The 141,803-nt window shown below is 37.0% G+C and overlaps 13 protein-coding genes across 31 annotated transcripts in view; 6 read left to right on the forward strand and 7 right to left on the reverse strand.

Annotated features, from left to right (window-relative positions):
• The window catches only part of mmrn2a (multimerin 2a), a 19,269-nt gene extending 18,679 nt beyond the window's left edge, over positions 1–590 (reverse strand). Inside the window, exon 1 of the mRNA XM_067422547.1 lies at positions 1–590. This exon is cut by the window's left edge and continues 657 nt beyond it. The gene's annotated coding sequence lies outside the window, so the exon portion shown is untranslated.
• Positions 591–7,706: 7,116 nt separating this feature from the next.
• On the forward strand, positions 7,707–16,813 carry sncga (synuclein, gamma a). Of its 6 annotated transcripts, none has more exons than XM_067421847.1 (6): positions 7,707–8,008; positions 11,350–11,391; positions 11,503–11,630; positions 12,509–12,529; positions 14,490–14,542; positions 16,025–16,813. In XM_067421847.1, the coding sequence occupies exons 1-6, from the start codon at positions 7,888–7,890 to the stop codon at positions 16,038–16,040; spliced, it is 381 nt and encodes a 126-aa protein (XP_067277948.1). In that variant the 5' UTR covers positions 7,707–7,887; the 3' UTR covers positions 16,041–16,813. The 6 variants fall into 6 exon arrangements, with proteins under 6 accessions (XP_067277948.1, XP_067277950.1, XP_067277949.1 ...); XM_067421849.1 differs by having other exon boundaries at positions 14,490–14,546; positions 16,025–16,807; XM_067421848.1 differs by having other exon boundaries at positions 7,708–8,008; positions 14,490–14,551; positions 16,025–16,805.
• Positions 16,814–17,037: 224 nt separating this feature from the next.
• zgc:193505 (uncharacterized protein LOC559113 homolog) lies at positions 17,038–19,691 on the forward strand. Its single transcript, XM_067421853.1, has 3 exons — positions 17,038–17,936; positions 18,931–19,170; positions 19,357–19,691. Exons 1-3 carry the CDS (start codon positions 17,864–17,866, stop codon positions 19,395–19,397), a joined length of 354 nt encoding a protein of 117 aa, XP_067277954.1. The 5' UTR covers positions 17,038–17,863; the 3' UTR covers positions 19,398–19,691.
• Positions 19,692–19,833: 142 nt separating this feature from the next.
• Positions 19,834–34,090, reverse strand: glud1a (glutamate dehydrogenase 1a). Its single transcript, XM_067421843.1, has 13 exons — positions 33,496–34,090; positions 31,190–31,270; positions 31,052–31,107; positions 30,040–30,103; positions 27,910–28,004; positions 26,155–26,334; positions 24,819–24,956; positions 24,461–24,598; positions 24,224–24,304; positions 23,729–23,852; positions 23,043–23,134; positions 22,875–22,937; positions 19,834–20,733 (listed from the first exon to the last, which is right to left on the reverse strand). Exons 1-13 carry the CDS (start codon positions 33,896–33,898, stop codon positions 20,614–20,616), a joined length of 1,635 nt encoding a protein of 544 aa, XP_067277944.1. The 5' UTR covers positions 33,899–34,090; the 3' UTR covers positions 19,834–20,613.
• shld2 (shieldin complex subunit 2) lies at positions 33,202–42,193 on the forward strand. 4 transcript variants are annotated; one of them, XM_067421839.1, is made up of 9 exons: positions 33,203–33,409; positions 37,409–38,676; positions 39,243–39,350; positions 39,517–39,711; positions 40,760–40,906; positions 41,029–41,235; positions 41,327–41,564; positions 41,730–41,845; positions 41,949–42,193. In XM_067421839.1, the coding sequence occupies exons 2-9, from the start codon at positions 37,464–37,466 to the stop codon at positions 42,122–42,124; spliced, it is 2,400 nt and encodes a 799-aa protein (XP_067277940.1). In that variant the 5' UTR covers positions 33,203–33,409; positions 37,409–37,463; the 3' UTR covers positions 42,125–42,193. The 4 variants fall into 4 exon arrangements, 3 of the variants coding, with proteins under 3 accessions (XP_067277940.1, XP_067277939.1, XP_067277941.1); XM_067421838.1 differs by having other exon boundaries at positions 33,204–33,396; XM_067421840.1 differs by lacking the exon at positions 33,203–33,409 and adding an exon at positions 36,711–36,825.
• A 486-nt stretch (positions 42,194–42,679) lies between these two features.
• nfkb2 (nuclear factor of kappa light polypeptide gene enhancer in B-cells 2 (p49/p100)) lies at positions 42,680–56,716 on the forward strand. Of its 2 annotated transcripts, XM_067421830.1 has the most exons (24): positions 42,680–43,052; positions 43,517–43,580; positions 45,650–45,689; positions 46,250–46,319; positions 46,454–46,494; positions 46,733–46,831; positions 46,912–47,063; positions 47,226–47,338; positions 47,467–47,625; positions 48,439–48,543; positions 48,632–48,720; positions 48,834–48,972; positions 50,487–50,624; positions 50,745–50,915; positions 51,012–51,153; positions 51,669–51,783; positions 52,200–52,407; positions 52,521–52,690; positions 53,320–53,422; positions 53,781–54,001; positions 54,115–54,196; positions 54,289–54,452; positions 55,916–56,027; positions 56,128–56,716. In XM_067421830.1, the coding sequence occupies exons 2-24, from the start codon at positions 43,564–43,566 to the stop codon at positions 56,202–56,204; spliced, it is 2,727 nt and encodes a 908-aa protein (XP_067277931.1). In that variant the 5' UTR covers positions 42,680–43,052; positions 43,517–43,563; the 3' UTR covers positions 56,205–56,716. The 2 variants fall into 2 exon arrangements, with proteins under 2 accessions (XP_067277931.1, XP_067277932.1); XM_067421831.1 differs by lacking the exons at positions 42,680–43,052; positions 43,517–43,580 and adding an exon at positions 45,300–45,437.
• Positions 56,717–57,021: 305 nt separating this feature from the next.
• psda (pleckstrin and Sec7 domain containing a) lies at positions 57,022–88,831 on the reverse strand. Of its 5 annotated transcripts, XM_067420966.1 has the most exons (16): positions 86,470–88,831; positions 86,268–86,379; positions 84,934–85,459; positions 84,069–84,503; positions 76,388–76,573; positions 76,001–76,081; positions 75,790–75,902; positions 75,592–75,650; positions 74,821–74,910; positions 67,673–67,716; positions 65,744–65,931; positions 65,417–65,487; positions 65,160–65,317; positions 62,495–62,639; positions 60,262–60,408; positions 57,022–60,162 (listed from the first exon to the last, which is right to left on the reverse strand). In XM_067420966.1, exons 1-16 carry the CDS (start codon positions 88,699–88,701, stop codon positions 59,848–59,850), a joined length of 4,902 nt encoding a protein of 1,633 aa, XP_067277067.1. In that variant the 5' UTR covers positions 88,702–88,831; the 3' UTR covers positions 57,022–59,847. The 5 variants fall into 5 exon arrangements, with proteins under 5 accessions (XP_067277067.1, XP_067277068.1, XP_067277071.1 ...); XM_067420967.1 differs by lacking the exons at positions 84,069–84,503; positions 84,934–85,459; positions 86,268–86,379; positions 86,470–88,831 and adding an exon at positions 82,000–82,438 and having other exon boundaries at positions 57,036–60,162; XM_067420970.1 differs by lacking the exons at positions 84,069–84,503; positions 84,934–85,459; positions 86,268–86,379; positions 86,470–88,831 and adding an exon at positions 80,549–80,563 and having other exon boundaries at positions 57,037–60,162.
• A 5,140-nt stretch (positions 88,832–93,971) lies between these two features.
• Positions 93,972–98,001, reverse strand: LOC137045324 (E3 ubiquitin-protein ligase TRIM62-like). Of its 2 annotated transcripts, none has more exons than XM_067421901.1 (7): positions 97,800–98,001; positions 96,749–97,290; positions 96,012–96,107; positions 95,583–95,816; positions 95,460–95,500; positions 94,852–94,985; positions 93,972–94,778 (listed from the first exon to the last, which is right to left on the reverse strand). In XM_067421901.1, the coding sequence occupies exons 2-7, from the start codon at positions 97,214–97,216 to the stop codon at positions 94,213–94,215; spliced, it is 1,539 nt and encodes a 512-aa protein (XP_067278002.1). In that variant the 5' UTR covers positions 97,217–97,290; positions 97,800–98,001; the 3' UTR covers positions 93,972–94,212. The 2 variants fall into 2 exon arrangements, with proteins under 2 accessions (XP_067278002.1, XP_067278001.1); XM_067421900.1 differs by having other exon boundaries at positions 95,460–95,482; positions 96,749–97,366.
• A 31-nt stretch (positions 98,002–98,032) lies between these two features.
• dna2 (DNA replication helicase/nuclease 2) lies at positions 98,033–110,614 on the forward strand. Its single transcript, XM_067421899.1, has 24 exons — positions 98,033–98,315; positions 98,393–98,447; positions 98,535–98,582; positions 100,711–101,654; positions 101,758–101,931; positions 102,030–102,213; positions 102,516–102,664; positions 102,800–102,931; positions 103,052–103,280; positions 103,368–103,485; positions 104,080–104,236; positions 104,327–104,518; positions 105,583–105,813; positions 105,920–106,036; positions 106,131–106,240; positions 106,396–106,505; positions 106,703–106,924; positions 107,505–107,698; positions 107,864–107,953; positions 108,176–108,383; positions 109,461–109,550; positions 109,638–109,820; positions 109,962–110,108; positions 110,242–110,614. The coding sequence occupies exons 2-24, from the start codon at positions 98,418–98,420 to the stop codon at positions 110,296–110,298; spliced, it is 4,116 nt and encodes a 1,371-aa protein (XP_067278000.1). The 5' UTR covers positions 98,033–98,315; positions 98,393–98,417; the 3' UTR covers positions 110,299–110,614.
• A 1,829-nt stretch (positions 110,615–112,443) lies between these two features.
• On the reverse strand, positions 112,444–114,456 carry LOC137045281 (phenazine biosynthesis-like domain-containing protein). Its single transcript, XM_067421855.1, has 9 exons — positions 114,292–114,456; positions 114,112–114,208; positions 113,929–114,027; positions 113,733–113,842; positions 113,613–113,642; positions 113,441–113,529; positions 113,098–113,273; positions 112,917–112,979; positions 112,444–112,692 (listed from the first exon to the last, which is right to left on the reverse strand). Exons 1-9 carry the CDS (start codon positions 114,373–114,375, stop codon positions 112,580–112,582), a joined length of 861 nt encoding a protein of 286 aa, XP_067277956.1. The 5' UTR covers positions 114,376–114,456; the 3' UTR covers positions 112,444–112,579.
• Positions 114,457–115,229: 773 nt separating this feature from the next.
• LOC137045279 (phenazine biosynthesis-like domain-containing protein 1) lies at positions 115,230–118,393 on the reverse strand. The gene is made up of 9 exons (XM_067421854.1): positions 118,235–118,393; positions 117,788–117,884; positions 117,605–117,703; positions 117,409–117,518; positions 117,269–117,298; positions 117,108–117,196; positions 115,834–116,009; positions 115,585–115,647; positions 115,230–115,414 (listed from the first exon to the last, which is right to left on the reverse strand). The coding sequence occupies exons 1-9, from the start codon at positions 118,364–118,366 to the stop codon at positions 115,302–115,304; spliced, it is 909 nt and encodes a 302-aa protein (XP_067277955.1). The 5' UTR covers positions 118,367–118,393; the 3' UTR covers positions 115,230–115,301.
• A 10,031-nt stretch (positions 118,394–128,424) lies between these two features.
• hnrnph3 (heterogeneous nuclear ribonucleoprotein H3 (2H9)) lies at positions 128,425–133,235 on the forward strand. Of its 5 annotated transcripts, none has more exons than XM_067421585.1 (10): positions 128,425–128,562; positions 129,356–129,465; positions 129,561–129,716; positions 130,121–130,264; positions 130,780–130,918; positions 131,520–131,710; positions 132,302–132,507; positions 132,616–132,751; positions 132,850–132,906; positions 133,007–133,234. In XM_067421585.1, the coding sequence occupies exons 2-10, from the start codon at positions 129,378–129,380 to the stop codon at positions 133,084–133,086; spliced, it is 1,197 nt and encodes a 398-aa protein (XP_067277686.1). In that variant the 5' UTR covers positions 128,425–128,562; positions 129,356–129,377; the 3' UTR covers positions 133,087–133,234. The 5 variants fall into 5 exon arrangements, with proteins under 5 accessions (XP_067277686.1, XP_067277688.1, XP_067277689.1 ...); XM_067421587.1 differs by having other exon boundaries at positions 129,576–129,716; XM_067421588.1 differs by having other exon boundaries at positions 128,506–128,562; positions 129,362–129,465; positions 129,576–129,716; positions 133,007–133,235.
• Positions 133,236–135,076: 1,841 nt separating this feature from the next.
• rufy2 (RUN and FYVE domain containing 2) overlaps positions 135,077–141,803 on the reverse strand; it is a 16,393-nt gene continuing 9,666 nt past the window's right edge. The window contains 6 exon segments of the mRNA XM_067420931.1: positions 135,077–136,042; positions 138,396–138,476; positions 138,626–138,674; positions 138,760–138,854; positions 140,792–140,921; positions 141,018–141,137. Of these exon segments, the coding sequence (XP_067277032.1) occupies positions 135,899–136,042; positions 138,396–138,476; positions 138,626–138,674; positions 138,760–138,854; positions 140,792–140,921; positions 141,018–141,137 (619 nt within the window). The 3' untranslated portion in view covers positions 135,077–135,898.

Genomic DNA, 141,803 nt, shown 5'->3' on the forward strand with positions numbered 1-141,803 from the left:
ACACACTTGACTATGAGTGAGAAAGCAGGACATTTCTCTTGGCTGGTCACCAGAATTGTTATGCTCTTATCACCTCTTGCATCAGAGCACCCGTCTCCGCCCAGAGTTAAGTAGCTCAGGAAAGAGATGTAAAAGCTAAATTTATGCGAATTACGAGAAGATAAAAAGTCAGTGGTTAATACAATGTCCTGTTTTTCTTTATATTTGATTCAGTTATAAAGAGCTTAAAGGGATAGAAAATTTTAAATGCTGTCACATGTACTCACCGTGTTGTTCTTGTTCCAAACTGAAATAGACAAGAAAACACTTTATAGTTTTTTTAAGGAGCTTTCAAGCTTACAAAAAGATGCAAAAGCACAACAAAAGCATCATACATGGAATCCATACTACTCATGTTCCATATACACACATATTTCTTATTTGTTAATTTATATAGCAAGGATGCATTAATTGATCAAAAGTAAAGACAGTAAAGACATTGTTACAAAAACGTCCATTTCAAAAAAATACTGTTCATTTGAACTTTCTATTAATTAAAGAACCCTGAAAAAATGATCAGTTTCCATAAACATATTAAGCAGCACAACCGTTTTCAATATTGATAATAATAAATGTTTCTTGAGCAGTATTTCACATTTAATTTCATAGGAATAAATAATATTTTAAAACAGATTCAAATAGAAAATACATTTGCTTATTATTTTATTATTTGCTTGTTATTTTATATTGTAGTATTTCACAATATTACTGTTTTACTGTTCAAATAAATTTAGACTTCTTTCAAAAACATCACAAAATCTTACTAAACCAAACTTTTGAAGTGTAGTGTATATATGGTCTGAAGTCATAATATAAATTTAGTTGTATCTTATGATTAATTGGTTTATATGGTTCACAAAACTAACCTTAAAATTACACAAATCTTGTTCTAAAGTTTGCTGACTCAACAAACCAGTTACAGCGGTTACTGGCTCGTCGGAGGGAAAGATTATCAGAGAATAACAATTACAACTTAAGTCAGTCTTTAAAAATGAAGATATGGCTTCAAAAGGCAAAACTGTATATAACAGCATGTATAAACAACATTTATAATTCCAAGCATCAGTCCCTGTTCTTTGCATTGTAAATTTGTTTTTGTTGGTTTAACTTAAAAAAGTAAGTAACCTGGTTGCCTTAAAATTTTGAGTTTATTGAAATAACAAATTTGAGTTGATACAATGAAGGAAATTGGTTTAATAAATATTAACTCAAAATATTATTGTATCTGAGCCACATAAAAATGTGAAAAATCATGAAAATAGCACAATTTGGCATGTTTCACTGCGTCATCAAAAATAAAACACACACAGTTACCCAATATGCTTACAAAATCTTTTAATAATCTTTTAATAAAGGTTGCCGAATCTCAAAAAATGTTAATTGTTCAGAATTTTAAGGCAAACAGGTAACTTTTTTTCTAAATAATTTTTTACAGTGTGGAAATTGCATGGAAACAACCAATACATATTACAAATGAAGTGCGGATGAGTAAATAATAGAATTTTCATTCTTTCCGTCACTACCCCTTTAAGAGATATGGAGTTGGTAAATGTTGTTGTTTTTAAATCAGCAGGGAATTCAAATAACTATGATGACTATGACATGACTGTCAAGACTAAAGTTTGTTAACCATTGACTTAAGATTTTAAGGTGACCCAAATGAACAGGACAAATGCAGGACGCAGTTACTTAAAGTTTCCAGTAGATGTCAGTGCTGTAAAAGTGAAAGCAAGTACAGCACGAAAAAGCTCTAATTCTGGGGTTCTTCTGTGGTTTTGCCATGATGGGACCTTCATTTTCTCATGGTCATTAAGTTGTGACTCACTTTTTTAGGAAATTATGTATGTGTATATATATATATATATATATATATATATATATATATATATATATATATATATATATATATATATATATATATATTTTTTTTTTTATTAAATTAAATTGTTGACACACACAAACACAAGTACTGTCCCACTTTACTTAAATAAACTTTACTTAAATAAAGTGGCATTTTGGGGTTATGGAAACCATAACCAAAGTGGTCACCATAGTGAATACACAATACCAACATACGAACTGTTAATGTCACATAAAAACTGCTTCTGATCAACAGAATGAAGATCATCATACCTGCATGCAAATCCTACTTATCCTTACTTATTGGTAATTTCATGACTTACTAATTGAAAGCTTAATGTTGCATGTGAGAATTTTTCCGCAAAGAATAATGACACTGACATATAGCCTGACAATATATAATCTAAATGCAGATACTGAATCGGGACAACACGTTTTTCTTAGGCACTCTGCAACCCACTAGTTGAGAAACACTGTTCTTAATTGAGATATTTTTTGCCTTACTGTTTCAGGCTGTACTACCGTGGCCTACCTTCCAAGGCACCATAATGTCACCAGTGTCAGTCAGTCCCAGGCCTGTATGCAAAAAACCAAAAAGACAAAAAAATGATATATTTATAAACATTTATAATTTTTTTATTATTTTATTATTATATATTATTTAATTATTATTATTATTTTACACATGGTTCCGAGACTGACTGACAGACACTGGTGACATTATGGTGCCCTGGAAGGTAGGCCATCAAAGAGACAGACATTCGCTGTAGCAGCATATCAGAAAAAAATACCACACCAAACAATACCATAACAAAACAAAAAAAACACTCTAGCCAACATCTTTTCACAACCCCAACAGAACAACAACAAAAAAGTCTAAACCAATTGGTGACAGGTGGGCTAGCCCCGCACTCATGCCAGTATAGGCTACATTGTATGCAGCAGTAACGTATAGTGTACAAACTGTACTAAACCTACTCATATACAAGTATATAAGTATATACCCCTATACTAAACCTACTCATCACAAAATGTTCTGCATTTTTTACATTTACAAAACTCATTTTGTATTTATAAGCTTTTTTCCTCATGGGAACCTTAACTTAGGTCCCCAGTGTGGTCAGGAGGAATATCTGTTCTGCTGCGGCTGCTGTTGTTGGTATAGGCCTACAGTTGCCAATAACATTTGAGCAAGGCTTGTGACTGTTTTCAATGTATGTGTTATTTAGCACTATTGTGCAAATTTGGTAGTGCTACTCAGACATGTAGAGAAAAAGTGTCTTTTCACAGTTCTCACCTTTGAGCTAATTCTTTAGACGCAAGTTCAATGAAGGAAAAAACATTTTATTGCTAGGCAACACAAGCTGTTGCAATGGATTTTAAAAGTCATTAACAGGCCCTGTGTGTGTGTGTGTGTGTGTGTGTGTGTGTGTGTGTGTGTGTGTGTGTGTGTGTGTGTGTGTGTGTGTGTGTGTGTGTGTGTGTGTGTGTGTGTGTGTGTGTGTGTGTGTGTGTGTGTGTGTGTGTGTGTGTGTGTGTGTGTGTGTGTGTGTGTGTGTGTGTGTGCGCGCCTGAGAGAGAGATATAGTTCAAATGTTCAACTGTAAGGTATTTTATACCTTGCTTTAAGTACAATGCAACTACAACAATACACTTTCTTCATACTTTCTTACAGTTTATTTACTCGAGTATAAAATGAAACAAATCAAATCTTTAAATGAACATTAATTTGTTTTCAAACTTACAGCCATGTGTGAAATTAATTCAACAATACAATTTTGATTAATAAAACTGATTTAATTAAATTAATAATTTTGAAATGGAGTTTCAAAATTCCACTAAACTAATGAAATGAGCATGTCTAAAGACATAGCCTTTAGTCCTAAATTTAAGCTTTGAAAACATGGGAGTGTCACCATAGAGATCTCTAAAAAACACTGTCATTGTTTTTAAGTGTCATCAAAGGTCTGACAGTCACACCATGCTGTAGCTGCAATAAAACTTATACTTTTGGTGCAAGCCTCACCACAGCAAGGATGTGGTATGATCACAAATGGGATTTTTCTTTCTCAGAGCAGCTCTACATGGCTGCTCTGAACCTAGGCACATTAGGACGCCAGTTGCTTCATCACTCTCTTACATTAACTGCAGTCAGATGATCAGTTTGGTCAACCACAAAGACTTCTGTTACGGCAAGAGACTGAACAAGAGATAGAGGGAGAGGCACAGAGACTTTAAAGACAACTGACAGACATAAGCAGAAATATGACTGAACACAAAGAGCAAGGAATTAAGGAGCAAGGAATTAACCATTGGATATTATACTTGCTGTAAATGCATAAGATGCATATAGTTAAAAGAGTGCAGAATTACACTCCAGATTTTCAGAACAAGAGGCCTTTTTGTCCACTGATGAGTTATATTAAATTAGTGCTGAGATCAAATTAGAGAAAGTTTTGGTTTAGCAAAGTTTGACGAATATGCTATAGATACGGCTGGATGCGATATTTCACACTGTTCTGTCATGTTGGTGATTATAGCTCAGTACTGCTCATTTTGTTCTCCCAGGGACTCGATTTTTTTCCCACATGATGGATACATATTGACCCGATAGCGCTGAGTTCTGAGCAGCCAGTATTAGATTACATTCTCTCATTGTCCTGAGAAATGCTAGGCGTTATATTTAGACATACAGTCGTGGCCATCTAGCCTGAGGAGCGCTGAAGGTGGATAACAAAGTCACATGACTACTGGTGACCAAACACTGTTTCTGCTCAGAGATCCATCTGCAACCTGATAAGCAGCATATCAGGAGCAATTTTGTATGTTTCAGGCACAGCTTAGAGAATGAGTTATGCATTTATGTCAGAATGAATGATGACAGAACCATTGCAACTGTCTACTCATGCCAGGAATTAAAGTAAGACAGACAATCCAACGAAACACCGGAGTTCTTGTGTGAATTTAGAAGCATTGATAACCAGACGAACCACCATCAAAATACAACAGATCTCTTTTCTGATCTCTTTGCTAGGTGGAATGTAAGGTAGTTAGGTGGATTCAGGTACAAACATGATTCCCAAAAAGGGGAACGAAATATTGAAATTTGAAACTTCCACATCATTGCATTCTGTTTTTATTCACAATTTGTACAATGATGTGGACGTTTCAAATTTCAATATTTTGTTCAGAATACTACTTATCAGATGTTTAAACTGAGAACATTTATAATTTTAAGAGGAAAATAAGTTGATTTTAAATTTCATGGCATCAACACATCCAAAAAGTTGGGACAAGGCTATGTTTACCACTGTGTGGCATCCCCTCTTCTTTTTATAACAATCTACAAAACTCTGGGGACTGAGGAGAGAAGTTGCTCAAGTTTAGGAATAGGAGTGTTGTCCCATTCTTGTCTAATACAGGCTTCTAGTTGTTCAACTGTCTTCTTTAGCTCTTCTTTAGTGCTTTATGATGCGCCAAATGTATTCTATGGGTGAAAGATCTGGATGGCAGGCTGGCCATTTCAGTACCCAGATCCTTCTTCTACGCAGCCATGATGTTATAATTGATGCAGTATGTGGTCTGGCATTGACATGTTGGAAAATGCAAGGTCTCACTATGTCTGGATGGGAGCATATGATGTTCTAGAACTTGGATATAGTACCTTTTAACATTGATATAGTACCTTTTAACATTTTCCAGATGTGTAAGCTGCCTATGCCACAGGCACTCATGCAACGCCATACCATCAGATATGCACGCTTCTGACTGAGCGCTGATAACAACTTGAGTTGTCCATGTCCTCTTTAGTCCGGATGACATGGCGTCCCAGTTTTCCAAAAAGAACTTCAAATTTTGGATTCGTCTGACCACAGAAAAGTTTTCCACTTTGCCACAGTCCATTTTAAATGAGCTTTGGCTAAGAGAAAACATCTGCGCTTCTGGATCATGTTTAGATATGGCTTCTTTTTTGACTTAAAGTTTTAGCCGGCAACAGGAAATGATGATGGATTGTGTTCACCGACAATGTTTTCTGGAAGTATTCCTGAGCCCATGTTGGGATTTCCATAGCATTCCTGTATGTGATGCAGTGCCGTCTAAAGGCCGAATATCACGGGCATCCAGTACAGATTCTCTGAATCTTTGGAAGATATTATGCACTGTAGATGATGATAACTTCAAACTCTTTGCAATTTTTCTCTGAGAAACTTCTTTCAGATATTGCTCCACTATTTTTTGACACAGCATTGGGGAAATTGGTGATCCTCTGCCCATCTTGACTTCTGAGAAACACTGCCACTCTGAGAGGCTCTTTTTATACCAAATCATGTTGCAAATTGATCTTATAAAATGCAAATTGGTCCTCCAACTGTTCCTTATATGTACATTTAACTTTTCCATCCTCTTATGGCTACCTGTCCCAACTCTTTTGCAATGTGTAGCTCTCATGAAATCCAAAATGAGCCAAGATTTGGTGTGACATTTCAAAATCTATAATATTGTGAATAAAATATTTTTTTTTAAAAGTTTATAAGTTTATGAGATTTGTAAATTATGGCATTCATTTTTTATGCACAACTTGTACAGTGTTACAACTTTTTTGGAATCGGGTTTGTATATTATATAACATTTAATTTTTATCTTGACAGGAATTAGTGCACTCTGCAAAAGAATTGTACCTTAAATGGTAAAACTGTACCTTAAAAGATACAATGGTGTACTTTTAACAGGGTACTGGCCCCATTGACAAAACCCGAAAAGGTGTTTATTAGTAACTTAGAGAAATAATATGTACCCTTAGGGTATGAACCTTTTAGGAAGAAAAATATATATAAAATATATAAAAATAAATTCACATTCAAAATGGTAATAAGTGAAAATACGAATATCTGACTTCACCACAGACAATTTAAACAACTCCCAGTTGTTAATACAAACTAATACAACACTATAGTACTGATACAGTACTACAGTACCTTCGGGTTAATTCCTGTCCTGAATATAATACAATATAATACTATAGTATCTCAAGGTAATTCCCTTCTCAAATACTTCTACAATTGAATATTTCAAGGTAATTCCCCTCCCGAAGTAAGGTGACGGCGTCCCGTTGAGAAGCTACTATCACTACCCCAATCACACATGAGCACACAATGAGTCTGTACATTTAATCCTTACAGCTGAGTGAAAATCAGTGTCACTCAAGTTTCCTTCACTGTGATTTGTTCTGGTGATTGGTTTGTAATGATCTAATCATTTGACTGTTCTATTTTGTTAAGCAATTTCTGAGTAGGTCTACATGATCTTTCACCTGAGCATCCTTAGTCTGCATTTTTCTGTAGTTCCATGTTGAATAACCCTTTTACGACTTCTGAGGTCATTATATAAAATATTTCTATCACATAAGCAATAATACTATAGAAATAATATTTGTGTGTGACAGGTGTGTGACAAACACTGGTTTTGGCTGGCGTGCAGGTTTGTGTTATGGTTTGCATATGCTGTGGCAGGATTAAGGGATGAGGTTGTTTAATAATTGTATGAAGCGGTGCACTGATGCTGGATTTGATCATTAACAATTTAATCTTCCAGTATGTGAATCTCATTTATTATGGGCGACTGGAGGAAACAGGCCAAACTGAAAAAGCTTTCTTCTTGTAGATTCCATTTCTCGGCATTCCTCTCACCCACTTGTTATTCTCTCTCTCTCTCTCTCTCTCTCTCTCTCTCTCTCTCTCTCTCTCCTCATGACCCCCCCCCCCCCCACCCCGCTTGACTACTCCTCTTGTTAAGGGTGTCCCAATCTGTCTGAGTCCTGAGTGCCCATCCCACTCTCAAAGGAGCTGCACACACACTCACACACACACACACACTCTAGCAAACGCACTTACCACACTGGCAGTCAGAGCACACACAGCTCCATCCACCGGTTATAAGACGAGAGCCAGTTCCAGTTAAAGGACATAAAGCCCAGCTCCGAGTTCTAGAATGGATGCACTGAAGAAGGGATTCTCCATGGCTAAGGAGGGAGTGGTGGCCGCCGCCGAGAAAACCAAGGCCGGGGTGGAGGAGGCAGCTTCCAAAACCAAAGAGGGGGTCATGTATGTAGGTATGTAAATTCTACTGAGGGGAGAAAAGTCAGAGAATTATCTCAAAGTCAGAAAAGGCTTTTTTTTACTATATTTAATATAATATTCCTTATTTTTTTCTTCAGCAAAGTGTAGTGAAGATGAAGCTGGTTTCCATATGTGTACCATTTTCATATTTAAAAACATTGACAATTGCAAGTTTAAAAACCAGCTTAAAAATTACAAAACCATATTTAAAGGCATAATATAACAAATACATAACATTATAAGCAATTAAATGTATACAGAAAGTCAAATCTTATTGAATTATATCTATGAAATATATTCAAGAAAGAAAATTGACAGGAAGTAATGGTTGAGTTTGACCTTTATTTTTAATTATAATGTTTTTATCATCATCAGGTTTTTTTTGTTGCTTACTATACATGATGTAAAAAACTAAATATCACTGATGCTGGCACTGAAAAAGAGTCCTGTAAATGAAAACCAGGTCAAAGAAGATAAAATTGGGGCATGAGCCCATTTTACACGTGACTGCTGTGCTCCGTCACTACAGCATGTGAACAACAGCGAGTGTTCAAAACCAAACCACCTCTATCTGCCTGTTGACTTTTATCCGATTACAAATTTATCTGCCTAGCCTATAGTTACTAGTACTGTGGTAATTTACTCTGTCCGGAGCAGTAGCCCTCTCTGTGTTTATACTGTCAAGAATGGGTGGGGAATGAAGAGGGAGACAGAAAGAGATAAAGAAAGACAGAAGAAGAAGAAATGAAGCACTTTCTGATTTCATTAACCCTTCAGGATGCAATCAATCGATGAGCTGTGAGTGGCAGGCACATTATGAAGAGAAAAAGCCTAACTGAACTCCATTTATATTGCATGTTAAACGTTAAACTACAAGATATGTCTTACTTTATTGTAATGTCTCAAGAAGGTCTAAATGTATGGCTCATCTTGCTTTTACATTGTTACTGCTATACTGTAATACTATATTATATTAACATGTAATATGGGTAACATTTCACAGTATGTGCAGTACAGTTTTACTGTAAAATACAGCATCTTGTGTGTAATACATAATTTCGTGGTTGTGCTACTAATCTCACAGGAGCACAGAGCACCGTAATCCCATTCCCTTCCGGTCCACTTCAGAGAACAGGGTCTATCTGGGTCAACACACAATCTTTTATGATTCATAATGGCTCTCAGTGTGTGTACACAGTACACACCAGTGACAGGAACCTGTCATTCTGTTTTTAGTGTAATAAACAAAGCACAATGTGCTTGCTGCATTACAATGACTTTAACTTATAATGGACAGGAGAAGGAGTGTGTGTATTGCAGCTGGAAGTAAAAGTTTTCCTCCAGACCACACAGACCATCTTCAATCTACTTTAATCAAAGAAATCTCAAGCCTCTCAAAGAACAGCAAGGTCACTTTGCACTGAGCTGTGACAAACTGCTAACACATACAGTACACATCTCTCTTGCCACTTTAGGACTCAACTACTCTATACACAGACATCTGGTATATGCGAAAAATTAAACGTATCTTTAATGATAAATATTATGTAGTGGGGAAGTCAGTTATTCAAAACCAAACGTTTTAGGGTTTAAAAAATGTGAAAACAAAGAAACATTATAATCTAGAATGAACAAAATATTTTATAAATGCTTTAGATTCTGCACTCTAATTATAGTAATCAGGTATTAATAATCAGGTGACTCTTTGTTCAGATGGCCGGATGTTTTTCCATTGAAACACAAGATGCTCTCAAATTCAGCTGGAGAACATGATCATCGGGTTTGAAAGTCTGGTGGAGTTGAGTGCTGCTGTCATTTTAGCTAAACAGCACTAAAGCACAGAAAGTCTCAGACTTTTGCACCAATATTTAGATCAGGCTGAACTCATAAAACTGTCACTTTAATTTTTGTTGTATTATATAACGTAGATTTCATCACAGACCGCGTGTGCACAGTCCATATGAATTATTTTTAGGATTTAATTCAATTATGGATCAGACATTAAGTGCATTGGGACTGGAGCAGAGAGGGAGGTGATGCAATTGAGACTAATAAATAATAAACGCTTTAAATGGTGCCCTGTATTAGTATGATTTTCAAGTATAGATCCTTCTAGCATTATTGTGTGAAAAGGTGTTGTGGCATATGATTAATATTTAATATCTTCCTCTAAAACCTACACACAGCTATATTTAGTATCACAGTCTCCTCCTCTTAATCTTAGCAGCAAGCTATAGCCGTAGAGATGTTTTATGCTTCGTCATGTAATCAGAGATGCTGTGGAAGTGACATCATATTGCAGCAGGGGTTGGGCCTCTCTATTGATTATAACATTAATATTAGATTCCAGGCTTGTGTTTGTGTCGCAAGCAGAGGCTTAGCCCTGAAGAAGAATGTGCATGTCTTGATAATAAATCAGCTCTTTGTCCAGAACAACAAGAACAATGTCATGTCTCTTTTGAGGGGTGTATTTGTTGTGCTGTGTGAGCGCATGTTGGGAAGGAGGAGCAACTTTCACAGACACATTGCTGTGGGCTCAAAGGTTCTGGGAAGAAACAGAGCTTATGCTTGTTCTACGGGCCATCCGTGCAATAGAGATGCAGTGCTAGAGACGCCATGGCCAACAGGTTTTTTCCACTGTTAGCATGCTAGAAGCATCTCAAAGACGTTTCTCGATCTCTAAAGCTTAAAGCTACACTGCGTAACTTTTTTTAGTTTATTCTTAGCTAAAAACACTTAGTTCTTTCAAAAACATATGTGCTCATTAATGTATATTTACTTCTTTCAAGTAATATTCTCGTAAGTTTATAATATGCCATTGAAAATACATACGGGTGAGGGGTTCGAATGCCGGTCGCCATGTTGCCCCTCCATCTTGAAAGTACACAATATCACACAGTGTAGCTTAATAACACTTAGTGGTGCCAATCAACAGCCTTTACACTGACTGTATAAGAGGCATTTCTACTTGCCATGATTTTGTAGAGTCTCTTGGGTATTGGATATAGCCGGACCTTTAGTTGCACTGCCAGACGAGACTTTGCACAGCAGACTAAGTGTATGGATCTCAGGTCGGAACAGGAGCCACAGATATCTGTCTAAAGATAAGATGAAATTAGGCACAAGTTTGTGGAAAAAGCATTTGTTCACAAGAGTGCATGTCGGAGAACTTAAAGGGACAGTCCATCTAAATAGTAAGAATCTGTCATTCTTTACATCATTTGCTCATTCCAAACCTGTATAATCATTGTATAATCATTTTAGTTTGAACTATATGTAATTCCGTCAGCGATATTACTTGTTCACAATAAACTTTTTTTTTTTTTTTGGACAGGAACCAAGACAAAGGAAGGAGTCGTGACAGGTGTAAATACAGGTAAAATTATTAATAGAAACATAACTAAACAACACTTGTCATTTTCTTAAATAAATACCCTAATCTCAAATCTCAAATAAAAATGCAAGGATGCTTTTTCATCTGTCCTAGTTGCCCAGAAAACAACTGAGCAGGCGAATCTTGTGGGTGAGAGTGCTGTGACTGGAGCCAATCAGGTGTCTGAAAAGGCAGTGGAGGGGCTGGAGACTGTGGTTGTATCCGCTGGCCTGGTCAAATCGGTAAGGAGTTCTTATGCAGCATATGCATGTGGCCAAATAATTGGTCAAATTAGTTTTTTTTTAAATAATAAAAATAGGTGTCTTTAGGTGCACTGTATTATTTAGTCGTATCATTCAAGTACATATGCAGAAAACTTCAATTGCTTAAAGATTCCAAAAATGAAATTTCTGTCATAATTACTCACCCTCATGTCGTTCCAAACCTGTAAGAGCTTTGTTCATCTTCGGAACACAAATTAAGATATTTTTGATGAAATCCGAGGTCTCTGACCCCTCCATGGACTGCAACGTAATTGCAACTTTCAAGGCCCATAAAGGTCGTAAAAACATCATAGTCCATGTGAATACAGTGATTCAACCTTAATGTTATGAAGCGATGAGTATACTTTTTGTGAACAAAAACAACGACTTTATTCAACAAACTTTTCTCCCCATCACAACACATACATGATCATGGGATTGTGCTCATCCAATAGTGAGCCGGCGTTTGGCCGTAAAACCCGAAAGCGCTGTACTTTGTTAATATAGTGACAGGGAATAGATTGTTGAATAATTTTTGTTTGTTTTTGCGCACAAAAATAATTCGAGTCGCTTTATAACATTACGTTTGAACCACCGTATTCACATGGACAATTATAACAATGTTTTTACCACCTTTCAGGGCCTTGAAAGTTGCAGTTAAGTTGCAGTCTATGGAGGGGCCTGAGAGCTCTTGGATTTCCTCAAAAATATCTTCATTTGTGTTCCGAAGATGAACAAAAGTCTTACTAATTAATAACAGAAATTTCATTTTTGGGTGAACTGACCCTCGTTCAGTCATAAAGTTGGTATTTTTGATATGATGCTCATGTTTTACTCTCTTACCCAATCATGGACAGGATGAGCTGGAGAATAATGAGGTGCTTTCACAAACTCAATAAATGCACGAATGAAGTAAAAGCATGCTGAATGATCACATTTACCTCAAAAACATGACCATTAAAGACTAATCTCTCCATTTGAATACATCAAATTATACATTTTCATAGGCATACTTTTCTCGCAGTTTGGGAGCGGGGCAGGTCAGCAATCAGTGAAGCAAATAACTTGACTCATTGCTCAGCAAGAGTGATGTTCTTCATAAATAACTAATTTCTGCTTTCCAAACATTAACCTCTTAACCCTCGCCCTGTGCTGAGAAATAAATAAAAAAATGACATACCCCAAATAAAAATGTCTGCAGCTCTTAAACCCTATGGTCTATATCCATAAATGTGGTCTTATTTTAAACTAGACACTTTAAATTATGTTACCCAAAAGTCATAATAACTCAAATAGTATAGGGACAGATTAAAACAAGGGGAAATATGCATGTAAGTGACTCACGTTTTTATTTTTTTATTATTCCCTTATGGAAAAAAATATTAGATTTTAATTTTTATGCCCTGAAAATAACCTAAATATAAAACTGAATGTCTGATCATGCTTTGATTAAAATTTGAGGACGATTCTCTCAAAAATGTAGCTTCTGTAAGCTTTTATGTCAAAAAAGACTGGGCGTCCTTTCAATAAAGTCCAATTATATTAGAACATTTGTGTAATAGTAAAGAGTAGTTTTTATTCAAATAAATCTGCAATAAACTGCTAATTATAATGCATTTGCAGTCCCTGATAACTAAAACAACTATTTACAGAATTTACAAGTGTAAAAAAAACTCATTTAGTTGATAAAAACAGTCTCTTATTTAGTCTGCGCGTTGTGTGTAAGTATGTGTGCGCTTACACTGGCAGGCGCTGGATACGATGAATGAAAACTGTGGAGACGACGCTAAGTAACAGCTAAGTAAGCATGAGGTATTCACCAATGCATCTTACGACATTTCTTACAGAAACTACGCAAAATATTGTCTTTTGATTCGTTACTACATCCATCAATCAAATCTATGCTGGCTATGCATTGGCTAGGCATTGACTGGCTTATCCAACAAAGGACCGGCGAGTTTGACTGACAGATGTATCACCCAGTGACGCGCTCCTTTTCTATCTATGTGTCCTAGTCAGCTTTTGATTGAAGGAGAGAGACCTGGGAGGGTTTAATATAACCGGAACAGTCCACAGTACAGGGGAGATTGTCAAAATAAGGCTTACAATCGCTATTTCATTGAAAATGGACATGATTGATTACTCTTAACACAAAACGCTTATGCAAACAACGGAGGATTTTTAGTTTTTTCCCCTTATTTTTTCGTTGTTTTGGATTAAAAGTGGGATGCATTTTGAAGAGTGGACTCTTACACAGACATGTATGCTGTTGTTTCGTGGATTCGTCCGATCTGATCTGAACGTCAGGAGATGAAAGATGAGTACCGCGTTCATTATGCTAATGTTTAAATAGCCACTGCTTTAGCATTTAATTTAACCCTTTCCTCTCTGGTGTATTTATTGCAAAAACGAGTTCAGAACATGAATCTTGAGTGTTTTAGCTTTCAAATGATGCATAGTTTGTGATAGTTGATTGAACAGTTTGTATAAAACAAAAGTAATTATAAGTAGAGACACGCCCACTTGCGTCAGACGCCCCGCCCACGAACCGGTGCGGATTAAGAAGTTAACATGCATTTTTAAAAACGCATTGTATTCATTCAAATGATTGATTCAACTCACATGCATCTGTCGCTGTAATATGTCAACAAACATGGACATAACATCTTCCAGAGGAAAATAACAACAGAACAGATGTTTCACACATTAAAATGTATAGAAATATTTTTTTTCTGTTTTGTAAATACTTTACAAAACAGGTCAAAATATGACTCATCGATAAAAAAGAAAAGAAAAGCCGTTGACAGCTGAGTTGTGTTGTCGTCTTTCTGCCTCCAGGGGGAGATTTCGAAGCACGAGGGAACTGTAGAGCAGCCTACAGACGCTGGACAGTAGGTGAGGTGAGAAAGGGTTTTTTTCAGTCTGTAATAATTGTCAAAAACTGTAATACTTGTCAAAAAGGGTTTTTTTCAGTCTGTAATAATTGTCAAAAACTGGCTCAAAAAAAAAAAAAAAGTTCTGAAACAACAGTAATATATATATTTTTTTTTTTGCAAATTTGATTCAAATAAAAATGTCAGTAGGCCTAAATATCTTGAATTAAAATTAGGCTTATCCACTCATATTTTTCCCTAGTTGGAATAAATAAGCATAGTTTGATAGCACAAATCTAACAACCAATTGATCTAATTTAGTGATTTGCATGTGAGGTGCAGTGTGTAAAATGTATTAGGATCTATTGACAGAAATGCAGTATTAAACACAGCTATGTTTTCAGTGGTGTATAAAGACCTTACATTATGAACCATAATGTTTTTATTAGAATGGGCTATTTCTACATATCACCGCAGGTCCCCTTACAGTGAAGTCACCATTTTGCGGCGCCCATGTTTGCCCTAAATGGACACAACATAATGTCTCTTTGACTGCCGGGTATAAGTCCTCTGCGTAGCTCGCAAACTTGCGGGCTCAGCTGAAGTGTACATCGAGGGTGCATAGCAGCCGCAAAAGTGGGTCCCTTTACAAGCACCCTTCTTTAAGCTTAAAGGGTTAGTTCACCCCAAAATTAAATATATGTCATTAATGACTCACCCTAATGTTGTTTCACACCAGTAAGACCTCCGTTCATCTTCAGAACACAGTTTAAGATATTTTATATTTAGTCTGAGAGCGTGTGCAAGTGTATGTACACTATAATGTCCATGTCCAGAAAGGGAATAAAAACATCATCAATATAATACTTAATATGTGACATCAGTTAATTAGTTAGAATCTCTCGAAGCATTGAAAATATATTTTGGTCAAGGAACAACAAAAAGTACGACTTTATTCAGAATTGTCTTCTTTTCTGTCTTTGTTTTCAATCCTCAAATAAAGAATCAAATGGTTATGAATCAGCGTATTTATTTATGATTTGGATTGCGTGTCAAACTGCTGAAATCACGTGACATTTGTGATCAGAATCATGAATCAATACACTGATTCATAACCGTTCGAATCTTTATTTGAGATCTTAATCTTTTTCAAATCCAAGCAAAACCTTTAGAAAATAACTTTAGGTCAGCATGATTACACAATTGCAAACAATGCTGGCAACAGTCTGACAATTTTTATTTCTTTAAACACAAACTAGTTTAGTGTCATGTCACACTCAGCAGTTCATGTAGTTTACAGTCTTATCAGACTGTTAACTACATGTTTTTACAGTTATGCACATGCTTCACCTCACAAATGCAATGAAGATAAAGGACAGACAGGCTCTGTTACATGTGTAGGGAGTATATACATTGCTTAAACAGTGATATTTTACAAATAATGTCATTTGCACGGTATGTCAAGCATACCCACGTAAACATCCTTCTGTTTCATTTCAGGCTGACGTCACACTGAACACCCCTGTGATGCTCCGCTTCTTGCTTCAGAAAAGAGAGTTCATTAGCTGCTGCTGACCATGCCTGAATATTATCATGCTAAACCTCTGATAGACACTAAATAATATCTAACTTCACAGAAAACAGACACTCACCTCTCTCTCTCTTTTCTCATGAATAAGATCTCCTTACCTCACTTTCCTCACGTAGACCTACAAAAATACTGTTCACAATTAAAACATTACTTTATCTAGCTATGCAATATTCACGTATACTGTGTGTGCAGTGTGTCATTACCACATTTTGTGTTAAATGCATGTGCTAGTGATTTAGTCTCTTACCTGCCCTGAAACTAATACCTACCAGTTTTCCTCCACCCAACACAATGAGGTTCGATGGATGATGATGATGGTTTCACATGATTATTGAGATGAAAAGGAAAACATTCCAGCCCAGATACACTCTCACTGTTGTAGACACTGTCTCTCAAAGACAGTGTTTGAAAGGAGCAGGAAACTATAATCACAGATAAGCAAATCCCAAAAAACAAGGCAATTGAAAGCAGTTAAACATGAAGCTGGCTGATTGAATCTGTTTAAAAATTATCTTAAATTGTTACAGCGTGACAGGGCTTTAGAAATGCTCCTATATGTAGTTTGCGATAGTCTATCCATTATACACAAATCACAAAATCTGCAAATGATGGGCAAATGAGCAGTTGCTAGGTTACATAATTTGTTTGCATGCTGCCTCACAAATACACTTTAACTGATCATAATCATTTACTTGACTTACTGTTCTCAATGATGTCTGAAAACAGGTGATTTTTTTGAATACTCCATCTGTAATAAATTCATTTTGGTGAAAAAAATGTTTTTCTAATTTTTTCCCTTATTTCTAAAACAGAATATTGCTAAAATAAATATATGAGAATATATAAAAGACAATATTGCAAAGAAAGCAAACAAGTATAGTTAGAAAAATATTTGTAAGATAAAGGAGCAACTCAATATTCAGTATTGATTAACATACATAGGCCTACTACAGGCTACATTCAGCTCCACACTTAATTTCAACGAAACTATGTACACCCAGATCTCAGACCAGAACACCCCTCCCTGTTCCCGACACACCCGCACATCCAATTAAATATGCATCTCATCAACGAACAAAGACTTTGACATAGAGCTTATCCCATATTGCCACCATAATGCTATACAGAGAAACATTCTGCATCTGCCAGAATATCAGCATTTATGAAGCTTTCATCGTCTGCATGAGTTATCCGAGTCATTCAGCTTTTTCCACATTCCAGCTATGGGAGGAGACGGAGAAGTCTATCAGCCCACCAATTTTCTATTGCTCAGAGGAAAGTCATTTACAACAAAACATAAACAAAGACAGAAATGGCAACAACAAAATCAACCCTGTACATACCAAACTATCTCCATTTCCCCAGACTTGTAAAATTACAGAAAGAAAAGAAATAACTAAAAATATAAAGTAAAATATGGTAAACAATACTGAAAATAAATACATTTAAATTACATCATTAAATGACTACATGCTCTTATTTTAACAAAAAGAGTTTCGAAAAAAGATTTGCGCTGAAACCCTGATTGATGATGAGACATGAAAATGGCCAAACCAGTCAAGCAGGTTTGCTGTTCTCTCTGTTGAAATCTTTCTACTCCACCCAAGCTGCAGTAGCCAATGGGCACGCACATCCCTGACATACTTTCATGGAGCTGCAATGAAATAAAACCTCACGCATCTTCAGCTCCAAAACACTAACACAGACACACGCTCTTGCAAACATCAAAAACTGCGTACTCTAGAAACATGTCTTTCCTTTCAGGATTTTTGGGTAATAAAGCAGCAGATTCATTTGTTGACCAGGCAGTGGATAAAGCAGGTGAGTTCCTTCCATTTGAGAAGCTTAAAGAAACTTTTGAGCTATTTTTACATGTTAAGTTTTTGTACTTTTTATGCTTATTTTGTGTCCTCATTTACCCAGACTAGTATTTTTAAGTTTTATAAAACTATAGATGAGATTGTTTTTCTAAAAACTTACCTAATAAAATAAAAAAATAGTTTAAACTAACTTTCAGGGCAATTATTATGGTTATTAGTTAACTCAAACTAAAAACAAAACAAAAAAAATGTTAACTTAAGTGAAATAAAATATTCAAAAGTTAGTCATTAATTCAGTGTTAGTTAGTTAGTTCAGCTAGTCATTTGTCATTTTCTAAAGATTTATAAAAACTAAATAGATGTACTTAGAAAAAAACAAACAAAAATGTCAACAAATTAAAATGAAACTAAATATATAAATAAAAGCAAATTCAAAATATTAATACAATAATATAATAGTATCACAATATGAAAATAACATACAAAACAAAACAGAAGACATCAACTTTTAATTAATTAATTTCTCTGTGAACAATAACACAATCTCTGTGATGATGTCATGACTCATTGAACTAAATTAAATGCAGGCTGGGCAAGATGTTTCCCCACCTTTCCACAAACTCAATTTTTCAGTGAACACGAAATTGAATGAAATGTTTCACGTTTATTCAGCTCATACTTTTAATCCTACTTATAAACTAGCAGTGCTTGTTCTCCAAAAAAAAAAAAAAAAAAAAAAAAAGAGCTAGATGAAATATTTTTTGAGAATGCAGTCAGTCCAGTAGTCATGCCACTCCTTATAAGGTGCAAAGCGGGCATTAAAATACAAGAAACCATCCATGGCTATTTTTAGACATAAGAGAAAACAAAATGCTATACTTTTTGGCCACAATCTGATGGGAAAGTGGGAAAGAGGAGCTGTGTTGTGTGAAACTGGACTACAAAAAAATTGTCATGAATTACCTTTAAATAACATTTCTGTTCAATTCTCATAGCTGCTGCGGCTAAAAGAAAGGTGAAGGAAACAATTACTGGAAAGAAACAGGAAAATGATAAGACCGGGGGCATGGGAGGTGTTTTCCCAAGTAAAGAGGATAAAGACAAGAAACCAGAAAAGTCAGGAGGTGGAATATTTGGTGGGCTCCTTTCATCAGAAAAACCAGAGGGAAACAGCAGTGGAGGAGCCATCAGTGCAGGAGGAGGCACTGCAGAAAGCAACATCGGAGCAGACAGCAGTGAGTTTGCTCATCCTTCTTAGCAAAAACTAAATTACAGTATACATTTTTATGTTCAAACATCAGGAGATCACAAGTCACAACAGTCAAAACCGTATGACTCTAATATCATTTCATAGGGACAACTACAAAATGTAAATCCACCATGCACAAATATAATAATATTCATATTTTGTGTCTGATTAGGTTTCAACGATGCACTGGATGAACTTGCTGAGTTCAAGTGAGAAATGATGTTCTGACGATTGGGGAAAATCTCTTTGGCTGAGGTTTCCAGTTGGCGAAGATCTCCTAGTGTCATGGACTGTGTTACTCATGTAAATACTTTGATGTCTCTTAAATATCTTATGTACGACAACTAAAAAAAACTCAAAAACTCATGCCCATTGCATCCATATTATGTATTTTGTTCAAATACATTCATTTAGCATGTTTTTTGCTTTTAATAATACGTTGTGATAAGATGTTGAGTGAATAAAGCTGAATAGGGTATTTATTACAGAAAAAATGTCTCATTTTATCATTTAAATGAACTACTATGCTAAGCAATTTGCCGTAATTGCTTAGCATAATCTTGGATTGAAAATCACTTGTATTTAGTCAAAAATGTATAGCATTTCAAGGGACAAATTAAACGCTCCAAGCAAATCAGCTGACACGCTGCACATTTTCGTATACATTTTATTAATTTTAGACCATTTAAAAAGGCAATACAAAGTCTTTTTCCAAAGGCTAATTCATATTAAATGAGAATATTGTGATGAAAATAAACATCTGCTCCCAAATATATCCCCTACCATTTGCATATTGTTAAGAAACTAAACACATTTACCCATTTTAAAGTAAGCTTTGGGTTATCACTGAAAACCGATACAAAAACAGCAACACCAGAGATTTATGTGCAATATTTTGGTAACATATTAAAAGCCTGAGATTCATCCTGCATCCCTTTCCTAATTGACCATATTTTTGTCAAAACAGGCGGGAGGAAAATAGTAACCAACTAGAAATTCTAGAAACTTCTAGGAACAACAGTGTGTGCGTGTTTGGCTGTGACTATAAGGCTTAATGTTTTTAGTAACTTCTTCATTAACACATGCCCTGAAGAAAACAGTAGAAAGCATTGAAATACTGTAGCTCTAAAATAAGGTACATTGTTATTGATCTTTGGTGTTTCCTTGCAAGACATTCACGCTATGCTCTGAGATGTGACAAAGATAGTGAATTAAAGGGGCTTTGGCTTATAGGCTTTTCTAAAAGCCATGAATATCTGAGAGGATTATAAACTAGATAAGAATAGAAGCTTCTAAATATTGGTAAACACATGCATAAATGATATGACATATATATTTGAACATAGAAAATGTAAACGTGAGGAGGGGTTTAGGTGATATAACTCCGGTCTGTGCAGACTATACAGAGTCAGGTGAATAATACAACCGTCTATGTGAAGGTAAGGCCAGCGTCATGGTACACTTTGAAGACTTTCTCAATGGCGTTGACATAGGCAGCTGTCCTCAGGTCCAGCCCAAGGTTATACCTGTTGGCTGTGCGCATGATTTGCTAAAAGGACAAAAGATGAATTATGTGAACAATCTGATCATTTCTGAAGCAGCTGTTTATATTCTATTTAATACTAAATAATAAACCAAATAGCTTTATTTAATAATAAACAATTGTATGCAATAATTTTGTGTGCTACAGTCTGAGTAAGAGATAAGAACAAATCCTCTAACTAATGCTTTCAATAAATCACAAATTGGGTGTGGTGGATGATATAGGAATCCATGGGCTGGATCTCAGAAACAAATGACTGACAGAAACAATAGCACACAAACAAACAGATGCTGTTCTCTGGTTACCAGATCCCAGTCTTACATAAAAGCTGTTGCTAGGTGTGATTAGGTGTAATACGTAAGATTATCTGTTTGTTTCCTTGTTCAAAAAGGCAGAAAGGATTGTCCTGCAGGGGCACATTAAACTTTCATGTAGAAATGTTAGATACCTTCTTACAACCATAATTGTTAAGTTAACAATTAATTGACTAACAAGTAATTATCACTACTACAGCTCTGGAAAAAATTAAGAGACCACTTCACATTGAGAAATCAATCTAAAGTGGTCTCTTAATTTTTTCCAGAGCGGGTCTACCTGACAGGGTCTGATTTGTCAGAACTAACATATCGCTGTGACTGACAGGCATAGTGAAAGGCTAAATTTATTATCTGACAAACAAAAAAAAAAGATATATTATATATGTTTTATTTGAAGAATAATCATTATTATTACTTATTTTATTGTTAATACAGTAACAAGAAAAAATAATAATATATATTTTTTTTTTCTTGTTACTGTATTAACATTAAAATTAGTAATAATAATGATAATAATGAATGATCTCAGCATATATAAATTAATAATGTACATTTTTATGGTAAAACTTTAGTTTATGGTCCAATTCATACTATTAAAGGTCCCGTTCTTCGCGTGTTTTCGAAGCTTTGATTATGTTTACATTGTGCAATATAACATGAGTTCATGTTTCGGGTGTAAAAAAACACAGTATTTTTCACACAATTTATTTATCTGTACAGCGCTGTTTTCTCTGTCCTAAAAACGGCCTGATGATTTCCTTGTTCTCTGAAGTCCCTCCTTCAGAAATACGTAATGAGTTCTGATTGGGCCAGCGCTTCCCGTGTTGTGATTGGACAGCAGCTTAGCGCACTTTGCCCGGAAAGGTCCCGCCTCTTACCATAACGGGGAGATGCAAGCGCTGAATGTGCACTCTTCTCCACGTGGGAGAGCAACAAGACCACGCCCCCTATTTTGCGTGTTCTTGTGGGCGGAGGCTTAGTCAACAAACGGTTCTAGTGACGTCATTACAGCAGGAAGTGCAGGGCTGTAGTCCAAACCGGCCGTTCACTGTATGCTTTGAAAGGGAACTTCTGTTAAATTAAATATCTCGCTTGGCATTGAACTTTGAGGTTTATAATTTTACAGGTATTATTTATGCTCCAACAGCAACATTACACACTAACTAAAGTTTGAAAGTTGGAATCACGAAGAACGGGACCTTTAACTAGTTGCTTATTAGCATGCATATTACTATATTGGCTGTATAATACTAAAATATTACTTTATTATAAAGCACATATTATGAAAAAATTCAACATCCCTTAATAATCTTACCCAATAGTACCCAGAGCAGTGTGTGAATTCTAGCGGCATCTAGAGGTGAGGTTGTGAATTGCAATAACACCGGTCACTGTTCACTTTTGAAGCACATAAAAAAGCTACGGGGGCCGACAAAGGACAATAATGTCATAGGAGAGAGCAGAGAGTAGCTATCGCTCTGTAGAGAAGTTTGTTTAGGGCTAACATGACGAAATGGCGATTTCACTGTAAGGGGACTCACAGTATATAGAAATGGCTCATTCTAAGATAATAAAACATAAAGGTTCATTATGTAAGGTCTTTATCTTTCATTACCACTGAAAACAGTCATGCATATATATTACATTTCTGTCAATGGATCCTCATAAATAGAACACACTGAACCGTTACCATTTACCTTTCTAACTATTAATAAGGAGTAATTATGAACTAACCCTAATTAAAGGGAATTGGAATTTGACCCTAATCTTTTTAAAAATGTGACCATTTTTAAATAAATTAAATAGTATATTATAAATGTAAATACTTACTCTGGCTGATCGCTCCATTGTGTAAGCCAAACCAGAATGCACAATGTCTTTTTCAGAGGCTCCCTAGCGGATGAGAAAAACAAGTTTATAAGAGTTTGAGAAGTCTAATTTAAAATGGTTAAGAAAGATAAATTATGTGCGATTTATAGATTTTGCATTTATTCTCACAGCAATTCTGTCTTGAAAGTCAGATGTGGGAACAATAGGTATGGCTCCACCATGTTTCCCGAACTTTCTTTCCAGACTCTCCTGGACAGACACTGCCAAAGGACACATTAAATCCCCATTAGGAGTGAGCAAACTGACACATGGATTTAAGATTTTAATGGTCAAACACTATCTTTGAAAAACAAAATGCTTATTCTCTTACAGCTTCTCTGGTGTCCAAATCTGTGATTGATTTAGGTAAATATTTCATAAAGGGTGCAATCAAATATGGCGAGACCGTCTGTCTCTTCCTCTGTGCTCTATCTAACTGTACCATGTGACTAGCAGTAAACCAGAGGTCATTTTAGGCCAGTCAGATGAAGGGCGGGACAGAGCACATGTTTGTGTTAGTGCGTTTCCTCTCAAGGGGACACCAGTGCTGTTGTATTTGCAGTGATCAGAATAAACAAAGTGAACAAAATACCACATGGCCTATTCTAGCTGAGTGCACCTCTAACATAATCTAGTCTACAGCAAATCGAAAATGGAAAACAAGCCCTTCTAGAGAACTAAATTAACACCAGTAAGACCAGTAACTGATTTGCAAACAATTACACCATTCATGCAAGCAAACACCATGTATGTAGCATTACTTTTTTACTGCATGACTATACATCACATTTTCTAGGAAACAATTTTTGACTTACTAAGGAGATGGTAGTTTGAGTCCCTTTCGTATTTGAAGGTCAGTCTGCCATAACTGACATGGTTAAGGTTCTTCAGCCACTCAAAATAAGAGACAGTCACACCTCCAGCATTCAGGTACATGTCCTATTTATGCAAATAAAATAAGGATTTTTTGTTGTTGTTGTTTTTAAATCACCTATATATTCATATACAGTAGTGGCCTAAAGTGATGTCAAGCCTAGGAAAATTGACATCTTCAAATTTTTATTAAATATATATTTTAAATGTATATCTTTAGCTATAGTTTGTCTTTTTTTTGCTAAATAATTTTGTCAGATACATACCTTAAAACATATAAAAATACTTTCCTCATCTTTTGATCGTTTAATCAAATTTTTAAGGGTCATTAAAAAAAAATATCACCCGCGGACATCACTACAGTAAATCAAATGCATATATCAAATCTTTAAATTTAGATTTAATATGAAAATAACATTTTGGACTGGAAAACGTACAGGGATCACCATGATATTTCTCTCTAGGAATATCTTGTCTGCCTCAGGTGTAGTGGGACCGTTGGCTCCTTCAGCAATGATCTGTGAAGATAAGAAACGTTACTCTGAAATCTAATATTTTTCTTTCATATTCTCATTGCAATTTCTCTGGAGTGGCATAACAGAATCAATAACTCATATACATTAAAAGGACTATTGTTACTATAAATACTAAAGGTGGCTCTATTGACCTCTGACCTTTGCTTTGATATTGTTGGCGTTCTTTTTTGTAAGCTGTTTTTCACTTGCAGCAGGGATCAGGATATCACACTCAGCTTCCAAGATGCTGCCTTCATATGGGGTGGCCTTGGGGAAGCCAACAATGGTGCCATTGGCCTGGAAAACAAGAGTATTTATTATATTAATACGTTCGGATTATAGAGTTACACTTGTAGTACTGCTAAATGACCACAAGGTGGCTGCATTACACAATATTTTTACACTGCAGCTATGGTCAAACCAGAACGTTACAACAAGGCAGACCCAGTGCCACAAGAGGGCATCTCCCCTCAGATCTCTGGCTCTGCTGCAAAGGAAATAAGCAGTTCACACTCACCAGCTTATAGTCTTCCAGCTCTTTGGGATCGATGCCGTTAGGGTTCCAGATGCTTCCGTCCACCTCTCCAACACCCACACACTTTGCTCCGTAACGGTGGAGATAACGCATGGAGTGCAGGCCAACGTTACCAAAACCCTACCACAGAAATTAGAAATATAATTCATACTGGCAGCCGAGCTGAAGGAAATGTGTAATGCTGATGAATTTAGTGCAAGAACATAGATTAAAAAAACAAATACACCACAGCCAGCATTTCAGTATCATGTGCTACAGTGAAAATATCTAAACAGCCATAAAACAAAATACTGAATACAAACAAAATACAAAATACCCTAATACTTCAGAAGTTAAGGATAATATGAATTGCTTTTAGAGAATTAATTAAGTTAAATTTTTCAAATCATAATATATTTACATTTTTGATCTTATGAATTTGACCAATTTTTAATTTACAGTATGTGGTTTTAATTATTTTTATTCATATTTAGGCAAAAATACTAATGAATAAAATTATTTGCAGTATAGACATGAATGAGTTAAACCATGTTCATGCAGAAGAATGATCAATATTAGCATATTGACATCAGCTTTGGGAAATAAAATGCACCCTTTCCTTATTACTGTAAAATATTTTGTAGCAATGTCAATAGATTAAAATGTTTAATCACGATTCATTGCGATCTTATCGTAAAATTAAGCATACACCCACACTGCAAATTTTAAAGCAAAGCACACACTGGAAAGAATACTTCACTAAAAACGCAATGTGAGTCTTTATTCTTTCTGATGTGTCAGATGTGATCAAACAGTTACCTGGAGACATTGACTGCCATAGCAGGGGAAAAAACAAGTCAATGGCTCCAGTTAAATATTTGGTTTACTGACATTCTTCAAAATGTCTTCCCTTGTGTTCAGCTGAAGAAAGAAATTCATACAAGGTTTGAAACAACTTGAGGGTGACGAAAGGATGACAGAATGTTCATATTAAAGTGAACTATACCTTTAAAGTCCTTAGATAAGCAAAGTCAGAATGATCCATGTCAGTATACACTAAGTGCTGGCATAGAGTCCTGAGACAAACGTGCCTGTAAGTAGCACTATGAAAGCTAAATATAGAGTTGTACTTTTCTGTTTTAGATTAACATCCTAAATCATACTTAAAGCATTAAGTTATAAAATAACAGTTTTAGGCAGCCAGTGCATTTTGGACAATGCAATGAATAAAGAACAATTATTTAGCCGACTGATTTGATATGGAGTAAAAACATTTAATCGAGATACAAAATTTTGATTTTCTTATTAAATACTTGGTTTATGTTTGACATGCACAAACCTGAATGACAAACGTCTTGTCTCCAAACCCAGGATTCAGGCCTAGCTGGCTCATGTAAGCAGCCTCATTGACAAAGTTTTCAATGCCATGGAAGACTCCACGACCAGTGGCAGATATACGACCATGGATGCCACCCTGGCTGATGGGCTTACCGGTAACACAGGCATGAGCATTGATATCCTGATAAAGTAGAAAGATATACCGGTAGAATTATTATAATTACAACAAGCCCTTCTAAGCATTAGAAGAATGTTGTTTGAATTCAAGTTGCAAAGCAAATTATGAGGCACAAAGCTGAGATCTGTGCTAGCATATCTTATGAGAGATATGAGTACATAGTATAAGAATCTGTTGATGTCTCAGTATAGCTCTCATGTCCTTTCATATATCTAGCTACTGGGCAGCTCACAAAAAGTACAGAACATCACAGCTACCAAGACAAAGCAAACGACTGCAATGGGAGGACAGACAGTATTGAAAGAGTCTGTCAGTAGAGAGTGGAAAAACACAGAGGCGCTTTGTTCTCCCAGTCTCATAAACACCACGTTCTTTGTCAGGGACAGTAAAGGCTCTAGGCACTAAGTCACCAATATAGCGACAGGTCTTACAGATATCCTGTGTGATTTTTCAACATGACTACAATGTGAAAAAGTATAATTGTTTTTAGAAATAGGGCTTATTCAACTTCTTTCCTAGATTTAGTGTGGGCAGATGCATTTTTGTCTCAGTACATGCATTATTTTAGTTTGGCAGGGTTGCCGCTAGCTTAGCTTAGCATAATGAATGGAATCCTATGTTGCCAGCTAGCATGTCCCTATTAAAAGTGATCAAAAAAAAAAACCTCACCTAATTACTTCTTGTGGCCTGTGTATTCACAACGAGTATAGCGATGCAGATTAAGACTAGGCGATTTCCTAGGTAGATATTGACTTGCGACTATATTATGGGGAAGCACAGGTGAAGCACTGCTACTTGGACGCAGAAATATCCCTGCTCTTATTCTCACGTCCTCCGGCTGTTGAGCGATCGCAATATGTTGCGTGATATCTCTGCGCCCAAGTAGCAGTGCTTCACCTGTGCTTCCCCATAATATAGTCCCAAATCAATATCTACCTGGGAAACCGCCTAGTCTTAATCTGCATCGCTATTTGTACTCATTGTGAATACGTAGGACATCACTTTTACTCGGGACATGCTAGCTGGCAACATAGGATTCCATTCATTATGCCAAGCTAAGCTAGCGCCGACCCTGCCAAACTAAAATAATGCATGCACTGAGACAAAAATGCATTTGCCCACATATCTAAATGTAGGAAAGAAGTTGAATAAGCCCTATTTCTAAAAACGGTGGAGTGTTCCTTTATTTAAGTAAACCATTTTTTAGGACTGTCTAAACATCTTGTTTACAGCTGCACATAAGTATCAACGCAAAGAGAAATCTCTATTTTCAAAGAAATCAAATATTTTATCAAATGTTGCTATAGGATATCTACATTCTTATCCTGTTGGAATGTAGCACTTTATTTAAGTGGTATTTTAAAAAAACAACTATTTGCATCAGAATAACACTGCTTGTCAGTTCAATTACAACAAATAAGTGCAAACATTCAATAAGTAAATACTTAATGTCTATAAGCAGCAGTGAGGTCAGTGGCATGATCTGTAATAACGCAGCATGCCAAACAAAGGGATTCTTATCGATTCTGCTAAAGCAAACAAGTTGCGTATTCCACTTGGTCACATTGTTTAACTTACATTATGGCCCATTGTGTTAGCATATGTGTCAGCAATCCAGGACATTTCCCTTTCTCCTGTACTCATATCTGGGGCAGGGACATCAATGCCAGGCCCTAACACAGGAAACAGAAATGAGTGTGCTACCCTTCCCATGGCCATGGCTCAGCTATTTATCTTAACTCATTCTACCCTCAGGTCATTTTGACCCGATAGAAATTAAAAAAATTGAGTGTTCAGAGTGGTCCAAGTCCAAGACCTTAGGACTTTTGTCACACTCAAACCACAAATACACACACAAATGGACTGTATTTTAGGTTTAAGTGTTTGTAATAAAAAAAGTAACAAATCCTTCCCTTGTGGGTCAATTTGACAGCCTTAGGAATGCTTCAGTAGAAATAGAAAAACATTAAAAATGCTTAAAATTAAAACTAAACTTTACCGAAAATGTTTTTATAATGTCTAAATGTGTATCTGAATGCATACTAAGGAGATAAGCTCAAGAACTTACTTTAGGACCCAACAAAATGCAATTTGACCTAATGTGAGATATTTTGAGCTGATTTGAGCTGGTTATGTCTTATGTATATATTGGAGAGTTATTTTGAATTTAAGTTGAAAGACTGTGAAGAATGGGCTTAAATTATATTATTTATTTATAAAATCTTAGTCATTTAAAAGTTACATAAATTTTTTTTTTATATCTCCCAAAAAAAATCTCAAAAAATTGTTTTTATATATTATATATATAATAATTATATATATATATATATATATATAAATCAAAATGAAATATAGGCTTTCTGGACAAAAGAAGTATAATTTTCAATCACTTTGGCCAGCAAGGAAAGGATTTTTTACAGAATGCGGGGAGAGGGTGAGGATTAAAGGGATACTTCACTGCTTTTTCATATTAAGCTACGTTTTTCCCTTAACTAAAACAAGTTGATACATACCTATCTCGTCTCCATGCGTGCACTTAATCGCTCTGTTGAGCGGTGACTATCTAAAAGCATTTAGCTTAGCTCACTAAGCCCAGTTCATTCACTATGGTACCAAATAGAGACTGAGTTAGGAGCGACCAAACACCTCCACATTTTCCCTATTTAAATACAGTTACACGAATAGTTAAACAATCAAGTATGGTGACATAAAATAAAAGGCGGCACTTTTCTAAGTTGATTAAAAAGGAGAACTATAATGTCTGGCGGAATAGCACTTCTGAGAGTACTTCGACTCTGCACAGTAAAAAGTCCCGGTTGAAAAATCCTCCCTCACATCTCCCCCTCACCCTCTCATTTCTGTCAATGGGGGGAGGGGGAGATGTGAGGGAGGATGTTTCAGTATCAACTCGTTTTAGTTAAGGGAATAACATAGTTTAATATGAAAAAGCGGTGGAGTATCCCTTTAAATATTTGTACAGATTTAATGCCAAACTCTGTGACGATACTGAAAACACATGATGGCAACTGTGCAGTCACTGCAGTTTTTTGAGAGAATCTACATTGTGTTGTCAGAGAGCAATGTTGGAAGCCAGCTCAAAAAAAATAAAAACGATAAACACCTAAGGAAATTTGGCTCTATTACAAGCTCTTTAAACACGTAATATGATAACAGTTTATAAAGTCATTCAGGCTACAGATAAAATTTACTTGGAATGTAGAAGTGGTGTCAATAGCGGCTTAACTGTTAATCTGATGCCAAGTATTACCTGACTATTGTTACTGAGTGCGATAGTGTCTAATCTGTGATAGTGTCTAATCTACAGTTCCTGTTTTAAATTTAGTCCAAATAATAAAATATGCTTATCAGATGTCATTAGGAAACAACAAATATTGATAAACTACTGTTCACTATAAATGCATTATAAATTAAACTTTTTTTTCTGTAATACCTCGTAACTAGTATGCCTGATTTTGCACTGATTCTTGGGGAAATTCTATGGAATTCTAAAAAATTAATGGTACAATGTGTTAAACAGAAGACTATGCCTTTTTAAAGGTAGACAAAACAATCATATTAGGCAAAATATTTAATAATCATGCACATGGAATGAGGGATGTGTAGACTTTAGTATATGCACATTCCAATTCTGCTGAGCCTTTTGCAAAATTTGGGAACAGATTCAGTGTGTGCCTGCTCAAAACTCACCAATAAAGCCCTTTTTAGCTAATTCAATGGTAAACCTTCTTGTGATCTTCTCCAGTTCTGCGTCCTGTGTAAGGTAAGAAAAAAAGGAAAAAAATCTAGGAACATTGGACGTATTTAGATTAGTATTAATTTAGGTTTTTTAACACATATGAGGCTTCTTCATGGTAAAAACGAAAGTTTTCATGAATACAATCAAATCAAATAACCCCCAAAAAAGAAAAAAAATTGCAGGTAATATTATACAAAATGTTGAGTCTTGTAAATCATTTATATTAGATCATTTATTTGGCAATGTTTTTTAACTCTCTCAAAAACATTTTGTATTCCCCAGAGTATAACGGTGTTCACTTGCAAAATTCTCGTGTTCTCCCGAAAAAATCTGCTTTCAGATGCAAAGAACACAGCCAGCGAATGCAAAAGTTACCAAAGGGAAGGCAAAGGTTTTGCGAGCGAACGCAGTTTCTCAGCGGAACATAAAAAAGCATTGACTTATTATTTTTCCCTCATATCTTTTTCCTCCATGGTCGGGGCTTTGTAATTTTTTACATTAACATATGATAAAAATTCTAAAACCTTTTCTAGTAAAATCTCACTAAGTTCTTAAGTGATCTTACTATGTTGTCTACTTACATTAAAAGGTTGGAAAACAGAAAAGTCTGTTGAGGATTTAAGGATGTAGCTATACATTTAAAAAATAATGCTAGTTGTAGACAGGAGTCTGTCATCTGAATACTAAATTAAATACGGTATGCTTCATTCACCAAATATAAAATACAAACAAGCAAAGGACTGTACAGAAGTCAAGTGAGTCAAGAAATCTTCAATAAATATCATAGACACACACAATTGCATTGTAAAATATGTTCTAGTTAGTGAAAGACACTAAAACAAAAAGTAAATAAAAATATAGGCATTCGTTTTCAGGAATATTACAAATTAGAGAGTGTAATTAATTTAACACTCTCACCATATTTTAAAATCATAATTACACAGGGAATATGAATAGACTCACAGAGTAATTCTTTGGGTTAATTTTTACTCCAGCTTTAGCTCCTCCAAAAGGCACATCTGTTGAGAACACAGTTCATGTGGATTATTACGTGTTCAAAATAACAAACAAAACTAAATACATTTCAAAAACATATCTTACCTACAACTGCACATTTATATGTCATTAGTGAGGCGAGGGCTTTCACCTCATCGACTGACACCTCTGTACTATAACGGATACCTGCAAACAGAAGGAGTGTTGAGTCCTCATCAGACTAGTGGTATATGCAAATAATATCTGTATATCAGTAAAAATAAGGATCAAAATAAATCACAATTATTACAACCCATTTTAACATGTTTTATGATTCCAAGACAGGAGATTTGCTATTGGTTAAAGCTTCAGGAAACACAGACTAAAACCCTTTAATTATGTCTTATATAATTCACGACTTTTTAGGATTAGTGTATCTTGCCTGTCAGTTAAAATAGCATTAATGATCTGGGCAATATCCTGTTTTAGTAGGAGGCCTGGAAAATTCAAATAGTTGAACTGCCATGTGCAAAAAAAAAGGTCTACAGTTCTGTGAGAGGGGAAATTTTGTGTAGCAGGACAGTCAGTAAACCAAACACTTTGATGACTCACTCTCTCCACTAAACTATGAGGGAAGAAAATCTAGGCAGGGCTCAAACTGGGTGTGGATAAAGCAAAGTGACTACGACTACCTCAAACATCTCTGTTTGCAATCATCCTCAAAAGCACTGCTTGGATAACACTAGAAAGTTTCTTCATTTCATGGAGGATGAGCTAATCATTCCTTTCAAAGTACTAACATCAAATAAACGTTATCCATGCAGATTTAAAAACAACAGTCTCCTTCTAGAGTTTATTGGTGACTGAGTAAGGAAACTGTATTTTTTATGAAAAAGGCAGCTGCGTTGGCACTTCTGTAAGTATGATGTAAAATGAGCACTTTTGATGTACCTATTCAGGGGGTCCAAGGTCTACATTCTCTAACCTATTATAACCACGTTTTACTTCATTCTTATTTCAAAGTATAAGATTGCTGATCATATTATTCTTTACCCATTTACATTATGCCTGCATAAAAGCCAATATTGTAGAAAACAGTATAGGACAAATTACAGGCACAGTGGCACACCCATACAATTTTTTTATAGCTGTAAAAGTACAAATTTTGACCTCTTCCCCATATGAACTGGTTATGAAGCTTTTACACATTACCTAGATCAGAGACATTCTGACACACAGTTTCAAAAACATGATGTTTTATCTGGTTAACCGATTGCCAGGCTGACTAAAGCACTAATTTACAAACTCAACACAGTGAACATTATAATATCTATTCCAAAACTTTGTTGATTAATTCAGCCTAACGTATGTGCAATTTAGACAACTTAAGATGGTGATTAAAGAAAATGGGATAAAAGTTATTTTATTGGTTCTTTCTACTGTTTAAGATATCTCTTTAAGGAAATTTGTTTAAAAATGCAGATAGGATGGCGCTCCCATTCAAGGAAACTGCTGAGAGATGGAACTTCTCTGGGGTCTTCCACCTCCCTTCCTTAATAAAGCATTGCACAGTCAGTCCTGACGAAGCAAAATGTAATGGTCTCACAAACAACTTCAAGATTGGTCAGGCTCGATAGAAACAGGCTAGATAAACACATTCCACTGATAATGAATACGATTTCACAACTTCCAAAAAGCACACAAATATCGCTGCAAAGAAAAAACTGTAATTTGTGATATATAAAAGACCAAAGATAAAGAAGCTGAACAACCCTATAAGGAACAGGACAGGCAGCAATCCTGCTGCAATACTTTACAAATTACCACCTAAAACGGTAAGGAAATGCAGAAATCTAACTGGTCCAACATCTAACCTGAAACAAACGATCCATCAACTGGTTCTACCAGCTAAAGGATGGTCAAACTATGATTTGTAACATAGTATTTGGTTCCTGTCTGTTCTAAGATTGGCCATTTTTCTGCACCAAACCAGCTAGTGACCATCTTAGAACCACCTACCAACTAGCAAGCTTGAAGCAGAAAGAAATAAGATAATCAGTAAAACCAGTTCATTGGATATAGTACATCAATATGATCAGTTTTATTGTGGTGCTTAAAATCCGTGCAAGTTTAAGTCAGAGACGCTTGCACGCGAACAGCCGCAGGTGTCGCTGCTGCGCAAACACGACGCGGGATATTTTCCAGGTTCATGGCACGCAAGGCCTATAATTTATGACTCGCTGTAAAAATAGAAAGACGAACCTTGTAAATAAATGTGTAGCAGACACCCAGACCTACGTCATCGTAATGCAAAACTTCAGAATGGTGTACAGGTAAGAGCGATGTGTAAGTAGCTGTCTTGTAACTTATGTTTACTCTCGAGAATGCGACTGCTTCCTATTATCCCCGGTGTAACGTGAATTCAAACTTACCTCCTTTACACGGAGTCCTATGCTGGCTGTGTTGTGCTCTGTAGCCCTCGATCATCTCCCACTCCCCGTTGTCTCTCTTGATGGGGAATGACACGGAAAGGACGTGGTTGCAGGGCTTGATGATCTTGAGGATCCCTCGGACTCGGTGCCTCTTCTGCTCGGGAGTTTCTCTCGTCTTGAGATCGTGCACGAGTTTGTCCTCCACGATTGAAGCTCCGCGGTCGAAGAAACCCTCGACCATCCTAAAGAAGTTAGGGTCATCGTCTTTCTCTCCTACGGCTTCGCTGTAACGGCGGACCCGCATGAGAGTCGCGGAAGCGGGCAGAGCGGAATCGATGCATCCCGAGGCCAAAGAGCTGCTGGCGGCTGCGCGTGTGACGAGCTCCCCCAGATACCTATACATGACTTTTAACGAACTAACAATATCTATAAAGGGGAAAAAAACTAAGACAGTGTTAAAGAGTGGTCGGGTTGAATAAACGCACACCACGACACCTTTTCTGCTACACAAAATAAAGTGTCAGCTTGAATACAGTTTGCGAGTTGTTTTAAACGGCAGACAGGCGTGCCCGTTGGTCTCCACCTCAAGCTGGGAGGCGCTCACAGAGCAGGAACCATAAGCAAACACGCATGCAACCAAATGAAAATATGTACAATTATTAAATTGCTGTCCACAACGTTCAGCGAACACGCTTGGACAGCAGTCAGTTGAAACTTTAATAATCAAATAATAACAATAATCACCAACGCAACATAATATACATAAGATGTAAAAACAAACAAACAATGCCATTTCCATGTGTAGGCAAGCCTACATTATGTATGCACCACACCTACTCATATTCATATGGGTAAACGTATACTAGGCTCACCAAAGTCTACATCGAGACATTTGAGTGCACAGGGTTTCATTAAAAAAAAAAGTATGTTAAAATAACGCAACGGAATTACATAAAATAAAATATTAATCTCTCACAGTAATATTAAATATTATTTTAAATGCCAAAAGCATGCCTAATACATTTTTTTTTGGGGGGGGGTCTTGTTTATTTAAACAACATACAACATTTTTAAAGAATAATTTTATAAAGATTACCTGAATGTGACAACCATCAGTTAATATTTAATGTCTGATTGTCATATTTACATAAGCGTTCAATGTGGATGAACTAAAAGGGTGCACACTGAGCTTATTGGAACAGTAAAAATGTTTTTTATTAATACATATTATTAAATTAAATTTCAATTTTGCTAAATAAATAATATAGGTAATGTATTAGGTTCACATATTTTAATATGGGCCGCTATTATTGAAAATATATATGAAATTATACTTTTTCTTAATGATGTCACACTGAAGCTGTGATTTTAGTGCACCCTAAAATAATATGAAGTCTTTAAAAAAAAGTTGTAAAACCACAGAACATCAGTAAACTATAAATGTATAATATCATGGATTTTAAAATACAAGCCTGTAATGCCTGTGAAGTAATAGCTATATTAGTGTAGGACACAATCTTAAACTAACAATGTTCTGCAGTATCTGAGCTATATGTTGCTAAAACTATCTTTTGGATCTAACTGTAATTATTTCCCACATGCAGGTTCTAGGTTATTATATGCAAAAGTCTAAACATTAATCTCTTAATTTTGCACTGAATAATTTTAAAATTATTCTTATCCAAAATAAAGTCTTAAACATCTAAAAAAAATAATAATAATACTCCGGTGAAAGTTTTCAGACAACTTTCAAAATGGCCAGCAGACAGTGTGAACACACATCTCAGTGTGCAATGGTCTGATTAGCTTGAAGTTACATGCAGTATAGTAACAAACACATAATTTGGTTAAGATATCAAGTAGGATGATACATATTTTTTTTCTGTTTATAATCTGAGCTAAAGATAGTAGTGTGCTTAATGGGTGCTTGATCTTAATAGGTACGTTTTCCCTATTTATTTGTGGGGGGAAATGGTCTTTAAGATACCAAGGTAGCGTAATTTAGTATGTAGGCTAATATTTAATATACCATATTTTTAATGTATATTATATAATATTACTGATTCATATTATTCACTATATATCTAAATAGCATGGTATTACCATCTGATGTCATCACTGTACCAACGTTATGTTGGTATATTTTCATTAATTCATTCCAACATTCCAAATTGTAATACACGTAGTTATTAATCTAAAGGAGCAAGAATACAAACAATAAAATATAACTACAAAGTTTCAAACATTATCTAAAATAGTACAGCAATTGAAGAGGGCACAAGGTTCTGTTTTCGCTCGTCCAAACTGGATTTTTCTTGTGCAGCCGAGGTCATGAGAGGTCAACTGAGCGCCTTCTGACAGTGATTAGTTAGTGTCAGGGTTATTGGTCTTTCCCAGCCCATGATGGATTTGCTTCATATTTCATAAATTAATTAAAGTATTTGCTTCTTAACCAAAGTATACACCTAGTATTAGCATTTGTTTATTATAGTTTGCTCAGTAAATGCAATATTTTGTCATGGAATGGACATGCAAGGATAATTAAGAGTATGTCAATGACCCTGTGTACTGAGCGCTCTCTCTCTCTCTCTCTCTCTCTCTCTCTCTCTCTCTCTCTCTCTCTCTCTCTCTCTGCACAAAATAAGTAAGGCTCAAGGCACTACAAGAACATTATTTGTAAATTGACAACCAGATGTACTTATTTATTTCACCTGGAGTTACATTGACATGGGGAGTTGTCTTTTTTGTGTCAACTGTAATTGTTTCCTGCCTGAAATACACCTTGTTCTGGAGATCAGCTCTTGCAGGGCCTCTTTGATTAAAGATTTCCTACTTGTTTTTTGCAATCTCCCAGGATATGCCTCATATTTTTGACGTGTGCATGTGCCATTGCCTTAAACTCAGTGGATCATAGGAGGTTGTTTTATGGTGTATATATATATATATATATATATATATATATATATATATATATATATATACACCATAAAACAACCTCCTATGATCCACTGAGTTTAAGGCAATGGCACATGCACACGTCAAAAATATGAGGCATATCCTGGGAGATGCCTCATATTAAACTTACAAGATGCCATTTCAAGTAAAAAGCAGTAACCCTTTTTTCATACACCTTGAAAACATCTGTGAATCAGCATGAAAGCATGAAATTCTGTCTTTTCTCTGTCCTCTTTCTTCTTGTCTATACCACCCCTCTATACCCCAGCTCAGCTAAGGCTACAAATTCTGCCTGCAATAAATCTCACTGTATTGTTTGAAAGAACTCTGAACGGCTCTGTTATTGGTTCACGTGATGCCAACGCCCATCATCTGGTTGGTGAAGTTCTGGAGAGTCATTCATTAAACTGCTGTTTTTTTTTTTTTTTTGCTAAGTGAAAACAACTGATCTGAGGAATGCACACTTGCACAGACACATTAAAATAATCTGTTATTCCCACTAGCTGTGGTTTTACAGTGGATTCCTTCTTCCAACCTTGCAAGGAATTCTCAATTGACTTTTAGACCACAATCTTTTATATATATATAAATATATATATATATATAAAAAAGGCATACCAGGTTATTTTAGTATTATCTTTATACTTTTATAATTTAATCATATTCTTACTTTTGTTTTTATTTTACTTTTACATTTGTTTTGGTAATTTTATTATATGCTTTTGTAATTTTTCATTGTTTTTTATATATTTGACTTTATTTTTATTTCAGTTTTAGTCATTTTAGTACTTCAAATAAAAATATTGTACATGTTCACTTTCGACAGAAAGTTTATATCCTAACACACTGCATGTAAGGGAATATTAAAAAAAACACACAATGATAAGGCACTTTATTATTTATTTGGGCTTTTGTCTATAGGTTTTAACTTACAGTGTGTATTTCTATTTTCCTGCAGGTGTCCACATTAATCCACCAGTAATTATGATAGAAGACGTGGCAAAATAAATCCTATGACTGGGCCATATCAGTGCAACTTCAGGATGTGCAATATGGCAAACAAACCAAAGATTCATGTATTTTGGGGTGCCCCGTGTCCCCAAGACCTTGCTTTAGAGCCACAGGATAGTGGAATCCAGCACTGGAAGACCGTGGACCTCACATGGAGTCAAGGCAGGTTGATTCCCAAGGACACTGTTAGAGAAGTCCAGACAGACGATGAGTGTGGTGCAGTGATTAGTGGTAGACTTGAGTCTGCTGGTACCTCTGAGAGAATACCTAAGGGTACAGAGGAAAAAACGGAAATATCCCAGGATGACAGTACTCCATCGGGCTGTGAGTGCTCTCAATCAAAGGCAGAGTCTGTTGAAGAAGATGAGTTGTGTCCTGTATTGGTGACAGAATACCTAGATAGTTGTTTCTCCTGCAAGCAGACCAGTTTAATTGGACAGAGCGGAGACGTAAGGCCTACATTGCCTGTTTCCACAGAGACTGAATATCTGAGTACATGGACAAAGTCCCAAGCCTTGATTCTTCGAAGTAGAGTGGCCCAGTGTCCAACTTTTGGATCTCTTGAAGATTTTCTTCTTGGTTCTCCACATACCCCGCCTAAACAAATGGCGTCAGCCTCCTTAAGTTCTCCAGAATTGTACAGTCCAGTGGTCAGCCCTGAAGAGAGGGGCTTGGGAGGAACCTTGCAAAGCTCAGGAGAGTGGCATAATGACAGTCTAAGCCAAAGACAGCAAGAGAGAGGGGTGATTCTGGAAATCACATCTGATGGCATTCTCTGCTCTCAGGGAAATCCTATAGCTGAAAAATCTGTGGCTCATGAGAAAGCTGGGCTTAATGTTGACTCACCGACTACAACTGCACAGACTTCACCTAGTCCCACTACTTCTAAAAAGAGGAAGTTGTCTCCGACTGTAAGTAAAACTAAAGAAACAGCAGAGCAGAGGTTAAGATCTGCTGCCCCCCTCTGTGGTCCTACAACCCTGCTGGCCAGGTGTAAGACCCATGGTGTACGATACGCCATCTTGGTTGCTGTGGTGCACCCATGCTACTTAAAAGAAGTCAAAGTGAAAACTGGAGTTTCGGCTGGTACTAGTTTACCTCTAGCAACACTAATTGTCACCGACCAATCGGACATAGAAATGAAGGTGGTTCTATGGCGGGCAGCTGCTTTCTGGGCTCTGACAGTATATCCCGGAGATATTCTGCTAATTACAGGTGAAACCATTGAGACTTTCTCTACAAACAAACACTTATGTAGCATCTAGCAAATATTAGTCTTAAAAGTGTCAAATATCCAGTAAAGTCAAGAAATTATGTGAATTCATAAATTTGGTGATGTTTGTTTATTGTCCAAGTTATGATTTGACTTGGTCATTTTTAAAACAGTTATTTTAAATTGTAATAATATTTCACAATATTAATGTTTTTACTCTACTCTATACAGTTTGTATTAATTGTTGAGCATAAGAGACTTCTTAAAAAAAGAAAAAATCTGCCAACCATAATTTTAATACAGAAGTAGTTCTTTCTCTGTATTTGTTGGAAGCATTTGAAGGAATCTTTCTCAAGATAATAGATGTGAACATAGGAAATGATCTACTAAAGATAAGCACTGAAACAAGAATATCAAGACGAACCTCTGCGATCATGTCAGCCCAACAGTCAACAACAGTCAATCATCTTAAATGTAGCTGGTCTAAATATATGTGCAATAAAACCCCTCATGTGATGCACAGTCTAATGACATGCCCACAGTTGTCTTTCTGTCTTTCCTTTGGCAGATGTAACCGTGCACATAGACAAGTGGAAGACTGAGACTGTCCTGCAGTCCTCCTTCACCAGTAAGCTGCTGAATCTGGGACAGGTCGCAGGGGAACGTATTCCACCTGGTAATAAAAACGTAATTGCTATTGAGGCTTAAGTATGTTTGACAGGTTGAAATTTAAAGGTATAGCAGTCATATTGTAATATGTATTTACGTTTTTACAAATCTTACCTTTGCCTGTAATGATTGTCCCCTGCCTTTAAAATGCTGATCTTGTCTAGCCGGTCTAGCCCCACAGAATTTGAACTCGCATACATTGAGGATGCTGTGTACTCATCTGTGTGAAAAGCGCCCTCTGCTGGTATCTCTACCTCGTCGCAAACTCCAGGATTTGCAATCCATCCCTTTCATCCGCCTTGGAGCATTACGTCCTGACACATTGGTTCATGCTCTGCTCAGAGTTAAACACAAGAAGTTAATTACAGGTATGGAACTGAATTGCAGTCCAATGTTTCAGTAGTGTGGTATGATAAACATGAACATAGCACCATTTTTAAATTACCCATATCATGGTTTGATATACAAGCAAATATCAGACTGCTGAAGGACACGATTGACCAAACAGAATAAAGTATTCCATAGAAATTAAATAAATGATATGCATTGCAAAAAATTAATTTCACATACTTAACGCTGCAATAGGTGAATCTCTACAGGATTTTTTTATGCTGTCTGAAAGTATCCTCATATCCTGATAGCAATCACTATGTTAAATGGTCTAAATACATTTTTATAAACATGTAAACTGTGGAAGGTGTATAGCCTAGAAATCTAGACGCATCCTAGCGGCAGCAAATTTAATCTGCCCGCAAGTGTCAAAAACCAAACACCTTGATGTGGGTCTGGCTTGTCAGGCTAGAAGGTGTAGGTTTTGGACAGTGATTTGCAGGGAGGGTAGTGGGATTGTATGCTCTCAATGCTATAGCAGGATAAAGTTTACATTTTCCAGATTACCTATTGCACCTTTAACAGTCAAATCTCAAAGGACACTAGAAAACATTTATGGCAAAAAATTATTATTTTTTATGTATAATAGATATCTATTATTATTAATAATAAAGATATTATTACTGTTATTATTATTATAGTCTTTTTGTTATAAAGTAATATTTCTTATTTTGTTTGTTTAATATTTTTTTAGTAATAATAAAATGTGCTTTATTGATATATAATCACACCATTTTGGGCCAAATGTTGCAGTCCTGCATAAAAGCACAGCAAACTGGGACTTTTTTTAAAAAATTTTTTATTTAAATCACAATATTTATGTAAAGTGCAGTTAATATCTCTCCAAAAAATCATGCAGTCCTACATTACAGTCCAGTGACCAAACACAATTTAGTAAAACAGAGAGACGTTTAATACATTTAATAATTGATTTATATGTGCCTTGTACTTCACATTCACTTTACATACTAAGCAATCAAATCTCAATGGATTTGTGCGACAGAATGCTGTTTTGCTTGATTTTAGGCTGGCGTGATGAGGTAGAGGGGATATCCAGAGCCGGAGGTGTACTGAAAGCTGTTTTGACTGTGGAGCAAGGAGACGGCCACCAAGGGTCTGTCGTACTTTGGGGAGCTGCTCTCTCTTGGCTGCAGCGTTTGGACCGGAACAAAGGTGTTCATAATTCAGTGGTTCAAATATTGTTGGACAACAGGGGCCTTTGAGCTGAAAAGTATGATAACCACTGTAAAAAAGCAGAAATATTAGATTTTTTTAATTGCCAATGCCCCTCACAGATACTGTGTGGGAGTTCAGGATGCTGCTAGTCAGACAGGATGCGACCTCAGGTTTGCTAGAGCTGCATTCTACTCCCTGGGGCACCTGTCAGCCTCTCTTTCCCAATGACAGTCGATGTAAAGAGTTTTACAACACTGTCTGCCGACAGAGGACAGCTAGCAGCTTTGAGATTGATCTCAGCACACTCCTGTCCCAGAAATACTCTGGTAGGATTTTTTGCTGATAGTAACAATGCATTTGTAATTAATATAATTCATCATGGTTACATTAAGTCTTCCTTGTTTATGTATTCACTAGGTGATGTAGAGCTGAAAATTCAAATAATAGCTTTCCAGTTCCAGAGCAGTCCATCCCAGGAGGCCTCGCTGTTAATAGATGGCAACACGCCCATGGAGAGGATCCTGGACGTAGTCTCTGGTGACATCACTTTTGCTGGATGCGGACAGTGCTCTGCAGAACTGGAGACCGATGAGAACGACATATATAGACCGTGCTACCCTTGCCTACCACACACAGGAGTGCGTCGCTACTATAGGTCTGTTCTTACAGACTTATATTATACACACACACATACTGTATATAATATATATATTTATAAATTAAATTAAATCATACAATGTAAATAAAAATGAAACTGAAGTTAAGCAGTTATCTAGACCTATTGTTTATCTTCTTAAACCGTCATGACTTGTCTTTCTAGGCCAGTAGTTTTAACTGTGAGAGCTGGAGATGATCAAATATGTGTGCAAGTCCCTCCTGCTGTAGTGCAGAAGATCCTTCTGAACACTCCTCCAGATAAGCTACATAAGTCCATAGGTAAGTTCCAATTTTCAGTCTTTCTCTTTATTTATTCTCTTGATGTTTTTTTCCCATTATTGTTAATTAAAAAGCCATTGGATTCTTTCTTTTTTGTCCCAAGCCCCAGCATCAGAGATGAGGTTCATCCAGGTAGTAGCTAACAGGATTAGTTCTATGTTGACCCCCATGAAGAACACATTTCTCCTGACTGTGCGAAGCCATTTCCACTGTGATGAGAACAGCATTCCCATCATCCAGAACTTTTTATTATTAGACATCAGCTCACCAGAGGCATGACAAAAATGCATGTATCTTTCACATGATGCTATGTATTGTTAAAGATGATGATTAAATTATTAAACTGTCTGTATCATGTCTAATTTTCAAAACACGCAAATATTTTTTTCGAAATATTTTTCAGCTTGAAAAAGCCCACCCATATTTTTTAAGGACAGCCAAGTTTTAGCCCTTGTACCAATGTATCCTTAATGTTGGTTAATAAAATATTAAAACCTAATAAAAAATAAATAAGTATGATCTTCAGGAGAAAAATTGTGTTTTCTACATTTTTTCTAAATATTTTTCAGCTAAAAAAGCCCACCCATACTTTTTAAGGACAGCCAAGTTTTAGCACTTGTACCAATGTATCCTTAATGTTGGTTAATAAAATATTAAAACCTGATAAAAAAATAAATAAGTATGATCTTCAGGAGAAAATTTTTGATTTTTACATTTGAAATAAGAACTGTATATTAAGTGAACAAATACTCTACGTACTTAACATTTGCAGCAATTATCTGTTGTATTCGTACTGTTATCGTTATCATATTGTAATTATATTGGACTTTGCTATATGCTTTAAGTATGGAGAGAGAATTTTTTTGATTAGCAGAACATCTGATACACGAGCGGAAGTTTTGGAGAACATGCAAATTACGTTCTTTCTAAGAACCAATCAAAACACTGCTGTCACGCCACGTGATTTTGGAATTCCCCTTGAGTTCGGGGCTTTCCAGTCAGTAGCAGTCGACTCACGAAAGCGTACGTTCGCATGGAGTTCACTAAATACTATAAAGAAACTGGAACAAATTAATTGGATGGATGCTGGTCCATTTTGTTTGTTTGTTTTTTCCCCCAGGCTTTTGCTAAGATTTTAGCAGTTGTTTACTTAGATCGACGTCGAATAGAAATTACACGAAAATCAGCAACGTTACAGTTATCCGAGGTAAGTGGTGAAGTAACTTTACATAATACATTATTATGTATAACGAAATTAGCATTATTACTGAACAGTTTTGTAACAAGGCATGTAGGTCTTTAAATAGTAGATAATAATAGACTGCTTTCTTATTTGGGAATAATGACTCAGATGATTAGGGTGCATGGATAAATCTACTTTAATATGTTTTGAGAAAATTACATTACAGAGATGCCGTGCATTTCATATGGCGTGCACTCCGTGCATACAGCAATATTGCAAATTAATAATAAAACCGTAAAAAAAATTCTGTTGTCTGTTATCTATAGTGTGTACAAGTTTTGTCCCGTGTATTTTGTTGCTGTTCATGCAAGGCTGCGGGAAATTCCCACCAAAAGTCAGATGTACTTTTTGGATCTGACTTACATGTGCAGGGGAATCACGTCCCCATCACACACTGTGTAAGCGCTTATCATTTCAATCTTTTTCAGACCGTCAGGAGTTCAGAGTCGGTTCGGATGACCCTGTAGAAAACAGAATGGCTGGAGCACTAAGGTACAGATTTTCTTACACTATTGTTGTGTGTGTCTCTCATCTTATGTCTTCTGGCTATATGTGCAGCATTTAACTTGGATTCCCAGAAATTATGTGTTGACTGACAGCTCAGACTATGCATGCTTCAAATGTTCACAAATGTAGGGTGAATTCAAGGTGATTGCGACAAAAAGAAAAATGCCATTGCGATGATTACATAGCGCATATACTGTAACTATAGCCTTAAAAGTAGTCAGATTTGCATATTGAAAGAAATGTAATATGTAAATGATAAGAGGGTTTGCAAACTGGTCCATTTACCTTTCAACTTCATGCATATTGATGAGCTGAAACGGTTAAAATTTCAGGTTTATTGTGATTTTACTAGACAAGTCACCTTTATTTCTATAGCACCTTGTACATTACATTTATATTTTACATTAAAAAGTAGTCTTAACATTTAGTTAAATTAAATATTCTAGTCACATTGTAGTGTATGTGATGTTTAATTGTTTGTTTACAGTAAGTAACTAAGAGTGTCAATAAAATAAACAACCAAAAATTAATTTTGTGATTCCAAATGTTTTTAAGAAATGTGTATTTTCAATTAGAACAACAGCTTGGTAGATTAACATTTGTTTTGTTTGTTGTTGTTGTTTTATGTTTGTTAGCACTTTACTTAAGTTGGATTATGATAATATAACTTTCTTAAATAAATGAGCCATTTTGCCCCTTTGGATGTTTACTGAGGCCTCATGGCCTGCCTGGTTGACATCCACTGTTTTAGATTGACGACTTTTATATTTCTTAATGAATCTTCTTGTCTATATTTGACACTCTACAAATTTAGGGGTTGTTTGACTGAAGTGAAGATGTTATCATTTCACAGAAGAAGGAGAGGATGTGGTTGTGATCCAGAAGAGTTTTAATCTCTTTTTTAGTGACGTAAGGATTTGTGTTCACTCAGAATGAGCCCTGACACCTCAGATAGAAAACTCATAGTTTACTCTTCTAGTTGTCCCATTGGTTTAAGTGAAGAATGTGTGGTACTATAGAACAATCTTAGTACAACTCACCCTGAGCAGTAAGACGCTTCCTCATTCCTGTCAGTTGCAGTTTAAGTAAACGCTTGTGCAATCCTGTCATCGATCGTATCTAGTATTATTAATGCTTCAAATGAAACAGCACATAATTTCTGCGGCATTTATTAGTAAATTGATCATTTAGAGATCTTCATCATAATTTCCTGTTTGGTTAACAGTGGAAGTGTGTGTGGCTGGGTTTAAAGATTTGTGGCTTTAAAGGCAGGCCAACAGATGGGGGGCAATCCCCGTCTTTCAGGGCTTTTCTCTTGGTTGCTGCATTGACGACACTATGTAGATATCTGACTAATCCAGTTACACCAATTGTTTTAATCCGAAATATGTTTATTTTTAGTAAATTACACATACATGGAATTGTTTTTCCCTGAATTGACTCTTAGTACTAATAAAAAGGAATCATTACAGGAATTTTATTTCAAAAGTACCTTAAAGGAAGAGAAGGGAATTTGAAAAAGCCTTTGGAAAGTTGAGGAAATTTAGATATGAGAAGGCTTGATATCGGTGTGAATATGCATGTACCTGCATTTCTCAGGATTTGACATCAGTGGCAGCAGTGAGCTGGTATTCTGGGGGCTTTCCTCTGTTTTTTTTCACTGCCTTACTTCCTGGAAGTAACGCAAGCGAGCCAGACAGAAGGAGGGAGGCAGATTAAAAAAAGAAAAAAAATCCAGTGCGCACACATCCTTGTTCTTACACCGAAAGTGAAACAGATTTTTTTGAGTCTTTTGTCTTAAACGGGGAGCCTCTTTCTCTGCATTTTGGTTTATTGGATAGGGTAAGTGTACGCCTTCTTGTGTGAAGGTCAGAACACTGTTGTGGGGAAAAACTGGGGAAATTAAACGTGGGTTTGTAGCTCAGTTGATGTTTTGATTCAGCATGCTAACTGTATTAGAGCACCTCACCTCACGGGTTTTTTTTGGAGTTCTGGGTTTGTCTCTGTGCGAGACGGTCTCAATAATAGTCTTCTCTTTTTCTTCTTCCTTACAGGATGGAAGATATGCAGTATCAAATGAAGTTTGACAATGAGGTGAGCTGCATTTTGTCAATATATTGCTGCTGTTGTTTGCTAACTTGCAACAGATTTTTAGTTTGGAGTTGTGATCTTTAGAAATTTTCATTTAGGATGCACAATATATATGTAGCATATCGGTTATCTCTCAATCTTTGATATTTTTTAAAATAATTGATATCAGCTGATATTACATCTTTCTTTTTTAACAACCCTAACTTAAACCAAATCTTAAAAAAAAAAAAAAATTAATAACACTGTTAAATGTAATGTTTTACACATCTCAAAATGCATTTTGTACATTGTAATGCTGTGATGCCTAAGTTCACTTGTGGTGTTATTTTATTTTATCTATTTAGACAAAATTTTATACATTTTAATATCAGGGCATATTTTTCAATTATTATACCATACAACTTATTAATAGCTTATTGGAACTGGATAGAATTATATAATTGGTGTAACCTTCCTTTTAATCATCATATACATTATGCTTTATGCTAAAGGTTTAGGTTTAATACACATAATTATAATTTTGATCAAAAAATACTAACAGTTTGCATCTTCGGTCTTTACAGTTTATGGTGGACCTTACATATCTGCATGAGCCTTTTGACGTGAAGCCTGAACCTTTTGTGACAGAAACAGGTAAGTTAACTTTGCCAAATGCCTTGCCTTATGAATGTATTTTATGATGAGCTTTTGATGCTTTCGTGTGTGTGGTGTTCTTTTAATGTAAAATGAAAAGAAGGCTAATTTATTGTATTTGATCTTTATTTCAGTTCATGGGCCTTACCTACAGATAATTGAGGAGCCAAAGCAGGTACGTCCACTTTGGTCTTCACATGCTTTTTGCTTCTTCCACTCTGTTTGACAATTTTCAAGATTTATAAAAGTATTTAAAATCAGGCATTCAGGTCACTTTGTAAACATGTGTGATGTATTACAATGAATGTGAAAACTATGTGGGATTATTCCAGAAAGTATGCAGTGGAATTCCCCAAAAACAGGGTTTTATCAGTGAGTAAGGAGTTATGTAAATAACTCTGTTTGTGTTACAGAGAGGATTCAGATTTCGTTATGAATGTGAGGGCCCATCCCATGGTGGTCTACCGGGGGCCTCCAGTGAGAGGAACAGAAGGACGTATCCCACAGTCAAGGTGGGCTTTGTAATGTGGAGATGTATCTACGTACTTAAATAAACAGTACATTTATAAACGCACACATTCTCCCTCTAAAGGTGTCAAACTACGTGGGCCATGCTCGCGTGGAGGTTCAGCTAGTTACTCACACAGACCCCCCTCGTGTTCATGCGCACAGCCTTGTGGGTCGCCAGTGTACTGACAATGGGGTATGCTCCATTGATGTCGGGCCTAATGATCTCACAGCACAGTGAGTTAACACTATTACTGTTCAACATGCTCATATGATCTCTTTCTTTGTTATTATGATCGAAATGAATTGCGTAAGGCATTGTGTGCATATCATCTGACACTTGATTGTTGTTTGTGTAGTTGTGCAATCTGTATTCATTATCACATCCTCTATGTCTAGATTCAGTAATTTAGGCATCCTCCATGTTACTAAGAGAGGAGTGGTTGAGGTATTATCGAAAAGGCTGAGAGAAGAGAAGAAGAGGACGAAAGAGCCTGGATATAAGTTTAGTGGTAAGACTAATTTAAAAATATATATATTATTTTTTTATTTTTTTGTATTATTCAACTATACACACTTTATTGAATGTTTACTGCTTGTATCGTCATTTATGTTTTCTTTCTCTATATCACTCATTCAGAGGCAGAAGAACAGGCTATTGTGCAAGAAGCCAAAGAATTGGGCAAAAACATGGACTTAAACATTGTAAGATTAAAGTTCACTGCTTACCTGCAGGACAGCAATGGGAGTTTCACAAGAGCATTGAAGCCGGTTGTTTCCAACCCAATCTATGACAGCAGTAAGTCCTGCCATACAACATAAAATAATAAATTAAATTCAATCATAACAAAAAACATGCCTCACATTGACCTCAAAATATCTACGCACTAATATTATTTAAAAAGAAGACGAATTGATATTTTAATCAAGAGACTGCATAGTTTATTTGTTATTTATTTCTGTAATTTTATCATTTAGATGTCATTGTAGAATTTCCTGACTTTACATTTCATTGGTCACTTTTTAGGCATACTATTTTTCTTTTGGCAGTGGAATATAATTATTAATAGTACCTAATATAATCTACATTGCTTTGAGAATGTTGTGTTAAGTCTCTAATTAGTTATAGCTTGGGGTATTTTTTTAAGACAAATTCAGCAAATATGCATTAAATTGATTGAACGTGACAGTGAAGGCAAGATTGCTATTCGTTTTTTCTTTTCTTTTTTTTATTCTTCAGAGAATAAAGTGTCTCATGGTTTTCAACTTTTCACAAAAATATTAAGTAGCACAACTGTTTTCAACATTGATCATAATAAGAACTTTGATTGAACACCAAATCGGCATATTAAAATGATTTCTGAAGGATCGTGTGATCCTGAAGACTGGAGTAATTATTCAGTCATCACTGGAATAAATAACATAATATGCAAAATATAAAACGTTTGTTTTAATTTGTACATTATAACATTTTAACATTTCACAATATTACTGTTTTTATTGTATTTTTGATTAATGCAACCTTAATGAGTATAAGATACTTCTTTAACAAAACATTAAAAATCTTGTAATATTTTGTACTACTTTTATATTTCGACTGCTCTTTACCCAGAATCACCAAATGCTTCAAATCTGAAGATCTCCCGAATGGATAAAACTTCTGGATCAGTTCTGGGAGGAGAAGAGGTCTTTCTACTCTGTGATAAAGTTCAAAAAGGTTATTATGATTTTCTGATTTAAAAAAGGATAGGCAGTCATTCACAAATGTTTTAAATCAAGTGATGTTTATGCTCTTTTGTTTCCAGATGATATTGACATCCGTTTTTATGAGGAGGAAGATGATGGCGGATGGGAGGCATTTGGAGACTTCTCCCCCACTGATGTCCACAAACAGGTGTGTTATAAATTAACATGCATAAAAACGTTTAAAATGACTGGATTTCACCATTGAATGTAGTTTAACCTTTTACATAAAACCTTCACCGACACTGTTTTTAATCCCATCAGTATGCGATCGTGTTTAAGACGCCACCATACCGCTGCACAGATATCGCACGCCCTGTCACAGTGTTCCTGCAGCTCAAAAGGAAGAAGGGAGGTGACTGCAGCGAACCCAAGCAATTTACTTATATTCCACACAATCAAGGTTAGTAGTGCTGTGCAAAACATCGGTGCCCCTGTTGTGCTATTTTAATGGTTCCTAAATTTGTAGGTCTCCTAGAGTAGGTTCCATGGTATCCAAGAAAAAAAAAAAACACATTTTCCTCATATCACATCACCTAATTTCTCAAAAAGTCTGACACCTTTAAAAGATACAGTCTCTCTAAACGCCTCCTTTACGAGAGCCTACTCTGCTCTGATTGGTCAAGCGGCCCAGTCTGTTTTGATTGGTCTGCAGAGCATCGGAAACAAAACGTCCATTACCATATCTGATTTTCAGCTCTGCAGGCTTCCTCACCACCTGTATATACAGTGTAACGAACAGTAACAATGGCGTCGGTTTTACCGTATCAATTCCAGTGCGAGTCATTTACATTTATGCATTTAGCAGACGCTTTTATCCAAAGCGACTTACAACTCAGGAGTACAGGGGCGATCCGTCAAGAAGAGGCAAAGAAACTCAAAAAGTGCCCTAAATACCAAGATTTGTATACTACTCAGATTAGCAAAAACCAGAAAAGGGAAGAAGAAAAGAGAAATAGAGGAGGAGGTTTTTTTTTTTTTTTTTTGTTTTTTAATGATACATTTTTATGATTTTTATTTTTTATTTTTTAAATGATTTACAAGTCCTCATCCTTTTGAAGTGCTTTAAAATGGATTTGCAGTGATGAAAATAGTGTCTTCTCGACATACAACTGCAGTATTTGATTGTGAGTCAAAGTAGACCTTATTCGCGAGCATCCAATAAAGAACATAGGCTGCCATTATGCAAATGCGTTACATTGTTACGTTGGTATGTAACAGGAAGTGAGACGGAAGTTGCTGACGACTCATTTTAGCAGTTTAGAATCGATTCTTTCTTGAGAAGACAATAACTTTATTTGTGGTGCACTTTGATCTTTAAATCTGCAATTAACATTCACAAACGGCACAATTTTACACACTGCGGTAAAATTCAAAAAGCATAAGAGGGGCAATTTAAGACTGAATATCACTACAAACTACTACATATATATGTTGCTCCACTCACTTACATGAAAAAGTTTGTTGTTTGTAAACAATGTTTCTTATGTACACCAAGGATACATTTATTGGATCAGAAATACAGTAATATTGTGAAATATTGTTACAGTTTTGTTTTAATATTAAGAAATGTAATTTATTCCTTTGGCAAAGCTGAATTTTTAGTATCATTACTCCAGTCTTCAGTGTCACATGACCCTTCAGAAATCATTCTAATATGATGATTCGGTGCTCAAAAACATTTCTTATTATCAAGATTCTTTGATTAATAGAAATCTTTCTATAGAAATCTTTTCTAACATAAATACATTTACTGTCACTTTTGATCAGTTATGCAACTTTTAAGAATAAAAGTATTAGTTTCTGTAATTAAAAAATAACACCACCGTTTACGGTACTGTAGTCGATTAAACTTTATTCTCTTCACTATTATTCTTTCTCATATTTGCTAACATGTTGTCTCCTGTTCCCTCTTAGACAAAGAAGAAGTTCAGAGGAAGAAGATGAAGGCACTTCCTCAGCCCTATGATCACTGGCGGGGGGGAGGACCTCAAGGAGGAGCAGGGGCCTTTGGAGGTCCTGGATCTGGAACAGGAGGAGGTGGAATGGGAGGAGGTGAGACATTTGAAATCTCTAAACTCAGAGGTAACCCATGTAGATGGTTAATTTAGTTATTTTGGTGGCATGTCAGCAAAAGTGTTCATATATGTATCTTTGTGTCAATTATGCCCTTAGGTTTTCAATATAATCATCCGATGGATGGTTCAGGGTTTTTTAGCTGTGGTGGGTTTACTGGAGGGACACAGATGTCAGGCTCCACCCCACAGACTGATGGATCTCAGAATCAGCCAACAAACAAACAAGCTCAGTTTGGCTCTCAAATGCAACAGCAGCTCTTTCAGATTGGTGAGCATAACTACCTTTCAGGTACCATTAAAATCAAGACATTTTTAGGTGCATATGCATTCAGTGATGCATGTTTCCTTCCTGTGTTGTTTCCAGCCACAGTTCTGCAGAATCGTGCCACTTTGACTGCAAAGAACACGGCTCGTGCTTTGTTACAGTACTGCAGCACAGGGGATGTGCGCCCCCTGCTGGTTCTGCAGAGACATCTGTGTGGAGTGCAAGATGAGAACGGAGACACGTATGTCTTTTTCACATAACTGCTTTTAAAGGGATAGTTCACCCAAAAATGAAAATTCTGTCATAATTTACTCACCCTCATGTTGTTCCAAACCTGTATGAGTTTCTTTCTTCTGCTGAACACAGGGGAAGATATTTTGAAGAATGTCAGTAACCAAACAGTTAACTGGAGCCATTGACTTCCATAGTAGGAAACAAATACTATGGAAGTCAATGGCTCCAGTTAACTGTTTGGTTACTGACATTCTTCAAAATATCTTCCCCTGTGTTCATATGAAGAAAGAAATTCATACAGGTTTGAAACAACTTGAGGGTGAGTAAAGGATGACAGAATTTTCATTTTAAAGTAAACTATCCCTTTAAGAATCTGCTAAATGAAAACATGTACATGAAATTTGTATGGTGTAGTAACTATAATAAAAACTACTAAAATTTTAAACTTTTAACACTGATACAGACATGCATTGGTACTGAATGAAGTTTGTTTAAATCTGTGTTGTATTTATTTTCCCATAGGCCTCTGCACTTAGCCATTATTCATCAGCAACCTGCTGTGGTGCACCAGCTTATTCAGGCCCTGAACAACACCCCTCAGCAGAAATTCATCAACAAACTCAACAACCTCAGTCAGGTAATTTAGCATCTATATGCTGAAAAAAAGTCCAAATAGCATATTTTCTTAGCAATAGATGCTATTTACACTAAGTTCTATTGACACCATGTAAAAGTAGCAGTTCTTTGCAATATGTGTAAATAGTAATTAGATGGTATTTACACTTTATTTTGGCAGATATATATATATATATATATATATATATATATATATATATATCTCTATCATATTTGTGCCTCAGTATTTTTGTACATTTAACAGGATGCAATAATAAGTGTAAATTATTATATTTATTAAAATTATTAAATGGATGCCACCTTAATGAGACAATAAAAGCCCTCCATAACCCTACCCAATAAATAAATGTATTATTAGTAAACATTCTTTAAATGTTTATTTTATGAGATGCTAACGTCCATCTTTATCTTCTCCAGACTCCATTGCATCTGGCTGTGATCACAAAGCAGCCCAAGTTAGTTGAGATGCTGATGAGAACGGGGGCAGACCCGAGCCTGCTGGACCGAGAGGGCCGGACAGCGCTTCACTTAGCAGCCCACACTGGCGACGAGGCAGTACTACGAATGGTCCTGGGCCTGCTGGGAGAGCGCTATGTCCATTTAATAAACTCTGCTGACTTCTCAGGTGAGAGATACACATGCCATTGTCTCTCAGTCTTCATTTAAATGGAACTGAAAGGTTGCATGTGGAACATTACAGCACATACTGATTTTTTTTCCATCTTTCCTGCTTCTCAGGTCAATATCCAGTCCATCTAGCTGTAAGGAAAGACGGAGAGCGCTGTCTTCAATTGTTAGTGGAGGCAGGAGCAAAGATTAACATGCCAGAGCAGAAAAGTGGCAGCACAGCTCTTCATCTGGCAGTGAGGGATAACCTGTTAAAACTGGCCTGTTTTCTTATTACTGAGGTAAAGGATTTACAGAGCACTAGAGGTTCTCACAGTTCTGTCTGTTGTCACAGTTTCGGTTAGTGTTAGTAAACACTACTTTCATTAGGGCTTCACAAAGTAGGACATTTGAGACTAATTATTACAGTTTAAAATGACTGTTTTTTTGTTTTAATAAATAATATAGTCAATTAGTTTTAAAAAGTAATTTATTCTTGTGATGGCCAAGCTGAATTTTGCAGCCATTATTTCAGTCTTCAGTGTCACATGATTCTTCAGAAATCATTCTATGTCAATCAGGAATAATTTATTTATCAATTATCAATGTTTAAAACAGTTGTCCTACTTAATATTTAAGTGGGAAAACGACGAATAGAAAGTTAAAAAGAACAGCATTTACTTGAAATGGAAATCTTTTGTAACATCATACATCTTAATGCATCTTTTTATGAATCAAATGATTAGTTTCTTTAAAAAAAAAAGTTTTAACTTGACTGTAGGGTATTTTATAACAGTATCAAACATCATCAAGGTTCATCATCACACAAACTATAGATACTGGAACCGTTTCACCCCCTATTTAGCACACTTCACAAAAAAGAATGTTTTGTCTTTAGAATTGACAGTTTTACATTTGTCATTTGATACAGCTGAAGGCCGACGTGAATGTGTGTACATACGGGGGCAACAGTCCTCTTCACTTTGCTGCCAGTCAAGGCTCCCCACCTCTCTGCTCCATGCTGATAGCTGCAGGTATCTGAGAAAACAAATTTCCTACAAATTTAATACAGTTATCAGATACTTCAAAACATCTGAAGGGCAAAACCACAACGACTAGTCAATGAGAACATGCTCATGTTGTTTTGTAGCTAGAGCAAAGATGTGTCCTGATGTGTGACATTCATAGGAGTCGCTCATAATTAATGATATTTGAAATGAATAACCAAATGAAAGATAAGACCATAGAGAATAAAGGCCAGTCCAGTCACCAAGGACGATAACAATAACGATAAAGTTGTGAACGGCCTTAAAATCAAGTTTAGGTTCAGTGATATAAAGCTTTGTTTGATGAATAATATTCATGTCTTCTGCCCCCTGTCTTCTGTTTTAGGTGCTGATAAACGTATGGAAAACGATGAACCTCTTTTCCTGAGCTCGTCTTCCTCGGATGAAGATGACGAGAGTGATAAGAGGGATGTCGGTAGGGAGCTTCCTGATGACATGGTTCAGCAAGTTCACTTCATGTCGATATCCTCCACGAGGGGAGGGTTTAACCCACGCAAGAGACCTGCTGCGGGACACACACCATTTGACCTGGCTAAATGTCAAAAGGTTTGAGTTTTTGTATTCTTCATAATTGCATACACTGTGTGTGATCGGAGGAGGATGGATGAATAAATACATGTAATAGACTTAACCTTTAAAAACACCATTTTCTTTAACAGGTTAGAGATCTGTTAGATGGAAGGAAGGGCCCCAAGCACAGTTCACTCGCCCCCAAAAGGTCCAAAATAAGCACAGATGACGGTAATGAGACTTTATATGCTTTATGTTCTCAAAAACTTGACTTAACTTCTACTTTAAGCTTATGTGACTGATCTGTATTCCTCTTCCTGCAGTGAACCAGGGTTTGGACAGCGAGGTGCTCATGAAACTGTGTGGTATTCTCATTGAAGACCATGTACCCTGGAGAGAGCTGGCAGAAAAACTGGGCATGCTCACACTCACTCACCTGTTCCAGGAGAGCGCCTCGCCCTGCCAGAAGCTTCTCGAGAACTATCAGGTAAGAGACTGTCGTTGTTCTCTCGGTTTGGCAACTGCTGTTGTTACATTGTTAAATAGACGTTGGCTATGTTTGCAACAACATACTAGCATAACCATGACTTTTTCTGCATATAATGCAAACGTTCTTTATGCATGGAATGCTTGGATGACTTTGTAATATACAGTCTAGAAACCTTGTCATATGTTTCTGACTTGACCTTGCATTTAAAGGGAAAATTCTGTCATCCTTTACTCACCCTCAAGTTGTTTGAAACCTGTATGAATTTCTTTCTTCAACTGAACACAAGGGAAGATATTTTGAAGAATGTCAGTAACCAAACAGTTAACTGGAGCCATTGACTTCCATAGTAGGAAAAAAATACTATGGAAGTCAATGATTTGGTTACTGAAATTCTTCAACATATCTTCCCTTGTGTTCAGTTGAAGAAAGAAATTCATACAGGTTTGAAACAACTTAATGGTGAGTAAAGGATGACAGAATTTTCATTTTAAAATGAACAATCCCTTTAAAGTGTAACTAATGAACTGGAAGTAAACATTTTAAATCTCTTTGTTAAGTCATTATTTAACTAAAAGATGTTTCAATTAGTTATTAGAATGGACTTCTAATTACATGAGGAATGTGGAGCAAATACATCAATAAATAAATACATTTTACATTTAGTATTTATAAAATAAATGTAATATTTGTTTAATTTATTAAAATGCGTAATATTCTCAATAAAAAAAACATGTAATATAATATTTAGAAATGTATTAAAATGCAGAATACTCTTAACATGTAATTTGATGAGGTCATGTCATATGACAGCAATGTAGCATTCTATTATTTGATTTACATAATGAATTGCTTCTCATACTACTTCTACATTGTATTAACAATTATGGATAAAATGTTTATTGCTAAATTAAATATGGGTACGTTTACAGTAATGTTCTAAAAATGAAAAAAAAAAAAAAATGCATACAGAAAACAGTGTTGTCAAAACGATCCTATTTAAACGGATCCACGAAAATTACTAAAAATGCTGGGGCAGCTAGGTCAGTAGTTGGCGATGTCAGTTTGTAAAGAGCGCCACCTGTTGACTAAACATGTAATACGCATGCGCATGACGTCACCGTTTTCCACAAATTCGCATCTGAGATATTTGTAGTTTATACTGACACGATTGTTTTCAAAAACTTGTCCTTTTAAAACCCGTTTTTTATAATTTTCGTTTTCAAGCCCTCAAAAGGCTGTTGGCATGTAAATGAACGGTTTAAATGTACTAAAATGTATTTGCGATTATTTTCTTAATGTCATTGATTTGATTTGCCTTTCAATCTTTATTAGCAAAACAACTACAAAAACATATTCCTGTAGTTTGTATGTTTTGACTTGATACTTTTTATTTGTATTTGCATTTGTGTTGGCATCACATTCAGCACGAATGGTTTATAAGTGTGCTTACGTGTGTTCAGTTGAGTGGTGGTCCCGTGGACGGCCTGGTGGAGGCGCTGCAGTCTCTGGGTGTGAGTGAAGGAGTGAGACTTCTGACAGCCAGCCAACCCAGAGAGGACAAGCAGAGCTCAGGTATGGATTCACACTCTGATAGAGAAACAGGTCACCTCTGACACCAGCACAAAAGCTTTGGTTAGTAAATTGTGAATAAAACACCCTTCCCTTCTTCTAGATTCTACAGAGGACAGTGGATTTGGGAGTCAGTCCATTGGAGAGACGATGGGAAATCCTGCAGTGGGCAATCACTGATTATCAGGATCTATTCATTGAGGACAACTTGGCACTTTATTTGACTTTTTTCAGGTGCGAACTGGTGGACTTCATCTCAATAAAGTGGAAATACAGCACATCACAGGAAGGACTGAAAATAATCGTTTTGAGGTCAAAAGCCCTCACTGGTATTGCATAACTGTAAGTCAGTTGATACTCTAAATCTCTGAGGTCTAGAATGAAGTTGTAGGCTCAGTGCAGACAATTCAGTGCTTGTATCTAAACAACAAATCTCCAACTGAGACTTAACAGTAATTTGACAACAATGCAATTAACATTTCCCCAGCACGACTGTAACCTTGGAATATGTCTGCGGAATGTTCTGGTATGGATGTTTCTAGTAAGCTCTCTTGATATACACAACCTTAAACGCAAATGTGTGATCAATTTAAATCGCTTACTTTTTATTTAAGTATATATTTGGTTGCAGTTATGTTTGTTCAGAGCTTGAGTAAATATGTTTGTGTTTTAATAAAGATATTATTTCATAATTCTGTCTTTATAAAGTGTGTCCTAAATGCTGACTGAATTGGAAAAAATATGCATGCATGCAGTAATAGTAAAAAATAAATGTTTCTTGAGCACCAAATCAGCAAATTAGAATGATTTCTAAATGATCATGTGACACTGAAGACTAAGAGTAATGATTCTGAAAATTCAGCTTTGCATTATATTAAAATATAAAAGTTAAAATCGCAATATTACTGTTTTCAGTATTTTAAACAAATGCAGCCTTGGTGAGACAAAAAAAAAAAACGTGAAATCATATCTGCCCGCATCAACCTTTTTTTTCAAATATATGAATCCTTTCTGAGTTATCCTTTCAAAAAGATTTATTTTTTCTATGCCTTCAAAACATACAAACATTATAGCATTATTTTACTGAGCGACTAACATAATATTCACATTATATACAGCTAGAATGGATAACACATCAAACACAAACTAATTTATAAGAAATAAGTTACATACAGCAAAATCTTTGGGTGACACCAAACTACTTGGAGTGGTTAAGTGTTCCCTATAAAAAATTGTATATAAACTTTTTAGTCAATATGCATGTCATAAACAAATACTCAATACCGATAATAAATGTTCAAAATATATAAATAACTCTTTATCATTAAATACACCTAATATTCATAGTGCAGTGAAGCGTAACTTTTGAAGTGCCATTGATGGAATTTGGGTCCCAGATCTTGTCAAAATGATTTTGTCAGTGTATTTTTATGTCCTTAATGTCTGAATTTGATCTATACGTGTTAACAGTCGGTTTAGATCTTCGTGACCTGCTTTTGCATTAGCGTGTTGTTTTACAGGTTTTTACAATTTTTTGGATCCTTCATGTTTCTGATAGAAATAGGACAATTCATGAGGTTATGATGAGCAGCATAGAAGCTTACCTTCACTCTCCTACAAAGCAATATTTCACATGAATTCATTTGAACATAAGAACGCATCGGTTTGTAAACAGGTAGAACTATTTCTGACCAAATGACACTCCCTTGAGCAGGTCTCAGTGCAATTGAGGTATTAGATGTGGCTATTCTGAACAAACCAGCTTTCAGTGCCTCCTTTTAGTGTACGTTTTACTACAGCACTGACTGAATGAATCAAAAATTTGAAAATGAGTGCCTGAGAATTCAATGGCTTGGCCATATCCAAATGATTTTTGACACAGAGAATTTGCATCACGTCATTCTCAAGCTCAATACACATTACACCAAATAAAATACAATGGGCTCGGTTATCGTGATGACTTAACAACCGTTTCACATGATAACTGGTCACTTTGGACTGAGTAAAGTCACTCGGACATTCCAGTTGAAATAATGACAGCACTGAATCCCTTGTGAAAAAAGTAGTACACTTTAGCTTATTTTAAAAAGAGTACTTATCACAGAAAGAATATACTTTAAAAGAATATTATACTGTGTGAACTAAATTTCATGTTTTTGAAAAGTTAATTGTTTTTTGCAATAAATGAAAATGCATTATAGTTTGAATTTAAAGAATGTTTTTTTGACACAAGTAGGACTTAAGTATATCTTTATATGTAACCTAATTAATTACTTCAGTTGCCTTTGAAATATGGTTAAAGTGTACTGACAAGCATTACTACACTAGAATACAATTTAATGTAATTTCTGTTGAAAATTGTAAGTTATATTTAAGTATTTTTGTAATTACATATTTGTAATGTTGTATAATGATGTAATGATGTTATTTAAATGTAATTTCAAATAACACTAGTTTAAAGCAAGGGGGAAAAGATTATTAAAACATGATGATTTACAATGTACTTTTTTTAAAGTAAACCTTTACATTTTAATATATTACAAAGTGCACTTTTTAAAAGTGTGTTAAACACTTGCAGTTCACTTGAGCACACTTAAGTGGCCATTCAGCTTAGGGATGGGCATTTTTGTCAATTTTCCATTTCGAGTACTGTTAGTTAAAAAAAAAGGGAATACTTGGGGGGCGGGGCGTGTCTGTCATGGCGATAATGTAAATATTTTAAATAAAACACTGTTACGAAAATTAATGTTTACATGAAAATATGCCTACAAAAAATAACTGCTAGATTACCAAAAATGCATCAAAAATAAACATCTAAAATGAATAGTTGCGTGAGGTGAAACTGAAGTGAATTACATTTATTTTTAATTTTTAATTTATTTATGCTAACCAATCCGACATCAGGCACTGCCCAAAAGGCCGCAATAACCTCAGAATTTTTTTACGTCACAGCGATCATTCTAATATTGATTGATCATCACTGTCACATCTGATCACTCAGGTAATCTCACCTACTCACTTAATTGATTTCATTAATATTATCTGCCAGTCCAGTTTTCTAAAAAAAATATACTTGCAAGACTTGCAGTACACTGTATATTCAATACTACTAAGCGCACCTATTTCTCACAAGGGATGTGCTATCTGCACTGCTATTATCACTAGTCTGTCCATGGAATAAACAAAAATAATGCATTCATATTCCCAATAACTAACAAATGAGGAACTGATTGTCTTCAAACTCTTAGGCATGCTTTGAGACGTGCTTTAAGAAGGTTTAAAGTACAGACTAAATTCTCAAATGTCCTATGAGGGTTTAAAGCGCTTGATCACCTCAGATGATAAAATGATAGTCTAAAAAGCAAAATCTACAATGCTTTAAATATATAAAGTGAACAACATACAGTACATTCACAGGATAAAGAGGATCACTTTTCATTTGGTTGTTGCTCCCGAGGGTCACCAAATGAATTTAAAAAATCAGCTTGTTCAAATGAAAAGCCACGAGTGTTTTAACCCGACGATCAACAAGCATAATACACAGATAAACCGAACAGGTCTGTGGCGAAAACAAAGACTGACAGAAATAAGACAGCGTGAGGCTGGTGCTCCTTCTCATCTGCCCGCTAGCAGATTTGGCCTTGCAGTTAGTGGCCAGAAAAGCATGCTTTACCAGCGGTCTTGTGGGGCACAGCAACCCCTACCGCAGTTTCATAATCATGACGACTTGAAGACAGCCATCAAAGTGGACTGCAGGCATTCTGGTAATGCTCTTTATTCAGCCGCTGAATGGAGATAAGTAACCTCTTCTGCCCAGGTCATCTCATTGTTTGACAGCCTGTCTGTAACTGTGTCTCTGACTGTCTGAGCGCTTGGTCCTCTTGCTGCCGCCGCTGCTGCTCCTGCTCGACTCTTTGGTGCTGCTGGCATGGCTGCTGACATGGCTGCTGACATGGCTGCTGACATGGCTGCTGGCATGGCTGCTGGCATGGCTGTTGTCCTGGGGTAACGTGGGGCTGGAATGGGCCCTCTGTAGACCACCGTCGTCAAACAAACGGGCTTCAAATGCCCCCAGGTCCGTTTCCCCTGTCCGGATCTTAGCTCTCAGAAGCATTGCATATGTTCCGTAACGTGTTTTCTACAGGATAGATTAAGGATGATGTATACAATGGCTTATCTGAGGTTTAGAAGTTACCTAAAAATCCCTCAAATGAAAGTTAAAATGTGCTGTTTTTACCTCAAAGTCCAGGTACTCTTCCCTTTGCTTGTACTCTTCTTGGTCCTTGCTTTTGGTCCTGCGGTCTACGTGTAGTGTCGAGCGCAGATCCTGCAGGTCAGCAGAAATGGCTCTAAATCGTGTCTCGTGACACTTAAGCTGCTCCTCCTATTATCGTAAAAAAAAAAAAGCCTCATTAGAAGAAATGTATTTTGTTAATGTGTTAACCGTTCAAATATATTATTAAAAAACATGGAAAAGGAAAAATAATTAAACTAATACAGTTTGGTAAAAAATAAATATTTAGAAAAACATTTGTATCAAAAATCTAAACTACAAACTGTAACATAGCAGACTCAGGGAGAGTAGAGGGATCCATACGAAGAGCTTTATTATAAGCAATAAAGTCCAGGGTCAGAAACCAACAAAACAGGCAATCAAATCCACAAATCCGCAGAAAACCAAGAGAGTAACGGTATAACAAGGCAAATAATCAAAAATTAAGGCAAGACACAACAATGGGAAAACACTTAGAATTTCAGACCAGGCAAACAATACTTTGCAATGAACAAAGGAAATTGGGTTTCTTAAATAGGAAGGAGACAGAGAAGAAGGGCAGAAGATGGAGAACAGAATAGAAGATAGAGTTTATGAAGTTCAGTAAATGGGAGAGGGCGCCATCTGGTGGTAAGGAGGGGGAACCTCAGGTTGAGATGTTACAGAATCCCCCCATTATGCATGACTCCTGGAGTCTTGTTTTACCCCAGCACTTTTGGTGCACCCGGGTTCGATTGACGTCAGAGTTCGGTTGGTTTGGATGATGTGAAAGCGGTCTTCCAAACTCGTGTGCGCACTCGCGAACCGTACCTTAATGACATATGAGTTGATAAAAATGTGCGTTTTTTTTTTGTCTCATTTACCTGACGAGCCTCACTGACATACTGCAAGCAGAGAGCTGGAGATCTCCCCTCTGCTCGTCTTCAGCGTTCTTTAGAGCATTTGCAGTGCATTTGCGGCAGATAGACACAAGTGCCAGAACGTACAGAAGCTTTAGTAACAAAACCAACGGTTCAAAAACAAAAATATAAAAGTGACGCTATGCATTTCGCCGCCTTCACACTCGCTGTCGTTACTAAGCAACCGGGTAATCTGTCCCAGTCCACTAAATATTGTAGTTGCCTTCCTCTATGTCTGGAAGCTAGGATTTCCTTGATCAAATAAGCTGGACTTCCGTCAATGTCTAGTGGGGGTGGTAGGGGCTCTGAATAGGTTGCAGGGTAACCAGGCTTGAGAAATGAAACATGGAACGGAGGTGAGTTTCTGTAAGAAGCAGCGAGTTGGAGACAGCATGCGACAGGGTTTATCCTTTTGATGATTTTGAATGGGCCAATGAATTTAGGACTTGGTTTCTTGCAGTGAAGGCAAAGCTTGAGATCTCTGGTAGAAAGCCAGACCCTTTGACCAGGTTGAAATGATGGGGCTGATTGTCGCCTGCGATCTTGTGATCCTGTGAAGTCTTTTGCTGTCTTAACCAGGTGTCCACTGTCGGAACCTCAGATAATTCCCCAGTTCAGGGAAACAACGGAGCTTGGTATCTAAATACACATTCAAAGGGGGGCTTAAGCCTGTGGAGGAACGGATGAGCGAATTTTGTGCATATTCTCACCATGGTAGGAATTTGTTCCATTGGTTCTGTGATCTATGGCAATACGTACATAAGACTCTGCCAATTTTGTGATTAAGTCTTTCCACCTCCCCATTGGATTGAGGGTGGTAACCCGAGGTAAAATTTATGTTGAAGTTTTAATTTTTGGCAGAAAGCTTTCCATACTCAGAAAGTAAATTTGAGTCCCCTGCTTCAGAGAACACACCTGACAGGACCCTCATGACTGTGGGACAAGGTTAATCATTTTCTTAAATTATCAGATAGTAAAATTTCATATGGTCACGTCATGACATTTCAACATTCTATTCATCACACATACAAATTCACAGCTTCACCAAACTAATAATAATAATAATAATAATACATTTTATTTATAATGCACTTTATATTAAACAAAATCTCAAAGTGCTACAGAATTAAAAAAAACAATCCACAACAATAAATAAATAAAACTGAAAAATAAAATAAAATAAAATGAAGAAGTAGCAAGTCAATTAAAAGCTCTGCTAAAAAGGTAAACTACTAGTCTCTATCATTCGCATGCATATGTATTTAAGAGAACAAAATGAAAAGTGTAGTGTGAAGTACCTGTGAGAGCTTAGTGTTTGATCCCGGCAGAAGAGGACGGCTAAACTTCTTTTGGGAGCCAATGGCTGCTGGGAAGGGAGGGGCTGAGAACATGGCAGCCACTGTGTTGATGCGGGTGATCCAGGACTGCATTTGCTCTGCATTGCTAGGGGTGAAAGGCAGGCACAAGTCAAACAGAGGGCAGCAAAATAACAGAATTTAGAAGATGAAACAATATCTGAATGTTTCTCTGCTCAAAAGAAACTGCACACAGCTTGGAAAACTGAGCAATTAGCAGGCGGCTGTTAGTAGAAGAGATTGAGTGAAACAGATGGAGCAGAATGAGAGAGAGTTTTAGTATGTGTATCTGGGACAGACAGAATAGCTGAGAAGGAGCCATCCTCTTGGGAGATACACATCTTCTAGTCATTCAACCAAGCAACACTTTAACAAAGGGCGTTACCAGCCCTGCATGTAATCAACAACCAGCCAGTGCATTAGGTGAGCTCAGGTGTTTGTGTGTGTTTGAAAGAGAGTCACAGTGTGTTTTTCTGCCATCCTATTTCCAAAAGATGAAGCAACATGAGCTTTCCATGAGGCTTCCGCTCAATAATATTTGTTGTCACTTGATGTCAAAGTTATGCAAAAGTTGCAAAAAGTTCTATAAATTATCATATTATCATTTAAAAATGTATTTACTTTCCTTTAACAATAAGCACAATTTTTGGATTCAAGTATCTCAAAATCTCTAGAACAATATTATATATTTTTGTGACTTGTGTACTTACATTATCCGAAATGTTGCCAAGAATCTTTGAATCCAGAGAAATAAGCAATTTTAACCACGGACCATGCCTGTGCGTCACCTATCAGTGACATCATACCCACATTACCCTCGATTTCAGTTTTTATTTTGTAGAAACCATGGAAACACCAAAGACGATTTAGTATATTACGTGTTTTATTCGATAGGTGAGCAACTGTTTGGCTACAATGATTGACAGAAAACTAGTCATTGCACAACACAGCTAAGTCTTATTGTTTAAATATTATTTTCATGATTACCGTGACGTTTTACCATGCCTAATATCAATCTAGTTTACAGCCGTATGCAACATGTAGCCGCAGAGCGAATGCACAGAGTAAAGTTGTGTTTATAACATAGCTTTCATCACACTCAAATGTATCCAATATGATAAAACAGCACTGAGTTATGCCGTCTTCATGTGCTATCGGAAATTTGATAATTCCCACTTCTGAAGTCGTGATTACGAGCTCATCCCACTGAAATTTTAAAATGGGAGGGCGTTCATGTGCAATTTTTACCTAGGAAACTCATATTTACGAAAATTCTGAGAGCACCTGAAGGCAGCATTAACCCACATATGCATTGGCCGGAAGAAGCGGAAACGGTCGCCTGTGGCATAATAAAAGCTCTAAGAAATCGAGGCGTCATCAAGCTACGCCTTTGCTTTGAGAATAAGCGACCTCTAGTGGCAAAAAATTACATATTCTGGCTTTAACTTATGCACTATAATATTGAAAAGTTTAGGGTCAGTACTTTTTTAATGCTCTTGAAAGTCTCTTTTGCTCACCCAGTCTGCATCTATTTGAACAAAGATAAAGTAAAAAAAACACTATTAATGTGAAATATTATTACAATAAATTTCTTTATGAATATAATTATATTTCTTTATAAAAAACTATATATATATATATATATATATATATATATATATATATATATATATATATATATATATATATCAAATCATTATTATTATAATTATTATAATTAATTGAACACCAATAATAATTGAGCAGCAAATCAGCATATTAGATTTCTGAGGGATCATGTGACTGAAGACTGTAATGATGTTGAAAGTCACAGAAATAAATTATATTTAAAAAATATATTAAAATAGAAAACAATTAGTTTAAATTGTAATAATATTTCACAATTGTACTGTTCTTACTGTATTTTTCATTAACTAAATGCAGCTTGGGTGAGCATAAGACACTTTTTTTCTAAAACAAAAAAATCTTACAGAACTTTTGAACGGCAGTGTGTGCATATATAATTATCATCATCTTCACACTACAATAAAGACTTTTTTGCATTGTTAATGGTATTAACAATCATTGATTTAGAGCTGAATCACACTATGAAGGGTTAGTTCACCCAAAAATTTAATTTATGTCATTAATGACTCATGAATGGTCATGAATCAGCTTATTGATTCATGATTCGGATCGCGTGTCAAACTGCTGAAATTACCTGACATTGGCGATCCGAATCATGAATCAATACACTGATTCATGACCGTTTGAATCTTTATTTGAGGTTTGAAAACAAACGCGGAAAAGGAGACAATGCTAAATAAAGTCGTAGTTTTTGTCATTTTTGGACAAAAAATTATTTTCGATGCTTCAAGAGATTCTAACTAACTGATGTCACATATGCACTACTTTGGTGATGTTTTTATTCCCTTTTTGGACATGGACAGTATAGTGTGCCTACACTTAGATACACTGTCGGACTAAATATAAAATATCTTAAACTGTGTTCTGGAGATGAACGGAGGAAATTACGGGTGTGAAACAACATTAGGGTGAGTCATTAATAACATCAATTAAATTTTTGGATGAACTAATCCTTTAATATAAATAAGGTAAGAAGACTTACGGGGCCTGGAAGAGAAATACTCTCCAGTCAGCAGTGCGAAGGTAAAAGACATTGGGTCTCTTGCTATAGTCTGCTGCCCGCATGGCTAAAGAATGATGGATTGATACTGCATTCTTCAAGTCCTCATCCGACAGCTGCTTATCTGGACGATATTCATCCTGCAGACCAAATTATTATTTTTTTACAAATAAAACCTGTACGGCAACCACAAGAAACTATGGTTCACATAGCATGAAAAATAATTGAGTACAATGTACCTTTTGCAGGTAAAGAATCAGTCCTTTTAGGATGGCATAAAATGTCTTCCATCCTCTTTTACCTCGAGGAGCTAAAAGAAGGATACACAGTCAAACTTAACATAATTAAAGTTTTAAGAATAAGTATTTTGACTTGTTTTATAAATTTACTTATTTTATTTAGATATTTTATATTTTTAAATGGGGAAAAAACAAGAATATTCTCTAATACTTCTAATACTCTAATTTTCTAAACTACTATATTTAGAATAAGGCTGTAATAAATAAACTAATACATGAATAGATTAAATAAAATAAATAAAAGGCTGTATTTGAGGGAAGGCTTACTTTTCTTGCCATCAACATCAGCATGAACTTTCCGCACGAGAAAGCCGTCGTTGTAGACCTGAGCGGTGGACTGTTGTGCAACACTGACAAGGGGGTTTCCTCCACTGTTGATCCGCTTCATAGTGTGCGATGCAGAGTCTTTCCTGCCGTCCAGCTCAGAGAAAGATTTGCGCAGTTCTTCCTCATCGCTGCAGAGTACACAAATAAGAGCATTATTGCAAAAACTATTTTGCATTCTCACCTTTACCTACAAGGTATTTTATGAACTGTAAAATTCTCTGACTGTCAAAATGTACCTTTAATTGCTGCTTTAGTTTTTGAATTTCAATAGCTTTTTTTAGCTTTCAATTTTTGTGCATTGTGTATTTAGAGTCACTGATAGGGAATGAAACTGCATCTTCACTGCCTAGTGCATGGCACAGTTTTTTTTAAATCTACAGTACATGCATCCAGCTGAGTGGCAGCTGTGCAGAGAGTGCAGTTAGACACCCTGGAAAGCCCCTGAGGCCTGGACCGCTAAACATTCCTCTAACTGCTACCGAGTACAGCCATAGCCTTTGCCTTCACATGATAATGCTCTCATCTGTTGCTTAGTAACTGCTGGCCTCCACACTGGTAACCAAGAGAGCCAGCTCAGAAGATGGAGCACCATGAGAGAAGGAGGCAGAAAGAGCAGCCATAAAAAATGGTGACTGACGTGCATTGATTCATAAAGTGAATGATGGCCATTAGTTGAGAATCACACAATGCTAAATGAAAATGCAATGAAGTGAATCAAACTCAGAAATTAAGGGAGAGTGAAACGGGGAGAAAAAGAGAGTGGAGGGATAAAGCGTGGGGACTCTGGGATGGATGAAGATGAAAGAACTGCTGCTGGATGTAAGAGAATAAAACAATCACTTGTGCTTTTCTCCTTCACACATAAACAAGGGTACAGCAGAATCCCTTCAGGAGCAAATGCAGTGTACATGGGAGTGAGTATGTGTGAGAGAAAAAGAGAGAGGGCTGTGTTTGAGTCTGCACATTAGCCAGTCAAAGATTTCAACCTGTAATTATGAAGAGGCAACTTGTAGTAACCATGGCAACAAAATCTGGAAAGCCAAAGTCGAAAGTAAGAGCTTAGGGTGTCAAATAGCTACCGCCAGGACATACACTGCAAAAATGCTCTTCTTACATAGTAATTTTGTCTTTTTTCTAGTCTAATCTAACAATTCTTAAATCAAGATGCATTTAATAGATAAGTAAAATGACATGAGATATTTTCCTTGTTTTCTTAAAAATAAAATCAATCAGTTTTTTCTTAAACCAAGCAAAATTATCTGCCAGTGGAGTAAAAAAATAATCTTATTTCAGATTAAAATCTTGTTTCCTGTTCAAAAATAAGATTATTTTTCTCACCCCATTGGCAGATCATTTTTCTTGTTTTAAGCAAAAACTCACTTCATTTTGATATTTTCCCCCCAAAAAAACAAGCAAAAATATCTTGGTCATTTTACTTATCTAAGATATTTAGACTAGAAACAAGAAAAAATAAAATAAATAAGAAGAGCATTTTTTACAGTGTAAATACACAAATATATACAAAAGAAAAGGCTCAGTTAGAAAAAGAAAAAAAGATTTCAAATAGAATCTTTTACAAGGGACTCAATGAAAATAATGTTATTGGATTCTTTAAAGACTGGTGAAAAGTTCTAAATAAAAATGGAACTTTTAAGAGTGCACCTATCAAGCACATCTTACTGTATAAATGAAAAGGCTTTCGGAGCAGCTAAAGGATTCTTTAATGCGCTTACACCGTTTTTAAATCAATAACACTTTTAGAAGCATTGAATTGTTTTCAAATGTTTTGGATGACACTGGAAAAGGAGAATGGTGCTCTTGAATCTGATGCACTAAAAAAAAAGCCTCTAGGGAAAACATTAGACTTACATTGTCCACTGCAGCTTTTCATTTTTGATAGAGTTGTAGAGAGCCTGTTAAGAGAGAAAAACAACATAATTAAATCACACAACCCCATCAACAGTTCTGCCCTGTGCGTGTACATGAGTGCGTACGCTCAAACATCCCACTGACGCATCTAAAAATAGCAACTGAAACCTGAAAACAGTAACCATGAACCAGAAACAGGTTCCAGTCTATACTTTTTTGAGTAGCATTTCAGTTCAAATGTCATAGATAAACAACCCAACCACCATTAGAAGGAAGAAGGAAAAAAATAACTCATAATTTCTGACTGCAAGACTGCAAGGGATCTAAATTTCCATGAGCAGTTTTGTTTTTAACAAGTGTTACACTTTCCTGTTTTTTCCGAGTTTGTGGGTGGTTTTGGCCATCCTGAACCTTGCCGAGCAGATCAGGGAAGGCCAGGGGCTTTAAGGAACGTGAACGAGGTGCTTTAGTGTAACGAAACGGATCCATCACGCTGAAATCCCGTCCACATCGCACCGAACACAGAGAGCGAGAGCGGAGACGGCCAGTAGAGTGAATACTGTTCACACCAATCATGATTTGGGTAGATGAGGAAATGGTAAAAAGAAGGCTTTAAAAATCAAACGATGCTCAAAAGTCTTCATTCACTTGATGTCTTCTACCAGTATAATCCAGACCTGTGGGAGTGATCAGGAGAAACAAGTTCAAAGAGCATGTCGGCTAAATACAGTGGCTAAATCAAAGTCTTTGGCAGTGGCAAAGCTCTTCGGGAGATCCTTCAGGGTGTCACATGGGCTTCAAGGCTTCCATAGTGACTCCAACTCTTGCATTATGTATCCATTCCTATTCATTATGCATGTAAAAACATTGCCAGGCCACTGCAAATCCACCAGCGCCATTTTGCATAAAACTTTCTGCTTTGACTGAAAGACTGAAGACGATCAAGGAAGAGGACCTGTGATTAGAACCCAGTTGTTTTCTCGTATACATCCTCAAGTTCACCACACCTACACGTGTTCACCAACGCGCGCTGACACACGCACAGGTGCGTTGCGGACGGCTCGTGAGGACCGCAGTGGTGGAAGGAGGCAAATGGAGAGAAGAGGATAGACGGAGGAATGCGAACATCACTGAAGCAAATGCATGAGATAAACACACATGGGCTCATGCAGGGAACAGACTGCGAGGGTCTGACTTCCACCCACTCTCAAACTGGCATCCCAAAACTGTGACGTCACCTAGCGTCCCCCTCTGGGACGGAAAAATAGATATCAAACGTGTGAGAGACAGAAGGACGAGACTAAAGCAGGAAATCAGCAAAGAAACAAGATGATCCAGTTGCTTTGTGCAGTTCTTTCTATTCCATGTCAAATGGTTTAATGTATTAGAAGTTGTCCACAATTCTTTTTCATCCCTTTTTTTCCCCTTCCTCTTTGAGCTTGTGTCCTCACGCCCGTTATCCAATTTGCAGATTCTTTCACACCTGCTTTTCCCCCTTTCCACAAAACACAGCTTTGCTGCACGGCTGTAGGAACAATAGAGGTTTGACGTCCGAATCCTGCGCTCTCTTTTCTTCTCCTCACAGTCTTTTTCCTCCTCCGTGATGCAGATAAAAAAATGGGCTGTGCGGTGAGAATGAGATCTTGTGAGAGAGGAGTGCTCACCCTCCCATCTCTCTCTTGCATTCACAATCTCGGCTGATCTCTTTCACTGTCTCTCTCGCGCTCTGCTTCTCAATTGATGTACCCGTCTCCCAGCATGACTGACAAATCATGGCACTTGAATGTTCGATGATCCCACCCTCCCATGAATGTCAATCAGTTTTCAGGGCTCTCGAACGTGCGAATCCTCACACGCGCTACATGTTACTGCCCCACTCACTCTCATTTTCGCTGCACAGAATGTACAAAAGGTCTGTTGTAACTTGATAATAAGCAATTAACCTGTTGCTCTAATTTATTATCAAGTGAATTATGATAATGCACTCAAAATCCTTATTAACTTGAGTTATTTTAAATGTTGACTTTATTGTATTGGCTAGGAATACAATTAATAACAAAGAATTATCAATGTATTCATTAAAATATACATAAATAACTTTTTTAATGGGTAAATAGACACTTCAAATGGTTTATTTAAATTCTGAAAAAACGAATTAGTTAATAAGATAATTGATCAATCATTTTTAAATGTAACATTGCTAAAGCTTTGTACAAATTGCTTTTATCTATCCATTTGCCAAATGAGTTACAAAATTGAATTGCACAGTTCACAAGCGGGAGCAGCCAATGAACAGTCGACTTATGTTATCAATAAGAATTACACACTAACAAGTCACAGGGGATAATGTTGAAGCAGAGGAAAGATGGTAAATCAATTTGGTTGGTAGGGTTTCTCTTGTCATTTTGGCTCATTGTTGCAGCTTGTTCTCTCACAGACAGCTCTGGGACACTGGGCAACCCAGAGTCCGAGTCTAACTTTATTTAAACATGACCTGCTTTTATTTCGCCATGGTCACAAGGCAGCCAGCAGTTAAACCAGTGAGCTGGGCATAGGGAGGTTTTATCTGCTTATGTCAGAGCACAAGAAGGACTCCATGTGTCCACATTAAAGCAGAGAGAGATCCTAGCTGAAACTGCACAACCACCTGGGGTAGTCAAGCCAGCTTTGAAAAGCCAAACACATCTTGCAAATGGAATACATCCATATTTGGCTGCTATAACATGATGCCTGAAGGACTGTAATGAAGAAACTGAAGCTTGGTTAAATTTTCTATGATCTGGTTCCAGTCTTAGATGGTAACAGGTCAATACAATTTTCCATTTCTGATAAATTACACAATAAGACAATTGGATTATTCGTATTTATACACACAGGAGAACTTCTCACACAAAAAAAAACATGCGTACGCACGTGAATTTGTTCTTAAAATCGTTTTTACATTAATTAATTTTAAGTATTATAATGATCGACCACATGCTCGATGTTAGAAGTTTGCATAAAACTCGCCCAAACCATGGTCATATAAGGGTTCTTCGCATAGCCTTTCAATTCTTTCAAGGGCCCCTATTCAAAACAAAGGTGTAGTTTGATGACACCAAGTTTGAGCCCAGCATCTTAGAACATGTGGTCTTCACCTCACAGCCGGTGGAAAGTCTGGCAGAAATCATGTTGATGGATGCGGTTATTAACGTTACTGTAGTATGAAGCAGAGCAGAGCCGAGTGTTGTGGAGCTAAGCAAGGCAGTTGGAGCGATTGTTAATGAGATGATCAACACACGCCTCACCAGCAGCGGGACTTTTATTATGACGGGACACAGTCGCCGGGTGCCATTTCCGCTTTTCCAGTCATGAGTTTGAGGTAACGTAGCTCTGTTTATTATATTAAATAAATTTGAGTGTGTTGAAAATTATGTCATGAATTACAGCGTTTCTGCAGAATAAAACCAGAAACCGGGGGTAATTGAGGTATAATGCCATAGATAAGCGACTCCCACAGACGCTATGCTCAGACGTCCCGGCTCCTTGGTTAAAATAGCAGTTTTCTCAGAATTTACAAACAGTTGGAAACATTTGTGATATTGTAAGTACTCAACTGAACAAAATATATAACACTGGCCTAGTGGTTTTTGGATATTTTACTGCAAAAATACTACATAGTCCACCTTTATGTGTTCTAGAAAAAGTTACAATATGTAATTTTTCGCTACTAGAGGATCGGCTTATTCAAAACAAAGGATCTATCTTAAGGACCCCTTGATTTTGCAGAGCTTTTATTATGCCATTGACGACCGCTTCCGCTTTTTCCGCTCATGAGCAGTGCTGTTTTATCATATTAGATACATTATTCGAGTGTGTTGAAAGTTGTTATAATGCTACTCTGTGCGTTCACTCTGCTACTACTATAAGACACTTGTTGCACACTGCAGTAAGCTAGATCGATATTAGGCATGGTATAACATGGTACTCACGGTTAATTAAGAAAACGAGATTTACACAATGAGATTAACTGTGTTAAGCTATATGACAATGATTAGTTTTCTGTCGGCAAATGTAACCAAATAGATGCTCACCTGTCTAATTAAACACATAATATATTAAAGGGTCTGTGGTGTTTCCATGGTAATCGAGGGTAATGCGTGTATGATGTCAGCCACAGTGTTCTGGTTAAAATTGTTTATTTCTCTGGATTTAAACATTCTTGGAAACATTTGGGATAATGTAAGTACACAAGTCAACAAAATACTGGGAAAAAAACAAAATATAACACTGTTATAGTACTATTTGGATATTTGAATCCAAAAATCTTACATATTGTGCCTGATCAGAACACCATCTCACACAATTCACTGCTGTTAATACAAGTGTAGTGATGAGTAGAAGGAGTATAATACTGTTTGCACTGATGCACATACTCATTGATATCACACAGGAGATAACAAGGAAGGAAATTATGCTGTTCACACAATTGAGTGAAAGAACAGAAACAATTTGCAAACTGAATAGGAAAACTGAGGAAACAAAAGACAGAAAGAGGAACAGGAGAGCGATAAAGAGTGCGCAATTTGTAACGCATTTATGATAATACCATGACAAAACCCTAATTTCAGTGAGAAGCCGTGTGGCAGCCAAATTCCCATCTGTCCTCCATGCCACCCCTGCTGTTGCTGGCATGAAGACAGACTTCACACAGGTTTTTCACGGCCGTTAACAGTCATGAACCACACAGGCGCTGAGAGCCTAACCTGTTGGCTTTCAGACATCTCTCTCAGCTGCCATTTCTATCTCTACTATATTTAACTTAAAGTACGTTGTAATATCAAACAGACAGAGATGAAAAAGAGGGTCAAGAGAACAGAATTATGAGAAGGAATATCCAAGTATCTAAATGCTTTACTCCCAGAGCCTAGTTAGACAGACTCGACAACTGCGTGGCCTTCACACCCTCACATAGTGGTAGGAGGAAAGAAATCAGTAAAAGGAAGACCAGAGTTAAGAAGAAGAGAGAAGGATGACATTTGTCAGCCAAGAGCTGAGATAAGGAGGATTAAATAGATATATGGAAATAACCTCGACAGACAGGGCTAAGTACAGTTCGGCAGAGTGTGTTTTTTTTGCAGATTATAGGGTGAAACAAAGAGCAAGATGGCAGATAGTTAAATAGCTAGAGTAAGTGAGAGAGAGAGAGAGAGAGAGAGAGAGAGAGAGAGAGAGAGAGAGAGAGAGAGAGAGAGAGAGAGAGAGAGAGAGAGAGAGAGAGAGAGAGAGAGAGAGAGAGAGAGAGAGAGAGAGAGAGCACAGAAAAACAGTGAGGGGGTGGGAGGTGATGGAATAGTGCGAGGCACAGAGTGAGAGGGCGGAGGAGAGAACGAGGAATGAGCGACACACGGAGAGAGAGAGAGAGAGAGAGAGAGAGAGAGAGAGAGAGATGGCCAGAGGAGAGAGAGAGAGAGAGAGAGTGGGAGGACCAAACACATGAAAGGTTTTCCGTGACTTTAAAACACATATCAGCAGAGTGGTTCAGGTGCGGCCATCATGTGGCTATTATTCTTGTGCAGCCTGGCCTGTAATCCAAGCTAAGGGACTAAAATAGACAAACCCTGAGTACTAGCACACTGGAGCACAGGAAGTTTATTGACATCGGCAGCGACAGAAATCCCCTACATGACTGATTTTAGTCCCAACACTCAACTTCAGACATGGTGAACAGTCAAGTGACAATACATCAATACATTCAGGCACAGTGGGCATTCATTGCAATATTTCACAGTTTAAAAGTTCATCTTGTAGCTATGCTATGTTCTGTTATAATGGTTCTGGCACATCTTAAGTATACAGACGAGTTGTGCATTTCTCCAAAAATATCTACCACAAAAAGTATTCTTTATATGAATGGATGGACATTTACATGAACAAGCATATTCCGATATTAATCAGATTATTAGGATTGACAACATTGCAGTTACTAGAAATTTAAAGAAGACATTCGATATTCAATATATATATATATATATATATATATATATATATATATATATATATATATATATTATTTAGAATAAACAGTATAGTCAATTCTGAGTATTTCAAAGTGCATCATCTACACTGAATAGCGTTCTGAATTATATAATTTACAGACAAGGTTTAAGGGAGTCCTAGACTAAAATGCATGTTTGAGCTGTTCAAACTGAGAGCAACTTGCAGACATATCTTAAAATATGTCACTGCCATTGTTTTGTCTTAAGATGCACACCAGTAATGTTTTTTTCTAAGGCACTTTCTAAAATCCACTTAAATGTCCTAAATTAAACTAAGGCCTAATCCTGGCTTAGTCTAAACCCTGTCTGTGAAACCAGGCCAATACCTGTATGCTATAGTGGAACTTCATGGAAATTTCAGGATATTCCAAATAAGAAATAATTGTATTTATTAAATTCATTTATATCAGCTAAATGTAAATACATACATTTAAAGACATTTTCAAAAGTGAAAGTAAAGGTTTTTACTTTGATATAAAAAAAGTTAGAAATAAATCCTGTTCTTTTGAACTTTCTATTCATCACAGATTCCTAAAAATGTTTTTATTATAGTTTCGGCATAAATATTACGCAACTGTTTTCAGCTTTAATAATAAAACATGTTTCTTGATCACCAAATGAGCATTAGCATGATTTCTGAAGATTAATTTAACACTAACAACTTATAATATAAAATATATTAAAATTAAATTGTAATAATATTCCACAATATTACTGTTTTTACAGTATTTTTTGTCAAAACTGCAGCCTTGGTGAGCATAAGTAATCTACCAACCCTAAAGTTTTGAAACATAGTGTATGAAAATTAAAGCTACTGAAGAAACATTTAACAATTACATAAATGAGCATTAATGATTTGGTTAATTACTGTAAAAAAAAACTACTAAAATGCATCGTAATAAATAACATGAGTGGGCCTTTTCAGTATTTTCTAGAAGAGAGTAGCAGCACAGGATTGTGCATGTCTCAGAATATGTTAATTACACGCAGAAATGTTTCATTAGCTGTGGGGCATGTAAATATCTTTTATGGCTATGGACCTTAATGGAATAATTCATTATGCAATATGCAGTGTGTGAATGTGTGTGAATGCTTGAAACCCTTACAAACCTTTAGAAGATCTTTCGAGAAGTCTTGGCCATCATTTAGTCCCTCCAAGTTACGAATGAACTGCATGCAGGACATCCTCTTCCCAATGTTCTGAATCAGAGAGAGACGAATGGAATATGAATTTACTGTCAGCTGATGCACTGACCTATTTCACAGTTCCTTTGCACACAACAACACTTAAAATACCAACTACACAGTGGGCAGTAATCGTGTTAATATTTTGTGCAACGAATTATTTTGCTTACCCTGACAATCATATTTACTACTACATTTATGGATGAATTTCTAATTTTATTCCTAAATGTAAAACCGGCACTCATCCCCTCAGGGTGATGAGAGACAGCACAGAGAATAAAATCCATCCTAAAAACAGAGTTGTTTTATCCCAACCAGCTCCTTCCACAGAGACTAAAAAATAATAACAGTAATTTCACAATAAACATCTATTATAACTTTAATTATTTTTCATTTTCCACAAAATAGACGAGCATTTCAGAAATGTGACTGGGATTCGTTTAATTAATTTTCCAAAAAAATCAACAATCTATTAATGTTTTGTAGTTTACGGTATATTACAATAATTATGTAATACAATAAGGACTATTTTAATGGAGTACATCTGAAAGAAATTATATTTACAATCAGTTTCAGATTCAGAAAATGTAAGCATCAATGTATATTTTCCAAGCTGTTAAACTGGCCTTGATGCCTGAACATGGTTCAAAAATGGTTCTCATTGTTTGTTATGGTTATGGAACATCAGATACTTACGTGACCATGGAGATCAGTGTTGAGCAGCATCAGGGCACAAGTCAGTGTGTGAACACTATCTGAAACACACAGGCATAGAACACCCATAAGCTTTCACAGAGTCAGAGCAAGAGCACCCCATAGTGTTACTTTTATTGTAATACACATCAGATGCACAACAAATGCACATTCATTCACATAATGGCGTGTATGGCTTACCTTCATTTGGTATAGTGTTTGGGTTGCACTGGAGGTATCTTTTAGAGAAATGTGATAGTACTCTCTCCCTCTCTTGTGTCTCTCCCATTAGGGCGAACTCTCTCAAAAACACTCTAAGAAAAAAGACAGCAGGAAAAACAGAATGACCCTGTGACACGTGAAATTAGAGCAAATATTTACTTAACTAAACAAGACGGAGCAGCAAGCTCACCTCAGTGCCTGATCCACCATCATCCCAGAGAGGTTAAAATAACTTAGATACTCCTCCGCGACCATGCGACTGAAATCATTGCTACAAAAGTCATGAAAAGACAAATGCATAAGAAAAAGAAATATTTTTTGTTCTTATACTGGGGATCCAAAAATCAGACCTTCATACTCACATGGTTAATTTCTTTATTTTAACATATAAAGCTTTTTTAATTTAACATTATTAAAACACAGTCCCCAGTCCCACTGAATATTTCTCCAAATGTCCCCTAAAACGTGGTATTTCTTATTATCAAAGAGAACTTTGCTTAACAAAAGCACACAAAAAAAAACAAAGAAAAAGGGATAAAAAAAAAACATATTTATTAATTATTAAAATAATTCTCACTTCTTGCTCAGGTGACGTGCCACATCTGACTTCTTAAATCCATCGAGATTGTACAAACGCTTGGCTAGCCGTTTTGCAGCTTGGAGGTCAGCCTTGTTGCCATTGGCCAGAGTTTCAGTGCTGCCCATAGCCAATCGCTCGGCCACTTCTGGATCAGACTCAGACACTGGCCGTGATGGCCTCTCCCTGGAACCAAAGGGGAAATAACTGAATATAAAATTTAAATGTAATGTGAGACACATTTATTTGAATCAGAGTTACAAGCATTACACAAGGAAATGTAAAGTTTGTAAAAAGGCAACCCAGAAATGATGTGTGAATGTATTTGGGTCTTAAAATCAGCCAACATGCACAACCACACAATATAAACATACTAAACTACATATGAATACTGACTATCTGACAAACCAGGAAAATCATGAGGTTAAATTTGTTTATTTACCCTCTCATGCCTGAGCCTGATATTCTCAGCACTAGCAATGTGATGTAAACAGATTCTATCTGATGTACCCATTATACAGACTGTCTCACAGCAGGTCAACTCAATCCACATTGCACAGAGAAACCAGCTTTAAATAACTAAAAAAAGTACATCTGACAAACTGCTGTGAGCGCAATAACCTGCACCTTTGTCCTTTGAACACCATTCAAATTCAAAACAGCCTAATAACTTGTCATACCTGTATACACACAAACATACTTCAGCTGGCATTCAGATGTGAATAATAAGAGGATAGAAAGAGTATAGAAAGAGATAGTAAAAAGTAAAACTATTAAAAACTATTAACTTTTTTGGCAAACTGATAACACAAAAGGTCTGATAAACTAAAACACTACTCTACCTCAGTGACCCAACTCTGCCTTTAAACGACCGCATTCCAAAGTCAGTTAAATGTATGAGCACCAAAAAGTTCATTCCACACACAAATCTCCCCTCTATCATCTGTCTTTGGTTTGTTCCGAAGATCTCCATTCCCAACCTCCTCCAACCGGATAGTCACAAACAAGGCAGGGGAGGAGACTCAAAGAAAGGGTATGAGGGCACTGTTTATTCTTGAAACAATATATAGATAGAATCATGTTAGAGAAAACCAGGAAGAAAAACTTTCCTGTCACGGCTTCTAGGATGTGGGAAGGACTTTTACAAAGGTGCTCAGTAACAGACACACCTTTGATAAATCTTGCTGTATGCAAGACATCAGCTGATATATTTAGATATATTTATGTGTGAATGACAATAACATGACACATATTATAACTTGTTTGGTGACAGCACGTGAGGAAGGAAAAATGCAACTTCTTAGTGCACATGTACACACCCACCGACTATAACCGGTGAGGTGAATACATAAAGGTTCGGAAAACAATCAGCTCACCTGTGCTGAGGCTCTTCAACATTCCAGTGGTTTAAGAAAATGTTATAACACACCTCTTTTTAAAGATTGGATGACAAAATTTGCATACCAAAGGAGGAAAAAGATCACATAATTAAAATGTTTGCATGACGTGACAGCTTAGATAATGATGTCAGTACCACTAAAAGTGATAGTTCACCCAAAAATGTTCTAATTACTTACAACCCTTAATTTGTTCCAAACCTGTATGAGTTTCTTTCATCTGTTGAACACAATGGAAGATATTTTAAAGAATGTTGGTAACCAGACAGGTTTGGAACAACTTGAGGGTGAGTAAATGATGACAAAATGTTCTATTTTAGGTGAACTATATTTCACCATTAGCTCTTTTTTCTGTTCAGAAAAGATTTTAACTGTTGTGTGTTGGTTGATTGTTTGTATTATTCTATATTTTTACTTGTTATTAATTTTTGTTTTGTTATTTTTCCCTTTTCCATTGTCGCACTTTGAGATTCTTCGGAATGAAAAGTGCGCTATAAATAAAATCTATAATTATTATTATTATTAACTATTCCTTTACAAAGGATATGAATATTACATTCCATTGACAACAAGTTGTACTAGAATGTTTTTAGCTTAACTGTTAATGAAAACGCCTAATGGGAAATTGACTATAACAACAGCTAATATTGTCACGTAATCTCAGTATTGTTATCGTGGGCACTTCAAAATACTGGGAATAATTCCTTATTATGAATTATTTAAATTATTAGAATTTATTTTAGGAATACTTTTCCATCAAGAGGTTAAAATTTACAACACTGTGTGCGTGTGCTGCGTCAAAGTGTCGTGCACTCTGAACAACCCCAAAACGAGACAGCCTGAATGAAAATGTTCTCACTGACACTCTCTGACAGTAGATGGTGCTTATGGAACAGCATAACCTAGTGTACAAAGCAGTTTTCTGTTTCTGAACTGTATTTAAATGTTTCAAACAGAGATTTAGATTTTTGTATTCACTATGGTGTTTATCAAATATGTAAAATACATAAAGGGGTCATATAATGGTGCATGCACAAGTTGATTGTATTGAAATGTGTGTTGGCAGTGCCTGTACACAACCATCTTATAATGATAAAAATCCATCCAGTGCTTTTAAAAAAAAATCTCCTTATATGTTTTCTCCTGTCTCAAATCAAGCCGTCCGACCATGTGCCGCCACACAGTCGGACACCCCTCCTGCTCCCGCGACTGTTGAATGACAGCAGCGTTTCAACACAGACCCACCCTGAGCTCTGTCATCATCATAGTCCGCCATTGTTAATATGCTGGAGCAGGATGGCGTCTAAGCACTTGTGTTGTTCTGTTCTTGGATGTAATAATGAACACAGCAGTCATTCTGATGTTCCTAAATCTGAACCGCTGAAGACGCAGTGGCTGAGTTGTTCTCGAAGGGAACATTACACCATCAACTTCAATGCTTGCATATTTACGCCACACAAATAATTTCTCACCAGACTGCTTTATAAACGAGGGTCAGTATAAAGCAGGTTTTGCTAATAAGCTGCTCCTGAAAAAAAGATTGGTACCAACTATTTGTGTTCCTGCTGGACCTCCAGAAGAAGTGAGTGTAACGTTTGACGATGAATGTGGCTAAAGTTTACAGGGTAAGTTAAATTATGGCATGCTTTCTAAGTATGACGTTCTCAATATAATTCATAATCTCACATTTATAATGAACAACGCGTTATTGTTATTGTGTTATTACAAACTGTGTACGCTGGTGATAAAGTTAACGTGGTAACACTACACTAAGCTTACTTTTGTAGATGGTTTATAACGGTGTCTGTTAAAACATTCCTGTGGTGACCTAATGTCAGTGCTTTAGCCCTGACAGTTGTACCTAACCCTGCATAGATAACATTACGAATTTTACGCATCACTGACAAGCCTACATTTACAGAAAAAAAGTTTTTCATTACCATTAGCTGTAATCTCAATCTGTCAATGAACTAACGTATACATAAGTAAACGCATAGCATTTGTATCTCACTAAGCTAACCTTACCCTGCCAGTACAAAGATAGATCATCATAGTGACATTACGTTAACCAACTATTCAGAAACGTCCAGCTCACCGTCATCTTGTTCCGGGTTCAAATTGATACGATGTGTCCTCAGAGACTCCCTTTGCCATTCTTTCTCCAAAATATACTGCAACTGATGTCAAGGCAACACTTCATGCAGGTCCTAGAACTGAGTAGCTGTCTCTCATTTCGATAAATTTCGAAGGCTGCATCCTCCGGAGGACACGTCCTGTGAAGTGTCCTCAATCAGAATTAAACGAGACGTCCTTTGTAGGACACACAGGCAGGAAGTAAGTTATCACGTTGCTATGCCAACACATTCAGCCTCGTTGCGCTCTCATGCCAGTTTATATGAATGAAAATTATTTATAACTTGAAAATTACTATGAAATGTTTCTTGTCTTGACAGCAATGTACTGTTCTAAACATTTAAAAAGCACTAAAGCGTTGTAATCCTGTTAACCACAACTATCTGTTGGAGGTAATACTTAAAAATAAAAACAACCTTCAACTTACATTTTAAACACCACACCTACGCTCGCATGTATATCTGGCAGTGGTGCAGTTTTTTCATATAATATAAAAAATTATATATGACGGTTGCGGCGACGCAAAAAATTATGGGTTATCTCCACCCGCGAAGGCCACACCTCACGCACACTCTGAAATCCTGTGATAGAAGGACGTATTCGAAGGTCGCATTTGGAGAGTCCTACTCACTTTTTTGAAATGAGACGGCCTTATGACATATGCACCCTTCGAATGCGACCTCCGGAGGACGCAGCCTTCTGAAATGAGACGCAGCTAGTGTGTCAAATTGCCCCACAGAACAGAGGGGCAGGCTGACCAGAGCTCATTATCATTTAAAGTCGTATGCACTGAAATGACTTGGTGATACACCAGGTAAAAGCTTTTGACCAGGTAAAATGAGTGTTTTCTTACAATACTAATGAGAATTTTTTATTAAAGCATTTTACAAACTTTTCATTTAGACACTAAAGAATTATATTTAATTGTACAAAAATGGCATTATATGACCCCTTTAAAAGTCCACGGTGTAAATTTTGGCGGCATCTAGTGGTGAGGTTGCTGTAAATGGAGACTACTGTAAGGGGACCCGTGGTGTAAGTAGATAGAAATGGCTCATTCTTCATTATGTAAGGTCTTTATATATCACTGAAAACATAGTTATTTATATTATATTGCATTTCTGTCAATAGATAGTATTGACAAAATGTAAAAATGTGTACCATGAATGCAATGTAAGTCGCTTTGGATAAAAGCGTCTGCCAAATGCATAAATGTAAAATGTAAATGTAGATTATTATAAATATTACACACTTCACCTTTAAAGAATTAATAGGCTATATATTTCAAATGTAATTTTTTTACACATTTTAATTTGGACTAAAACATGCCCTAGGATCCCCCTAGGCCCAGATATTAATTGAAAATTTTCTGATTCTTTATTATTTTTTGGTAACACTTTACAATTAGTCTCCATTCATTAACGTTAGATTTCTGGCAGTGAATTTACCGCAATTTACCGCCCAGTGAATATGTGTCCTAATTAAATTGCAATCTAACATTTTTAGTTTAACAACAAAATAATATATATTTGATATATAATAAATACTTCATGATCCCCCTGAACCTTTTGTTTTGAAAAAAAAAAAAAAATGATTTAGCAGTCTGACTGCCCAAACTCCCATTTCACTATTAAGCCCTCATAAAAACCTTGAAGTGCAATGGTCCTCCGTAATAGCTATCCAGCAGAAAAGGTGAATGAGAGCACTGATCTTTTACTGTGATAAACTGCGAGTTGCCGCATGTATTCATCACAAACTACTTAGCAAGTGAAATTAGCTACCTGGAAGTCACTCCCTTAAATTTACATGCTATAATCAATGTACATGTGAAAATGAGGAAAACTTTCTGTCAGCTTGCTTGGTGACCCTGAATTGAAGTCAATTCAAACATTTCATGAGAACAGTTTATTTACAAATGTTTATGTTAGATGTGATTAATCGATTTGACATATAGAGAGAGACATGTTAAAATAAACAAATAAAAAAGCTAAATTACTAAAACTTTAAGGTTAAACAGTTTAAAATAAAAACTATAATAGTATCTCAATCATACTAAAATAATACTGATGTTTTTCTACTCACCGGTATATGGCAGGGTGGGGAGCATATTTGTAATTATCCTCGAAAGCCCCACCTCCCCAGCAAAGCACATAATGAGCCATCGCACGAGGCCTGCCCCTTTACTGCTCACATAGCTAGATGACATAAGCTTGCTAATAAATGCAGCATCCAGCCTGCCACATTTTCCTACCCTTCCCTAAACCTCCTGCTGTCCAGAAGCCCTCAGGAGGATTTTGTGTCCCTCTGCGTCTGCGAGTCCCTTGAACTGTCATTAAAGTCTTTCAGTTGTCGCGTTGCTGATTCTTTTATCTTACTCCAAACTTTTACATGCGCTTCTCGTGCCCATAGCGTAGTCAATGGCTTGATACTTGTTGTTTATCTGTCTTTTTTCCCCCTAATTCTTTCTCTCCTAACAGGCTGTTCCCTACTTACACTTGCCTGGTTGCGTGCGTTTGTGGATGTGTATGTGTTTCTCTACTTTTGTCAGCTGAGCTATTTTTCGTTGGTGGATATGGTCTGCATTTCCTTTCACAACAGTTTACTCCCCCTTTTCCCCTTTCTCCAACCCTCTCTTCCTCTCTTTGTCTTGCCTTGTTACTTTGCGCCTTCATTATTCTTTGTTGATCTCCATTTCAACATGGTGCTTCACACACAGTCGGCCTCATTAAAAACATTCAACATTTATATCTATCTATAAGAAAATATAAAGGTCAGAATGATGTGTTAGAATAACGGTTTGACTTTCTTCATTACGAATGGCTGGCTCTTTAAATTAAATATTGCACATGGTAAAAAATACAGTCCTGGTAAAACAGTAACAGATTCTTGCTCTCTCTATTTAAAACCCTGAAATCACAAGACAAGCTAATCTGCTCTTACCATGGAGACCGAGTGTGCCTGGCAAATATCCAAGTCTAACTGGCCCCATGGCAGGGGAAGGAATGTAGTGGATGAGCCAGGTATCAAAGCAGATAGTGTCAGCTTTCAGAATCAGGCCCCACACTAAAACTCAGATCAGACATCCAGACAATAGTACTTTTTGTAGGGGACTATTAATATAATGTAATTGTTAAAAAAGAAAAGTAAAAAAAGTAAAACAAGTAATAGTGTTTTGCAAGCGTGGACAGAGCTGCACTCTGATTTATTTCAACTGCAGACAGGAAGGAGTAGTTAAGGATTATAGGCCTAAACACAAATCTAACCCTGAGATTGTGGGTCAGTCAGAGCCCCGGAAGGATTTTATGCAGCCATTCCCAAGGAGAACTTGTTTAGTTAGAAACGTTCTCTTTATATGACTGCTTGCTACATGCAAATGATCAAAACCTATTTCTTCTGAAACTCTTGCCTGACAGAACAGATCATTCCGACTGAGCTAGTAACTCACTACCTTTTAAACACATTTAACACAATCACATAGCTCGGCACTGCCCTCTAGTGGCAAATAATCAGCGGTTGATTCCTATTTTAAACTTATCCTAAAGTAGAAAGCTCAATAAATTCACAATAAAATCTAAATGTACAGTTCCTAATTTAATATTATAAACAATTTATCCATGCACATCATTTTTTAATGTGCCCTCATATTACTGGCGTGAGAGCGGGACGACCTGTCACTCACACAAGATCACAGTAATAGCAAACCACAAAGACCCAGTCAATTCCCAATAGACACAATCAAGTCCCACCCTACATTTTTTTTTTTCTCTCTCGAGAAAATGCTTCACTTGGATATACGCCACAATAGGGAAGAACAGACTATCACAGCTTCCGCTTCATGCTCACTTGAAAGCCATTTCGACAGGTTACTAAAATAGTTAAAATGAACAAATCACATATGTCATCAAAACAGCTGCAGACTGCAGAGTAACTATGGCTTTACTACACTATCGGGATAGGAATAAGTTTGGCTTTGTGTGTGTGTCTGCACTGCCAGCTGTTTCTCTATTATTCCTGCAAGTGTTTATTTTACTGGCGGGGTCAGGGATGTTTACATTACAGTAACATATTTGTTGACATGCAGTGATGAGATATTTATCAAAATTTATCATAATTTTCATTAGAAAAAAATAAAACACCAGTCCGCAACTAACCTTATGGCAGCGTCTGTGTCAGAATCAGGCCCGGGGGCTTGATCAGAGCAGGAGCCACTGCAGAACGGACTCTCTTCTTCAATGACATCGCTCTGGGAAGCTGCACACACTACAGGATTAGACACAGCAGGTGGTTCGGAGCATGTTAGTGGAGCAAAGCTCAGTTCGATGATCTGCTTGGCACTTTCGCAAATCTGACTCTGGATCTCAGGAGTGAGAGTCGGAAAATCAAAAGTGAAGACTGGTGGGCCACTAGGAGTAATGTCTTCACTATCCAGGCTGCTATAAGAGGTGCCCTTGGCACGGTGTGACTCCATTATGCTCTCAAAGTGTCTGCTGAAAGAGTCCAAGCCATCTGATGAGATTCGGCAGGGGCTGGTCACAGAGATGGGAGATTTCAAAGTTGTGTGGCTATCAGACTGGCAATCTGGGGGACTGTAAGAGGAACATAAAAGTCATAGATGCACTCCTTTGAGCTGTTTAATTTTCATTAATTTAGCTTAGTAAGTTGATATTGCATTTTTTTCCTACAATTTTTTTTACCTACCATTAAAATATATAACAGAAACTACGAAAAATATGGGTGTCAACAAAATAAGATAAAGTCACTTATTAATCTCATAATTACACATGTAAATGTAAACTTATTTTATATTATTAATGTATTTATTTATGTATACAGACCCACACATTACAACACCCTTGGACATCCCCTCTTATTCTTATTTACCCCAAAGTCTTTAAAATGGAGCAAACAATTTAGACATTTTGTTGTACATTGGGTCAAATAAATTAAAGTGTGGATGGTTGATGTGTGAGTGAATTCACATATGCATTGGTTCTATACTATCTATTCCACACTCACCCTCTCAGTAGTCGACTAAACACTTCATCTCCCTCAGGTGTGGCATTTTGCCTCTTTTTGTCACCTTGCATCCTCACACTGGCCCAGCTCACCACCTCTTCATCTTGCAGCTCCTCCTCCTCACCATCTGTGTGTGGGCACAGCATTCCCTCCAGGGGGCTGCTGCTGTTAGTGCCTGAGGTACCCAGCACACTGCGGTTACTGCCAAAAGCAGAGTCCACTTCCTCCTGTTCTGCAAGCATCACCTCATCAAGGTCTGTTTCCCTGTAACAGCGCAGGGGCACCGCGTCTATGTCTGTCTCTGAATATTTCACAGTACGTTTGATGATGCAGGTTTTATTGGATGACCCCACTGTGGGAAGATGGTTGATCATCTCCACTTCGACTTGCTGTACATCGTGGCATGAGGATTTCGAAGATTTACAATGTCTTGAGTATGTTGTTACAGGCCTTAAGGGAATGGACAAAGGTGGAATGGGTGTGGGAGACTCACTGGAACAGCCACTGGAGGGTGCAGTGGAGGAGCCTGAAATTTGTGTGAACAACAAAAAACTAAAGGATTAATGATGACACCCAGTTTCAATTTTAAAAAAACACAAGTCATGACATCACTATATCATTTTTTATATATTATCAAAACAAATTCTCTCTTACAGTCAAAAGTTATATTGATCATTTCTAATTTACAGTTTCAGTAAATGGTTTTAAATATTTTTGCAAAAGCTTTTATCTGAATTAACTTACAAAAAAGGGAATTATTAAATAATAATTGTATGTCCTTAGGTCCTGTAGCTGAAATGGCAGAATATGGCACTATCAATGCCAAGGTCATACATTCGATTCCCAGGAAACTTGTCTACCGATAAAAAGTATAGCTGGAAGTTGTTTTGGATAAAAGTATCTGCAAAGTGTATAAATGTCAAGGTGAAAGAAAGGAACAACCACACAGAATAATTCAAGTGACTCATTCTCCCCTACCTCAACTGAAAACACCTACACACAGTAAATAATTAATTCCAAAAAAATCTATCTGAAGGCCATTCGAATTATAGAGAAAGTGAAGAAAGTCAAACAACATAAAACCATAGAAACAAATCTAGCAAAGCTGTAACATGAATCAATTCAAAAACCATGACAGCACAGACAAAGTATAACACCTTGAGAAGTGATGAGAGAGAAAGCAAATTCTAATGTCATCTTATGAAGGATGATGCTTGTTACATAACTGGATTAAGCATTCACTTAGGGAAAACAACTTGTTTACAAGCAAAGGCAAAATAAATATAGAAGGGTGACATTTCTGAGAACTGACTCCGCAAGGGAGAAATTCTCACCTTTTTTTACATGTTGGTCTTCAGAGTGGGACCCAAACAGGAACTCCCATTTGGCACGAGCCATCTTCTGTGAGTGCAAGGAAGGCCTCAGCAAAAATGGTCCACTTTCAGACTACAAACCACAGTTGAATTATCAGACAACAGCATACAACGAATCAGAGCATTTAGATTAATCTAAATATGTGTACCTAGATGGAATCACCTGTATGCCTGTGTTTCCAGAGTCAGAACTCTTCTGGCTGGTTCTGCTAGATGTCTCAGAGGATATGCAGTCTTTCTCATGTAGAGTGCTATCTATAAGGCTGCCTGTGACTCCACTGGAGCTCTGTGATGCTGTCCCACTCCATTCTTTGTTAGCCCAAGTGTCACTTTTCATGTCATTCCGCTGCATTGAGACCCTACAATGGTTCTCTTGAGATCCCGGTGTAGCTGGACTATTCCTCTTATGATTGTTCACCTCCCTCAAGCTTTCCTTGTCTCTGGCTAAACACTCTTCTATCCCATTCTTTTGGTGAAAGGTCCAACTTACTGAAGTCTCTGGGTTAGGCCTTGTGAATGGTCTCCTGCTGCTATCTGGACTCTCTTTTTGACCTTTTAGACTCGCATACTTCCAAGATTCATAGTTAGGTGCATGATTGTTTCTTGTGTACTGGGAAGGCAGGTGCCGGTGCAAAGTTGGGCTGTCCTTTCCCTCCAACTCTGTTCTCTCTATCCGTGGGTCTCGTATGGGAGAGAATGACATTACATCCGATCGGTTCAACCTTGCTGGAGCTGCAGGAGATGTACTTCCAATGTGGAGCAAAGTAGGGGTTGTTTGAACAGAGTGGTGACCAGTCTCCACAGACTCGTGTTTCCAATTGTGCTCCTGAACAGAAAGTTTGCAATTAGAGTGGGCTTTTGATCCAGAGCCTTGGAAGCTAGCATAGAGTTGAGGCTCTCTAGAATGCCCAAAACAGGGACTGTCAGACCTCATTGTGTCTGTCGATGATGGAGTTGGGGATGGAGACCTCCTGGCTTCCATAAATATGGAGAGTTTGGTGGCTTCCTCTGCTAGTTGACGAGCCATTTCGGGACTTGTGGCTGGGGATACGCTCCCTCTTCCACTCAGTTGGTTAGCTCCTTCTTCTACCTTATTTTTGGAGTTGGCCAGGTTGAAATTAACTCTGTGGGCTTGCCGTGGACTATCACTCATGGAATGATTAATTCGGTGATTGCTAGATGGTTGAGTTACAGTCATAGCTGGTAGTTCATGTTGAATAGCTGTAGGCTTACAGGATGGTAAATTCGGACGATATCTGTACCCTTGTGCTCTTTGGTTTGAGACCTCTTGAGTATTGACAGTTGAGTGTGACATGGTAAAGTAAACTTGCTTGGCATGGTTAGACAGTTGGTCTGTAGCAGGGCTCCTAGGAAGTCTGTAAAATGAACTATTCCGCTCATGGTCCATGATTGTTGTTTTAGTGGGCAGGGTCCGAGAACTGCATGGTATAACCGGTGACCCAGACCAAGACCGACAGCGACGTTGTTCTCCTCTCCTCACATCAGACCCTCTATCAGGACAGTTGCCTGACAGTTTTTGCCTTAGTTGTGGGGAACCAAATTCCTCCAATGCCCGATGAGTGGCTTCTCTGGCAATAGAGTCTAGAGTTGCCCGCCTAAAACTGCTGGTGCTCATATGCGAGTTCCCCAAACCTTGACTAGGCTGCTTTGAGCTACAGTTGTTCATGGATTCCAAGCTGTTCTCCGACCACACTGGGTCACTAAGCCTTTTCCTCAGGTGGAGAGGGGTAGCTCGATTATCCATGGTTCTGTTAAAAGGATTCTGAGGCTCGCTTTGGCACAAAGAACTATACTGACCTTCTACAGATTTAATTTTAGCTTTTTCAATGTAACTGAAAGTGGCAACAGATCGCCTCCCTTCATCTCCTCCCTTCATCTTAGTTGGGCTGCATGCCTTACGAGTTCCACTGGGAGTAGGAGGTGCAGTAAACCATCCTGAGAAGTGAGGTTCCTTTCTAAAGAAGGGGTCACGTTCAGAAGGAGCACACACCAAGTGACATGTATTTCCAGTGGGTCCTGTTTGAAAAGCAGATAGTAACTGGTTTAACTCATCATAAGGTAGACTCTTTTGATGTTGGGTGGCCGGCTGTTCCGAGTCATGTCCTGGATGTAGCTGAAAACTTACGGAGTGTCTAGATGTGGATTTACTGGAGACCAGGCTCTGAGTGCTGCTTCCACTTTTATGCAGAACTCCACGTGGAGATGTCTGGCCATGTGGTGTATTAGGGCCACTATACTGAGACTGCTGAAGGATGTCTGGTGCTGCCAACATGAGGGAGTCTGTTTTCTCTACATCTCTTAGGTCCTTTTCCTCTTCATCAGCAACAGACCTCACCTCTACATAGAGGTGGAGGATTTTACCTGATTGAGACATGACTGACCAAATGCAGCCTGAAGATAGTGCAACACCTGTTTTCTGTAATTGATTATGCAACACTGGTCATCTTGTTTGCAAGCATTCACATTTGAGAGAGAGAGTGTGGATGGACTTCAATATCATCCTCAAAATCACCTATAAGAAAGAAAAAATAAGTGAATTTCAACTCTGGGGTATGCTTAGTTCCTCCTTCCAATAAGAAGAAAACACACCCATTTTCTTATAAATAATACACATAAAATATTACAAATTAAATAAATAAATGGATAATTTTTTGATATAGTATTTCTATATGACATTTATACATTGACCCATATATTCAACCCACATTTTAACTCTCATTTAAAGTGGCATCTTTAGAAAAGTAAAATAGTATTGCACAAATTTCTCTAAAGCAAATATCTTGTGTAAAGAGATTTGTGAACTATAACCACCTTGACTCCTCTTGCTATACTGTCCTCCTTGTGTTTACTAATGGCAAGAGGATCTAAATGTGTAACATGCTAATTAAAGAATGTAAAGCAAACTCCAGATACGCAAGCGCCTTGGTATTGCTGCTGGCAGGCTCTGTGTCTCACTCACTCTTCATATTACAGGCATAGGTGTCTAAAATTTGCTATAGCTCTCTCTGAAGTATAGTAATGTATAATATGATTACCTACTTGTCTTGAAGGAATTACTGAATGAATCCTTAGATGTAATAAGATGACAGTGATACTAACATGCAAAAAAGCAATTCAACAAGCATAGCCTTTCTAGTGACTCTGACCAAAGAATTCATGCTGCTTAGGCTAGCTGGTAGCTAGGCTAGTAGCTAGCTGCATTCAAAACAGAACACATCCTGGTGACCATACAGAACTATATATTTTTTTTTCTCCTGTAATGCATTCAGAAAAGCCTTAATATCTGCATTAGACTGCAATCACCCTTGCAAAACAATGAAGTCAGTTCACGTTAAATGAAATCCAGTTAACCTACTGCATAGCCTACAGCTCAGAGAAGAGGCTGATCATTACAAACTGCCCAAGAGGATTCACTCTCTTTGAGGCACATAAGATATTCTAACCTCTCTCATGCAAGTCTGCCACAGCTGCTTGTGTTCTGTCAGCTTTTGTGAGAGTGGGGAAGTGTGGCTGCTATTGGACATGTGCCAGGTGTTGCGCTCAATTGATTGAGTTGTATGCATCCAGCATCATGACCACCACTGCAGTTGTGGGGGAGGAGGCAGGGAAGGACAGTGCATAGTTTTTCTTAAAGACCACACAAAAAACACGTGTATGGGTGCTCTTTAGATCTCTCTCTCTCTCTCTCTCTATCCCCCTTACACACTATACAAATCCTTCCTTTGTATTTGTAAAAGGTAATTCAGCACATTTTATTGTTAATGCAGTCAGTCTGAATGAATGAAGCATTTGGATGTGAATAGCAGATTTTCACATTCAAAGCCCTTATTTACTGTAGACTTCCTGCAGTCCTTTAGCTGAACTATATATTAACTGTCTGCTGCTTGCCTAGTAACTTAATCTACTTTACATGTTCCAAGGTAACCTGTAACAACTTGAAATGTAACCCCCTTTAATTAACTCTTTGGATCAAATTCCTTCACTGAAAGAACATGCCACATTCATGACAATATACTGTCAGATGTCTGTGATAAATTAGCTAGAATTAACTAGAAATATTTGCAGATGCACACACACCTACACACACACACACACACACACACACACAAACATAAGATTTTGTTTATAGCAATACTTTATATATATATATAAAACAAAATGTGGTTTCTTTGTATTTTCATGATAATAATAACTTCTGCAAATACTACATTACTAAATACTAAATTAATTGAGATTAAACTTACAATTTTATTTAAATTATGAAACATAAACACTTTTGAGCTTTCACATCTTTAAAAGTCCCAAATATTACAAAGAGTTAGATGGTAGATAAAACTTAAAATAATGCAAAGTACTGATCTAACATGTCAATTAACTATTTTGACAATCTCAACCATTTAAATCATTGGTGTACTATTTTATTTCTGTAATTAGATGATAGAACGATATTCAAATGGATATATTTTATATATCTACATTCTGTTACGCAGGCAGGCCATTTAGACCTACTTTTTCTGTGCTGTAGCTAATAGGATTCCTCCAACCCCTCCTTTCCTGTCCTCACTCCTGTAACTGTTACATGAACAGGCACATAGAAACCAATTACAGTCAACCCCCTCCCTTTACCTGTTAACTCCCCACTCAACAGCTCCGTCCCATCCACTACACAGCAGCAGTGGGAACCCAGAAAATTCCCTCCTCCAGAGTCTTCAGAAAAACTGGCTATTCATGTGTTTGTGCCTCCCTCTCTTCTCCACAGAAAACAAAAACAGCTCTCTGCGCTTTACTGGCTCACGCATACTGGATTTACGCCACCCACACGACTTAGTGCGTCTTCTCCAACGCCCATGCCCCCCCCACTGAAAACCTGTCTTAGCCCAACAGGACTTCCTGCACTCGCCCTGTCACTCATATTCTTAAGACCCACCTCATTCTAGAACTGAGCCAATCAGAAGCGCCAGCTCTCTGTCTGTTCTGTGACAGGTGGCAAAAGGTTCAGCTCACTCTGTGGAGGGGGCCTAGCCAGAGGGAAAGCCCCTTGAAAATAGACTTATACAGTAACAGGGGTTGTAAAAAGGCCGATGGGATTACAACCTGTGATCTGAACAGTAACAATCCGTTCAGCAGACATCCTATCACAGTGTAAAAAAAATCAGTGTGAATCAAAAGTATGTCATTGCTGTTCATTCACTCTCATTTTTACAATAATAGATTTTACATTAATACAATTATACTTTAAAGTGAAAAACAAATGACTGTCATGCGGTATAATCATAATGATTAGCTGGGCTTGCATTAGCGTAAACTCTTAGCTACTTACAGATTATCTTTATAGTGTCAACAGCACTAGGTCTGTGCTTCTGTTCCCAGCATGCACTGTGGCATGAATATGTTTGTTATTTAACTTTTTCATTTGTATTGTTACTACATGTTTTTGCTGGCTTATTTAGTCGTTATTCGAGATTTTGCTAAATGTAAAAAAATCCTACATCCAATAGTTAAAGGAATAGATTACAGGTATTATTTACTCCTTCATGTCATTTAAAAATTGTCTTTTTTTCTTTCATTGAAATATTAAATAACATATTCTGTTATTATTGTATCATTAAATTGGAAGTCAATTTGCACCAAAGTTGTTTGGTTTCCAAAGTTGTTCCACAGAAGAAAGTCATTCATGCAGGTTTGGAATGAGGGTGAGAAAATTATGACAATTTTTATTTTTGGGTGGACTATCCCTTTAAATGCAGAAGATCAATTGTGATGCCCGGAATCTAGGCTAAAGTGTTAAACCTTTTCATTAAGCTTGTTGAGCACTACATTATGACTGTTTTTTTTCAGTATATTGCACATGCCTAATCATGTATATAAAGGTTTCAAATTTACTGAGGTATGACCTAAGGCACCAGCAGATGAAAACAAAATTAAAACACATGCCATGTTTTCTTTTTAATAAAAATATAAGGAGATGTTTGGAAGATGAAAGACATTTTCTTAATGTAACTCTTGGCAGGACTCAACCTCTGCAATGTGATATACTGGCCACTTTTAATGAGTCATGCATTCAGCACAGTGCATGAAATCAAGCGGTCTCTGCAGTCTCGAGCACATGAATTCTCAAGTACATGAATCCTGCGGTCTCAAGCATAGCACTGCCTGAAGAGGATTGTGTTACATAAATCAGCAAAACAAAGTCAAAGCCATGGTCTGGTGGTTAGCACATGTTCTCTCATTCACACTCTCCCTACAACTTCCTGTCCCCCTTCACTATATATTAGTTAACATGATGTGACAGCAGTATTCTGCATTGTGACATGCAATAATAAGCTAATCATTTAGAAGTTGGGGTCCACAAATCTAAGACCACTAGTGAAAGTGCATCTTTTATGCATTTTTATAATTTATCACACATTTGTTTTATTACAAATTATAGCCTATTATTAGCACAACAATTTTGTGAAACGTACTTTATTATTTAAACTTTGTTTATTATCAGGATTAAATTAGACTTATTTCAAAATGAACTTTTAGATTCCACATATTTTTAAGATTTTGATGTTGAAAAACAACAACTGATGTCAGTGTTATTTGTAAACTGCTCAAATCTATTAAAAATGTTAAACAATTCTCAAGAACCAAAAAGAGAATTAGCCCACATAACGTGAAAGTAGCTTTATGAGCAAAGATTTAGGCATAAGATATAGTGTGCTATACAAATATTGTACAACTCGGCTGATCTCACACAGAAGTGCTGGGCACTGGGTAGAGCTGTCCTGCATTACCTACTATGTTATTTGAGAGCTTTGGAAAGAACACTTTACTCAGACTGACTGCTCTTAGACATTAGCTTCTAAGGTGACTGATAGTACCTACAGTAAAAAGGTAACTACAGTACAATGGGTGTCTAAGATACACCAGGTTTATTATCAAAAGTTAAAGCGCATGAGTTCAAATACAGATTCATAATATACACAGGGTTTTTCTGCAACCACTAAAAGTAAAAGTTTCCACTAACAGTTACTAGGAAAGTGTTGGTATATAGCCTAGAATCAATCCATTAACAACATCATTTGCAGACAGCCTGCTATACTTTGTTCTTTACTTATAAGAAACAAAAATATAAGGACGAGCAACTTCACATACCTGATGGGACCATGAAGAGGCGCAGATGCAGCAGATATTTGATGCGTCATCGTATCATTGTGCATGTGAGGTGCTGAAGTGGACAGCTCCGCTGTAATTAGAAAAACTCCTAAAGTAGACAAAGCAGTCAGTATTCTGTACTTGTGCCCGTGTCTTTAGGGAGTGCCTGTATCACATTATCAGAGACCTGGCAAGTGGCCCATATCAGTTTAAGGTGGACTACAACTTTGTCTAGAATTCTAAAATCTTCAAGGAGTCATGCACAAAACTAATCTATAATCTATAGCCTATTAAATTCTCTCTCTCTCTCTCTCTCTCTCTCTCTCTCTCTCTCTCTCTCTATATATATATATATATATATATATATATATATATCGTTATATATATATACAGGATTGGACCCCACTTATTTTCAATGTATGGAAAACCCCAAAAGATGAATTTTCAGTTAGGTTATTATTAACTTTTTGTTATAATACAAAAAGACGGTTTATTAGATATAATTTGCATGTTGTAAAAATGTTCCTCATTCTTACACCTTTTTTCAGGTTTTAAACACCCAGACCACAATAAGAAATTAGTTAACTTAATAGTTATCCATCGTTGCAGAAAAAGAACCAACGAGAATGTGAGATGTCATTATCCTCAATTTACTATGATAACTAGACCAAAATCAATTATATTAAATAGACAGATACATACATTTATGAAATTATAAATGAAATGGAGAATTTTGTGAAGAGCTTTACGAATGATTTTTGTTTCTTAGATGGACAATGGAAAGAGGCTGACTGTTTCGGCCATTTATGTCAATACAAGGATTAAAAATGGGACAAACTGGGCCAGAAAATTCAACGCGGAATGTGTGGAGCAAAGTTAGAGTATCTCCATCATAGAAAGACACGGCTCCTTTCGGGATATCAACCCAAACTCCAAGTTTTTGGATTGTTTTCCTCACTGTCAGGGACTTTTCATTTGAGTCCTGACAAACGAGATATTTTCCATTACCATGATAGATGTAGCAGAACACATTGTTAAAGTCACTGCTGCGATGCTCAGAATCCTGATCTCTGGTAGTTGACCCATATGACAGGCCAATCAACCAATAGGGTTTCTTCCAGACGGCCACCTCCCAGTAGTGGGAGCCACTGGAGAATCTCTCCTTGACCTGCACACTGTATGAAGAGCTGATGTTTGTTTTCCGTTTCCTTTCTGGGATTGGTTTCGTACTCCAGTGCACCTCCAGCTCGTCTGCTGAGACCTCTAACTCAGGGTGTGCCGTCTCTGAGTCCAAACTTACAGCTCTAAAACCTGCATGCAGGCAAAGTTTGATATGTTACACTATAAGGTAGGATTATTATACTTTTTATTTAATCACACTTACTAGACCACAGCCGCTGAGTGTTCTGAAAAACAACTTTATCTAAGTTATCAACCAGCTGTTCGACTGTCTTCATCTTGTCTGTGGTGTTGTACTCTTGCTCTATCGCAGACACAAGTGGCAATTCCACCTGGGACCTATAGCAATGACGAGGGATTCATTTATATAGGTATTAATGTATCATAGAATAATGAGGTTTTTTTTAAAGAATTACACTGGTCATTACAGTCCCCATAAAATAAAGTATTATTTTATGGATGTATATAAAAATATTTTGTTCACAAAATCCATTGACAAGTCGGAGGGAAATGGTGATGGAAAACATGTGAGATGGGAGGTAAGTATATATCTCAATGCTTTTGTGTTCATTTGAAAAAGTTTTGTATTCCCCTGAGAAAGTTTGTGAAAGTTTTGTGAGCGAATGCAAAATTTCTTGGGAAATGCAAACATTTTGCGATAGGACGCAAAGTTTCTCATAGGACCGCAAAACATTTATGAGAGAATGCAAAAGCATAATTTTTCCTTCCATCTCATATTTTTTTCATCACCAACCCTTTAGGGGGCTCTGTAGATTAGTATAATTTAAAGGGAATGCAGTAAAAATAACTCACCCGTGGCAATGTTTTTGAAAATGCTGCAAAATAATAGTTTTCTGTTATTGATAGATTACAGATTAAAAAAAGAAAAATGTGCACTCAAAAATAAGCCACACAGACTGTGAAACTATAATGCACCTGGAGAAATATGATGTCATTTTCTTCCTCGAGGAGAGATTGGCTTGATCTTAGGGCAGCATTAATATCTTTAACCTGACACTCCAGTGACTCATTTCTCCATCTCAGCCACTTGTTGATGTAGAATTCTTCTGTTTCCAGAATGGCCAACATCATCTTCTGATCCTCCTCAATCTGGGCTTTTATCTGGTTGTATTTCTCAACTATTCGGAGTCTGTATGCTTCTGCATTTTCCTGAAAACCACCACAAGAAACGTCAAAGCCTGGTGAACTCATAAGTTGACAAAGAAAACATATTACATAATCTCTTGCTACAATGGATTTGAAAAAAAGCATTATTTCAAATCACAATTAACTGAGAAAAGTAGTATGCAATATTTTCCTGGTTTAATTGGTTAAAATTCAGAAGGCTTATATTGGAATACCCACCGACACCTCTGAAAATAATGGCTCTAAATCTTGCATAGCAGACTCTGCTAAATGTTTCCTCTGCAAAAGAAGTGATTTGTTGGTCTCCAATACCTTCTAAAAAAGAGATATGTTTCCATAAATCCTCGATACACTGTTACTTCACACTAAATTATAGGCACAATAATGGTCCATGAAATAATGTTATTTATGTTCATTTAAACAAAAATGAAAATTCTGTCATCATTTACTCCCCCTAAAGTTGTTTCAGACTTGTATGAAAATTAGGGAAAAAAATACTATGTAAGTCAATGAGGTCCATCAACTGTTTGGTTTACGACATTCTTCAAAATATATATATTTTTTGTGTTCAGCAAAAGAAACAAAGAAACGCAAACAGGTTTGGAACAACTTGAGGGTAAATGATGACAGACTTTTCATTTTTGGGTGAACTATTAATTTGCTGTAAAAACAAACAAACAAACAAATAATTAAATCCCTTAAAAATTACCCAAATACACATCTTCTATGTACTAAATAATATGATATATATTTACAATATACATAGCTTATCTAATATTTATATATAAAAACATATGTATACGTTTTTACTTTTAACAACATGTACATTTGAATTTGAAGAACAAGTTCACAAATGTTACATTAATATATCAGACACTTCTATTTGTAATTAATAATAATAATTTTTTTACTCATTAAAACCCATTTTCAAGAATTGGTAATTGTAACAGAATTACCTTGAATTCTGAGCATGCCTCTTGCAGCGTAACAGCTTGGTGGTTTTTGTGTGACCCAACCGCAATGCAGAGACAACACACAGTGGTCTGGTCCTCCTGACAGAATAGTTTCAGCTCCTCCCCATGCTCCTTACACTTGAAGGAAATCAAGTCTTCTGTTAATTCGATGAGAGAGTGCCCTCTTAAAGCCTGTCTCTGCTGGTGCAGGAGAGTGTGAGCCGAGCACAAGGAGGCATCACAGGTGAGGCAGCTCTTCACTGCCACCTCAGTCTTCCCAATGCACTGATCACACTTAATAATGGAGGGTGGTGAATGAGATGATCCTTCCTGCAAAGATGCTCTTGAAAAGGCATCCTGAACCTTCCTTTGAAGATCCGAGTTGATCTCAAGCTTAAGGTCAGAAGGAAGGAGGATCTGACACTCCGGACAGAACAGTGGACCATCACTAGATGTTTTGGGATCATCCATGTTCCAGACCACTTGGATGCAAGTTTGACAGAAGTTGTGCCCACATGGAAGGCATACAGGGTCTGTAAAGGGCTCTACACAAACAGGACATTTTAGGTCGTCTTCTTGAGCATCCATGTCAGCAGACCTTCTACTGTCTGTGTGTGGTGGCTTGGCATGAATATTTTAAAGATGAGGATCAGTTTTCAATGCCATTTTGTGTATTCAATTACAATAAGCTGTCCATGAAATACAACAATATATAAAATATTTTAAAATAACTATGACATGCAGATGATATTCAAGTCTTTCTTGTTTCAAGTCCAACCTCAAATATTTAAGTTAACCACACCGAAATTGTTTTATTTTATATTTATTTGCCATACTTTTATATTTAGAACTTACTGGTAATTTCATTTCAATATTTGTAACTGTCATTTTTACCTAACAGCATTTTGCAGCATTAAACAGTATGTATAAATGTTTTTGTGTGTGGGTTGGGTTAAAATACACATTACGTATTTACAAATTAATTTGAAAGCTAATGTCTATACCCCACAAGTATTTTATCCATCCAAATGCACATAGCTAAAAACATGCTTACCATGTTTACTTTCAAAAATGTGCCTCAAAAGCTATGTCTTCTTCCGTTCGTTGCCTTGGTTACCACAATATTTGATGTCCCATACAGGAAATAACGATATAATTGCCGGTTTTTCATTTATATATGACGTGAGGCTAATGTGGTGCTAATAAAATACGGTCTGCTTTGTTTCCAATTTGTGTAGAAACTACATAAGACAAATGAAAATGGCACGGTCGCTAGGTGGCAGTGTGTCTGTAATGGCGCTGTAAATTGCGCACACAAACACAACGAGGAAAACGTTTGTATTCATGTGATTGATATTCTCTGACTGTACGCGGGAATTTCGAGATCGCTGTGTTTACTCTGTGAGATGCTGCAAAAGTATTTTACGCAAGAAATCTGCTGTTTTTTGGTTTTATGTGAAAGCAGATGTAAACACCGTTTGGATGCCCATTGCTTTGTGAGAAAATCTCTGGCCGAGCTAGATTTGAGTTTATAGCCGTGTCTGTCTTTATGTGCCGCTGTCACAGTAATGTGCGAGGTTTTTATGTTTTGATACCAGTACAGCTGCTTCGTGATATTGTTTTATCCGAATAACAGTCTTTTTGCAGTCTTTTTATTCACTTCCAGTCCACGATGATAAAGTGTAAATCCAGCAGATCTTCCGTAAGTAACTTATTTGATAGTCACAACTGATGATCTATCTATGTCATCCGTTGTGAAAGTGTCCTAACATTTTTGTTGTTATTGTAGATGGTCAGTGGCGTTCAGTCAAATATTTCTGCCTTTTTCCTCTCAAAGGTAAGTACATAATAGGAATCTAGTTAACTTATTTTGATAATTCACCAAACATTTTTTTATTTCCTTACCCTTATGTTGTTCCAAAACTATGTTTCTTTCTTTCTTTTTTTGTACAATACAAAAGGAGATCAGCCGACAGCCTCATTCACTATTAACTTTCATTACATTTTGTCCATATAAAAAAGGAAATGGGATCAAATGATTTATGCTACAAACTGGCGTTTTATTACTGTAATAATAATAATATTATTTATATTAGTTTAAATTAGTTTAACAATATTACAAATATTAGTTTAAAAAACACAGCAAAGCTAAATCCAAATGAGCTATCTATCTACAGTTCACTCAAATAAAGATGGCATTTCAAAATTAAAGGTGTGTATTTTTTTTTAATACTAGGAAAATGTCACATTCATCGAGTAAATTGAGTGACTCAACCTTATTTTGTCAACAACATTTTTTTAATGCCCTTGACTTTTATTTTGAATCTATGAAACAAATTTTTTTTTAAAAACTGTATCTTAAAGAAATTTAGTATATGTTTGTTTTGATGTCCTTAAAGTGATGGTGATGATTGAGAAATCAACTTTCCCTTGAGCTTTTGATACATAAAAGGTCATGGTAATATAAGAATATCTTCTAAGTTTCAGAGCTGAAAACTTCCTTGTTAGCCAAAGAAAAGCTTTTAAAGACACCAGGCCCAGAAACGATCTTGTGCTTCATTCTTACGTCATAGCGCTATGAAACACCGCCTCTACAGCGTGTCTAATCCAGTAGCCCCGACCACCGACTCATGGAGCTGATCGGCTCGTGCTAGCTGGTCAACAACAATAAACATGTTACGAGGAAGATATTGCGCTATTCCTGGTTGTGGAAGAACACAGTCGCTGCATAAGCGTCCTTTGGATCCTAATATTAGGAATGTGTGGTTGAACTTTATTTTTAATGAAGTTCCAGCTCATGGGGGGAAGACATGTTCACTTAATTTCACTGCGGAATCGTTTGTAAACAAATCTCTGGTTGATGCTGGATTTGTATCGGTCAGGAATGGTGCAACACACTTATGTGAGTAAAACATGTTTTTATATGTAATAGTATTGCATTGTTATAGATCGTACGTGTCTAACAGAACATACCTTTAGCACGCTGGACTCAGACATGTATGGGCCAGGACTCGCAAAGCCTGGCAGGCCGATGAATCTCATCTCATAATATTCCGTTCTTGATCTGTGCTATTGTCTTTCTCTCGACATGACATTTGAAGGGTGGTGTGTGTGTGTGTGTGTGTGTGTGTGTGTGTGTGTGTGTGTGTGTGTGTGTGTGTGTGTGTGTGTGTGTGTGTGTGATGGTTTGCTCTTATCTCATGAAATATGGATGTCTTATCCACTCCTAGCCGTGGGCGTTTACTTCCAAGTCTCCAGTGCATCACACCCATCAAAACCCAGAGTTTTGGAGAGAGCCTCAAAACCAGTGTAGAAAATAGCCTATTACTTATTAGTTATGATGTTTTTGAATGTAAAAACCACACAAACATCATTAGTTGACCTCAGACAACAGTATAAAAAAATTAACATGACACCATTTTTGTTTTTTATGTGGTTACACATTTTTTATCTATTAAATGTGACCATGGACCACAAAACCAGTCATAATAAGGCTTTTTTTTTTTTTTTAAATGGGCCTAGATACAACTGTTTGAAAATCTGGAATCTGAGGGTGCAAAAAAAAAAAAAAAATCAAACTATTTAAAAAAAAAACCTTTAAAGTTGTCTAAATGAACTCCTTAGCAACGCGTATTACTACTAATAATATACATTATTAGGAAATTTACAAAATATCTTCATGGAATATGATCTTTACTTCATATCCTAATGATTTTAGCATAAAAGAAAAATCAATAATTTTGACCCAAACAATGTAATGTTGACTATTGCCACAAATATACCCATGCGACTTACTGGTTTTGTGGTCCAGGGTCACAAATGTCTTGAGAACCTACTGATTTTTGTATTTTTGAAATTGAAAAAACAGGACGCAAATGACATCTTGCACTTTCAGGTTAAAAATGGCTTTGCCTGCTGTTACATTAAAAATAAGGTGGATAACTGCACCTTTTATGTTTTTTTAGGTCTCAAAGTCACCCAAAAAAATTGAAACTAGAGTTACAGGAGCCTCCATTTCATTGAAATCTTGTTTTGAGAAGGATGAAAATGTCACCTGCTCCCCAAACCCATCTGCTGTTCCAGAGACGCCTGACAGTCTGAGGACCGAGAACCCTTCCGACACTTCATATGAGAACCGATCGCCTGTGTCCCGTGGTCTACATGCTAAAGGTGTCAGGGGTAAACCTAGCCTGATGGCACGTAAGCTGATGCAGCCACAGAACAACAGCAGTCCAGAGTCAGAGGACACTTTTGAGTTTAAGAATGGTGTACATCACCTGGGCTCTGCAAAGAGGTTGTTGCACAGCTCAGAAAACATCCAGAGTGCCAAGCGGTCCAGGACCACGCAAGTTCAGAAACTACCTGAATGCGACACAAACTTACCAGTGTCTAAGCAAAAGGAGTCTTTGAGAACGATCTCTGTAATGTTCCCGAAGAGTTCTGAGGAAAAAAACAAAGCTGCGTCCGTTAGTTTTGAGGCTAGCAGACTGACAACTGGACCTTATGTGAAAATGAATGGAAAAACAAATGGTTTCTCAAAGCTCTCCAAAAAATCCACTAACCAACTGAGCTTTAGTACCAGTGAGAAAGAGAATTCACTTGCTCTTAATGTGAAGCCGGAGATAGGTATAGGTGCAGTTTCTGGAACAAATGACTTGGATCTTGTGATGTCATATAGCTCATGGATAAAACATGGGTCTACTGAAGAAAAGGAGACTTTTCTCAACTGTCCTATTACCAAGAAGAGGCCAATAAGTTCTGCTGAGATTCAAGTGAATGAAAAAATTGCTGATGAAAAGACTCTGCCAGCACCATTTGAGGAGGATTTTACTGATTTGATAGACGATTGGTTTGATGATGGCATGGAGCAAAAATCTGAGGCGCCAAAACCCAAGAAGTTCAGCCATGAGTATGACTATTTCATTCAACCTATTTATGTGTACATAAGTGAGCTTTTATTTGATGTTTTTTTGTTTATTAAAACTGTACATATATTTTTGTTTGACTTTTAGAAAAACTAAAGGCATACCAGAGCATGTTATACTGGCCTCTGGTGTTCATAACCGATACTGGGTACTGGATGTACAAGACGTCACCTCATCACGAAGTTGCACCGAAAAACACTTAACTATCACCTGCTCAAAGATGACACAGTCCGCAGAGACTTGTATTCTCAAAGATGGCTGGTACAAAATGTTACTTGTCTATGAGAGCTTCTTGAGAGAGTTCTTTCTTTTTGACTGTCTTTGTTTTTGAACTTTTCAAGCTCCTTTTTTTTTTAAAGGGAGAGTTCTCCGGTTAAAGTGGGGGACATCATTCACTTGGAAGGGAGGTGTGTTTCTGGCTTGTGGACGATTGATAGAGACTCTGGTTTCCTGGTTCTGCTGCCTGACCTGCTGATATCTGGGACCAGTATTGCCAGCAGTATTCGCTGTATGAGGCGAGGAGTGCTGGGAGAGATGTTTAAGGTGTGGACATTTTTATGATGTAAATGTGCCTCACTGTCATCTAAAAGTTTAATTCATTTTTTTTTAAAATTAAATTAATACTTTTATTCAGGCTGCATGCATTTAATCAAAAGTAAATTACATTAATAATGTTGCAAAAGTAAAGTATAAAATAAATGCTGTTCGTCTGAACGTTATATTGATCAAAAAATCCTGAAAAATATTTTTCCCTTAAATGATTGCTATGTTCCTTAATTGTCTTACAGTACATCAAATTTTAGTGCTTAAAATAATCCAAAATATTGTGTGTTATTTTTAAACAGGCATTTGATGGTGGATCTAAGCAGATGCTAAATGGTACCATAGTTCATGATATCTTCCAAAAAGCAGCTATGTCCTCAGATTTCTCTCCAGAGAGGATACAGAAATTTGCCTCAGAGGCCCTAAAAAACCCCAACTACCTCGGACAAATGTAAGTGCTATTAGGCAACATAAATTCCTTGGTTAGAGGCACAACTTATTTCGTAGTATTACAGCATTTGACCAGAGTAATGAAGCTCCTATTGTTGCTCCTATATTGTGAAATGTCTTGTGCTTGATTAATTAGGTACAGTCTAAAGCTGACTCAGGCTGACATGAGACAAGAGGTTGACGAATATCTTCCAACTTTATCTGAGTGGGCAAAACACTACCTCCACACTTCACCACAGGCTGGACAAAAGCAGCTCACCCTGAAACTGTGAGTGTTTATAGTTCTTCAAACAAGCAATTGCAGCATACCAAGCAGGCTCTCAGCTTTTTTCTGGTTTGTTCATTATGGATTAACTTAATGGTTTGTGTGGTTATTATTTCCCATCAGGCCCAGTGACGGGGCTCTGAGCAAGCAAGATGCAACCTGTAGCTTGACTGTCACAGATTTTGCGGACATCGAGGAAAACATCTGGTGTCCAAGTTTTGGCCTGAAGGGGAAGATAGATGTCACAGCTGGAGTCAGGATTCATCGGAGAGGCAGAAAGCCCCTAGAAAGGATTGTGCCACTGGAGCTAAAAACCGGCAAGGAGTCCAACTCCATTGAGCATCGCAGTCAAGTACAAAATGTTTCAGAAAATGCTTTAGAATGTCACATACAAAAAAAAAAAACACTTCTTATTACAGACATTTTATTTGCATTCTAGGTTATTCTGTACACATTGATGAGCTCAGCTAGACGTTGTGATCCAGAGGCAGGTTTCCTTGTCTACTTGAAGACTGGCAGTCTACATCCTGTTGTGGGCAACCACATGGACAGGAGAGGTTGGTTTGTTTTTTATAAATGTACTGTATATCCAAATATTTTGTCATCATTTACACACCCTCATGTTGATCTAAACCCATAAGACTTTAATTTATCTATAGAAAACAAATGAAGATATTTTGATTATGCCGTTAAGGATCTTGTAGAAGCTCAAACATGCTTTCTTGATAAGCAAAAAAAAAACGGACTGGTGCTCACATATCAGGCAATCCTCCATTACCATATTTCATGTACTTTGTGCGTTGATCGATATTTGTATGTGATTACCCTCAATTATATTGTTTCATCATAAAACGTGATAATGTCTCTCATTTGAATTGTCTTCACATTCTTTTTGAAGCAGGGAAATTCAAGGGACAGAAATCCCATGGATTTCATTGAATATATCTACATTTGTGCTTCAAAAACTAAATGGACTCATGATTTGGGAGTGGCATGAGGGTGAACAATGAATGACAGAATTTTCATAGCCCTTTAAATCAAGTAGTTTCATACAAATGTACATAAAGATGATGTACTTGTCATAGCAATGTAACATCACATATAAGCTTACATCCTACTTATGACTATGCTGATATTTTTTTACATCACAGAGCTGATTAAAATAAGGAACTCTTTGGCTCATCACATCGGCAACAACCTGGTCAAGGTGGATGGTAGAAGTCATATGGCCCCATTGCCTCCCATTGTATCTGACCACCAGGCTTGCAAGTACTGTCCTCAGAAAAGAAACTGTGCAGTTTACAACAGGTAGTGTTTTTATCTCTTCGTGTGTAATTTTCCATTACAACGAAGTTCTTTAAATAGTAGAGCTTTAGCTAAAATGTATAATTTGTGTAGAGCTGTGGAGAGAGATCCAGTGGGGAGCTTTAGTGAAGATCCACAGGCTTTCGTGCAGTCAGAGAGTGAGCACCTCAGCCAGATGCACCTCCAGTACTTCAGCCACTGGCTCCTGCTCTGCACGCTGGAGGCTTTCACCATGGAGAATAAAGGAGGTCGGCGTAATATCTGGCTTCAGACTTCCCAGCAAAGGTGGGTGTTTTCTAAAATGTGAGTTGTACATGTTGTTCACCCAAAATGTAAATGATTGATTGATTTACTTACTTTCATGTTGTTTCAAACCATTTGGAAGGCTTTCATTCATCTTTGAAACACAAATGAAGATATTTTTATTGAAACCTGAGAGATTTCTGTCCCTCTATTGAAAGTCCATTCCACTAATGTTCCATGAATGTACTCCAGGGTTTCTACTGATACGAAGCCATATTCTAATCGCTGAAGTAACCCTTTAAGCACCTAGGCCTGCAGACTGCAGTCTGGCAAGTACCGATCTCCTGGCAACTGCCAAACCCAGACTTGTCCATCAGATTGCCAGACAGAGAAGTGTGATTTGTCACTCCAGAGAACACTGCTCTAGAGTCCAGTGGCGGCGTGCTTTAAACCATCATGGAAACCCATTCCATGAAGCTCTCTATGCACTTTTCTCGAGCTAATTTGAAGACCACACAAAGTTTGTAAGTCTGTGGCTTGGCGACTTCTGCGCTCTGTGCGTCTCAGTATGCGCCGACCCCGCTCTGTGATTTAACGTGGTCTACCACTTCGTGGCTAAGTTGCTGTTGTACCCAATTGCTTCCACTTTATTATAATACCACTAACAGCTGACTGTGGAATATTTAGTAGTAAGGAAATTTCAGAAATTGACTTATTGCACAGGTGGCAACCTATCACGGCACCACTTGAATTCACTGAGCTCCTGAGAGCGACCCATTCTTTCACAAATGTTTGTAGAAGCGTCTGCATGTCTAGGTGCTTGATTTTATACACCTGTGGCCATGGAAGTGATTTGAACACCTGAATTCAATGATTTGGAAGGGTGTCCCAATACGTTTGGCAATGTAGTGTATATTAACATTTCTATTTATTGTTTTATTTAATATGAATTTAGATAAACTCAGATTATGACAAATATCCCCACCCCCTCCCTCATGAATTTCAGACCCTAAGAAGATTAACAGTGTTTGTTTAAATTAATTGAATGGTTTTGTCCTTAATGAATGTCCCTGATGCATCCCTGTTCTTTTGTTGCTCATTCTCAGGGAGAAAAGTGGTGGTTGTGCGGGTAACATGCGGTTAGCTGGAGGCGTCAGTGTCCTATCTGATGGTGTATATAAGCACAGCTTTGAAAGGAAGGAAAGTGAACAGACTCTCACCGGGCTGATAGTGGGCGACAGGATTGTGGTTAGCGATCAAGACTCTGTGCTTATAGGTCTGGCCACAGGATACGTCACAGAAATAACAGTCAGTGGCGTGACTTGCTCTTTGGACAAGTAAGTATCTTGCAGATGCTTTTCATGATGTTGATCATTTTGTAATTCATTTGACCTGAATCTGAAGTGTTCATCAAAGCCTAATACCACATTCTTATCGTTTCAGAAACCTCTCTAAGTATTGCTCAAGCACAGTTTTCCGGCTGGACCAGGATGAAGGTTCAGGTGGTCTTAGCACTCATCTAGGAAACCTGTCTATGTTAATGGAGAACTCTCCAACAAGGTTTAATCATCAGTTTCTTTTTGTTGTCTCTTAAATTGTTTTTTTTTTTTTTTTTGTTCTATGTGAAAAGCTCAATTTGTACATTTTCATGCAGTGAAAGATTGAGGGAGTTGATTGTGGAATTCAGGCCTCCCCAGTTCATTGACAGCCTCAGCAGTGTTTTGCCACGAGATGCCAAGGACACTGTGGCCAACATTCTGAAAGGTGTGTTGATACACCGCCTTCTCCTGTCTTCTCTCACTGAACCATAATTTCACTCTTTCTGCAGTGAGCTGTTTTCAAATATGCCCTTGATGTGTTCTTGTGAATAAGAGCATCTTTGCTCCTACTTGATGTTTCAATCATATTTTGCTTCTCAGGACTCAATAAACCACAGAAACAAGCAATGAAAAAAGTACTACTGTCCAGAGATTACACGCTTATTGTGGGAATGCCAGGTACTGGGAAAACTACCACCATTTGTACACTGGTAAGAGCTAATTTATGAATTCGGTTTATATTCACTAAAACATGCATAAATGAATGTAAACCTTTTGTTTACAGGACTTTTTTCCTCCCTCTTTCTGACCCGTAGAATGAAACTGATTGTTTATGCTAGTGGTTTCTATATGCAAACAAAGGAAAGCAATTCATCTGACATTTCTTTTGCTCTTCCTTGATTTATAGGTACGGATACTCCATGCTTGTGGTTTTAGTGTTCTTCTAACTAGCTACACCCACTCTGCTGTGGACAACATCCTACTGAAACTGAAGAGGTTTAAGATCGGCTTCCTGCGACTGGGTCGTACTCAAAAAGTGCACCATGACATCTTGCCCTTCACAGAGGAGTCATGTCGTGCTAGAGGCATGCAAACACTAGAAGAGCTGGAACAACTGTACAGTAAAGAAGTAATGCATATTGAAGTCCTCTCAGTCCTCTCAGTCTTATACAATATGTAAACACATACACTACAATTCAAAAGTTTGGTCTCTATAAGATTTATAATGCTTTTTAAAAGTCTCATGCTCGCCAAGATGGCATTTATTTGATTTATTAGAATTTTCAGCAGCCGTTAATCCAGTCTTCATTGTCATATGATCCTTCAGAAATGAAACCATTCTAATATGCTGATTTGGTGCTCAACATTTCTTATTCTTATTATCAATGTTGAAAACAGTTGTGCTTCGGAATAATATTATGCTGAATATATTTATGCAAATTTTGCAATTTCAGGATTCATTAATGTGTAGAAAGTTAAAAAGAACAGCATTATTTGAAATAGAAATATATTTAAATGTTTTTACGGTTATTTATGATCAATTTAAATGGCTAAAACAAAAACTAATAATTACTTAAGTATTAAAATAAAAACAAATCCAAACTAGAGAGAGAGAGAGAGAGAGAGAGGCGTAGAGGATATTGGGCAAATGACAGTTCCACATTAATTATCACTGTAAATATCATTACTTTTTTCTTTTCTTTTTTTAGCTGATCGTGGCCACCACCTGTATGGGGGTAAAGCACCCAATATTCAGCCGCAGACGCTTTGACTTCTGTATTGTGGATGAGGCGTCTCAGATCAGTCAACCTGTGTGTTTGGGACCACTGTTCTACGCCCAGCGCTTTGTCCTGGTTGGAGACCATCAACAGCTTCCTCCTATTGTGCAGAATGCAGAAGCCAGGTAGTACACTTTTGTCCTCATTTAGTTGAACTTTAGCAAGAATTTTTATTTTGTGTCATTGAATACAGCGTTTTAATCACCAAACTGAAGCTGCCAATTTAAACCCTCATCATATTATTACCCGTCCCTAACCCATTATTTGACCACAATATTTTTTTAACTCAGGACCTTGGGCATGGATGAGAGTTTGTTTAAGCGTCTGGAGCACCACAGTGATGCAGTTGTTCAGCTGAATGTGCAATACCGAATGAACAGGTGGGGATGTACACCTATCAAACGTTCAGGCTGTACTTATGTTATTGTTAAATTGCAAATAAAAATATGGGAAGATAAACATTCAGACTAATCCTTTGTAATATTAAGTACCTCTAACTAAGTAGAATACTGATAGGTGATTTTTTTGAATACATTTTGGAATCTTCACAACCACCAGCTGCAGCTGTGCAGCTTTTACACACATTGTTTTGTGTCCTGCAGTGCGATCATGTCCCTGAGTAATGCTCTGATGTATGAGGGCCGACTGGAGTGTGGTTCTGAAAGGACAGCAAGCGCAGTGCTGCAGCTGCCCAGCAGAGCTCAGGTTGAAAAGGAGCTGGACCTGTATGTGTGTCAGCCACAGTACAGTGCTTGGGTCCAGGCTGCACTGGAGCCCAATAGTCCTGTCTGTTTCCTGGACACTTCTGAGGTCAGTCTTACTTCTTTTTTGTCTTCTTTTTTTCCCCCTTTTTTTTAACGAATTCTTAAGCCAGCGGCATGCAGCAACAGTAACATGATTCTATTAATTTTCAATGGTAAGCTGGCGACGTGAGTGACCTGATGTGGGTACTTTGTCCAGCAATGAGAATTATTGACAAATGTTTCCCTTTGTGCAAATAAAGTGTGACCTTTGTTAGTGACAAGCAATAGGAGTGACAACTGTGACAACTGTGCAAAAGAAACTGTATACAGTAGTATTGTTACATTCAAATTAGAAGATTTTAAGCAGTAGGAGTGAGTTAATTTGTGATTAAAAAATTGTTCATCTGGTTAATGATTTAATGCACTAGCACTGATGTACTTTATATAGCAACTATCTCCAACAGCAGAATGTTACTTTACAATCCTTTTTAAAACTTATTCCCAGTCAAATCAGAATAATATCTTAGTTTTCCTGCAGTATATAAAGATATGATTCCTAAAGATATGTCCAGAGTGCACTCTACTATTAAAGGAACTGTATGTAAGAAATGTATTTCAATGAATCCTAAAATGGCCCTGATATGTCACTAGACATTAAGAAATCATGTTAATTTCAAATACTTGTACCACTGACAACATTAGTCCAGCCAGGACAGCTCTCAACTGATGTTGATGTTGACATGTTTAGTTAGCCTGAAGCTCCATCCTCCACCTGTCTACCAATCACGAATTCAGTAGTGTTTTGGCACCCAGGTTGCCAGATCTGCTCTAGTAACCACAGCTGCAGCTACAACAAATGTTCCTGCTGTATCCTTCAGCCTATCTGGCAAACTCGAGTTAGGGGGGAGAGGGTAGATGCCGCTCTACAGTCATTTGAAAGGGATTGCAGTACCAGTTTTGGCCAGAATCTTACATACATTTCCTTTAACAACAGAGTGACTTCACAGTACAGAGGCTAGTGACATGCTGCAGCGATAAAGCCGCTGGCGGTGTGAACAGGGCTTTAGATTTTCTCATTTTACCTATTATGGAATCCTGCATTTTCTTTTCATACCTTATCATCATATAATGCACCTTTCTTCAGGTTCCCGCCCCTGAGACTGTGGAGAAAAGTGGAATCAGCAACCACACAGAAGCCATCTTGGTACAAGCCCTTGTCACTCTGCTGCTCAAGGTCCGAACATGCCATTGGTTGTTTGAAACGCACTGAAATGTTTTATCTAATGCTTGAAATGAAATGGTAAATTGAAATGTTTCATAGGCTGGATGCAGAGCATCTGATATTGGGGTCATTGCTCCATATCGGCAACAGCTGAAAGCCATCTCCAGTCTGCTGCAGGGAGATGCCTTTAAAACTCTGGAAGTCAACACTGTGGACAAATACCAAGGTCGTGACAAGAGTGTCATCATTGTGTCCTTTGTTAGAAGCAACCCTGAGGGCAACGTAAGTGGCCTTCCTTCTGAATTTATACAAGGCAGATGTGTTTGTACGATGGTCTTTACTATTACCTGTGGCTGTGGTGATTAACGAAGAACCATTATGCACTAGATTATTTTCATTATTCTAAAATGTCAAATTTTTCAGCTGGGAGAGTTGCTCCAGGACTGGCGTAGACTGAATGTGGCCATCACTAGAGCCAAACACAAGCTCCTCATGCTGGGCTCGGCACCCACCCTTCGCCGATACGCGCCACTAGAGAAACTCCTCCGTCACCTTCAACAGGAAAATATGATATCCTTTACAGCTGCATTTACTTTTGAGAAGCATGTCATCCAGGTTTATTCAGTCTTTTAATGTGACTTTTTGTCACTCTTTCATTGAAAATGGCACAATTGTTTTTTAAATTCTCCTTAATTTAAGTCACATCTTCCAGCTACCTCCTGCCGCCATTGAGGCACTACCCGGAATCCACTTGGGATGAAAACAAAAACCTCTTCTGCTACTTGGTGTACAGCACAAAGATAATGCTGTGAAACAATTACTTGAATTTTTTTACGTGAAATGGTGCACATTAGCTTCAAATAACTAGGCAGCTTTTCTTTTGTTTTAATGATGGGCGTCAAATTGAATAATAAATCAGTGGTGACAGGCCCCAGTACATAATCTTCACCAAATTGAATCCTACCTCATATAACATGTTTTTTAAAAATCATTACAGTTTTATCTATGTAGTGTCATATACTTGTTTAATGTTATTTCTCCTGTTTTAAGAATTAAGATTTTGTTTAATAAAAAAATTGCACAAAAAAATGTACATTCTCAAGTTTCCTTTTCCTCCCCATAACTGTCGATGAATTAACATGCATAATAAATAGAAAATATTTAGCAGGTTTATAAATAAGCAATATCACAGGAGGAGTAGATCTACAAATAAGCAATATCACAATTTAGCCACTAACGGTAAGGAGCTCACACATCCTAAAACTAAACAATTTACATATTGTTACCTAATGGACATATACAGGGAGTGCAGAATTATTAGGCAAATGAGTATTTTGACCACATCATCCTCGTTATGCATGTTGTCTTACTCCAAGCTGTATAGGCTGGAAAACCTACTACCAATTAAGCATATTAGGTGATGTGCATCTCTGTAATGAGAAGGGGTGTGGTCTAATGACATCAACACCCTATATCAGGTGTGCATAATTATTAGGCAACTTCCTTTCCTTTGGCAAAATGGGTCAAAAGAAGGACTTGACGGGCTCAGAAAAGTCAAAAATAGTGAGATATATTGCAGAGGGATGCAGCAGTCTTAAAATAGCCAAGCTTCTGAAGCGTGATCATCGAACAATAAGCGTTTCATTCAAAATAGTCAACAGGGTCGCAAGAAGGGTGTGGAAAAACCAAGGCGCAAAATAACTGCCCGTGAACTGAGAAAAGTCAAGCGTGCAGCTGCCAAGATGCCACTTGCCACCAGTTTGGCCATATTTCAGAGCTGCAACATCACTGGAGTGCCCAAAAGCACAAGGTGTGCAATACTCAGAGACATGGCCAAGGTAAGAAAGGCAGAAAGTCGACCACCACTGAACAAGACACACAAGCTGAAACGTCAAGACTGGGCCAAAAAATATCTCAAGACTGATTTTTCTAAGGTTTTATGGACTGATGAAATGAGAGTGAGTCTTGATGGGTCAGATGGATGGGCCCGTGGCTGGATTGGTAAAGGGCAGAGAGCTCCAGTCCGACTCAGACGCCAGCAAGGTGGAGGTGGAGTACTGGTTTGGGCTGGTATCATCAAAGATGAGCTTGTAGGGCCTTTTCGGGTTGAGGATGGAGTCAAGCTCAACTCCCAGTCCTACTGCCAGTTTCTGGAAGACACCTTCTTCAAGCAGTGGTACAGGAAGAAGTCTGCATCTTTCAAGAAAAACATGATTTTCATGCAGGACAATGCTCCATCACACGCGTCCAAGTACTCCACAGTGTGGCTGGCAAGAAAGGGTATAAAAGAAGAAAATCTAATGATATGGCCTCCTTGTTCACCTGATCTGAACCCCATTGAGAACCTGTTGGTCACTGATTTGTTTTTGTTTGGTTTTTGAATGTCAGAAATGTATATTTGTGAATGTTGAGATGTTATATTGGTTTCACTGGTAAAAATAAATAATTGAAATGGGTATAAATTTGTTTTTTGTTAAGTTGCCTAATAATTATGCACAGTAATAGTCACCTGCACACACAGATATCCCCCTAAAATAGCTAAAACTAAAACTTCCAAAAATATTCAGCTTTGATATTAATGAGTTTTTTGTGTTCATTGAGAACATGGTTGTTGTTCAATAATAAAATTAATCCTCAAAAATACAACTTGCCTAATAGTTCTGCACTCCCTGTAGGTGCTATGTTTATGTATAAGGTCTAAACTACATTTCTCGCCTAAAACACTTTCAAAACTACATTCCGTGACACAACAACAGTAGTATTTTGTAGAAGTATGGAGTCTGCTTATCCGCCATGATGCTCCCTGTGAGAAATGCTGCAAACGGTGAAACCGTTTCCGTGGTGATACTGGTAGACTATCTCATGTCTGGAAAAGGTTCTCTACCAATCAGATTCAAGAACCAGATTTAACTGTTGTATACATTTTATTAAATGGCACAACTTTAGAATTTACCTTCATGTTAATATATAGTGAAAATTAAATGCACTCGATTTCCCCCAAAACTATTCGCAAATTCAATAAATCGGTCCTGCGGGTTTGTCTAGATTTTAAGAGCTCCCTGAAGGATGATCTTCGCCTGACCAATGATGTCCAGTCGCCCGTCATCTCTTATCTCCAGCTTTACCTCACCTCCACGACTGGAACACTGGTAAGCTAGAAAAACAAATATAGGGGAAATAAATGTCTTATCCTGAGCAGTTTTTTTGTGTGTTAATGTTAGCATCACTTTACAGAGTTAATCATCCTTGAAAGTTAATTTTAAAACTTAATCATCGATGTAAACTAGAGTCAGTATTTCCCCTCTACTCTATATATTCTTATTGTTTTTTCATTCCAGTAAGATGACATGATGCAGTGAACGAAAATGAGGCTGTTACCAATCATTTTCTTTTTCTCCAGCTTCTCAGACCAGTAACCAGCAAGGACTGTATGTGCAGACCCTTTTAGAAATAAAGTTGTAGTGCGATGCATTGATTTCTCTTGTGCATGTCTAGTAAACCCATCATGAAGATTTGTAATATTTATGAGTTTACATTGTACATATTTGAAATTACTCACCAGTGACTGGATCTTCAGGGACACCAACCCAGGGTGCGAAGATACGGGAGTAGAAGTCATATCCAGACTGAGAGGTCTGTGTTCCTTTTAATGTAATGATGAGACTTTTAATCTTACCAGTGGTCTCGTTTCTCAGAAGGGTCTCTGCCTCAGGCCTCAAAGACATAAGTTCAGACCTGCCAACATTGAACGATTAAAAACAATGCAGAGTGTGTTTAGCATACTGGATGTTGTAAATTGTAGATGGATCTTCATTCTCTGACTGAATGTTGCACTAAAACATGTAAAATGTACATAGAATTTGCTATCTTCTTTTTTTGTTAATTTCGGAAATGTCCAATACCTGTCGCATGTGTCAGATAGACGAATCATCAGTTTCTTTGTGGTTGGACTGTAGCACACATCTTGGATGGGTAAGTCTCCAACAGCAGCCTGAAAATGTAAGACAAAAGGGTGACATAAAATATTTTCTGCTTGTGTCATACTAAAAACAAAATGCTAACTGGCAGCGTTACCTTCAACAGAGCCTTGATTTCATGTTGGTCCTGCAAATATTCAAACCAAAAGCAACTACTTAATTAATAATGAGACTACTTTAGTTTTGTTGAAGAAAGGGTCCACAAGATTGGTCATACCTGGGGCTTTGGTTTGTTTACGGGGAAGTCCATTATTAGAGATTCTTCATGCTGGCGCACATTGAGCTCCCCACTCATAGTCTCAAACACCACAACAGGGTTGATATTCTCTGTGTGATGATATTGCGCTTTTAGAATGGTTACTAGTCCATTGTTTTTTTGGTAAAATATTAACATCAGGATGAGCGTTTCTTACTTTTAACGTAAAAGAGCACTGCTGCTGAGGCCAGTGTTGCATGTCCACACAGTGGAACCTCACTTTTGGGGGTAAACCAGCGTAGCCCAAACCTTGCACCTTTCAAAATACATTAAACCCAAAAGCTGACATCTAGATTTGAGTTGTGTGACTATTTCAACATGAATGTCAAAAGCAGAATACCTGAGGAAAAATCTATTGAATTCCGTCTTGTGATGAAAGCAGTCTCTGACAAATTCATCTCAGCAGCAATGCTTTGATAAAGATCATCTTGCAACTCCTAAATGTATTGCATATCAAATTTTATAACCATGATTAACTAATCTATAAGTTAATGCATTTACAAGATAGTTTAATACTTACATTCTCTAGAAGACATATTGCAGCAGGATTACCTTTGAAAGGTACATTGGTAAAAGCATCAACAGTAAATATTGGAATCTCCATTGATTACAGCTCTTCAGGTCTAGTTTTTTTCTTCTTTTTTTCTTGTACCTTTATTTTACAGCAGTATTTGAAATCAAGTTAGACTTTGAACCTTATGATATAACAGCTTAGGTTAAAGGTACAGACTTGAGATTTCAAAACATATTTTTGGATGGACTTTTCAGTGTTATATTATAACACCCACAGTGTAAAAAAATCCAACTCATTTTTATGTTTTGTATGACAAATTCAGCTTTTAAATTGTATTCAACTATTTAACATGAAAAACGTTTAGATAACTCAAACAAAGTTTGTACAACTATTGACCCTAAGTTGAGAACACTGTTCTGCAGTGGTTGCCTTAAACTTTTAAGTTTTCTCAACTTTTTTTTATTTATTTATTTTTTAAACAGTGCATAGTTTAAGCTTTTTTAAGTATTTGCATAAAATGATGATGCTAAGCTGTCATTTCATATCTTTCAAGCATTTACAGGCAGACATGAGCATCACACATTTGCTGCAGATTTTTTTGGCTGCACATTCATGCACACGTGTCCCGTTCCACCACATCCCAGATGCTTTATTGGATTGAGAACTAGCACGGTATATATAAAGTGGCTGTGTGTGTATGTACACTCCCTATGACTGTAACACTGGTTTGCCTCGTCCTGGATTTATGTAAAAAGAAATAGCCTTCTCAATAGACAATTGTATGAATATTTTGCAATAAAATGATTTAAACATTCATTTGATTGAAGAGATTTATAGTTTTTAATCATATAGTAAAAGTGATTACAACATGTAATTTAGTCCCCTAATCTCAATGTATTACAATTTTGGCTATATTAGAAAAGTCAGTTTTTAGATTTTTATAATAAAAAAAAACCCAAATGTACATGATCCCTATTAAACAATTCATAATTCAATGAGTAGATTGTGCAAGTTGTCTAGATTTTAAGAGTTCCCTGAAGAACGATCTGTGCCCGACCGCTGATATTGAGTCGACCATCATCCCTGAGCTCCAGCTCCATTTCCCCTCCACGACTGGAGCACTGGTAAGCTGGAAAAAACAAATAAAGTAGAGATACATACTTTATTATGAGGTAAAATATAGTGTTTTATGCATTTTATTCAAGCTTTATGAGAAAACATTTAATTAATTTATGTGGAATGACATCAGCTTAATTTTAATGTGGAATCTGATTTTTATAGTACAAAAATGGCCTTTACCTAACATTTTCTTTTTATTCAGCTTTTCGGACCAGTAGCCAGCAAGAACTGTGTGTGCAGACCCTTTAAAAAAAGTAAAGTATTTTAAAAGCATGAATCAAATTCATATGACATTATGATGACTAGGTGTCTTTGTAAATTTCCATTAGAATTCATGGCTTTACATTCCTATGTTGAAACGTCTATATATTTCTCCACATGTATTGTAGGTTTTGAATTTAGAGACCTATGTTGATCATCTCAGCTCACCCGTGACTGGATCTTCAGGGATACCAACCCAAGGGGCAAAGTAACGGGAGTAGAAGTCATATCCAGGCTGTGCATTCGGAGCTCCTTTCATTGTAACAATGACGCCTTTAATCCTCCCAGTATATTCGTTTTTCAGCAGGGCTTCTACCTCCGGCCTCAAAGATGTAAGTTCAGATCTGCCAACAACAAACAGTTAACAACAACTTTCAGTCAGACACTCTTAGAAGAAAAGATTTCAATATAGATCCCTAGAGTTCTTGACTCTTTTAAAGCTGTGGAATGTGTTTTTTTTTTAAGGTTAGTATGGCATTTCTGAAACATTCTTTCAACTTATTTTTTTATTAACAACTCAACATTTATAGGAACATTGATTTCAACACTGAAGGAAAGTGAAACAACTAGAACAGAAAATACAACTACTTCCAGTCACAGTTGATTTTATTTCTTTCAAAAAGGTTATTATTGAGATATAAAGAGGTATGTTGCTGTTTGGTTGAAAATAAGATTAACCAGAAATAATTTTAGATTTAGTCATTGATTGAGTCGGGCACTTGACCCTTAAATTTGACTTAAGTTTACTTATGTCTCTTATGCATTGCTTAAGAAAGAGAAAGATAAAAAATCTGATTGATATTTGTTTTTTATTTGTCAAATTGCTGCTTTTTCTGTAGTTTAATGACCTGTTTAAATAGTTATAAAGTTAGGAAAAAAAAGACATTGTTGACATCTGTGAACAATGTTGTGTAGTGTCTAAATAACACCGTAGTTAATAACTTCCTGCTCACAATATGTTTTCATAATATCTGATTGTCTAAGTATTCAAATTAATTATCAAAACACACTGCTGATCAGTGATTAGACTTGTGATCAATGGGGGTTTGTAACGATTAAGTCCGCTGGAGGCAAGTTGAAGAACCCAAGTGCAGTTTTATTCAAAAATCCAAACATTAAAAAAAGCCTTGGCTAACATAGCATGGCTAGACAGAGAACTGAGAAGCAGGTTACACAAAACAATACTGGACAAAGACACAGGGCAAGCATGAGGGCTTAAATACACAAGACTAATGACAAGACAAGACACACCACAACCATGATCAAACAATGAACCAATGACAGAACATGACCAGATCAGATGAGGGCATAGGAATCGCATGACAAACAGGAACACATGACAAAGCTACGGAACATGAACAAAACCATTACAGGGTTGTACTTGCATCAATCTTATTTTCTTTCTTGTTATATTTAAGAAATGCCTGCATGTCTGGCAATACCTGTTGCATGTGTCAGATAGACGAATCATCAGTTTCTTTGTTGTTGAACAGTAGCACACATCCTGGATGGGTAAGTCTCCAACAGCAGCCTGAAAATTAACATAAAAATTAATGTTTCTCCTTATGTCCTAACATGATAAATTACTCCCTGGAAAACATACTTTCAACAGATCCTTGATTTCACGTTGGTCCTGAAAATTAAACAAAAAAGGTTTAGACCAAGAGCAACTACTTGATTGATAATGAGATTCTGCATTAGTTTTGTTGAAGAAGGGGTACACAAAATGTCTTTTGGTCATACCTGGGGCTTTGGTTTGTTTAAGGGGAAGTCCATTATTAGAGATTCTTCATGCTGGCGCACATTGAGCTCCCCACTCATAGTCTCAAACACCACAAAAGGGTTGATATTCTCTGTGTGATGATATTGCGCTTTTAGAATGGTTACTAGTCCATTGTTTTTTTGGTAAAATATTAACATCAGGATGAGTGTTTCTTACTTTTAACGTAAAAGAGCACTGCTGCTGAGGCCAGTGTTGCATGTCCACACAGTGGAACCTCACTTTTGGGGGTAAACCAGCGTAGCCCAAACCTTGCACCTTTCAAAATACATTAAACCCAAAAGCTGACATCTAGATTTGAGTTGTGTGACTATTTCAACATGAATGTCAAAAGCAGAATACCTGAGGAAAAATCCATTGAATTCCGTCTTGTGATGAAAGCAGTCTCTGACAAATTCATCTCAGCAGCAATGCTTTGATAAAGATCATCTTGCAACTCCTAAATGTATTAAAGAAGAAACATTCTTATAAGAGATTTTGGTAACACTTTACAATAAGGTCGAATTTGTTAACCATAGGAAATGCATTATAAAATATTTTGTACAGCTTTTATTAATGTTGGATAGTAATAAAAAAAATCTTGTTCAAATTAGTTAGCTAATGTTAGATGCAACTTTTGATCTTAAAAATATGTTCGTAAATGATGAGATTAACAAACATAAATAAATAATGTAGAAGTATTGTTCATTATTAGTTTGTTAATATTTTAAGTTCCAACATATTTTAATATTAAGAAACTAGTTTGTGAAAAGAAAGCAGTAAAAATGTATTGTGTTATATAATACTTACATTCTCTATAAGACATATTGCAGCAGGATTACCTTTAAAAGGTAAATTAGTGAAAGCATCAACAGTAAATACTGGAATCTCCATTAGTTGCAGGTGTTTTACTCTAAAGTCTGGAGAGGCAGAGTTTAGCATGACGTTTAGGAATGCACTTTATGCTTCTGGCTTGCTGAGACTTTGACCCCAGTAGTGTAACACCCCATTTTAAAGTTACAGGCAACGAGATTTCAGAACACACACACATGCACACACACACTAGGTCCCCCCAATGTTCAAGACATGGTTACAGCTTTGTGTAATGCTAGTGTAACTCGAAGAAAATGTAACATTTATCGACACTGCATATTTACACTAGTAGGTGGCGGCAAATTACTCCAGTATTGCTAAAACAATAAACTAATGAGATTTAAAGGTGCACTATAGTATTCTTGCAGTAAAATATCCAACAACCAGTAGTCCAATATTATATATTTTGTTCAGTTGAGTACTTACAATATCCCAAATGTTTCCAACTATTTGCAAATTGTGAGAAAATGCTATTTTAACCAAGAAGCCGGGACGTCTGAGCATACCGTCTGAGGGAGTCGCCTGTCAATTGAGTTATATCTGCGTTACCTTCGGTTTCTGAGGTTTTTATTTGGCAGATTTATTTGGCAGCCGCTGAGCGAACGCACAGAGTAACGTCATAACATAATTTTAAAGGTGCCCTAGAATGAAAAATTGAATTAACCTTGCATTGGTGAAATAATAAGAGTTCAGTACATGGACATCACATACTGTGAGTCTCAAACATCATTGCCTCCTACTTCTTATGTAAATCTCGTGAATCCAAAACTCCACGGAAAAAAAAGTGCTTCTCAACATAAACCCAAAAATGACGCAAGCATTGGGGATCATTTATATGCACGCCCCCAACATTTGCATCTCACCAAACATGTGCAGGAGGAAATGGAGCGAATCATCAAAACAAGCTGCTGGCATGGACACACTTCATGTTCCAAGCTGTTCAGGAGACCTGAGGACTTTTCTACCCTTCACACAGATAAAAAATTTCAACAGTCATATGGTTGATGTTTATAATCCGATACCACAACAATTTAATTCAAGATTGTTTGTTTGTTCGGCCCATTTCAAGCAAGCTTCGCTCAGCGTCTTAAACTGAAGAAAGTGGCAACTATATTCCTGCAAGGAGTAAGGTGCAATTTTATCCACTTATTGACTGTTTAAACAATTTCTGATTAAATTGAAAGTTTCTTAGAGACAGCATTGTCTAGATAAAGCAAGGTGCTAGTACAATAACAATAGGACACTCCAAGTAACGTTACCATACAAAACTAAATAGTGTGTCTAATGACAAAGGGTAATATTAGTTTGTATTACAAAATACAACCGTAGATCTTTGCTTAGATCGTTCACTCGATCCTTCTAGCAAACGTCACCTTTTCCACCATATAAGTTAAAACGATAGTCATTTGACAAGGCAAAAAAAAAATTTTTTTTTGAGAACTGAAGTATGGTGTTTCCTATGATGTTTTTGCCGAAAAAAGAAAAAAGACAAGTCTAAAATGTAGGCTGAATGACACGCTTTAAGCAGAACATCTCAAATGGAGATACAATAAAATGCAGCTTACTTTTTATTTGGTGTTTTCAGATAGTCTCCGTCCGCGAGAGCGAGGTCGCGTGTATATGGTTGCCAGATTGGATATGTTTAGGTATAAACCGGAGCTGGGATGGATGGCTGTGGTTAGGACTTTGGTAGGAATGTGATGACCTGGTTCCATTCCTAAAATGATTAATCTTCTGTGTGAGAAATAATCATAAAGTACGGTAAGAAGTGAACATATAGATGACCAACAACAAGAAATAAGGTTTTAGGTTTCACTCGACGCAAAAGTGTTTGCTGTCAAAGCATCAGGAGAAGCATTGGACTGTCTGCAGGTAGGACAAACATGTCCGTCAGACTCCAGCAAACATGTTCTGAGACCAAGAGATTGTGTTGGTTTCAACAAAAACAGCCTGTTTGTTTCTGACTGACGTTTGCTTGAACACTCACATTTGTCGCAGTACCTGCTCCTGTAGCAGGGAATCATCACAGCATCAGTCATCAGGCACTGGATCTTCTGAGGATGAGGATGAAGGGCTGGTCCAACTCCAGGTAGGGTGGCTTTTCTTTCTTCCTGGTAGCGTAGGCCTCACTGAACAGATTAAGCACAAACAAACACAACCAACGTTGTGTACCGTGATGGCGATTGTGAGATTTTAAACACTAGAACAAACGGCAAACATCCATAATGGGAATGACGCATTTCACACTGCGGTCCATCATGACTCGCTTTCTGTTAGGATCCTCCATTTCCGTATGGGTTTACTAGGAGAAATGCTGGGCCTGTGAATTCACCAGTGTCATTCAAACTCTGACCAAACTAGCAGACTAATGGACAAAAGAGCTTAAGTTCACAACAGCCATGTTCTCTGAAAGCCCAGTTTACCCCATTGGCTTGGCAGTTTTTTATGTGATGTCCAGGGATCCTACAGTGGAAAGTTTGGTGGAAAGGAGTCCAAGCAGCTTCATCGCGTCGCTGATAAATGTCAGAATCATGAGCATCTCACACAAATGTCATACATCAACAATGTCTGAACACTCGCCTGCTTGAGTAATAGCACTGGACTGGTACATCACAGCTTTTATTTTGTCCTCCGATGCATTTGCCTCAGCCAGATTCTAGATTCCAGAGTCTGTTTCACAGGCATTTGCAAGTTTTAATGTTTATCACTGATACGCTCAAGAGCACAGAGACACTCAAACCTCTCAGGAGAAGCTGCTTGTGTGTGTCATTGTGTTTTGATTTTCTGCATGAAACACTTTTGTCTTCATGACATTTCAAATCCAAACACTGAAGTTCTATACAGTGCGGCAGTGTGTATTTCTCACTTATTTCAGTACCTTTAGAAGCTGTGCTGTATCTGCTGCTGAAATAAACATGAACACAAACAGGAGTTTACATCTTTGACGAGACACAAGGCTTATTTAGGGCAATATTGAGGTCAGTCGGTCTAGACACTGGTTTGCAGAAAGCAAGTAAAAAATAAACACATTTTTCTTGAATGTCAGGGAATAATTGTGTTGCAGTAAATATACAGCGAATGAGGTTTATTCAAACTGTGTAATTTGAAACATTACAATAGTGCACAAGATTATTCTTTAAAACCGTAGTGTAAGTGATACTGGTCTTACCTTCGGCTGGAAACAAGCAAATGTGCTTATAGCAAAAAAAAACCAAAAAAAAAAAAAACCTAGCTATAGTAGCTCTTGTCTGTCACGTATTGGAGGAACCACCCATGTATGGTAGAAATAATAATAGACATCAATTGGAAAACAAGCAAAAGTGCAAAAAATAATCCAAGGATTCAAATATTACTGTAAGACTGAAAAAACTAGTATATGCCGAAATGTCTGAATGAAGAACAAGGACTCTCTGAGAAAATAAAGGAAATTAGCATCTGAGCTTATTCATAGAGTTAGAGTCTCTGTCCGAGACGACATCACACTGAGTGAATCATCTATGAATGACTCTAATTTACATGCCTTTCCTTTCACATGAAACTTCCCCCAAACTACTGCTCCCACAAACTTGAGATCACCTGAAATGCACCAGAAATCTCTTTGTTACAATGTCAATCCTCACAATGCAGTATTATATGTGTTTGATATCGTTTGAAATGTCTCAGTGCGACTGGTACAAATATCTCTACTCCACAGAAGTAAACTAGAACATCATAAATGTTTTAAGGGTTTAAAGATATCTTTCCTTGGTGTATGGTGGGTGTGGCTTTCAGCCATTTGGCCTTTGGATCAATACAAGTCTTGATCAATGCAAATTCCCATTGTGCACTCGTGTTTACATTTGAAAGAGTTTGTGCATTTGTTTCTGGGTATTTAAGGAAATGTTGCAAAGAGCTCAAGGCTTGACACTTTAAACCGGTCAGCCCGTAATGCTGGATGTCTCGAGATAGCCAGCATTATGTAGTTTTCAGAAGTCAGGTATACATTTCATTCTTTACTTCAGAGTATTTGATGTTATATATGGATTACCTTTGAATTGACTATGTAATTGGCTTTATACATTTACCTGACTGTAAAATAAATTGTTACACTTTGATAGATTCTGACTTGCTCTGGAATTATTCAGGTTGGGTATAATTTCAACAAAGGGTTAAACGGAATAATTAAATGTGTACGTAAACTATTAAAAATGAATGACCAAATAACCAATTGGCATTCTAACCCAAATTCTAAATTATCATTAAATGGAGTCAGATAACGAGGAATTGGAATAAAATCCCCTTTTCCCCGCTGAAAAGACGAACGCGCAGCGAACTTCACCCGCCGATCGTTAGCCTCCATTGGGACGATTTGGGCGGCCTTACAAATATTACAAACTACCAAGCAGAGTTATTAGACTTATTAAACATGAAGATCAAAACAACGGCTTTTCTATACAGTTTGGAAGATCCACTTGATGGTTTGGCCCGATTACTGCAAAACAAAACACCGAAGAGTTCAAATGATTGGTGATTCTTCACATTAAATCATGGGTCCCCAAACTTGGTCCTGGAGGGCCGCTGTCCTGCAGAGTTTAGCTCCAACCCCAATCAAACACACCTGAACCAGCTAATCCTTTATATGGGTGCATCTCAATCAGCCCCCTAGTTCAGTTGTCAGGGCACTGATCAGGGAGTCAGGCCATTGACTTATGTCCTGTCAGTGCCCTGACTAGTGAACTAAGGAGCTGATTGAGACGCAGGGTAGGACCTAGTAAGACACTGATTAGTGGTGTGTTTGATTGGGGTTGGAGCTAAAGTCTGCAGGACAGCGGCCCTCCAGGACCGAGTCTGGTGACCACTGCATTAAATGATGAAAGTTGTGTTCATGTCTTGTGACTTATTTGACCAACTCTTTGTTATTGGGTTTCAGCCCAGGGATTTGTCTAATGATGACTGACGTGTAGTTGAGATGAGGGCTGCTTCATCATAAGTGTATTCTGACAGCAAAACACCAATAAGACATTAGTTTCACTCACACAATAATCATACACACTGAGAGAAAGTACTTCTTTGAGTTTCATTAAATGTATTACAATCAGGGATGGGCAGTATTTCAAATACATGTATTTAAAATACGTATTTGAAATACAAAATACTATTTTGTATTTTGTATTTTGAAGCCTTTGGAAAAAATCGAATGTAATTTGTATTTAAATACATTTAAGATGAGTATTTTTGTATTTTCAAAATACTCAAAATACTTTGAGCCAGGCAACCTCTTTATCAGGAGCTGTTTTCATGCATCTACTAGTTCAGACCAGACACGCCCCTCCCCCCAACATTCATTCAGGTGAGCCGCAGCTGTACAACCCTAGTCTGACAAGCCAGACCCACATCAAGATGTTTGGTCTGGAAACTCACCATTAACAGCTCAATCCGAGGGGCGGATAAACGGCTGTCTGTCAAACTCCCTCTGCACGCGATAGGATAGCGCTACACCAACCAGAGCAACGAAGGTGAAACAGAGCTCGCTGACTGATTAAACATTCGCCGTATCCGGTCGGCAAAACTCTGAACACATCTTCCCTTCTTAAGAATGACTTCAGTGCCGTTCTTTGTTCTTTTCTCAGAGAAAAGCTTAACTCAAGTCTTCCAGAGTCATGGCCAAAGCTGATTCGAAAGACTGCCGTTCGCCAGCGTCTGTGTTTACTAGAAGCACGCAAACCAGTGTTGCCAACTATTTTCCAAGGAAAGTAGCTAAAGCCTGCCCAAAAAATCGCTAAATGTCGCTAGATGACGTCATGCGTTAATTAGCATATTAGTGACGTCATCACGCCGTCCTTGCGTTCAGTCTGCCTGACGTTTTTTCTCTCCTAATCCGTGCTCATTTACTATATTTTACAATAATATAATACAGCCGACTGTCCAATAAATGTTTTCATTTCCTATACATTTTTGTCATACAATATATGATATAGTGAATTACAAAAAAAATTATATGTGTAAAATCTGAATTGAGAAACTGAATGAACTAAAGCTCTGTACAGTGAGTAATATAAGTGATAAGCACAAGAGATGGAACTCATCATAACTAATTTATTCAAATATAAAACAAAAGATGCAGATAACATTAAGTGAGAAATCGATGGCAACCTTGTGTGCTCGTGTAGCTCGCTCATTCACGTCTGTCAGCTGCTGTCTGTAGGCGCGAGCAGCTCCCCTCAGCCATTCACTGAACAGGGCAGACGCAGAGAGAGGTGTGTGTGACGGCAGAGGGGAAAAAAGACCTCGCGCTCGCAGGACAGTACTGGCGACATTTGTAAACTAAAGTAGCTGAAGTTTGTCCAAAAAGTCACTAGATTTGTCGCTAGTCGCTTTTTTGAAAATAAGTCACTAGAGGGGTCTGAAAAGCCGCTAAAGATAGCGACAAAGTCGCCAAGTTGGCAACACTGACGCAAACGCAACTCTGCCGTCATTATGTTAAGCCCCGCCCACCGACTCTATACACTATGTGATTGGCCCGACCATAGTTTGGTTTTTACAGCTCAGAAGTGTATTGAGAGTTGCTAGACGGCACTCGTGGCAGATTAGATTTGCTCAGTAGCGCGGGAAGGGGGGTGCTGCGGGGGCTGCAGCCCCCCTCGTGATAGCATCAGCCCCCCTGGTGGGGGGCTGTGGACTAAAATTGTATTGTATTTAAAACATGAAATGAAATAAAATAAATTAAAATAGACTGACATAACATACTGTGTTTTAATGGGATTAAAATAATGGGCCGTGGATAAGATATAAACTAATTAATAATTATTTTAATAATTCCTTAGGAAGTGCTTTCGTCACCATCATCACCTCGCTCACTCTTGTTTGGTCATGGTTAGCAATAAGCAGCAGAAACGTATTTGTAGACTTTTTTTGAGTTACGTTACTACTAACACGGTTAAGAAAAGTAAAATTGGGAAATCTTCTAAAAAAAAAAAGTATGTAAACAACGACGCTGACCTTGACACCGAAACAAACTCTGTTCAGACATCCGCGAGGTTTGTGAGCTGGACGTTAACATGTAAGTTAGCCTACTCTGATAGCTCTACTCTACCAGTCTTCTGAAGTCGGGACACATGATATTTTACAAACGTGATTATGAATCATTATTTCTCCAAATATGCGCACATGAGGGACTAAAAGCCCTGGCAGATGCTGGATATTGTATGTAGCCTATGAACACAAATAAAAAGAATGCTTTATGAGTGATGATTAACGTGTGTCTGTGTATGGTCCATTGGCGTCGGAACCATTGTGTGTCGTGAGGACAAGACTCACCCACGCGTTGTGGTAAAAATAGCAACGGGTAACGCCAGCTGATTGAGGAGTTCAACCACTCTACGTCATCAACCTAGAACGCAAACAAAATGGCGCCGCCCATGGTCCAAATATAAAATCGATTTTTTAAATAACGTAGATCTTTCATGGGTTTTCTACCACATAATTCAGTAAGAGACATCATTTATGTTATATTAAGCCATACAAGTCTCAACACCATGGGATCCCTTTAAAGACCAATGATATTGGACACTTTCACTTTTATCGTCACTAATTCAACACGTCTGTTTACCTACCCCTACCGAGAAAAACGTATTAGGTGTTTGACTCTTTTTTTCCACTTTTCTATTATTTTTTAAATTTTTATTGAAAATAAATGCCTTTCTGATCTGTGATGTGAAAAGGGAGTAGCGTGAGTTCTGCAAAAGGCAGGGCAAATAACTCAAACAAATAACAAATAGTATACTTGTATCTAACGTTACTCCAGCAAAAACAAATTCTGAGACCACCCACAGTTTTGCTTCCGACACCCATGGTATGATCGCGTTTTAACAAGTAATTAATTTTAAACAACAATAATCTGGGGCGGTGGGTCCGTCTGTGCTCTTTGACGGTAAAGGGGAATGTTGGAGTGGAAAAAGAAGTGAGGGCGAATGAGTTCTTGACGTAATTTGTGTTAGTATAACTGCCGCTAAAGGAAATTCAAATTCAAATTGAAAACGAAAGTTTCTAAGCAGTTGCACACATCTAAATGCTTTTTGGCATTCAGAATAGGCCCAGATAGATTACACCCTAATATGGATACCTTCACTGAATTGCCAATTTCACATGTATTTGGTGTATTTTCAAAATACAAAATACTGTATTTGTATTTAAATACATTTTTCCACACAGTATTTTGTATTTGTATTTAAATACATTTTTCCACACAGTATTTTGTATTTGTATTTTAAATACATTTCCATGTATTTATGCCCATCTCTGATTACAATCTGACTCCATCACAACATTTTATCATTGCATTTTTCTAAAAGCATTAGTTTGTGCTGTAGAACTGATCTCTAGCTCAGCTTAACTAGTTGTTCTCTCTTCGATCATGCATAAATGTTTGGAGTTTAGTTGAACTGATCTCTAGCTCATCTCACTGACATTAGTTTGTGCGCTGCTAATCTGCAGGTTACAGAACTTCAGCCTCTCGCGCCTCATAATTTGGCGTTTCAGCTCTTTCAGGTTGATGTGAAGTCCTTCAAACGTTACCGTGTTGTGGGTGAGTTTACTTGGATACTTATAATGAACACAAGGCATGTGTTAATTTCCCATCAAACAAAAATCAGGTTTACAGAAAACATCAAACAGAATGTTGCCATAGCCTACACCAGGGGTTTTCAAACTTTATGATGCCAAGGACCCCCTAATACGATGAATCTTTTATGAGGGACCCCCTTCCTAAAATCCATCTATTTTTATGAAGAAACATTACACTGTTAGATAAATTGTGTGACATTATGAATGCAAAATGTTGTTTCCAAACTTAATAAATTGGCTATAGTTAATGTTGTATGTATAATCTGAGGAAAAACATTTTTTAACTAAAAATAATTTATATAAGCATCTTTCACAATAAAAGTGTACGTATTGCATTAAGAATACTGCCTTACAACCCCAGTGAGAAAGACAAAGGGGATACAAAGCAAACATTATTTCTACCACAATTCTGGAAAGTTGCCTATAGGCTATATGGGAAAAAAGGAGAGAAACATTTAGAAATTAAACAGAATATTTGGTAGACTTTATCCATTTTTGCCTTACTTTGTCTTTTATTCCGCAGAAATGTTCTGGGGACCCCTTAGAACCTTCTGGGGGTCCCCAGACTCCAGTTTGAAATTCCCTAGCCTATACAGATCAAGCGCGTTTCAAACTTGTCATGATGTGAGACGAAACTGAACTGGACTTTCAGACATGCAAAACTACAGTCTTGTTAAAAACCTGATTTAATAATAATAATATGTTATGTTTTCGCTAAATAGCCTACTACATGTTTTGTGTTTTCTAATAAAGTATTGGGAATTGTTTTGCATGCATATTTACACCAGTAGGTGGTGACAAATTAACACCAGTCTTACTAACAATAAAATGAGAGTAAATGAGCTTCAACATCTTCAATAAAGATTGCATTTTTTACGTTAACCATAGTTTAGGGACAGATTAAAATGACCACTGTCACTTGCAACAACAACAACAACAAAAAATACCGGTGTCATGACCCGATTATAGCACCAGTGTATCTGCCTTTTATAAATATGATAAAACTAAGGACTCTTCGGGTGATCTAATGCTATCTACTGTATATAGTCAAGAAAAGATTAACGTGAGATTTGGCTATAATGAATCATGGTAACACTTTATTTTAAGGTGCCAGTTACACGTTACTTTAATTAAGTAATAATAGGCCTAAATGATGGAGGAAAAACGGTAGAAAAAAACACTAGCCCTTACAGATTTTTTTGAACTGTAAAAACAAAAAACTCTATATTTATTTCTGTGATTTACATTTATTTTATTTGCATTAAAGTGTTTAATGGACATTCATAGCGTCCAACCTCAAACCAACTTTATGCCAATGGATAGCCTAGTTCTAAAAGCTTCACTGGCTTGCTTTACTTCCACAGTCTTAAGCTGCAGATTCTCTCGCGGTAGTAGTACACATGGCCCTATTATGAGTCTGGAGCGTTCGAATGTGCCACATTGCAGTATTATACAGGCTTAAGTATAACCCTAGTGACTACATTTGATGATTCCTCAATCCTCGTGCCACATGCGCTTGGAGCTACTCGCCTCACACGTCAGACCGTTCTGCGTGCCTGCAGCGAGGTCAATGTCCTCTGACAGGCGCGTTCTCGCGAGACTTCGACTATCCTGGACTACAGGACTATTCGTTCAGGGTTACCTGAGAGGACAGGCGCTTGACGGTGAGAAGTTATTCGATATTCATGTACATATTACTTCACATTTAACTTTGTATGTAGAAGTTGATCCTTTACATTTAATAGTAAATATATTTTGCGTACTTTGGATCGCGGAAGTGCTGGGTTTCGCCCAGAAACTGACAACTTGTCAGTCGTTAATTCCTGTAGTACGAATATCTCGCTAATGTTAAAGTCGTTTTGATTAAAGTTCACTTTCCGTTTCGGTTGTCGGCTGCGTTTAGCTTGACACATCACCGATCTGCTTTTGGAATGCTCTATATAACATTTACCATGTTAGCCTGCTCTTAAGTTTAAAAGCCAATTGTATTTTTGACAGACCGGGTAACGTTAGTGCTTGTCTAGCTAGCTAACTAACTTAATTGACTAAAGCTAATATAAGATGCCAGTTGGTTTATACTAGTCAGTTAGAGTACTGACTACTTACTAGTCAGTACTCTTTCAACTAACGTACACCATAACGCTGCATTTATGTGACATGCTTGTATTTTTATCTATTGAATGACGCCTCTGACTTTTGACAACATAAACATAGCGAACTGCCTAACTTACTTAACGTTAGATAGCATTTTTAGATGTGATACGTGCGTTCCGAGCTCTCCTGTGATGGCCATCAATTATTTTTGGATAGGCAGCTACTGGGTTTGATACTGTCAAGTTGTCAAGACTGATGCAAACTATTTTGATCGAGTAGTGACTAGTTAACACAGTGGTGTCTTGGTAGGCAACTCACTGGGTTTGGAGGCGCAGCCCATGTTTCACACTATTTGTTTTTCAGATATAGACCTGACAAGGTAAACATGTCTCATAATGATGAAGGTTATGTGGTGCGTATCCGTGGTTTACCCTGGTCATGCACACAGGAGGAAGTGGCTTCCTTTTTCTCTGGTATGCAAACATTTAAATTGAAAGCATCTTATGTAACGTTCTGTGTGAGTTTGAAGAAAAAGAGATACAATTGTCATTTTCTTTGTTAATTCCAGATTGTGACATTATAGGGAAGGTCAATGGGGTGTGTTTTACCTTCTCCAAAGAGGGAAGGCCGAGTGGAGAGGCATTTCTGGAACTGAAGACATCAGAAGACTTTAAAAGGGCTTTGGCAAAAGATCGCAAATACATGGGTCACCGTTATATCGAAGGTACACTCTTGTCCGTATTTACAGTCACAATGAAACCAAATATATATATACACACACACATACACACACACACACACACACACACACACACACACACATATATATATGTGTGTGTGTGTTTATGTATGTATATATATATATATATATATATATATATATTTTTTTTTTTTTACATTCATGTAGCTGTAATATTTGATCAACACATTTGATAACATCTCCTTTTGGCTCCAGCAACCTGACACTCACATGATTTTGCAGCAATTAGAAATCACAACGAACCAATCATTCCCTGATAAAAAACAAGTATGATTTCAAAAGGCACGAGTTAAATCAGATGAGATGTCTGCACATTTGTACTTATGTTAAAATACAACATATTGTCTGCCTCTTGACCCTTCCCATAGTGTTCAGGTCAAACCGTAGTGAGATGGATTGGGTGCTGAAACGCTCCGGTCCCACAGACTATGACGGCAGCAGTGGTTGTATGTTGCGTCTGAGAGGACTGCCGTTCGGCTGCAGTAAAGAAGAAATTGTACAGTTCTTTTCAGGTACATCTGTTGTTTGACTTCAGCATTTTCTAGACTTGCAGGTATAGCTAGGAAATCTTTTTTGGGTTGTGGTGTTTGAATGTCAGTGGTTCCAGAGAAAGTATATCATGCCATATATATATATAACTATAAAAAAACTAACTATATATATATATATATATATATATATATATATATATATATATATATATATATATATATATATATATATATAGTTAGTTTTTATTTGTATGTACTTTTCTAACTCTCATATTAAACTATTATTAAGCATGTTCTGGTTGTTTTTTTAAATGTTATTTATATGTTGCCAGCATCCTAGAGACAGCTGTGCTATGATTTCTTGATTGATTGTCTTATAATTTCATGGATTCATCCTGGTCTACTCTAGGGATTTCTGTCTACCATAGGGAATGATTTACGGGCTCAATTGGGGGGGGATGTCTTTTCTGCAGATGAGAATGTTGCGGCTCTTTAACATGTCTCCCCATGTGGGGTTATTTGTCCTTGGGTTAAAGGGTTGAAAATCGTGCCAAATGGGATAACATTGCCGATGGACTACCAGGGGAGGAGCACAGGGGAAGCCTTCGTGCAGTTTGCCTCAAAGGAGATAGCAGAAAAGGCTCTGGGGAAACACAAGGAAAGAATAGGGCACAGGTGGGGCCGGCAAGACTGGGCTGGGTGCTAATGCTATCTCTAAATGTGGGGTGGGGGGTCATGCATCTTTCTGCTCTGGAAAAAGATGGTTTGATCATATTATTACACTTGGAATGTTTAATTTTACATTACACTGTCATAAGGGGGCAAAAAATAGGCAATAAGCAGAAATATGATTTCATAATGTCGTTGGGCAACACGTACTGCAGAAACAATGGAGCCTTTTTTTGTAACTCTAATATACTTTTAAGATTATGCTTTGGTCTAAAAATGACCTTTAGATACAGTTAAATTTCAAAAGTTAAGGCCCGTTCACACCAAGAACGAGAGTGGAAAGATCATTCTGAACGTGATTTATATATTGTTTCTCTCATCTTTATCAGTAGCATTATAGTTATCCTTGGTGTGAACGGGTCTGTATAGTACAGGCAGCATTTCAGACACTTATTACTTCTCCCTCTCGACAATACCTGATGATAAATTGTCAGTTATTGTGATGAAATTAGTCACTGGGCCCCAAATACTGTCTCTCCTCTCCTTATTTCTGTTAAACATTCAGCATTCAAGTTCATTAACGCATTGCATTTCAAAATAAACTCAGGTACATAGAGATATTCAAAAGCAGCCGAAATGAAATGCGTGCTTACTACGAAGTACCCCGGAGGATGATGGGACAGAGGCCTAGTCCATATGACAGACCCATAATGGGACGTGGTAGCTTCTTTGGGCCCGGGCCTGGAAGAGGAGGTGCTGTCCTGGACCAGATACGCAGCGGAGGTGGTTACAGTGGGGGTAAGCTATTTTATTCATCTTTTTTAATTAACTCTCACTAGGTTTCGGTGAAGATGGATAGTAACCGATGTTCAAAAGTTTAAGGGTCAGAGTTTTCTTTTATATAAATTTAATTAATACTTTTATTCAGCAAAGTCACATTAAATTGATCAAAAGTGACAGTAAAGACATTTATAATGTTACAAAAAATTTATTTTTCAAATAAATAGTTTTTTTTTCTTTAAAAAATCTGTAAATATAGCAGCGTTTTCACAGAAACATCTGAATGATCGTTCTAAAGGATCATGTGACACTGAACTGCTGAGTAATGCAAATTTTTTTAAAAGTATTTAAAAAAAATGTAAAAGTAATTTTTCAGTGTTACTGTTTTTGATTAGATAAATGCAGTCTTTGTAAGCGTAAGAGACTTTCTGCAAAAACATTTAAACCTACAGTTTTAGGGTCTACAATCTTACAGACCCTACTTTTGAATGGTTATGTATATTTGCTGACAGGAAATTAATATGTGGCTTAGGTATTATTAACGTTTCAGACCTTAGCTATTATTATTGTTTCAGACCTCAAATTAAAGTATTGTCTCTCCTTCAAAAGGATATGGTGGCTTTGACAACTACAATGGCTGTAACAACTACTGCTTTGGTAACGGCATGTTTGAAGAGCGCGTGCGGAGTGATAGAGGAAGAGGAGGAATGGGTGGTCATGGCTACAGCAACGATTCAAACTCAGGCTTTCACAGCGGCCATTTTGTGCACATGAGAGGCCTACCGTTCCGTGCTACAGAGGCAGATATTGCACATGTAAGAAACACCACAGTGTTGTTTCTATATCCTTACAATAGTCTTTACAAATATCTTTACAAAAGTAAAGGTGTTATTGCCCTCATGTAAGTGTTTTTTCCTTTTCAGTTCTTTGCCCCTTTGATCCCTGTGAGGGTGCACATTGATGTAGGACCCAATGGAAAGTCTACAGGAGAGGCAGATGTTGAGTTCAGATCTCATGAAGATGCTGTGTCTGCCATGTCAAAAGACAAGAATCATATGCGTAAGTTGTCTCCAAACCTCTGCCTTAGTCAAATATCATCGCTGTCCATGTGATTGTTTGTTTTTTGCATCTCAATCATCATTGCATCCTCTTTGTAGAGCATCGTTACATTGAGCTTTTCCTGAATTCAACTTCAAGTGGACCGTCTGAGATGGGTTAGTATGACTACGTAGAGTTTATTATGTAATAGTTTTGTTGACATGTATGGATGTTAAGGTGTGAAGAAAACATTCAAATGTTAGTCTTTTGTTTTAGGGCCAGGCCGTGGAGGAGGTTTCTACGGCAACTCTGGTAGCATGGGCTCTCGAGGAAGTGGACTAAGGGGAATGTACTGAGGAATGTTTTCAATACATGCACTTTTCAACCCAAAGTTGAAGCTTCCAGCTTGGATGATCTTTTTGTACGAATATGTTTTCACATGTTCCTATGAAATATGGACAAATATTTTCCAGGCTTGAAGAGTATGAGTGGTTGTGTATATATATATATATATATATATATATATATATATATATATATATATATATATATTGACCTACTACTGTACATTTTACTTATTGAATTTTATATTACATATTCTGTGTTGGTCTAAGATATGCTCTTTGTATGTATTTTGACTCGAAAATTGTTATGAATAGCTTGATTCACAAGTTTTGAGTGCGAGATTGCACTTTTAAAGCAATAACATCATTTTGGATGTTTACTTGTTTTTGCTGCTCAGTAAAATTTCTAATTGAAACCTGTGAAATTTACACATCTATGGAATAAAACCTTTTATTGGTATATTTTATTTGTAACCAGAGAATGTTCATTGAAGGCAACTGTCATGTAAGAATAAAGTGTGCCATCTTGGTTTTGATTAGAGCTAGATTGAACATATGGTAACAATTTATATTATGGTTTCCAGTGCTCAAGAAGATTTGTGTAGCTTATTCGGTTTGTTTTCGAGTTTTTTTTACACTACCGTTTGGGGGGGGGGGGGTCTCTTCTGCTTTTCTTTAATGTAACTTGATTGCTTTAACCCCATTAAGCCGACTATATATTGCCTCCAAATTATCAATGTGAATTTTTGGTGAACAACCTCTTAACAAACTATTACATTTATATTATTGGGAGATACAGTGATAACTAATATTTATATGCATTTTATGTAAGTAGTCTGTATAAAATTGCATTTTTCTTAGTTTGGGTCTCAAAAGTATATTTTTCCTCCTCGAGTTTGAACTTCATATTCTCCTATCATACTATTTAAGCCATAAAAACCTGATGCATCAAATTTGATACTTGATCAAAAAAATGCATATAAAGGTTTAATAAACTTACATTTAAAAATAAATGTTTTTTCTGACTTTTATTACAAATGTCAGGCTTCACCTTCAGCCTGTACCATGATGGTAGTTTCATGGTAGAACAAACTCAGGGTTACAGGATTAGTTTCGAGTTGGCAAAACCAAACCAATCTATTCAGGCTTTGTTGGTATCATGATCATGATCATCAGCTTCCTCTGTCAACTCAGGCTTTGATCCTGAGTTCAGGTGTGACATCAGGAGTGAACAGCCAATCACACGCTGTGGATCAATGGAATTGAGATTCATTTCTCTCCCATAGATTATTACCTGATTGAAAAATATTACGAATTTAAACAGTTACACGGAAAAAAAAGAAAAGAGCTGTCTATGAAAGAGGAAAACTTAAAGAAAAAATATTATACGTCAATGCAAGTTAAAGTCATGAAGTTATTTTAGTTGATATATGGAGAGAATTGAACATTTAAGCTCAGTAAGCTTCTTTTTAATAGCTTTATTGATTTTAAAGCTTATTTGTATGACTTTATATTAGCTGTTTATATTTTAACAAAGTGCCTATTAATGATTTATTAACTAAAATGATAAATGTGTAATTAATTAAGTGTATAATAGTTACATAAATTATTATACACATCAGAAGTGTGTCACTTTACTCACAGCTGACTGTTCCAATTTCAGTTTGAGATCTCTTATCCAGAACATAACCTGCCCTGGAGTAGGTTAGCCGTGGAGCGTAAGTTACTATGGCCAAGAACACAGCTGAAAGCTAAACCACATTAATGGCACCTAAAACCCAGGATTGGCACAAACTACGCTTAAACATATCTGGCTAACCAGCTAAACCATCTTCATGGTATAGGCCCCTAGGTTAAAGTGTCCTAGCTGAATAAAAGTATTAGATTCCTTCAAAAAATAAATAAAATAATTAATAATAATAATTGTACCCTCCCCCAGATTGAACAGTAGTGTGTACTGCCGCAGTAAAATACTAAGGTCCTATAAGATCCATCACACAAGTGGAATTATAATCAACTTTAGTGGTTTAAGGCATATGTACAGTTTCATACATAAATCTCACATTTAAGTTAACAGTTGTATTTAGATTGGTTTTTTGTTGTTGTTTTTTTTTTTAGACAAAAGTTAGCACAAATACTCAAAGTGAGTAGTGTTCCAGTTCTGTACCAATATAAATCTGCAATTGTGAAATAATACAGTATTGCAGACAAGAAACCTGAACACCATATTAAACATTATTTCTGTGCTATTTGACGTGAATCTATCTCAGTCATGCTTGGGTGGCACTGACAACATTTTTACTTGTATACACACACATTGTTTTGCCCATCAAAGGAAATGTCAAATCCCTGTTTATCAGTTTGGCTTGTTATGCAGGCACACATGAATGTATGTATGGTTCTTTCAACTGAATTTGAAATATCAAGAAACGATATCCCTTAAATAACTGCATTTGCTTACTTTTGACTCGTGAGGAATGAAACCTGTTCACCCTTCATATATCAAAAGTATATTTACAATGCATGGGAGTGTTGTACTAATATAAATAATCTAAATCTGTCTACTTGCAGCCCAGATGGAGGGATTCAGTCATTAATCCATTTGTAAAAATCATTTCTTTCACTGGGCACAAACACTGCATTGGCCATCTGCACAAGCGCCGTTAAGTTTGCTCTGTGGCAAAAGGCTTTTTCCTATGTGAAATGTAAACTTCAAACAGAGAAACCGGTGCATCCATTTTGGTCACTTTGACGACGCGGGGCAGTGCAGTGTCCGATTGAAAGCTGATATTGGCCCTTGTGGTGATGTGCTGTCATTTCTATCTTATGTTGCATTGGAGGAGCAGCGCTGGAGGAGCAGAGCGTGGCAGGTGTCGCAGACTCTCACGGGTTTGGGTGAAGCCGGGAGCGGCAGCTCATTATCTGAGCAGGCATTGCAGAAGATCTCCCCACAGTTCCTGCAGTGATGCTGTTCAAACAAAGACAAGAAATAGATCGTGAGAGCTTTCAATTAAAGGGCCAGTAGTCTCTTGGTTTGGATCAGACTCAAAATTAATCATTACAAATGATATTCTGGGAATCATCCAAATATGCTCTGGGGATTTTTTTTTAGTTGTTCATAGGAGAAAAATTCAAAACAATTCAGAAAGCCCACTCACACCAAGGATGATAAATATAAGGCTAAAGCTTTGATAATCATTCAAATTCTATGAGAATAGGGAAGTCCACACTACAATGATATGACACATAGGAACGGCATCATTGGAATCACTTTCAGAACTATTTTTCCAGCTGATGAACGTCAAAACAGTCAGAATCAACCCAACTTGAGCTTGAGCCTTGCTTGTGTTCTTAGTGTGAACAGGCCTTTGGGGTTTCCCATCAAGTCACAATCTAACAGAAGTAGTGACAGATCTTCCATATTGTGACCAGGGCCGTAAGCAGGGTTTTAAAAACAGTGAGGTCTCAAATTTAAGGTAGTTAGGGGGGGTTTGGGGGAATACTCCCCTGATCTACATTTGTGCATTTTTAAGATGTTTGAAGGCCACCCAAAAATTATATTCTATACTTTTACGAATTGAGAAACCATAAGAAAAGCCATAGATCAAAACATAATAATTCATACTTTCTGAACAATGTTGTATAGCTGTATTTTGCAATGTGTTTGTTGTCAAACACAAAAAATGTTTATTTTTACAAAAATATTTTTTAAAAAAATATTTCTTTTTATTATATCAGATAACATTTTAATCTGTCATATACTCATGTTAGACTGTACCCCACCTATGGGGCATGTTGTCACATTTCACTTCCATTCTTTCGAGGTAAATCAAGAAAAAAATTATACACTGTATTAATGAAACAAAACCACATAATTGTACTCGACGTGTGAAATTAATGTGGGAAAAAAAGAAATACTCTGAATCCCAAGTGGATTTACACAAACTGAGACAGACAAAAAGCATTAGGTTGTGCCCCGCTCTCCCTTACACATTCTGTCTAATCTGATGAAAAACAGGTTTCATGAATGTTTCTTTTCCCCTCACACTGACAAAATAGGTGTTACATTAGAAAAAAGACGTTAGTTACATGTATCACTTGAATTATAATTCGATTTTTAATTAAAAACGGAAAAATGTGTCAAATTTGTATCATTATTTTTGCCGGTTGTTAAACATTTCTGTCCTAAAACAGCTGTCAAATATGAAATGTTAAGGTTAGCATTCACACTTTATGTCCGTTTACAGAAGCGTTAAGCTGGAATTCGCACTAAGCATCTTCTGTGAATGTAAAGCCCTGCCTACTTTGATTTGATTGACCATCTCAAATATAATATTTGAGATATAAAGACAAAGACAAACCACTGAGGCAGCTCCGATGAGAAGTTCTTAGTGCCTGGCTATATCCTTGCAACACTAAAGTAGTGTTAATACTATATTAGGCATTTATTTCACAACATTTATTATATACACCTCAGGCAAATACAGAGGTCCGGACCTTGGTGACCTCATAGCTGGCCACGACCACAATCGTGACTTACATTTTAGCGGAATGAAACAGATCATCCTAAATAAAATACAAAAGAAAAGATGGAGAATGGAAACTTGGTTCAAGCCAACAGTTGTTGATTGGATGGAGGCAGATATGAATGTGAAGTTTTAGATGATTGTAAGAAAGGACTGATTTGTGAAAGTAGGCATACATCACCAGAGAAAAGACTGTTTTTCCACTGGAAGCTTTAAGCCTAATTCAGACTGTTAGTCCAAATCTGATTATTGTGCATATCCAATTGAAATCCAAGTGTGAACAGCGGCTACATATTGTCATGTTGTAAATAAGATACTGCATTGCAAGCCCCAATATGTTGCAGTTGTTGTTGTTTTTGGTGTATACATATCAATGCAACATCATTCATAAAACAAAAGAGTGGCATGGGGTGATGGGTCACAAATTCGACTGGAATTTGATAAATAATTTTAGATCAGATTCTAATCAGATAAACAAATATTCAGATTTGTTCTGAAAGTGTGCATTTAGCTTAAGTTAACATTTTGATTACAGATTGGGAGGTAATGTATGAATCATTCACAAGATCTATAACACGGATTTAAAAAACATGAATTTTAATTTCATGACGAGTTCGAGGTTTGCCAACTCAGTCTTTCATTCAAGCGTCATCTAATCCTCATCTGGAAATGTTTTCAAGTGCATTAATCCAATATGGCAATAAATGTCTATATTTAGAGCAGTTGAATTAGTGTGGATGTGTGAGAACTGTCAGCCAGCTGTTGTGTATTACAGTATTGCATTTTGGTTCAGACCTTTCTTCTGGAGATTGAAAATTCCTTCTCACAAAGCTTGCAGTGCGTCGCATCTTTGTCCTTCAGCCAGACCTGTCCACCCTGAAATAAATTCTTTATTAATATGAACATGCGGGACAAATGGACTCATTAAACTTAGATAATTTTCTTACAAAAAAGCAGTGGTGTTTTAAGATTACTCTGCTATACGTATAGCATGGTACATAAACAAACAATGTTTCAATGCAAACCTGAAGTGCCTTGTTGGCTTCTTTTATGTCTTCAATTTTCAACTTTGACCTGAACAAGAAAAATTTGTATATTAGTAAAAGAATAACATGATTTGAAGGCTCCCAAATGACACTGATGTTTAAATCGTACATACTCGCTAAGTTTGCAGCCTAGTTCCTCCAGCGCCTGTTCCTGCTCTTCACAAATTCCCTTTAGCTGCATGTTTTCATCCTGCAACCTGTGAAACTCCTAAAAAGACATCAAGATACATCAGAGCCCAAGACAGGATGTTTGGCATACAGTCAAACAAAGAATCTACAAAGAAGCGTATTTAATGATACGCGCAATTGACCATAATATTCTTCTAAATCGTTAAGATTGGGCATCCAGGGGACGACCCTCCAGTGTTTTTTCTTCTCTGTTAATTAAGGAAAGTTTGCTTCTACATTAGCTCAGCTACAATGTGGTGTACCTCAAGCCTCAGTTTTTGACTCATCTTTACTTTTCAATAAGCAGATCAGTGCTGTTGTCAACTGTAGTTTTTATCACCTGAGATCGATCACTAAAATAAAGCATCTACTTTCCCATACTGACTTGGAAATATTTCATTAAGGTTAGACTATTGCAGCTCATTGTATATTGGTCTGCCCCAGCATCCAGGAAGTTAACAGGGTTAAAGGGGTGATGAATTGAGAAATCAACTTTCCCTTGAGCTTTTGATGTATAAAAGATCATGGTAATATAAGACTATCCTGTAAGTTTCAGAGCTGAAAACTTCCTTGTTAGTCAAAGAAAAGCTTTTATAGACACCAGGCCCAGAAACCGATCGTGTTCACATCCTGACATCATCGACTGACGAAACACAGCCTCTACTGAATAATAAGCAGGTGTAATTCAGTAGCTCACCCACTCATCGGATCACGCTAGCCAGCAGCAATAAACATACCGAAGAATATAGCAAGATATTGCGCTATTCCTGGTTGTGGAAGAACCTACAGTCTATGTGTAGAACAAAGTTGCTGCATAAGCTTCCTTCGAATCCTTATATTAGGAATGTGTGGTTGAACTTTATTTTTAAGTTCCAGCTGACGTGGGGAAGAAATGGTGTTCGCTTCATTTCACTGCGTGATCGTTTGTAAACAAATCTCACAATGCTATTCTTCTATATCCAACAGGAAGAATGGGGCAACACACTTATGTGAGTAAAACGTGTTTTTTATATGTAATAGCATTGCTAAAGATCGTTTTGCTTATGTGTACGTGTCTAACAGAACATACCTTTAGCACACTGGACTCAGACATGTATGGGCCAGGGTTCGCAAAGCACAACGTCCCGGGCAGGCCGATGAATCTCATTATAATCCTTTCTGTTGGTCACTCTCTCTGGACTTGACATTTGAAGGGCGCGCGTATGTGTATGTTGTGTGGTTCGCGCTTATATCGAACGATCGTGCGGGCTACGTAATAGAAAAATAATAGTCCAATCAATCGCAGGTGGGTGAGAAATAAATCATTGTCTTGGTTTGATAAAGACGTACTTGAAAATTCCGGTTGCCGCTTTCAAAACTGAAATGAAATATGCAAATCATATCCAATCCTAGATGTGGGTGTTTACTTCTAAGTCTCCAGTGCAGCACGCCCATCAAAACCCAGCATTTTGGAGAGAGCCTCAAAACCAGTGTTGAATTTTTTTTTCTTATTACTTATTAGTTATGATATTTTTGAATGTAAAAACCACACAAACGTCATTAGTTGAACTCAGACAACAGTATCAAAAATAAAAAAGCCAGTTCATGACACCTTTAAGAAAGAGGAAAGATTTGCCCAGTTTTAGCATCCCTACACTGGCTCCTGGTGAAATTCAGGGCATTATTTGGTCTAAAATAATGAAATAGTCTTTTTTCTGTGGCTTTCAAATACATTACCAAGTGTGTTTTGAGGCTGATAACATATACAATGTTGAATTTAAATGTTTTGATAGTTCATTATTATTATTTTGTTATTTTACTATTTTTTAATTATTGTTTGATCTGTAAAGCACTTTGGGTCAACTTTTGTGTTTTTAAATGTGCTATCGAAATAAAGGTTGACGACGCATATTGGCCCTCATACAGATTTATTTTGGACTTAATGGATACAAGATTCATCTCTCTCATCATTATTGAGCAAATAGCAATCCATCTTACTTTTTTGAGTCCGTTGATCTGCTGTGCTTCAGCAGCGAGTTGGGTGATGGTCTCTCGTTCTCTTTCTAATTCATTCTCTAACGTCTGCCGCCAATCCCTCTCTATTTTCAAGTCAGTTTCCAGCTGCATCCTAAACAAAAAGAATCTATTAAAATCCCCTTCAACATCTAAATAAATGAGACAGTGGTTAATTCTAGTTCAAAATGAGGCGCATGAACAAACATACATTTGCTTCTCTCTCTGGACTATCTGCTTTTGGAGACTGTCAGCTTTGTTCGTGAAGTCCTGCTTGAATTTGCGCACCCCGTCTTCGGCACTGGCACGTTCCCTCTCGGCATCCTGCAATCTGGTGTAATTCAAACCAACTGGGTAAAACTACGGTTCTGAATGTAATGGAATGGGAGGGAATGTATTGGAACAACAAAAATAAAAAAATAAAAAGATGGCCATAATTCAACAGCCACAATAGAGCGGGAACAAAAACAGAGCCAAATGACAGAAATGTTGCGCTGAAAAGCCAGAAAGTTGAAATGAGTTTGAAATCTCAGAAGGGAAAGTCTGTTCACTTTGCGGCCATAATTGCAACAGCTACGAGAAGCTATTACTGGCATACAAGACAAAGTCCTATCTATTTAAATGGGGAATCCTGGAATCTCAAAAACTGCCTGTATCCAATAAAAAACAACTACTCAAGTAGCTAGTTAGTTCGAATCATATACAGTCTATATTACAACAATACAATAACATGTTCATATTTAGATAGATATTGAATTTAAATTATTATTATTATCATCATAACTACATTTCTTTGCAACAAACACGGAAGAGACAAGCATTATTTCTGACATTTGTAGCCCAAAAATCATTGCACATTCTTTGCTTTGTCTAACAATCCAAAATGTTAATATTATACAATATCAAAATAAAGTGAACCTGCAGAGTATTGCGAAATGTAGTGTTTTGGGTTGTATGTAAATTTAGGAATAATCTCTTTTTGGCAAATCTAGAGATT

This window comes from Pseudorasbora parva, chromosome 17, assembly GCF_024679245.1.
Source record: "Pseudorasbora parva isolate DD20220531a chromosome 17, ASM2467924v1, whole genome shotgun sequence".
Classification (NCBI taxonomy): domain Eukaryota; kingdom Metazoa; phylum Chordata; class Actinopteri; order Cypriniformes; family Gobionidae; genus Pseudorasbora; species Pseudorasbora parva.

Excerpts from the sequence above, each read along its gene's own strand:
- sncga (XM_067421847.1), top strand. The coding sequence starts at position 7,888 with ATGGATGCACTGAAGAAGGGATTCTCCATGGCTAAGGAGGGAGTGGTG. Across the intron at positions 8,009-11,349 it reads AGAGGGGGTCATGTATGTAG|GAACCAAGACAAAGGAAGGA; the intron begins GTATGTAAATTC and ends TTTTTTGGACAG. Across the intron at positions 11,631-12,508 it reads CCGCTGGCCTGGTCAAATCG|GATGAGCTGGAGAATAATGA; the intron begins GTAAGGAGTTCT and ends AATCATGGACAG.
- zgc:193505 (XM_067421853.1), top strand. The coding sequence starts at position 17,864 with ATGTCTTTCCTTTCAGGATTTTTGGGTAATAAAGCAGCAGATTCATTT. Across the intron at positions 17,937-18,930 it reads CCAGGCAGTGGATAAAGCAG|CTGCTGCGGCTAAAAGAAAG; the intron begins GTGAGTTCCTTC and ends CAATTCTCATAG. Across the intron at positions 19,171-19,356 it reads CAACATCGGAGCAGACAGCA|GTTTCAACGATGCACTGGAT; the intron begins GTGAGTTTGCTC and ends GTGTCTGATTAG.
- glud1a (XM_067421843.1), bottom strand. The coding sequence starts at position 33,898 with ATGTATAGGTATCTGGGGGAGCTCGTCACACGCGCAGCCGCCAGCAGC. Across the intron at positions 31,271-33,495 it reads TAGGACTCCGTGTAAAGGAG|GTATCCGTTATAGTACAGAG; the intron begins GTAAGTTTGAAT and ends TTCTGTTTGCAG. Across the intron at positions 31,108-31,189 it reads ATATAAATGTGCAGTTGTAG|ATGTGCCTTTTGGAGGAGCT; the intron begins GTAAGATATGTT and ends TGTTCTCAACAG.
- shld2 (XM_067421839.1), top strand. The coding sequence starts at position 37,464 with ATGACTGGGCCATATCAGTGCAACTTCAGGATGTGCAATATGGCAAAC. Across the intron at positions 41,565-41,729 it reads GGAGTGCGTCGCTACTATAG|GCCAGTAGTTTTAACTGTGA; the intron begins GTCTGTTCTTAC and ends TTGTCTTTCTAG. Across the intron at positions 41,846-41,948 it reads TAAGCTACATAAGTCCATAG|CCCCAGCATCAGAGATGAGG; the intron begins GTAAGTTCCAAT and ends TTTTGTCCCAAG.
- nfkb2 (XM_067421830.1), top strand. Across the intron at positions 45,690-46,249 it reads AAATGAAGTTTGACAATGAG|TTTATGGTGGACCTTACATA; the intron begins GTGAGCTGCATT and ends CGGTCTTTACAG. Across the intron at positions 56,028-56,127 it reads AGAGGACAAGCAGAGCTCAG|ATTCTACAGAGGACAGTGGA; the intron begins GTATGGATTCAC and ends CCCTTCTTCTAG.
- psda (XM_067420966.1), bottom strand. The coding sequence starts at position 88,701 with ATGTCTCAATCAGGTAAAATCCTCCACCTCTATGTAGAGGTGAGGTCT. Across the intron at positions 65,318-65,416 it reads TGATTCTTTACCTGCAAAAG|GATGAATATCGTCCAGATAA; the intron begins GTACATTGTACT and ends TTTGGTCTGCAG. Across the intron at positions 62,640-65,159 it reads GTATTTCTCTTCCAGGCCCC|CAATGCAGAGCAAATGCAGT; the intron begins GTAAGTCTTCTT and ends TTTCACCCCTAG.
- LOC137045324 (XM_067421900.1), bottom strand. Across the intron at positions 95,817-96,011 it reads CATTATTTTCAGAGGTGTCG|GAAAATGCAGAAGCATACAG; the intron begins GTGGGTATTCCA and ends GGTGGTTTTCAG. Across the intron at positions 94,986-95,459 it reads TTTCAAAAACATTGCCACGG|GTCCCAGGTGGAATTGCCAC; the intron begins GTGAGTTATTTT and ends TCATTGCTATAG.
- dna2 (XM_067421899.1), top strand. The coding sequence starts at position 98,418 with ATGATAAAGTGTAAATCCAGCAGATCTTCC. Across the intron at positions 103,281-103,367 it reads CCATTGAGCATCGCAGTCAA|GTTATTCTGTACACATTGAT; the intron begins GTACAAAATGTT and ends TTTGCATTCTAG. Across the intron at positions 106,506-106,702 it reads CTACCACCATTTGTACACTG|GTACGGATACTCCATGCTTG; the intron begins GTAAGAGCTAAT and ends CTTGATTTATAG.
- LOC137045281 (XM_067421855.1), bottom strand. The coding sequence starts at position 114,375 with ATGGAGATTCCAATATTTACTGTTGATGCTTTTACCAATGTACCTTTC. Across the intron at positions 113,843-113,928 it reads AGTGCTCTTTTACGTTAAAA|AGAATATCAACCCTGTTGTG; the intron begins GTAAGAAACGCT and ends ATCATCACACAG. Across the intron at positions 112,693-112,916 it reads GGAGAAAAAGAAAATGATTG|CTTACCAGTGTTCCAGTCGT; the intron begins GTAACAGCCTCA and ends TTGTTTTTCTAG.
- LOC137045279 (XM_067421854.1), bottom strand. The coding sequence starts at position 118,366 with ATGCTAAACTCTGCCTCTCCAGACTTTAGAGTAAAACACCTGCAACTA. Across the intron at positions 117,885-118,234 it reads CAATATGTCTTATAGAGAAT|GAGTTGCAAGATGATCTTTA; the intron begins GTAAGTATTATA and ends TAATACATTTAG. Across the intron at positions 117,704-117,787 it reads TTCAATGGATTTTTCCTCAG|GTGCAAGGTTTGGGCTACGC; the intron begins GTATTCTGCTTT and ends GTATTTTGAAAG.
- hnrnph3 (XM_067421585.1), top strand. The coding sequence starts at position 129,378 with ATGTCTCATAATGATGAAGGTTATGTGGTGCGTATCCGTGGTTTACCC. Across the intron at positions 132,508-132,615 it reads CAGAGGCAGATATTGCACAT|TTCTTTGCCCCTTTGATCCC; the intron begins GTAAGAAACACC and ends TTTCCTTTTCAG. Across the intron at positions 132,752-132,849 it reads AAAAGACAAGAATCATATGC|AGCATCGTTACATTGAGCTT; the intron begins GTAAGTTGTCTC and ends TCCTCTTTGTAG.